The 109,656-nt window shown below is 39.5% G+C and overlaps 1 protein-coding gene across 14 annotated transcripts; it reads left to right on the forward strand.

Moving 5' to 3' along the window:
• The first annotated feature begins 6,107 nt into the window (after positions 1-6,107).
• On the forward strand, positions 6,108-104,434 carry TBC1D1 (TBC1 domain family member 1). Of its 14 annotated transcripts, none has more exons than XM_038134570.1 (22): positions 6,108-6,241; positions 14,003-14,514; positions 52,574-53,107; positions 56,182-56,271; positions 57,285-57,389; positions 58,011-58,143; positions 59,564-59,655; positions 61,268-61,378; positions 61,915-62,043; positions 64,121-64,207; positions 65,283-65,572; positions 66,605-66,733; positions 69,147-69,266; positions 70,432-70,571; positions 81,083-81,268; positions 84,971-85,132; positions 86,984-87,142; positions 91,575-91,819; positions 92,269-92,428; positions 96,675-96,844; positions 99,524-99,694; positions 102,645-102,842. In XM_038134570.1, exons 2-22 carry the CDS (start codon positions 14,098-14,100, stop codon positions 102,840-102,842), a joined length of 3,828 nt encoding a protein of 1,275 aa, XP_037990498.1. In that variant the 5' UTR covers positions 6,108-6,241; positions 14,003-14,097. The 14 variants fall into 14 exon arrangements, with proteins under 14 accessions (XP_037990498.1, XP_037990494.1, XP_037990496.1 ...); XM_038134566.1 differs by lacking the exon at positions 6,108-6,241 and adding an exon at positions 6,419-6,556; XM_038134568.1 differs by lacking the exon at positions 6,108-6,241 and adding an exon at positions 6,599-6,937.
• The last annotated feature ends 5,222 nt before the right edge of the window (positions 104,435-109,656 follow it).

A 109,656-nucleotide genomic window follows, 5' to 3' on the forward strand; every position in this document is an offset into this window, starting at 1 on the left:
AATTAGTTCAATGCATAGCCTAGTTTTGGAGCCTCTCACACTGTGCTGCCATGACTTGGTGCATGTCTAATTTAGAGCAGAAGTTTCAATTTCATTGCATGCTCTTGTTTGTGCTTGCAAAGCCTGAGAGGGTTTTTTGGAGGTTGCCAGTTGACTTTATTGGGGGCTTTTCTGCATTTTCAGTATTTGCTTTGGATATCAGTGTAGCAATAATAGTCACAGCCATAGCTACATACTTATAAATGCAAAACTTTTAAGCTTGTTTATCCTCCCAGAATTCAAGTCGTCTGTGCTTGTTATTTTCAGTACAACTTGAAGATTGCAGCAGTTGTGCAGCTGGCTACAGGGAGGCAACCCTGGGGGAAGTGGAAGGAGTGGAAGTTTTACACAGCCTGATGTACCACTGCAGATCATGTGCAGTCCTGTGGTGAGAGGCCTCAGAAATGAGTTCTGGGGTGCTTCAGGCATCTTTGGTTTATGACACCTTCTAAGCCATGACAGTGGCCTCTCAAGTCAGCCTAGTTGAGTGAATTATGTCCCATCAGAAGGAATTAATCTCTTCAAGCCTCCAGGTGCACGTCCCAGTACTTTTCTGGAGGGGAGTTTTCATGCCTGAGCCAGTTGTGTCAGGGGGGACATTGGCATGATAAAAAAGCACTATCCCACCACAAAGGATCTGCTTCTTACTCTCTTCCTCCTTGCTTGAAGGCACAGACAGAGGAATGGTTCTTCAGGAGGCAGGCTGGGGCAGTGCCTTCAGTTCGGGCATTGATGAACTACACCCAGGGCTGGAGAAGCTTTGTGGGTCTGCACAAGCCTGCAGCCTTGGGCTCTGATAGGGAAGGTGGTTCTCTCCCTCCACTCTGCTCTTGTGAAACCCCTCTTGGAGTACTGCATCCCAGCACAAGAACAACGTGAAGCTGTTAGAGGGGGTCCAGAGGGAGATGATGAAAGCAGTCAGAGGGTTAGAATACCTGTGCTGGGAAAAAGGCTGAGAGGGATGGGGTTGCTCAGCCTGTAGAAGAGGCTGTGAGATCTTTCAATATCTAAAGGGAGCTTGTAAGAAACACACTTTTTACCAGGGACTGAAGTGACAGGACAAGGGGAAACGGTTCGAAAGAGGGTAGATTTAATTGGATACAAGGAAAGATTTTTTTATACTGAGGGGGGTGAGACAGGGGAACAAGTTGCCCAGCAAAGCTGTTGGATGCCTGAAAGTGTTCAAGGCCAGGTTGGATGCAGCTTTGAGCAATCTGATCTAGTGGAAGGTGTCCTTGCTTCATGTAGGGAAGTTGAACTAGGTGATTTTTAAAGGGGACCATCACACCAAAACCATTCCATAATTCCTTTTACTTTAATTTTTTATTGGGAGGGCTCACGTTTCTTTTGGTGCAGAATATAAGGGATGCCTTACTGAATTCATGGGGAAAGCCTGAAGACAGAGGATTACAGGTCCTGAATTTTTTAATGTATTTATCTTAACATCTCCACTAAAATATCCATCTAAAATATGCTAGAGAGGCATATTTTACATGTGCCTTTATATGCCAAACCTGGATTTGAATTTTGCTAATGTTAGAAGTTTGGAAGTGAGGCCTGAAATGCACTCATGTGTACTGAAGCATCCTTAGGATGGCTTTGGAGCATCCTCAGAAACAGTATAGACATAGGATGATGACCTAATCTTTGTCATTTTGTCTTCCTAAGGTCAATGAATTTACTTGCTCCATTCCTTTCTCTATTCCAGACAGAAGTTCACAACTTCAGGAGGCCGGGGTGTGACAAAAAAAAATAGCCAAACCCACAGTAGTTTATCAAGCTGCTTGAGCAATTACAACAGATTACAAAATTACAAGAGAAAATTTGTTATTGCTAAAGTCTTTACTAACCTTGTCTTGCATCAGAGAAAGAGGATCTAGAACTGAAATAAAGAATCAAAACAAAGCAGAAAGAGTATAGCAAAGAGAGAAGTTAGTATTGCAAGTCAGAATGGGTGTTAAGCTACAGTTTCTTCAGAGCTGGTCTAATTCTTCCATTAAAGTGTTGTGTAAGATAATGAAGCCTGCTTAGACATTGTTAGTCCCAAGACAGATATTAAAACACAGACAAATGTAATTTGTAAAAAAGCATCCTTGAACTGGGAGCAGGTGCACTAGTATTTTATGCAGAAATGGGAATTGCCATAACTGGAATGAAGAGTGCTTGCAGCCCGGACTGAACTTGGGTATAAGGGAATTCTTGTCTGTTTCTAGAGAAAGACAAGACACATCCCTACATTACCAAAACCATGTAAAATTAGCCTGTTTTTTATAACAGATGGAAACACAATTCCAGTGGCAGTTATAAATATTGATCCTATAGCGGATCAGGCCTACGGGGCTAGAGGGGAACGACTGAGATGAATTAGCATAATACTCTAAACTTTGCCAAATAAAACCCCAAAACAGTAATGCTTTAAGAGAAGACCAATGGACTTCACTTGAAGGTTATTAGTTTTTTTACAGGTCCCAGTATCATAAAATTTACTGAATAAATTAAAATTCAGGGATGGATTGAAACAGTTTGGCTGGAAGGAAGTAAATACATTTCATCTAAGTACTATGAACTTAGTCCACAGCATATTATGTAAAAGTATTGTTATGATAGTCAAGTATTAAGTTGCAGAAGGATTTATTTGATAATTTTGCTATATATAACAAATCAAACAAGGATAACTGGAATTAATTCTAAAAGAAGATTTATTATATAAGCAATTTTCATTTTGTACAATGTGTGCTTAAATATGTAACTGATTCACCTACATAGTTTCTGTAAATAAAGCTTTTTCTCCTTGCTAATCCTTTTAAAAATTCCAGTGGTCATGGGTTTTATTTTCACACGCCACCAACAAGCAAATCTTACGTTCTTTATTAACAATCACTATGAATAGCAATGTTAAAATGATACTAAATTAACAGCTGTTAACCACCAGCATAAGCATTAACAAGTTTGGGGATTTTTAGGATTCTAATGCAGAAGGCATCTGAATGCCATATGTATATCTAATTAACTGTAAATAAAAATAATCTCCAGTAAAACAGTTTCCTGTCTCTAAGTACAAAACTAATCAAAAGTAATTAAGCTGAATTGCTTTCCTCCCTAGTACATTTTTGCACTATATAAGATATACATTCATCATGGTATTAGTATTTCTGATCAACTTCCAAGTAGAAGCCAATATCACTCTGCTGTATAGCAATTGCCAGGTAACTGAAATGAGGTCATGCTCCATCAGAACATTGTGAATAATGGGATGAGACTATTAAACTCTCCAATTGTATCCTAACACCAATAAATAAACTGTAATATAGATGATTGCATAGAAACAGCAACTTCCAAACAAAAAGGAGAAGCTTAAAATACTCACATAAACACTGGTAAGTCGTTTTCAAAAGTATGTATGGGAATGAAAGAGAGAGGGGATTAATCATGACATCTGGAATGCTCAAAAATACAGAGACAGCAGCAGGCAGGATCTGTAACAGTAGCTCAACTCCTTCTTGACTACTCATCAGTGATAACAGCCTCTTGTCTACAAAGACAATCATTAATTAATGTCACTGGCATGTATTCCTACAGCATCTGCAGTGGGTAAATGTGCTATAATAACAGTTACGCAAATTTTGTTTATGAATTGAGGTTATGTATAAATAGCATCTGGAGATACAATGTCATTGGATAAGAATGTAGTACTTCATCCAGAGCTCCCTAAGTCAAAGCACTGCAAAACAGTAACACCCCTTAATAATGTACTGAACAAATTTACATGACAGAAGTCACCAAAAAAAGACTTTTATATAATAACAATAGAAAATCCTCCTTATGGGTAACATAGAGGGAAAAGCACAGAAGCTTACAAGGCAACTGAAACACAATATAAGTGCCTGCATTCAAATTCACAATCAAAAAGCCTTACTGCTCAGCTGCTGCCCAGCTATGGAACAACTTGAACTCTGAAAGCATCTTGGGTGGAAACTTCCTGTTTGTCTTGAGGTACTTCAAAGGGTGCAGCACCAAGTTCTGCCCTCACTCTTGGCCTGGCACATTCAGCCTAAATTCATATTGCTCTACAATCCTACCCCAACTGGGACCAAGTGAGAAGATACCTCTGGTAGGTAGATAACCCACAAAAGGAGCTTCATTACCCACATGTTCTCACAGAGTGCTCCATGCAAGCCTGTATATTCAGGTTCTGTACAAAAGGCAGTGGTGGGGCTTTCCTTGCATTTTTTTAGCATGTGACTGGACAATGAGAAAGTGGTTAAACTGGTGTTATTTCTACATCATCTATGCAGGATGTGGAAAGCACAACTTGATTTTCCTCCTCAGTCTGAGGAAGTTGATGTGGTGGTATATAGTTTATAGAAAGAAAATCTAACCTGAGAAGGAAAAAAGAACAGAGATCTACTCTTTCAGAAAATAGAAAATTACTAGAAAGTCTGGTGCTCATAGTTTTCACATGAATACTGGGATCCCAGTCCCTGGAACACATAAAAGTGCATAATTTTTAGGGATTGGAACATAAAACGCTCATTGTGGCTCTTTTTTATAGCCCCTACTTAAGTAACAGTTTCATCAGGAAGCAGAGAAGGAATCCTGTCCAAAGTAGCCTGAAAGGTGATGATTAGGTAACATTCATTGCAGGCAGGCTGAACATACTGAGGCTGATTTCTTTCCCTGTATCAAAGAGGAGAAAGAAGAAAGTATTTCTAATTGTGATGCTCTAGTATTGTCTTCTATTGCTGTGCAAGGATTTTCCAAAAAGCAAGAAATAGTCTTGTTGTCTCTGTTTCATTACATTTTTTTGAAAGGCAACAGTGAAGCAGTAAAAAAAGTCTTCCTGACATCATTGGCTGAAAATTTGGGAATGCATGAGCCTCGGCTGAAATGCTGGAGCTGTCTGGGTGGGAATTGCAGTTCACCTTCTGCTAGAGCATGGTTACCAGAGGCATATAATGCTCAGACAGGCTTAAAATGAGCAAAAAGGCATTCTTGACTCAGGTACTGATACTGGGTGATAACTGGAGTAAGAGCATTGTCCTTAGCTGTGATGTTTTAAAAACCAAGGAAATGCCAATCTTCTTTCCAATGACTGTAAAGGTGACACTGAAAATCAAGAGGCACTTGTACCTATTCCCATGTCTGAAGTGGAAGCAGCCAACAGTGATCTGAGCACAGACTGGGAACAAGCTCTTTGGGCGAACTGCTGCTTACATACCTCAATTCACTTACCAGCCAAGTGGTAATTTACTGTACCAGGAAGTACACCCAGATGCCAACGGTCATGGAGATACAATGGATTTTGTATCTACGTGTGTATCTACAATTTGCAAGTAGGGGATGTCCTTGGATACCAAAATCTGACTTGTTTTTCATAATCTGGGGCAACATTGTGCTTGCATTTAACTGTTTGGCTGTTTCCCTCGCAGCAACAGAGCAGATTTCCTGTAGAAAGCTCTGATTCTACAAATGTGCACAGGATTAAAAGTAAGAAAATCAGTGGTCTTACTGCCAAGAAGTAGCAGTTGAAATTGAAAATTAATTGAGTGCAGAAGTGGTTCGCACAACAGGGATGTAGGATGCCATAATCTTCTAAACTTGCAGAGAAGTATAATTAAGTCTCCGGGATCCATTAATGCTTTATCATTCATTTCTGGCAACTGGAAGACCAACTTATACCTACTCTTACAATGATTTTATGAATATGCAAGTGTGGTTTCTTTGAGGAAGCCGTCGAGGTGACTCAGGTAAGCTCTCAGAAGGCTGCCCTGCGGCCAGGGCTGGGCCCACAGCCGAGCGGGGACTTGATCGCTTGGGAGCTCGCCAGCCAGGCTAGCTCCAGTTTGGTGAGCGAGCTTCGCTCGCCACTTCATCTGACCCCGCCATCCGCCCAGGCTCACTACCGCAAGGCGACAACGACACGCTGCCCGCGGGAGATCAGAGGCTGTGCCAGACACACGGGGCAGCGTCGCCGAAATGCTCTTCGAGAGGAACCTCACGGGCCAGGGGAGGAGGCTTCAGCTGCCCGCTGTCGCGACATGTGCGCCCCCCTGTCGCCGGCTGCCCTCCGTCTCTGCCGGGCGCCCGTGCCGTCCGCCCCCCGGGGCCGGGACCCGCCGCCTGTTGCTATTTTCGCCCGCGCTGGCGAGCGGCCCGGCCGGGTCTGCGGCGCGGCTCCCTCCTCATCCCGGCCCGCCGGCAGGTAGGAGCGAGCCGGGCGGCGGGCAGCGGCGAGTGGCAGGAGGCGGTGGGCAGTGCAGGAGGCGGCGGGCCGGCAGCGGGCAGTGCAGGAGGCAGCGGGCAGTGCAGGAGGCGGCGGACAGCGGCAGGAGGTAGCGGGCAGCGGCAGGAGGCGGCGGGCAGTGCGGGAGGCGGCGGGCGGGCAGCCCCTGGCCCGGCCCGGCGCCCGTTACCGGCCCCGCCCGCCTCCTCGCGCGGGAGGTGCCCGGGCGCGCCTGGCAGCCCGCGGCCGCTGCCCGCCGAGGGCACTTCCCTGCGGCGAGCACATCCTGCGGCGGTAAGCGGCGCCCGGGCACCCCCGGCGCCAGGCCTGTCAGGGGGCGGCGGTGGGGCACGCCGTGCCCCCACTGTGGGCCGGGCCTGGGGAGCAGCGCCGGCGGGGCCGAGCAGCGTTTTGGGAGGGTGGGGGGAAGGAGGAAGAGCAGGTCTTGGCGCAGAGGAAGTGAAGAGTTGTGGCGAGGAGTGCGGCACCCGCCGCGGGCGGCCCGTGCCTGCAGCCCGCTGTGAGGGGGGAGCAGCCTCCGGCGCCGGGCGGCTCCGGCCGGGGCCCCGCTCCGTGCCCGCGGCGGGAAGGGCGGGCTGCGCGCTCCCGGCGGGTCCCGCCGTCGCTCCTGACGGGGCTCCCGGCGAAGGCGCGGCTCTGGCTGTCGGAACAGCGGTACTGCGGGACGGGGCGGCCGGGCGGGAGCGCAGCGGGGACGGGGGTGCCGGTGCCGCTGTTCTGGGAGAGTTGGCTCCTCGTCACAATAACCAAAGAGCGACTTGAGTTTAATCTGTCAGTGAGCTGAGGTGCCTTTAGTTCCTTTTGTCTGCTGTTTCCTCGCCCATCTATGCAAAATAGATGGGTATAACTCCTCCCAGACCCCGCTCCGTCTCGGAGCAGCGCAGCGGCGCTTCCCCGGGGAAAACGGACCTTTCCTAGCGCGGCGCGGCCGAGTGTAACTTTCGGTCTGCCCACGGCGGCGCAATGTTCTTACGGCCCTTTAAATTCGCCAACTAAGCCAACAAGGGAATGATCTCTTGAAACTGCGTTCACGAGAGGTATGAAACGAATGTGGTTATTTATAGCGCCCTTTGAAAAGATTGAGGCCTTTGTGTGCTGTGTTTTATTTGGGAGAGAGGCTAACATGGCAGATCTGCTGTAGGAACCTTTAGTAGTGCAGATGGTGGGATTTGTGTCTGCGTTAAGCCCAGAGATTGAATGGAACATCGTGGGTCAAAATTAGTAAATTGTGCATTTTCTGAATAGCGAATACCTCTGAGCTGATACGTCTGACTATACTTTTAACACTTGTAAGTTCTGAAATAGAAATTTGTCACGCGTTGTTATATAGGAATGCTGAAAATCATGGGTAATACCCAAAAGTAGAAATGTTTGCAGGTGAGAAAAACGACAGGATGGAAGGAAAGTGAAACACATTCAGTGATATGTGCATGACTTGACACTGTTTTCACTTTAATTTGGTTAACTGCTAAGTTGAATGCAGGCATTTTGGCTGTGGATATGCAATTGAATAAAAATGAATGGTATTCATAATGTAATTGACCTAGCAAGCTTTCTTTTACAAAGATTTTTTTTTTTTTTTTAGTGCATTACCTTCGTAGAACAGCTCAGTATTTTGTTCAGGTCTGTATGAGGCTGAGTCAGAGGACTTCAATTGTCAGCATAATTATTTCCATGGACTTAATTAAGGAAATAGCAACAGGTGTTAAGGGCAGAAACAGTCAGCTATTTTCTTCATTTGTAGTTGATTATAAATGTGTATATTTGTAATCAAGAACATACTCCCATTTTGTTGCAAATTTTTTATTAATAGCCTATTTATAATACTTACTTGAGGAGTGATATAAATGCTGGCTGTATTGGTAAATATTTTAGGTGTGTTTATTACTGGAACTAGTAACCAGAGTATATGGTTATGTTATTCAGCACCCAGTCTGGAGTTACTAACAGCTTGTAAGCATTAAGTCTTTTAAAAGTCAGCATTTAATGAAAAAATAATGGAAATTAAAACTAATTTCTGAAGAAAATTGGTTTCTGGACTTGTGCATGCTTTTGGCCACAGCAAACCATAGCTTCAGAGGGAAACAGCAGATAATAAGTAGCTATGAGAAAAAAAGAATATTCTTGCAACAAGAGGGATGTGTCATGCTTCCAAGTGCCCATTTGAATTAAATAAAAAGAACTTTTTGAATGCTGTTCTCAGCAGTGACTGTGCCATGACATACTTTATGTATTTTCTCATTTATGTTTTTCTGTATATCCTGCCAGGTGGATAGAGAAATCTGTGAGCTTGAGCAAAGACAATGTAAATTTCAGTTAGGGATCAGAAAGAGAGGGAGACAAGTGGTATTTAGTTCTGGCTAGTGTTCCAGAGTTCTGGCTGCAGGCCAGGGCTCCTCATAATCCTTAAGTAGTATGATATTTCTGCTAAAATAATCAGTGGTGAAGTGCAGTCAGTACCAGTGCCTCTGGTTCCATTTGTCAACAGGGTTCAGTGCTAATGCCATGCAGAGAAGAGCTGAACAAATTTGTGCTATTTAAGACCAGCTGTTTTTCATAAGAGCTTGCTGTATGGTTGCATTTTTTTGCTTAGCTTCTTGAAGGGGTGGAAAACTGACTTACAGAAACTTACATCAACTAAAGCTGCTGTCATGTCCTGAGCGTGATGTGGAGTAACTGCAGTTGTGTCTCAGAAGAACTGCAGAGGTCAAGGATGATGGCATCTTTCTGTTCAGCTCCCAGGTCAAACCCCTCATTTATTCATTGCTCTGTGAAAGCACTGACTGCTTCCTTGTGTAATGCATCTTCCAAGCTCTTGTTCTGCTGTGAGTCCCAGCACTCCAACTGCTACCAAAGCAGGGAAGGAACTGGAGGAGGGTGAAGGGTTGCCTAAGTCTGCAGTTACCAATGTTCTGAACAATAGTTTAAAACTTTAGGCTGCATGTCTGTATTGAATTTAGTCCAGTTGAGAAGGATAACACTTCCCACTGTCAAAGTTTCTGGTTTTGTTTTTGTTGGTTTGTTGGGTTTTTGGTTTTTTTTTGAGTGGGGAGGGTGGTGTTCTTTTGGTTTAGGACATTCTCTCTCCTCTTTGTCTTTTTTCTCTATTAGTTTGAGTCTATCCCAGATCTGCCTGGTGTTCCCCCAGGTACACAAACCTGATTTTCAGTACCTCACTTTCCCACTTTTCCTCACTTTTACTAACACAATAACCTCACAAGATTCTCCTTCCTAACCTCAAAGCTTACCTGACCCCATCTAACCAACTGGCACCTGCAACCAATACCCTGCCCTTGTGATATAGTCTTTGCTCTCTTGAGAGAGGGTGAGTTTTGAGGAATGGTGTCCTGCATGATGCAATGCTGCTTAAACATGGGGTATCTTCACATGGGGTCCAGAATAGCAGGAGTAATAATTTGTGTAGCTCTCCCTTTCATGCTGTCTTGCCATCACCCTCACTTCTCTCTGAAGGGGGTCCCTTTTAACTTGGTGGCATAACACGAGAATGTAACTTGATTTTGGAGAGCAAGAGACTAATATGTTTGTTTTTTTTAAATTAGGTTAGGGTTTTAAAAAACACACTGTCAGATTTTGCTAGACCATCAGTGTAGTGTTGCATGCTTTCTAAGGCCCCCCACTTGTGAGAAGTGGCGGGGTTGATCAGAGCAAAAGAGAAGCTGAGGACAAAAGGCACACATATGTTCCCATGTGTATCTTCCACATTAATGAGTCAGTCTGATGTTCCCTAGTATAAAAGGTAGAGATAGATGTATTAATGTGGTTTGTGTGAATATCTTCTGTGTTACAGTTCGACTGACTGTTCTTATGCTGATGGAGCAAATACAGCTGAATCAAAGCAGGCTGAACAGTAGGAACAATAAGGTTCATATTCTCTATATCTCTACAAACTGTGTCTTAGCAGCAAAGCTGTCAGCTGAGGAGTGCCACTCAAGCTGTTCTCAGTTTTGAGTGCAAGGGCAACCAACATCCTTCAAAAGATGCTGGTGGAGAGGAGAAAGAGGAACTGTCCCAGTTATGTCTGTGAGCACTGGGAGAACAAGTGAGACATCCAGTGTGCCAAACACAGCCCAGAGTAATGAAGCTGAATGGTGCTTAGAGCTGCCAAAGGAACATCAAAGTTAAGGTAGAAGGAAACTAGTGGACTAGAGGTGAAATAAACATTTAATAAGCATGAGTTAATCAGACACTTGGGAGGAAGAGGAAACTTGTTTGAACGTACTGTACTAATGTGTATGGTAAACTCCCATGGCACCTGCAGAGCCAAATTTCAGATTGGATGAACTGAAAGGTGGCAACCAGAGATGGGTAAAGGTGCTAAAATTCCAAGCAGTGGAGTCAGGGCAGACATGGATGGGCTGAGAGCATGGTTACTCTTTGGCCATAATGTGTGCTTAATTTTATGGCTGGGAATAGGTCTGTTGAGAAGAACAAAACTATTTTTTAGGTCTAAATTAAGCATGTACATAAATACTTCAGGATCTTGAAGTAAAACCTAGTCCTCAGTGGAAACTTGAAGGACATTAACACCATCAGCTTGAAACTGGCATAATTTCTGGTGGGATTTGTTTACAATAACTGACAGGAGGGGAAAACAAAGGAAGAATGGCTGGGAAAGGGAAATGGATCAGCAGAACAGTAATATACAGAATGATACGGGTTGGATGAGGAGACTGTCTGATGATGCTAAATTTGTGCTCTGAGAAACTGCACTTTCAGCCTCTCCTAAACATTAGGAAAAAGACCTAGCATTTTGACTTCCACTTAACTGGTTTGATTTAGTAGTAAGTGTTTTTCTTTGGAAATAACAAATTGGAGTATTTATGCTGTTGACTTTGCAAGGTGTTTATTTTTGTTAAAAAGAGATTAATGCCAAGAAGCTTCATATTTATATTAAATACATTCCAGCAGTACAATGTTTGTTTAAGTATGACAGAGTATCAACCTTTTTTTTAATATACTTTTCAGTCCTTAGAGTTAGCATGAGAAATAATGTATTATATTGTGATATTCATTTCTCTTTGAGGCTGCATTGCCTCATAGATCTAGGGTAAAAGAGCAAAAAGAAACTCGAAAAGTTGCTAGAAACAAGGGTGACTTTGTTGTATTTCTACGTGCCTTTAATTACATTTTTTTAAGAAGAGTTCTCAGAAAACACAAATAAGAAATAGGCTACAAAAAGTATGTGGCTAATACATCATTGTCTGTATGGTAGCTCAGTTCTCTTGTTTTCAACTAAGAATGAAGTTTTCTAAGGCCTTCTTGTCCTGATATTATTGTCTATGCCATAAGTGACAAGAGCACTAGAAGCTAAAACCTTGATTTTTATTTAATTTACACTACACAGCATGGTAGTTATGAATTAATCCAATCTTCCCTGCTGTTACTGAACTGTTTTTCATTGTTGCAGTTACGGAGAAAAAGTTTGTAATAGTTTGTGAAAGTAGAGACCATTTTGATTCTTGGCTGAAGGAAAACTATAATGGTAACTGTGTTTAGCAGTCTGTGTTGATAAGGTGTAAAAATGCTTCCTGCAGCTGCTATCCCATTTAGAATCACAGAATCACTGGTGTTGGAAAAGATCTCCCAAGATCATCATGTCCAGCATTTGACTGAACACTGCCATGTGGATTAGATCATAGCACCAGGTACCACGTCTGGTTGTTTCTTGAATGCTTCCAGGAACAATGATTCCACCACGTCCCTGGGCTGCCTCTCCCAATCTTTACCACCTTTCACCCTTTCCTTTATCACCCTTGAAGAAATTTTTCCTGACGTCCAACCTGAACCACCCCTGCCACAGCTGAATGCCATTTAATTTAGGATGTAATGCATTTATATTAATCTAAAAGATGCTTATTTTCTTGCTTATCTGTAAAACAAACAAACAAACCCCTCCTAGTTGTAGTATACATAAAATGAGGTGTACAAATTCTTGATTTTCATGGCCCTTTTTCCCACACCTCCCATGCCGAGATACACACACAGGTTTATGAAAAGACTTTAAAAAATTTGATCTACACATCTAGAATGCTATTTATTATTAATTCATTGAATAGTATCTTGAAAACTTGCACTCTTGCTAAATTTTCTATTCTTGGAACAGGTAATGCTGCCACAGTGTTCATTTGTCAAAAGATGAAAAAGTTTCAAAAAAGTAAATGTACCCAAAGATGATTCTGCATCTCCCTTGTTTTTACAGTATGCCAATTACTGTAGAAACATTTTTCCCCAGTGGGACATTTAGAGATTGGTTTCATTTTAAACAGCTTAAAATTGATTTCAATCTTGAAATTTTTGGAGGTTTTTTTAATCCTGAAATTTCCTTTCATTTTCAACAAGGCGAAAGACTGTTAGAAATTTTCAGTCTGAAAATATTATTGCAAGAGCAAAATAAGGACAAAGTTCAGTGGAAACTCATGAGAAAAATAGTGCTGGTTTTGATCATGTTTATAGATGAACAAAGACAAGAAATACTGTTACCACAGTAAACAGATGGCATTTATTCAAAACTTGTTTGAATATAATTAAAATGTTATTTAAGGATATCTTGGTACTATTTATGTTGTTTTTAATAGATCTTATCATGGGAAACTCTCATAAGATTGATGGTAAACTAGTGTCCTGGTATTTAAAGACAGGCAATTACAGGCCTGTCAGCCTTGCGTCAGTCTCACACAATATAATGTAACAGCTGAAACTAGGGGCAATTAAAGAGGAGTTAAAACAGGGTAGTATAACAAATGCCAACCTATGTGTTTTCATGGACTGCATTTTGTGAAATGGAATTTATAAAGAAATGCAATTATTAGATTTTGTTACTAAAAGTACTAATACGTAATAACAGTAGTGGTAGTAGATGCTGGGTATAACAGGGTTACAGCAGGGTTGTGTGTAACTTGGAATATTCCACTTAATATTTTAAGAAGCTAAAATGATACAATGTCAGTCTGGCTAACATTTCAGTATTCCTGTCTGGCTGACCAGCATTAAAATGCAACCTGAATTGTGATTGTCATCTGGTTCTTCCCAGAATGCTGTAAGGATTGTTGCTTGTGACTGCTATCTGACAGGTTTTCCAGCTATCACTCTGACTGCTGCTAACATTTTTACATGACAGTGACTTCTAGGGTGTTATTTATTGAAAAAAATCTGTTTGGTTACAACCAATAATCACTGGGCAAACTATACCTAAGGAAACATCTCCATGTTAGTAGCCAAATTCAAAGTCATCCACCTATGGACAAGAAAGTTGTCAAGCTGACCTTTTTTTTTTTTTTTCCCCAGATGTTAAGGTGTCTTAGCAGGCAGTGACTTCAACTGTCATGAAGGTCAAAATAGCTCAGCCGAGTTCTTCCTGTGATAACAGGACTGAAATAGGCCCGTGTGATCTACATGTGCCTGCCCATGAAACAGACACAGGCTAGAAAGAATGTTCATTGTAATTTAGTTGCTTATTAGATAGTTGAGCTAAGGTTATAAAGCAAATATTAAGTCAGCACTGTCTCTTTTCCAAGCAATGTATTTATTACAATTATGTTTGTTGGACCTGAAATAGTCAGGCTCGGTGTAAAGAGGGGGAACTTGCTAGATGGGCCATGGTAGCTCTCTTCTGATGTTAAGCTGTTAATTATTTGTGTTATTGAGAGTTGATTTTTCATAGAGTTCCAGCACCTACATAACTCTTTCTTTTCCTTTCAGAACTCTTCTGTTCCGTAATCAAAGGAGCCACTGAGCATCCAGACATGGAACTGAAATATCAGTGAATTAGTCCAGGTTCCCTAAAGGACTGTAAAATGGAGCCAATAACTTTCAAAGTTAAAAAGTGTCAAACACCTAGTGATTTCTCAGCAAGTTTCAGTCTCCAGCTCGTGGGTTCTCTCCCGGTGCATTCCCTAACCACTATGTCAATGCTGCCTTGGATTGTGGCCGAGATCCAGTTGCTCAGTGCAAAGTCTTCCAAAGAAGAACCCAGTGCCAGCCAAATTCGACTTTGTGTTTCACCAGCCAGTTTGCGGTGTGAGCCAGACACAGGGGAAACCCAGCAGTGGGATCCTTTAATTTGTTCAAGTTTATTTGAATACAAGCCACAGCAGGTCCACAAACTGATTCACAACAGCCACGATCCGAGTTACTTTGCTTGTCTGATAAAGGATGAAGCAGCAAATCAGCGAAGTATCTGCTATGTATTTAAGGCTGATGATCAGACAAAAGTAAGTAAAAAGAAAAGAACCAAAGCAGGCATCCCTGGAGTTGCTTTTGTGCTTTTTGAATCCTTTCACTACGCTGTAAAACCTTAAGGTTGTACTTACAATTAGAGACGAGCTCTCATTAAAACTTACTCACTTACTTTATTTGATGTTAATTGCTCAGTGAAATTTGAGCTGCTCAATATGTGAAATGAAAGGTGTGTACATCTCCTACAGGATCAGGGCCTGAATTTCATCGGCTTAAAAAACATTTTAGTTTGGGATATGGGCTGAAATCTTGACCCTCAAGTCAGTGAGAGCTTTTCTGTTGATGTCACTAGGGCTAGTGTTTCACTCTCGAGTCACTGTGAACTTTATCTAATCCTGCACTCAGACCTCTCAAATTTCTGTTTTCCTGAGTTGAGACCTATGTGACTGGGAAACAGAGATACCTCCTTTCTCAGAAAGAGGAGAGGGTAGTGTGGAACCTCCATATGTATCATATCTCTAACAACAGAACCCTGTGGAAACCTTTTCCTAGCTCTGTATTTCTCAAAGCCTGGCAGGCAGGTTAAAAGAGTGGGAGAAAGGCACAGTCTTTGCACTTCTGTAACACGCAGGCTTGCTGCTGCGTGGTGTGAGACAGGAGTTGGGTTTGCATGTCTGGCAGTGGGTGAGATTTGGCTTAGTCTGCGTTTCCTAACCAGCACCTAACCAGTTGTGTCTTTGCTGAAAAAGTGGAAGCATTAAAATTGTTGATCTCTTCTGTTTGAGAGTAATGTGAGACACTGACTCTCATGAATGAGTAAAATGAGTAAGATTTAACACAAAGGTATTGTGAACTACTGAGGACAAAATGGTGACGTATCCTTCACCACTTGAGTGTTGACTCTAGTCTCCTTAACGTTGGAAAACAGCATGCTCACTTGACCCATAGGAGGTGTCCTGCTGAACAACCCTGGAGGTATTATGTGAATATACACCACACATGGGATTTATGCCAACCTGCCCAATAGCAAAACATTGTACAGTTCCAAATCCGTGGTCTCAAGCTTACAGCTCAAAACATATGGAAACAGCTTTAGTTAAATCCCCCCAGAAAAAACTGCAGTTCCAGTAAATTAAAAGGCAAAAACGTTGTAAATCATAAGCATTCAAGTGAGAAATCCTGTCAATTTAAATGTAGAATACCAAGTTTATGTATGTAAGAGCAGAAATAAGGAATAGTTATTTCAAAACTTGGCACTGGCTAGCAGCTGGTAAATGCATTTTTCAGTTTATTTCTGCATTTACTTGTGCTTGTGATTTTCCAGGATTATGGTGAGAACACAGCACTGATCACCGGCAGTACATTTTCTTAGGCATTTTCTTTTGCAACAAAAGAGTCAAGTACTTTTTCTTCATGTTTGATCAAATTCCTGGACATGTTTGAAATGATCAAGAAAGTCAAACTGTCTCTAGTTAAATTTGCAGCTGTGTCTAAATGTTTTTGGAGACAAAACCCTCAATTTTTGTATGCCTGTTTTAACTACTTAGCTCTAGGTTCACACAGATATCCATCCTTTCAAAAACTGCCTTCCGTCTGGTCTCCTAACTTGTCTTGTGTGCAAGAGTTGTTACTCTTGACTTCTTTGCAGTTTAGGTGGACATCTAATCAGCATTTGTGGATTATGTTTTAACAAAAGGGTAATGGAAATGCCAGGTGTTCTTACATCTGAAGTGAAGCCCTGCCTCTTTTACTTAAATTTTGTGCAATTTCCACATTTTAAGTAAGTTCTTTGTGCTTTGTAGGGTGTTGTTCCTTTGCCCTGAATATAGTCATATAATGCCTTTTAGCTAGTTGATGTTTGTGTATTTATCAGGAGGAGTGAACTGATGTTACCTGTTTTGCAGATGCCCAACTTGAAAGGATAGGGAGTGCACACATGCCTTTGTTACAAACTGAAGGAGCTGTTTGTTAAAAACCAGTGAGTTGGGATGAAGAATTTAGGATTGTTAGCGCAATTTGTGTTCCATTTCAGGAGAAACAAATTTTAGAAACTGGACTTTTGCAGCCTATGCAACTCAGCAGATTCCTGTGCTGGCACTCTTGTTTGTAAGAACTCTTTTTTCCTATTTGCTTCAGGTCTGTAAACGAATCACAGCAGTCCAGATACGTTTTGTCACAGAATTTACAAGTTCATAACAATCTTTAGCCAATAATCTTGGACATCCAGACTTTTGTGATAATTACTAATTACAGTGATATTGTAAACTGCAAGAGCCACAATTCTTTGTGCCTGCATATATAAATCTGTAGTAGGGTTGTATTTGACAAAGAGTTCTTGGATTAAGTCACGTCTGACTAAGGATTTGAAGTAGAAGGTACTTTGTGGCTTTGCAAATAAGTTCTCTTTTATATCCTCACCTTAAGATAAGTAGAATAAAAGGGGGCAGAAGTATGTCTGTGGGAGAAGTACAGTAGGAAGATTAGAATGTTAAGACAAAGGCAGTTGAGTAGAAGACTAAATAATTAAAACCTTTAAGAGGAGGACAAGAAACTTGAAAGTCATGCAGACAAGCACAGCACTGGAGGTGGTAGAAAGTACTGAAATCCAGGAATGGGCAGGCTTTTAGCATCAGCATTGCAGATAGACTGCAGTCCATTAGCTGTAGTTTTACTCCTTTATAAATACAAATTGAGCAAGAGCATACATCTGCTTAGCGAGGGATTATTTTCCTGTTTAATATGAGAGTTTTGTTAATGTTGCATATTTAGCTCAGCTCTAGAATTGATGGGGGTGTGTGCAATGCCATGCAATGTTTTTCCTGAATACAAGGCTCTTGGGTTCATTGTTGCTGCATTTCCAACATAACCACTTTAGAGAAGAAATCTGTAGACAGGTAATAACACTAAGTAATGTCAGGATTGTTTGCAAGGATTTCTTTGTTATGCTGCTCTGTAGCAGTGAAAGAAAAGGTAGTGCCCCATTGTGGTTTTTGTCTTCCCTCTGTAGGATCTGCTGTAATTGTTTCCATTGTACCATCATGGCAATGTGTGGCTCACTTTCCCTGCTGGATAGCAGTAAGTAGGGAAGAATGAGATGACATTACTTGAAAAGAAGCATGTGAATATGGAGATGATTTCACTCTACTTCTTGTTTAAAGGATGGGTTACTCTGCCTAGAGAGAGCTTCTCTTATGGATCAGAGTCTTCTTTCCAAGTTGATTTGTCAGACATGGGATCTGGAGTGTTCCTTCATATATAACTTCAGTAAGTTTCCACTAGTTACAGATAGTAGAGTTTCTTATCCTTACACCCTCATTCTGCAGAGGTTCTGATGTGGCCTCGTGATTGAGTAATTTCTGCCTGAAGGTGGGGCTGAAGCATTAATGCATATTCTTTGTAGGTGCTCAGGAATGGAGCTGGGTTCAGTTATATTGCCTGCAGGGAGCCTATGAAGGCTACTTCTAGGTCAGGTGAGTAATGGCGGGGGAAGCTGGGGAAAAATTATATCTCCCCTAAATCTGTTTGCAGAATAGTTCCTTCAGGATAAGAACACAGCCTTGCTGAACACCTTGGTGAGAGTGCTTGCCTACTGTAGGAGTGCAATGGAAATGAAACCACACATGGCCTCTGTGTCTCCCCAGTGGCCTCCTGTCTGACATTTGCTTATGTACTACAGAAGTTTTTTGATGATGATATGTCCTTTTGATGGCATTTCAACATATCATGCTATTGATATGTTGGAAACTATATACTTTAAAAATTACTGACATTTTAGTCCTACATTTGGGATGTGCTAGTTCTAAACTGTTTGGAACTGCAGGTGTGGTGTGGCATTTCCTTCCTGAGCTCATTCTCCCCAGTTTTCCTTCTGTATGATGCCCTGCTTTATCACATCATTCTCTCCAAGAAATGAAAGAGATAAATAATGTGAGGGCATACTGTAGCAGGGATTCCCCCTCCAGCAGATGCGAAGTAGCCAGAACATTACGGAGGATGAGTAATTTCTGTTCTTATTTTCAGCTTGGAAAAGTAATTCCAGATGTCATTATGTTGATCCTTCTTTGGTGTATCGAATGATTTGTTTTACTTAGGTATGTTTAATCTTACTTGATGGATGTGTGGGCTGGCAAATGGAACACGGGTCACTAGTTTATCTGACTCATGCCCTGAGCTACTTCAGATTTAAGGCAAGTTAGGGTTGTGCTGTCCTTTATTATACTTTTATATTTATTGTAAGTGAAGATTAACAGTTCCAAATTTAAAGGTTTCACAGAGGTCTGAGTCAAAGAGGACATTCAGCGTCTCAGCCTTTTTCCATGTCCTGTTCTCCGTTCAGCAGCAGGCTCACATTTTCCCAAGCCTGTCTTCTGTCACCTACATAGCTATAAAGACTTTTTTGTTGCCTTTTCTAGATTCAATTCCAGGTGGTCTTCAGCTTTCCTAATCATGTCTCTGTCTTGGGTTGGCAAATTCTTATCAAGGCTCTCTGGAAACTGGCTGGATTGGCTATGCCCTGCTGTGTTTTTCCTGCAACAGATACTTGAGTGGTTGAAGTTCCTCATCAGGACCAGGGTATGCTAATGTGAGGCTACTCTGAGGTGTCTGTAGAGTGCATCATCCACCTGTTCTTTCTGATCACAGGGTAAAATAAATTCCTGTATGCAGAGCAGAAATTGGCAGACAGCACTGTCTTTTTTAGGTTTTGTTTGTTTGGTTGGTTTTGGTTTTTTTGTTTTGGTTTGGTTTTGGTTTTTTTTGTGAAGCAGATGCTCAGAATGCTTGAAAGTTTCCCCCTTTTTATTCTGTGATATGAACTGGAGGTTTAGAGAATTTGAGGGAAAGCCTAGAAACTTGAGCCTGATGTCTTGCAAGGAAAATATTTCTGTAACATTACCAATGGAGAGCCGGAGTATGAAGAAAGGTAAAAAGTTCAGGTCAGATTTTTAAAGGGTTACATTTTATACTGGTGTTTTTGTTTGTGTGGGTTAGGTTTTTTTTGTCCTCAAGACTCTGGACACAGAGTCATAACAGCCTGTAATATATGCTTGTGTTTACCAGAGCAGTTAATGCTGTGATGGCAAAACACTGGGTAGAACTTCTCTGCTCAATAGAAAAATATTGCTTGTGATTTAAAAGGATCACAGCTGCACAAGACATGCACAAGTCTGTGTGGTGCTTCTGAATCTTCTCTCTGTAGTGTCGTCAATCAGGGACAGCTTTTGGCCCAGGCAGCTACAGGAGTGTTACTGTGAGAGTTGCAGTGTCTGTATGGTTGCAGCCGACTGGGACACCTGCTGGAAGCCCGAGCCTGCTGATTGACTTCACCTGTGCCAAAACTGCCCCAAGGCAAAGGCAGATAGAACCCATCTCCTTACACTGGGACACTTCTTGAAATGTAGCACCTGGTCTGCTGTGGAGCTTTTTGGTTACAGCTGTGATGGCTTCTGTTGCCTGAGGTCTTTGGGTTTTTTGTCCACCCATTGCTTTAACAGTTATTTTGCTTTTAAACAACCTTCACCTACTTTCATGAGTTAAAATAGCTTATGCACTTAAGTAGATCACGCTGTCTTACCTGGAATGCAGCACTCTGTTACATGTTGTTTATGATCTGATTATGTGCTGAAGAAGCTGGTTTCAGATAATCAACACTTAGCTCTCTGTGAGGCTGCACAGAGCTGAACTTCACATTATTCATCTATAAAAGGAATGGCAGGGGCCCAGTGAACTCCTAAGCAGTTGTTGAGAGGCTTGGCCTCATGACTGTCGATTCTTACACAACTTGTTTTTACTTTAGACTTTAAGGTATAGCCTCACCAAGTATCTCATTTTTAATAGCACCATTTCCCTTTCTTAAAAGAATTCAAGGAAGATCATTTTAAAGGTTGAGGTGATCTTTTTCTTCTGTATTTTACTGCCTGATGAGTCAAGGGAGATTAAAACACGGTTCTTCTTTTACAGAAAACATAAAACACTGAAACAAAATTAAGTAACTGGACTAATGTCAGTGCAAGTGAGAACTTAATTTGGCTGTTTTCTGCCTCCTTATGCCCCTTTGGGGTTTTTGATTAAATGTGTGTAATTGCAAACTGCTGGCACTGCTTTTTGATTTAGGATATCTCTCCTGTCTCCCAAACACTAACTGAAGAAAATGTAAAATACAGAAGGAAAAAAAAATGCAGCAGAAAAATGAAAAATCAAATACATATTTGTGATGTGCAAATACACAGTCCAGTTTATAAAGTAGGTCAAAGTTTAGCTGTGTAAATCCTAGCAGAATATCCTGTATAATGCAAACAACCAGCTGTGCTTTCAGTACTCTCACAATTAATCAAGCTTTACAGGCTTCTTGAGCATGAGTGTGATGACACCAGTTCTATCCTGGGATCTATTTAAACAATCCATGTATGTGAGCTCTTCTGTCAGGGAACTTCAGTGGCCAGTGACCCTGTCCCTAGCAGTGTTATTCCAAGCCTTTATGGGGCTCTTGTCAAATCTTTGAGTGACTTTGTGACATGCTGCATCAGCTAAGTGCTCGTGTGTTCACTCTCATTTTATAAAAAAAATATTGTGGGATTTCTCTAAACCTTGTGTGATTGCCACATGGGGGAAGTAATTTGTGCAATACCAGTGCTGCTGAGTTACAGTCAGAGATAATGTCTGATCAAGGAAGATGAAATTAATCACAAGGTTTGTAAAAAGAGTTGCCTATTCCCACTCTTACAGCAGCAGCAACATAAAAATTATATATTCTTGTGATTTCTTATCTTAGTGTAATAGTTAACTGTATAGTAAACTGCATCAGATGGCATTGTTCATGTATTTTTCAACTTAAATAATACTGCAGGTAGCTGTGTTTTACTTACAATGTTACATGCGCTTGATTTTAGGGTCAGAATTCATACCGAGGCTATTTATTGTTCAAAGATATTAAGAAACAAGGAACAGTTCTTCCTTTGCTTTTGTTGTTGGAATTGTAGCAGAAATACAAAACAGTAGAACTGAGGCAAAAACATAATTAGTGGGTTTGTGATGGTCTCTCATCTGATTACTAACCAATCCGTTTGTCTTATCTGTGGCCTGTGATGTCCAGCACAGGTAACTGGAGCCATGAATATCTAAGCATCCTCCATATCTGTAGAAGAGTGTTCTTTAAAAGCTTCTGTTCACACAGAGAAGAGCTTCTCTACGTATCTCCAAAGAGAAGCTGACTCTTAACATCTTAACCAAGTTAGAGTCAGCTTTCCATGGCCTTGTAGTCCTTTGTTTGCTGATTTGCCCATTCCCACCTTTCCCCCTGTTTATACTGTGGTATCCCTCAGTGATGTGTTTCAGAGTAATTTGAATATTCCAAAGGAAAAGTGATAAAGTTTCAATGAAATCAGCATCCTAACATGATCACAGAACAGTTTCATGTGCATCTTTGTGAGAGTCAGGGCACAGCCACCTAGAGCCTGGCCTCAGATCCCCAATTCATTCAGTCTTAAACTGCTGTGGGGTTTTAGTTCAAGTGTAATCTATGATGGTACACTGAGAAGATTTTATAGCTGTCCTCTGTCAAAAGAGGCAATTCTGTTATTCTTTTCTCTTCTGATCCATCCCTTTATATACTTCCGTGGTGTTTTCCCTTGTGCTGGCACTGATGTTTGTCCAGCTCTGTGCTGAGCTGCTTTAGGGGCTAAGGTAAAAGCAATTATTTTCATTCTACTGTAAAACTCATTTGGTGCGCCTTGGTAGATCAGCCTAGATGTTTTTTGCCAAATTTCAAGTTGACATAAATTTGGCAACTAAAGTGAGCATAAAATATTTTGGGACAAGGCTTTCATAAGCAGGTGAGGGAAAGAGAGTGCCACAGCAGGGGTACTCCAAAGGGATTGGGCCATGGAGCAGGAAACCTGTTCTTTCTTTGTAGGATGACATAGATCTTAAAAGTAAGACTGTGAGAATGGAGGTGCACAGGGACACTTGCAGTCTTCTTTGCTCTGCACACAGAGCCACATTGTTTGGAGCATGGTGCTCATAGCACCAAGGTTGTGGATTCAAACCCCATATGGGCTATTCACTGAATAGTTGGACCTGGTGATCCTTATGGGTCCCTCCCAACTCAGAATATTCTGTGAAATGTCGCTGACATTGAAATCTGCCCTGCTAGTAATGTGTGAGAAGAGATCGCTGCATACTTGCCCTATGAGTCTAAAGTAGCCTTGCTCTAAAAAGACAAACTTCACAGGGTGGGTGGTCTTCAATTGGGAAACTGTCTCTCCACATATTACCCAAGCACTAATCATTTTAAAAGTCCTCATCTTCACAAGTTGTAACAATAACAAAATATGTAGCAACAAAGTTATTCAGCTCACCTTACTGCGGTGTAGTAGTCTGATTTCTGCAAAGGTGTTGGATGCACCACACAAAGAAAGTGAATGGGTGTCCTCGTTGCCTTGCAGCCTCATCAGTCCTACAGCTTCAAACAAACACCCAGCAAGCAGACAGTGCTGGGCAAATCAAAAAACCCAAACCAAACTGAAAGACTTGTGCCCATGGAAAAGTTCTGATTGAGAAATAGAAGGAGTGTGGAAATAAAAATTGTGTATACAGAATTAAGAGTTCAGAAAATACTGTTTGATTTATAGCAATATTGAATATAAACTGCATGCACACTACTATATAAAGAAATACTTAATGATGAAGGAGCTCCAATGTATTTTCTGAGCTATCCACTGCTGAGGCTTGCTGAAGTTCATTTAAGATTAGAAGAAGTTTGGAAATCTGAATGCTGTTTTGTTGATCTCTGAACTCAAGTCAGAAAGTCTAATCTAGATTCACTAGATGGTTTTTATAAAATTTTTATAATCTGGACTCACTAGATGGTTTTTATTTTTTGTTTAATTACTTAACACTCTTAAGTAATATGAAGTATGCACAGTTGTGAAGTTACTAAATTAATTTTGTGGATACTTGGTGCAATGATAGTTGTATGCAATTTAAAGACAGAAAGTAGCTGTATTAGAGAGAGGGGGGAAACTGCTTTGAAAAGAACAGTTTTTATTTTAAAAATCAGTCTTACCTTAACAGTGTTAGTTGTTCTGGTGCACAGTACAATAGCATATTGAGGACAGTGTGATTGAGTTAGCAAAAGTGAGAAGATAATTTTTGTCAAATACATGAATAAACAAAGATTGTATCTGTCATGTAGGTTAGTACAGTCTCTACAGACAGACTCAAGAGTGGTTCTGGCTCCTGTCTGGTTGATACCAGTTATCTTTGCTCAAGACTAATAAAACCAAAACCTCCTGTTTTCTGTCCTTTGCAAGTTTCATTAGGAAGCTTGGGCTTTAGCTCACTTGGAGCTACTTAAACATGGACATTTATGTTTAGGCAGTTGTATTTTCTTCTTTTCAGATTTTAAAATGGCCCTAAAAGACAAATGCAAGCCATCCACATTCAAATATGAAGATGCCAAGTCATAAATTATGATACTGAGTAAATCATCTTCCCGGAATAGCTCCTTATGTTTCCATGCAGTTGGCTTTTCATTTAAAGTTTTGTCTTTCCTGGGCTGACATTTATGCTGTGCCCCCAAGGTCATCAGATGGGGGCTCTTTGGCTGTAGTGGAGCAGAAAACCAAAGCAGAGGAGGCATATATAACTGCTGTATTTACTTTAGCAGCACAATCTCCCATCCTGTTATATGTCAAAGTGAATAATGGTAGAAAATCATTGTCGTAAAGTCAGTGCTTTCCCTTGCCTGGTGTAGACACAGTTGTTCTCTATTTCTGTTTTTTTTACCCTCTCTGTGGACGTCAAGTTATGGGAAGGGCTGTGGGAAATATTTTCCTAAAGAATGATTTGTGTGACTGGACAAATACAGGCTTAAATGGATATGTGTGTTTGCCCTAAAGGTTGATCATGGAGGATCTGATACAAGGATTGAGTGGATAATGCCAGCTTATACTTGGTTTGTCCTCTGTATGAAACTGCTAGTCAATGTGGACTTCCCCTTTCTTTCCCACCCTCCCCCCCACTTTTTCCAGAATGACAGTAATTGAGATCTATTGCTAGTCATAAAAACAGCTTCACTCATGATGATTCCTCTTGCATTGCATTAAGTTTGGTCCTTCTGCATAACTGATTGAACACTTTTCATGTGCAAGCTTCTTGTGTCAGCCTTTAAAAGACCCCCACAAAACTAGCTTCACGCAGGCAGAATGTGCTTCAAAACTGTATTTTTAGTAATCATTCTGTGGTTTGTTGTGTTGCTCTGTTGCTTATATGCTATGCTTCTACTTACAATGTGAAGAACTTGCACAGGAAGAGGGAATAAAAGCTAGATACTATAACTCCTCATTTGAGTTTTTTTGGAAGCTGTGTTCAGCACAAAGGTGTAAAGTAGAGCTTGCACGGAGTATCTGGTGGTGTATTTGCATCTAAACCTGTGACTAACTGAAGTGGATGTGGTTTTTTGAGAGCTAGAAAGCAAATTGTACACAAATCGTATTTCTGAGTCTTTGAGGCTGAAAATCTGTATGCACTTTAACTTCAGGCTAGATCCTTTGAAGAGACATACTTGCAGCCATGACTTTGAACATGCTTGTAGATACTTGCTTGGTTAGCACCTATAATATGTAATATATTATTCAGCTTGGTTTTAGCCTTTGATTTTTTTCAATGACAGTTATGTTGTTCACATAGAAAAAGGTTTCCAATACCGATAATTAATTCATTTAGAAAGATTTTGAATGAAACAGAAGTACTTTTAAAACTAGACAAGAAAAATTATAATTAAAATACAAGAATATGTTGAGGATTGTTGTTGATTCAACACCACTATTACAAAACTTAGGTTTCTTTCCTTATTTAAAATTCCAAATAGAAGTTTGCCATATGTCTCTGAAGCAATAATTTACTAAAGTTTTATGAGGAGCAAAGCCCCATTCATCACTTTTCATTCTCTGCAGACTGCAAAAACCATGTTCTAATGTGCATCTTCAAGTACAAATAGTGTTGGTACCTTCAGAGGTTTCTCCTGAAGCTGAATTCAGAGGCATTTCTAGAAGTTGTGTTGTCATGTTAGAAGTGCCTTTGTTGGACCAGCTGTCCAGCAGCAGTGAGGCACTTCATATTCCCGACTTCAGTGCAGACTTCAAAGCGACATGGTAGTGGGTAATGACACACTGGAACGAGGCACCGATTGCCAAGTCAGGACTGGGATTAAGGAGAGAAAGCAGTTGCTTCTGAGGAGCTCTCTGCAGTATCTCTGCTGCTGTGGAGAGCTGTACAGTATCCCTGACAGTAGCATTCGTAGCCAGGCTGTTAGGAAGCTTTCCTAATTGCAGGAAGAGAACTCCATTGTTCTTGAAAGGGATTATTCCCCAGAGTGCATAACTCCTTTGTCCCTCCAATCCCTTCACAAACTCGCAGATTCATCAGGGTTTAAGATGAGGTGTTTAGGTGCCACTTAGTGGCTGTCCAGAGCAAATGTAAGATCCTGCGATTGCTGTGACAGTTTTCACATCTTCTGCTTTCCACCAGCAAGAGAATTTCTCACCTTACCATGGAGATATGGAAGGCTTAATCTAAAACTGGTAGAAATCAGTTAAAAGACGCTGGTGGGTTTTCAGTTAGAAAGTTTCAGTAGTGTAATTTCCATTTTACTTTTTTTCCCAAATTGTCCTACTGAAGTTCTGTTTTGGTTCACCTAGTGGGTTTTTTGGGGTTTTTTGGTTTTCTTTGGGGTGTTTTTTCAGTATTTTTGCAATGCCTCTAAAAGTATTGGAATGAGTTTCTATTTTACTATGTAACAAGAAGCAGCAGTATGTAAAGTCTGTAGAACAGAAATACTGCTGTTTCTGGAGTTCATTCTTGTGTGTTAAATTTCACTAACATTGGTTAGTGTTTGACATCAGCCACTGTTCTGGGGTGTTTGAGCTCCCCTCAGCAGAATATCTGATAGATATGAAACCATTAGCTCTCAATCATGTTAGGAGCTTGCTATAATAAGTTTTTATGTGTGCAAGGACAAAAGTTTATATTCTAGAAACTTGCAGGACTTCTGGATATTCTTTACATGTATGTTATGAACTGCATACTGAACCAGATACATCCTTAAGGCACATAAAGGTATAGTAGCAACTTGATCTGTGATTTAAGTGGGGGCAACTCTCAAATGAGTAGCTTTTACATCTCAGAGTGCATGTATTGCCTGTATGCAGGCTTCCTCTTTACTGGGAGGAGATTTTCAGTGGGGTTTCTGCAGGAAGTTCATGTACTGCAGAAAATATGCTTCAAGTTTTTCTTCAGAATGGAGTTGTCTTTTGTTTTTCCTTCTCTTTCAGTTTTTGTGTTTAGTAGACTATCCACATGCATGCTAGATTTGGAAGAGTCAGAAGAGTTCCCAGGAACCTCAAATAAACAAAACACAGATTTCTGATTACATTTCTTGTCGAAGTTACAGAACAGAACCTGTCAAGGTCTCAAGATAAACTCCTTTGTGCATGTTGAGACAATGTACTTCCAACAAGCCATATAAAACCTAGATATGTGACAAATTTTCCTTAGCCAGATAACCTTCAGTGACCTGACTTTAAGTACACACGTTTGCACAGGCATGTCAGCCTATTCTGGAAGTCTTGATGCCAGCTTGAAACATCAGCTGAATTAGACTTAGAGATTTTTTCCTTAACTGGAGTTGTGAGTAAAATCAAAGCAATTGTATGGGCGTGGCGTTGTGGATCTACAGTGAGAGAAAGTAATACTTGATTTTTATTAAGTTCTTGTTGTTTGACTGTATATTACAGCGTTTTGCATGCTAAGAGAAAAAGCTGGGAAGATTGATTAAAATGGGCCTTCATTTGACTCATAAATTGTAATTGAAAGCAATGGGACACTTGAGAATTTAATATACCCTGGATGAAATGTCCTTTTTAATATCTTTATCAATGATCTGGACAAGGGGATCAAGGGCACCCTCAGTAAATTCACAGATGACACCAAAGTGAGTGGGAATATTGATCTGCTGAAGGGCACAAAGGTTCCGCAGTGGGATCTGGATAGGCTGGATAAGTTAGGCCAAGGCCAGTTGCAAGAGGTTCAGTATGGCAAAGTGCTGGATCCTACACTTGGGTCACAACAACCCCAGGCAGTGCTATGGACTGGGGGCAGAGTGGCTGGAATATGGCCACAGCTGGCTGAACATGAGCCAGGGTGTGCCCCGGTGGCCAAGAAGGCCAATGGCATCCTGGCCTGTATCAGAAGTAGTGTGGCCAGCAGGACCAGGACTCAGCGCTGGTGAGGCACAACTTGAGTCCTATGACCAGTTCTGGGCCCCTTACAACTGGAAAGACATTGAGGGGCTGGGCCAGAGAAGGGCAAGGGAGCTGGTGAAAGGTCTGGAGCACAAAGCTTAAGAGGAGCAGCTGAGGGGCCTGGGATTGTTTGGCCTGGAGTAGGCTCAGGGGAGACTGGATCACTCTTTGCAACAATCTGAAAGGAGGTTGTAGTAAGGTGGGATTGGCCAATTTTCCCCAGTAACAAGTGACAGGATGAGAGGAAGTGACTTCAGTTGCACCAGGGAAGGTTTAAATTGGATATTAGTAAAAAAAAAAATACTAGGTAATTGGGTTCTCAGGTATTGAATCAGGCTGCTCAGGGAAGTGAGCAGCCTGGAAGCATTCAAAAATGTGTGCCTGTGACACTTAAGAACATGGTTTAGTGGTGAATATGGCAGTGCTGGGTTAGTGCTTGGACTTGATGATCTTACAGGTCTTTTCCAACCTAAATTGATTCTATGATTCTAAAAGACCTGCTCAGATGACTTCTGAGGTTTACTTATCCATTTTAGTCTTTTCACCTGTGAACACATTCAAATATGTGAGTTAAGACTTGCAAATTATTCAAGTATGTGAGCTCAGACTTGCAAGTTGTAGCAGTATCTGAAGTTACCAGATCACTTCAGTGAAGAATTCAGCTGTCTAGCCCATCTATCCAGCTTTGTGCAGGTTTCTCCTGGAATGCCAGATTTCCCTGTTGGTACTAAGAAAACCCAGAAAGGAGGAAATGGCAAAACTGACCCGTGATTGGTTACGTATTTATTTATGTATTTCAATAGTGTACTGCATGTCAACTAATATTTCAGACTTTATTCCTGAAAATATGTGCACATTTTCAAATTTGACGAATCTTACATGAAATGATGCCGCTCTCTCCCCTTCTTGGTGACAAGGTGGTTAACAGAGCCTGTGATGGGGGGCTGCCTTGTGTCTGGTGGATCCGCGGTTTTTGGATGGCTGACTCAGCATGCAGAGCTTCCATTGTTCTGGCACAGGGGCGGAAGCACAGTCAGCACATGTGGGTGAAATGTGCAGCAGTGACTTACAGTAGTATATCCTGAGCCCTTTGAAGCAATGTAGCTTTATCAAAGCCACAAAAGAACCATAAGGGCAAATCCTGCTGCTGTATTTTAAAGGCCTCTCTCTTGTGTGTTATATTTCACAAATATTTTCCAGTGTGTTTTTTAGGAGTTAAAACAGAATTGTCTTAAAGTAACTAAATGTGGAATGTTGTTTGTAATGAAACCTGGAACTGTAAATTTCTGAATGGAAAGCCAACTATATCATGGGGAAAGTGATTTTTCAGATTGGTAAAGACAGTGTTTGAATCTTGGTTTGAAAGATTGTTTATTGCCATTTTGTGGCTTTCACAGTAATTGAAAGACAGTGTGATTTAGCCAAAAATACAAAAGCAAAAGAGTCCACATCATTGGCAAAAATACACCCAATGGGTTAATAAGCCTGCAGAAGAGGGTAGAAAGGGGAGAGATTAGGAACAGTAAGTTAAAAATATGTGCAAGGGAACATTGCTGATAAAATTTTCCACTTTCAAGACAGCTGAGAAGGAATATAATGAACAGTACAACATAGCAAAATAAAAATCACAGATAATTTAATAAAAAGGCAGATTTATGTGCTCCATACAAAGTTACTGTACATGCAAATTATTGTGTTAGTAGGTTCCAGTGGTATTCTCAATTTCACATTACACTGGAACTACCTAGGGAAGGACTGTGCTGCAGCTTGTAATCAAATGGAAGGCTGGTGATGAGAAGTGTTGTAGAGCAGGGGTTGGGCAGGCAGCTGAGTGCACTTCTTAATCTTCTTAATCTGCAAGGGGCTGCAGTAGTTCTCAGCTGGCTGCTACAGTTCTTCCACCAGGGTTCTGTCCAAGAGCACCTGAGCAGGGAGGCTTATGGTATGAGGGCAACCTTACAGACATTAAAATTTCTTCAGCTTGATTCTGGAAAAGAACAGGACAATATAGTATTTATTTCCTCTTTTTGTTATCTCTGCTTAAGATGCATAAGGATATAATAACAACTTGGTCTGTGATTTTAGTGGGGGCAATTCTCAAATAAATAGCTTTTACACTCAGCTGCTTATCATATGTGAACTGCAATATTGCTCCACTGACTGTAGGTAAGTTCTGGACCCTACACCTACTGAGAGATAAACCTGAACTGATAGTTCTTATTGTTAAGCAATTCCCAGGAAAACCAATAAATATTTTGGTTTGGGGGTAGAATAGTTAACACTTAAAGTTTTATTTTAACTGTTGGAGTTTTTTCAGTTTACTGAAATGGAGGTTGCTTTAGAGTATGTGAACTACAATATAAGCTCATTTGAATCTGTGTGCTATCTATAGGGATGGCGGCTGAATTAAATAATGAGAGATCAGTACTGTTAGAAATAGATTTAATAAGTAAATTGTGGAGAACTGAGAAGATTGGCTACTTTCCATGGCTGTCCATACTGTGGAGCTCAGTATACTTTCCTATGTCCTACTGTTGCAACTGAGGTATACAAAATAATATGTCTAGGACAGTGGGACTATTTTTGTATCTGTAATTAGTTATGTGAACAAAGAGCTAGGCTATAACTCTGTAAAATGATGCATACATTATTCCTTATATTACTCATTACTAGAGTGTTTGAGTGGGCTACAGTAAATGTGGACTAACTAAACTAACATGAAGTCCCATGTAATGGAAATAGACATTCATAATATATATGTCTCCCATAGCATATAGGGAATTGATAAAATTATTATTATGTTTTGATTTTTAACCAGTCAAATGAGAGGTGTTATGTTCTGTTCATTGGTTTTCCTCAATATTTTTAGACTTTTTTTACTCTATAACTTATCTGTTATTGGAAGTAGAAGTGCTTAGTAATTTGGAGGATTTTTTTTTCCACTGTGAGGTAATGCTTCTTTACAAAGGAAATTAGATCTATCTTCAAATGAATTGTCTTTTTTCCCATGTGACTTGAGTTAATCATATAAGCTTCAAGATCAAAAAGCACTTTAAGTATAACTTTTAATTAATTGCATTTTGAAATTGTTTTTTTTTAACTTTAAGAGGCTTTTTTTATTCTCCTGAGACCTGTGGTGCTTGTCACAAGGAAGAAGTAGGAAGCTGATGGAAAAGGGTGCAAAGTCCTTTCAGGGCCATGTGTCTAGTGCCAGGGCACATTAATGGCAATTTGATTTTCACATGTTTTGCATCCCAGTGCCAGGAGATTTTTTAAATAAGCAGTCTTGTATAATTAATATTTTATAGTTTATCCAGTTGTGTCAGGGTGTCTGTGCAGGTGTATGTCATCCTTGTGTCATCTGCTGCTCTCTCCTCAAAGCCACCTCAGCATTCCGGAGAGCTCAGCTAAGTTATCCCTCAACTTGGTGACATTGAGAAGACCAAAAGCTACTGCCCTACAAGGAGGAAAAACAGGAGGTTTCTGGCTGTTTCAGCTACAGTCAAGACTTAGCTGATTATATCAAAGGCTTGACATGTGTGTTTGTCATTGCACACTGGGAGCATCCCCATTTATTTTGAGCTCTGTGATTTGGTTCTGCAGTTTCCTAGTTTGCTCCACCTGTTTTCTGCTCTTCCTGGTCATTTCACAGCTTCCAGAAAACCCTCATTACTAAACAGAATAAATGTATGGAACCTCTGATGTCTCTTTGTGGCAATTCCCTGCTGTGCTCTGAGTTTCCCCTGTTGCTTATTTGCCACATCGTCCTTGTGGGTTTTCTGCATCCATCTATTCAGACCAAAGTGATCTCCTCACAAGATATCTTCGTAAATCTTGCTTGGACTTATCTGTAGTTTCAGGCTGTGTTTTTTCCACTCATTTATAGAGATCTGATAATTTGGTTATAATTAGATCATTCATCAGTGTACATTTCATCTTGGTCAAATGCAGTCATATGATTATGCTTGAGTGGAATTAGTCAGAACCCATAGCAAAGTTCCTGACATCTTTAAGCTGACAGCTGTCTGTGGGAAGAGAAAAAATACGCAATCCTGCATAAAGCTTGCGAATCCAAAGTTTGCTCATCAATGTTTTCAGGAGTGTTTGAAGTGGCACAATTATTTCAGTCCAGATGTGCTCTTTCCATCAGATGACCCTAATGTTTATGAATGGGCACCAATGGACCCTAAAACTAGATTGTGTTACTGTTAAGCTGATTATGTATAGCCTTGGTTACCTTTACAGGATGGATTCCACATGCTGTGAGGAGTATTTTCTCCAGTCCCTTGTTTGACTAGGGATTTCACCAAAACCCTTCCACTCTGAACTTTCTGGAGCAAATACTAAGAAATTATCCATTCCGTTCAAGATAACTGACTGATCATCCCAGCATCTGCTATCACCCACAACTGCCTTCTAACAGGGGATAATTCATGAGAAGAATAACTGCCAAAGTATGTTTAAGTACCATTCAGAAGAAAAAACTTTAAATGGGAATGGGATCTGCTTTAAAATCACTACTAGTGGTAACACAAGAGCAACAGGAGAGGCCAGTTCTCAGGTAGCACAGTTGTGGTTATACCCTTAATGCAAGTTCTTGTGAGACATCATTCAGTGATGACACACTGTGAAGATTCACAAAAATACTTACAGTCATTAAACCTAAAGAAACTGAAATCAGAGGAAAATTAGTCAGGAATACTCCTCTTTTGAGTTGAAAGGTCAACTGCACCTTCCTTTCTTCTTAATGTTTCCGTATGTCTCTCTTCTCTTTTAAATCCCTTTCATTCTCCAAATGGCATCTTTAAATGGAGAAAACTTAGTTGGAGAAAAAATCATGGGGCTATTTGTGTAAATTTATGTAGTACATCTGTAGAACAGAAAGATCACCTTTCTGACAATGTAAGCTCTAAGTTGTGTCTTTGAAGTATTTTAATTGTTGCTATTTTAAAAACAGCCACAAATATCTTGCGAATACTTTCCATGATTACATGAAACAGCTTATAGGACTGCGGGGTTTGTTTTGATTTTTAAGAGATCATAGACTTGGATAAGATGGTGTCAAGTGGTACTTACTATTTATGCAATACCGATGTTATTCCCTGACCCTGAATTTTTCCATTTCCCCAAAATGGGTATGTAGTATTTTTGGAGAGGCAGTTATCTACACAAGCCAAAGGTAAAATACTAAAATACAGAAGTTCTCTTTTTAGAAATTTGAAATTAATTTCTGAAAAATGAATCCAGTTATTGTTCCCACTACATCACTAAATGCATATTTTTTGGAAGGTAAGCAACACAATGACCTTTTCACTTGCACTGAAGAATTTCATGCATTACTAAATGTTTTTAGAGCTGAACACTTAAGCCTCACTTCCAACTGTTTTCCAAATGCCAAAGTGTGCCCGCTTCTCCTTTCTTCAAGGCCAGCATCTATATCTTTTTTTTTAACAGATGAACTAAAGCAGAGAGAGCAGTTATGTAGCATGTCTGAAAGTCATGTTGACAGCAGAAGCTGGATTTCATTCATTGTTACTCTGTCTCCTAATTCAGATGTTTTTTATGTACGTGCTCTGTACATCATGAACAGTAGCGGCAGTGAAAATTTCTCCCTCTGGTGACCTTTACTGGTCATGCCAGTAAGCCTTTAGAGACTGCTACCAGAAGGTGTATCAGTCATATTTAGTGACTTTTTGGGCTTATGGCTAAGAACATCTGTACAATCAAAATCTCCATGGCCACTATCATAATGACAGAGAGAGCCATTTGCCATCCTTGTGAATTATCTCTAATGTTTAAAACTATTAGAAAATGGAACTCCATTCTCCTTTTATGAAGATCTGAAATGCATTTGTTAAGGTTTTCATTTCAGAAACTGTAGCTTGGGTACAGCCTGAGAAGAATTGCCTTTGTGTTGCCCCCTCATCTGCCTGCGGTCCATTACAGACATACAGCAGTGCTCGGGCACTCACCAGCACCAGTTAGGAGGTAACAGAGCTCTCTGGCTACTCACTCCCCTGTCTGCTTTGCATGAACCAAACCCAGGGCTGCAGGGTCACGCAGTCTGGAGCACGTGTCAAAACTACCCCTTTTCTGCCTCAGTGAGCTGTGAGATTGGCTCTGCTTCTCCCCAGCCCACGTGTGTGGATGTCACTCTTTCCCTCCTGTTTTCATTTAATAATTCAAATAACTGGAACAGTGTCAGCTATGACCTGGAGATCGTTCCATTGGCCTTAAGTGTGCAAGTGCAAGCATGTGCAGGGCACTCTCATAGTGGAGTAGCGGTCTCAGTGAGAGTCTTTGGGCAAAAAGAAGAGTTGAATTTGGCACTTCATCATCTAACTTTGACCAGTTGAATTTTATTGAGAAGTACATAGCAGACCCCTATGCTTTTCTGTTATGATTGTGCGAATCTAGTTCTTCATGTTGAGGTGGTGGAAAATAAAGGGCTTTTTGTTTTGAGCCTAGTGGATTATTTCCTGTGAACTCCAAGCCTTTTTTCCTTTCCTGGTTCTGTGCCCTTCCTCCAAACTCAGGAAAATTAGTTGTCTCAGGCAGCCCTACAGGCACTGAGTAGGAGAGGAGGGTATTCACAAGCAGTTCAACCGGAGCAACGACAGGAATGAGCATTCCTGGCCGAGTGGCAAGAAACATCCCTGGACCTGCCGGAAACATGTACACTACTGCCCGGCCTTCCACGACAGTCTGATTTCTGCAAGTTGAGCTGCTAGCGTGTGATGTCAAATGCCATTAGCTAACACGAATGGCAAGACAGACTGGAAGTGTAACATTTCACAGTGGTTTCAAACAGATGCTTTTTCGCTCGATCCTTTAATGTTAGGAATGGCTTCGATGCCGGGATGTTCCCAGCAAGTTTTAGTTAGGAATCCCGCGGTCAGCGCTGCATTACGTGGCCGGGCCGCGCGAGGCGGCGGCCGGCGGTTGCCTGCGTTGCCGGGCGCGCTGCCGGAGGGCGAGCCCGCTCCCTTCCCGAGCCCGCTCCCTTCCCGCCCGCCGGCATCGGGCGGCCGCAGCCCGGGCGCGGGGAGCCCCGCCGGAGGCGGAGCGCGGCGGGGGCGGGACGCGGCCGCGGCCCTTCCTCTCGCTTCCCTTCCCGCCCCGCAGCCCCGCGGCTGAAGCCGGCGCCGCCACGGGCAGTGTCCCGGCGCGCAGAGCTCGCGGTGCCGCCGGCCGGCGCTCGGCGGCGGGGACGCCTCGGCAGCCCGCGCGGGCCCGTCCCTCCCGGTGCATGAGGCGGTGGCAGCGGCGAGCGGGAGAGGCGGAGAGGAGCGGCCGGAGCCCCTAGGATGTCACCATTGTTCAGCTGGGTGGCCAAGGTAGGCGGCGCGGCGCCCGCCGCCCTCCGCGCTCGGGAAGTAAAGTCCAGCCTTAGGGCTTGCAGATGTTCGCGTGTAATTTCCAGGCAAGTCAGTCACCCCTGGGAAGGGAGCAGAACCCTGATGTATTGTTCAGCCAGGGAAACAGAGGAGCGCTCAAAGTGACCTGTAAAGTCAACCTGCTGTCTGACATGGCTTGGGTTTAGGGGCTAAAAGCGAAGCTGCAGGTCTGGCCGACTTGTTCTGTGTTGCTGTGGATCTTCAGAAGGGGAGAGCTGTAATTGAAAGTGCTCAAGAAGGCCCGATCTTAGTGCCTTTGAAGTCTAACGCTACTTTTGCACTCTGGGGAATGTGTAACAGCGCTCCCACTGTTTGTTTTGGAGTCTTTTTTTTTTTCCATGGTTTTTGTCATGCTCTGCGTTTATGAAGAGCAATAAGTTGGATTTTAGTGGGACACTTACATGTTTTACTATGACAATGCATGTGTCGTGCTGCCTTCTTCATCTGTGTGTCTAGGGCTTCAGTAGGATTTCCACTGTAACTGAAATTACATATGGATGCAAAGCAGTAAAGATGGTTAAAGATCTCTAGAATGTAGTTTTGAGCTGATGTTAAAAAAATTCTGAAGTAACCATCATTATGAATTTAAAATGAGCTGCAAATGATACTCTGTCTCAAGGCAAGAATTGTAGGTTCCTTGAATAAATTAGCTGGGGGAAAAAAAGGTATATCTTGAAATTCAACAGACAGCGTAGGCTGCTAGGCAGACAACATAAAACCTGATTCGCCCTTCTCTGTTGTCAGGTGTAAATGGTCAGTTGCTTAATTACTTCTGCATCCCTGCTCCTGAATATTTAACGGGTAAAATACCTACCCTCAGAAGATACTAAGAGGGAAGTACTTGATCTGTGACTGTTGCCTTTGTTCAGATTCTCAGAAGGATTCGCTCTATTCTGTTTTGAAAAGAGACTGCTGACTTTTAGACACACCCTGAAAAATGGAAATGTATCCTTCTGTCTTTCCACTTGCCTTTTTTTCTCTGGGTGAAGACCTGTTGGGTGGAGCACGTGTAGTGACCTCTCCTGTCGCTCCTCAGGCTCTGTCTCACGCATAACCTAAGAGCCGGTTCGCCGTGCAGTCTGCAGGAGTGGTACCGGCTGATGCCCGTGCCGGCTCTGATAAATGTGCCGGTCTCCTATACAGGTGGCCGCTGTCAAGGATGAATGATGCCATTGAGTACGTACTTCGAGGGTGCCCCCAAGGCATGGCTCATTTCCTTCCCTCGTTGCTCACTTATCGGCTGGGCAAGGCAGCTGGTCGGTGAGGAGTTGGTGTCGGAGGAGGTCAGAACTTGTGCGGAACTCACTGTGTTTTCAGAGAAACAAGCTCTTGCACAAACGCACTTCTGACTGCTTTTAGGAGTGCTTTCAAAACTAATTATTTCAATGCTGGTTGCTCACAACTACTTAGTTTTATTCTTTTGATGGCCATTAATTGTCAGCACTAATTTGGGAAGGAAAGCAAGGCAGGGTACTTAGAAATATAAAATGAGGCTCGTTAATAGACAAAGCTTTCCTGCCTGCCAAAATCTGATCAGTTAAAATGTAGGAGCTATTGCTGTGGGCTTTCAACACAAATGCAAACCTTTTCAGTATTCCAGTATTTTTAAGATGGTGGCCCATTCCAGAACAGGGAAGGACTGTAGGAGGAGGAAACTGCCCCCCTCGAAGGAAAGCTTTCCCTTTGCATCTCTTAAAAATAAGTGACACCCCTCCCCCCCGAAGTGAGGTAAGTGTTTAGTCTCACCAGGCAAGTTACCAGCCTGCAGATACCTACATGTGAAGCAATTTACTCCCATGTGCTATAAAATTGGTTTCCCCGGTGTTTGTATAAACATTACCTTTTAATATATCTTGTTTACACATTTTTACCTGCAGTTTCACCCAGCTTGTCTCTTACCTACACACAGGCTCCTCAGGGCTGAGTTTTGCAGTGCTGCCAGGCTCAGCCATAGGGTCCATTCTGGGCTGGAGGATAAAGCCCCACTAGAGTCACATGTGGATTGATGTTGCCCCCATTGGCCATATGGATGCTGGCTGAACCCCTGTATGATGGTTCCGTGGGTAACGAATTTTAAAGTACTGACTTGTTTTACTCTCATACAATTATTTAAATAAAAAAGAATAGTTATACCTGTTTTTCCTGCATGGTTTGATACAAAGTCAGACAAGTGACTTAAAGGAAACCTTTGACTAAGCACCTGAAAGCACAGCCTCTTGGAAGTGTAAACTATGTTTGCACTGTTCTGAGTAGAAAATATGGTTTTGTGCTTTGGTAGATACACAAAGACTATTCATATTCAGTTTAGATCACTGAAGTAGCTGTTACTAAAAGTAATCATTGTGGGCTTCAAAAATGTCTCAAAAAAGATATAGACATGCAGAGTTTTAGTGGTAAACTGACACATTATTAATTCATTAGTCGGAGGTAATAATACAGTGACAAGTGTTAGAAATAATTTTATTTCTGTTCCTATAATATTTAATACAGCTTTAGTAAAAAAAAAAAAATTGTCTTAGTTCTTTACAAATTGCTTGATTTTATAATACAAGTTTCTATTCAGGAGCAGCTTTACACCAACCAGAATTAGAGAACTGATTGCTGAAGAAATTGAAACAGTTCTTAGTGCAAGAAACTGTATAAATAGACAATTTTGAGTAAATGTGTCCTCAGATTCTTGGCTAGCTATGAAATTTATACAGTTAGTCTTTCTAGTTACAAAAAAAAATGGTGCTGTATATAATTTAATAGCTGTGTTCAACTTATTTTGTCTGAAGGACTATAAACCAACAAGGAAACAGTAAAGAAAATAACTAAGATAAAATGCAAAGCAAAGTTACACAATTAAATTCAGGGTTTCTTCTATAATTATTTTGCTAGTAGGGACTAATCCACCTTGAGCGGCTGCCTCCTACCTGCAGGACAGCCGATGGGAAAGAGATGCTCCCTCCAGAAGGGAGCTGCAAGCAATAGAGTGTGGTGCTGAAGCTTGAGGAACCTCCACTTATGTGCCACCAGCACTGGAAGAAAAGGGTGGGTTTTCAGTGTAGCTGTCCCCAGCTGGGTCAGCTAATCTTGGACCTTGAGTTGAGAGAGCCAATTGTTTGAGTTCCTTCACCACATTTTAGGACATATTCACAATAGATGCTCTGAAATTCCCAACAGCAAAACAAGAAGTAAGATTTAGTTTGGTTTGGGTTTTTTTCAAGGATTTCTGAGTTGGAAGGGCCTATGAGCTTTCCACAGTTTGGGAAGTTCTCAAGCCATCAACAAAGAAAGTTTCTGTCCTGTTCAGTGCAGCAAGATGTGGTTACTTGGCTTGTGCCATGAAATGTTGCTGAAGAAGTAATCATAATAATATTGGAAATGCCACTTGTATTTCTTGTAATCCTAATACAGTTTTTTATTCTGTCTTAGAATTATTCTTGCTGCTGTTTTGCCATTATTCCTACTATTCTCTATATGGCAGAGTGCCTAATAGACCTCTGGAGGAGCATGTATGGGAGTAATGATATACTTCTTAGTTTAGGTCAGAAGCTACAAAAGAAATTAATTTGCCGTCTGCAAAGGAATGAAGAGAGACTGAAAATGATGATGGCCACAAAATCCCCTCCTGCTTTTTTTTTTTTTTTTTTTTGGTCTTTTTAAGAGTGTTTTGAAAGGATGATTTTGGCTTTTTTTGCTGGTCTGTTCTAGGGTATGTCACACTCATTTATGAGGATGTTTTGCTCCATTTTAACTGACATGCCTCTTTCTTTTATTCCCCACAACTTCCAACAAAGTTGAGCACCTTTGGTCATCTTTAATCCCTCAGTGAATGATTTACATTTTAGTCAAACAAATCAAGTTTTGGTCTCTTCAGGAGCCCTCATAACCAGCCATTTTAAAACAGTCTAGAGCCAAAAAACTTACACATTTGTTAAACCTGTCTTACTTTAAGCTCATCTTCCTTATGATAAATTATTTGTGTAGGTGAGTAAGTGGTGTTGGTGGTTTTCTATGGGGTGCAACTCTTGTTTGTGCTAGTGAATTTATCCCTGATAACCCTAATTGTAAAGGAATTTGAATACTGTATACTGTATCAAGAATCAAGTAGTTAATAGAGAGCTAGTGCCAGGGAAGAATTGGGAATTGCTGAGGAGGGAAGGCTCAAAAGGCACAGTTTTGCTTTGGAAGAATCTCCTTGAAGCCATTGACGCTGTGCGTAGGGCTGAAAGGACAGACCCTCGCTTGTCTCCCAGGCTGGATGCCAGCAGTGGAGCAAAGAGAAAGTGCAGATTTCTGCCAGAGCTGTGTTTTGATGCCCAAGCTTGCACAATGCCTTCGTCAGAGAACACTACGTTTCTGCTCAGTGTGATTCTCCAGGTCAGTTTATGTTGGGGTAAAATGTTGTTGCTAATTGACAGCTTTCAGAAAAATGTTGATTATCACAAAATACCGAGCAGCTCAAATGCGCTGTTCTCTGTATGCCAGTCACTCCCCGCCTGCCCCTGCGGGGGCCCGGCTGATGACTGAGGAATATGCGCTCAGCATTGGAAATGAAGTCAATCCTGTGGTGAAACCCCTCAGTTACTCAGCACTTAAGTTCTCTTTGGAACTATTTGCTTTTATTCTTCATCCTTCCTTTTCTTTTTCTGCATGCCAGGCTCGAATTGCACCTGCTCTGCTTAGGTGTTCCCCATTTGATGGGAGAGGGCTGGAATAAAGTCGCTCACATGGCTTTTGTGTGGCTGCGCAGGTGTAGTAGGGCAGTGTCCTATGCATTTGTCAGCTACATTAGGGGTGCTTAGTAAGGAGCAGAGCTTTCCACAGAGAAATTCCTGGCCATGTAGATTGCAGTTTAGCAGGGTTTTTTCTCTTGAATCATTTATGCCTTTCTGAATTAATTTCTCATGAGTATCTTCTTTCAGGTTCATGTTGACCTTCAGATTTAACAAGCCAAGCCTGACAAGGTAGCTGAGCTTGCTCTTTTGTATGGGTTCTGTCCTCTGCAATTCAAAACAGAACTTTTAGTCTCTAGTCAAACACCGTTTGCTTTTCTTTGCTGACGGGCACTCTGGAAGTTGGTGCTAGCTGTCTTCATGTGGTTAACATGTTCTGAGCCAACTAGTAGCAAAACTACCAGTAAATCCTGCAGGATTAGGGAAAACCCCAGGTCGCATCAAAGATAGATAAACCAGCTAAGGGTTTGCTTGGATTTTTTTGCCGTATATACATATGTCTGCAGCACTGCAGTATAACTTTATTTGCCTTACGTTTGATGATTTAAAATACTGTTTCACATCATAGCCTTTTTTTGAAAGGCTACTGTAATGAAGCAGTCTTTTATGTGTACTAGAGGTGTTATGAGAATACCAAAGCAGCAGTTCGATTCTGGGTCTCATAAATAGAAATATCCTTAGGGAAAAGTCAGGTAAAGAACCTCTTTACAGTTTGTAAGTTTTCATTATCCTGCATGTAGAAGCTGCAGCATTTCTGAGAAACCTCTGCTTTAAGGGATTGTTGGAATTTTTTTACTGGGCCATCTAATAAAAGCTTTAAATACTTTTAAGAAGTCTTCTGAACCATTTTATTTTAAATTTGAAGGAGCTGAGGTTGTGGTGTATGGTGCACAGAGGTTCATTAATGACTTAACAAGTAAATCCTCAATGGAATTATTCAATTATTATTCAATTAATAGAAATACATCTTGGCTTTTTTTTTTTTTTTAATTAGAAGCCTTTACAGCTCTACTGTTCAAGCTGAAATACTTATGGATAGCAATGACTCAGAGGAAAAACATCCTCAGCCTCTGTTTTGGTAGTATTTTACATATCAGTTAAGATACACAAAATATGTCAAGAGATGCTTACTAATTTGTGTGGGGAGGTGAGGCAGCAGAGCTGGGAAAAGCAGCCAGAATTCAAAGAGCAGAAACTGAGGCAGGGGAATGACTTTAGCTACTGTGTATTGGTTTTGTCACTGAGTTAACTCTAGTGAATTGTATTTGAATTGTTTTCAGTTATTCTTGCTTTTAAATCAAGTTACAATAACAAACCATGAGATGCATTAATGCATAAATATAGAATTTTAATAGGAGTGTTTTCACAGAATCACAGAATAAGCTGAGTTGGAAGAGACCCACTAGGATGAAGCCCAACTTCCTGGCCCTGCACAAGATGCCCCCAAGAATCGCACCACATGCATCGTTCAAATGTTTCTTGAGCTCTGTCAGGCTTGGTGCTGTGATCACTTCCCTGAAGAGCCTGTTCCAGTGCCCAGCCACCCTCTGGGCAAAGAACCTTTTTTTAAATCCAACCTAAACTTCCCTGACACAGCTTCAGGCCATTCCTTCACATCCTGTCACTGGTCACCCTAGAGAAGAGATCAGTACTTGCCCCTCCTCTTCCCCTCATGAGGAAGTTGTAGACTGCAATGAGGTCTCCCCTCAGTCTCCTCTTCTTGAGGCTGAATCAGCCTAGTGCCCTCAGCCTCTCCTCACACAGCTTCCCCTCGAGGCCCTTCACCATCCTCATTGCTCTTCTTTGGGCACATTCTCACAGCTTTATATCCTTACTGTACTGCAGCACACAGAACTGCCCCCAGCACTCGAGGTGAGGCTGCCCCAGCCCAGAGCAGAGCAGGACAATCCCCTCCCTTGCCTGGCTGGCCATGCTGTGCCTGATGCACTCAGGACAGGGTTGTCCCTCCCGGGTGCCAGGGCACTGCTGACTCACATTCAACTCCCTCAGGTCCCTTTCCATGGCACTGCTTTCCAGCATCTCATTCCCCAGTCTGTCTGTACATTCAGGTTTGCCCCATTCCAAGTGCAGAATCTGGCACTTCCTTTTGTTAAACTTCTATATGTGGTGATTGCCCCGTCTGCTGGTTTATTGAGGTTGCTCTGCAAGGCCTCCTCACCTTTGAGAGAGTCACAGCTCCTCCCAGTTTTCCATCATCCACAAACTTGCTTAGTATCCATTTTTTAAGGTAAAATCTTTCTGAAAAGCATGGTTTTCTTGCTGAGAAGCAAGAGGGAGGTTCAGGCAGCCTTTCAGGGGACCTGTTTCAGTGGACTAGTGCATAACAACAGGGTTTCTGCTGCCTCTTTTCCATTGTGCTTTCAAGTTCCCAAAAGGCCAGGCCGGTATTCCTGGATCAGCTGGCCAGGTGCACAGAAGCTGCAGTTCTTAGCCTGGATGAAATCCCCTGTAGGTTGCATCTATGTTACTAAGTGCCATACAGCAACATGTTGTTCAAGGGTACTGAGGATTTGTTCTATACCTCATTCTGGGCAGGGACCTATACTTTGAATTGGCCCTAATTTGGTGCTGTGAACCAAATGCCTGTTTGCAGCAAAATGTATCACAAAATGAAGGTTTAGTTCTGTTTAAATGGGTGACAGTTCTGGTGTTTTGAGACATCCCCATAATGTAGTCTGTAACACAAGAAGTGGAATGGGAAAATCCACTCTCAAACACATTCCTGGTTCAAAATAAAATAGTGAAGTAATCACATGAGATTATACTTGAGAGTCCAGTTAGAGAAGCTGGGCAAACAGCACACACGTTGCTTTGGCTGTGTGGCTGTGTGGACACTGTGGCACAGTGGATGGCCCTGATGGAGGGAGTAGGGGCCCATCAAGGAATTTTTGTTTTATTGGGCTATTGACCTTTTGGCTAGTGCTTAGTGAAAATATCAGGCCTGAAGATGTTACCTGGAATTTCTGTGCCCTAGACTTCTGTCTGTTACTAACTGAAGAACTGTGAAGAGAGTATAATAACGTTTGTTGCCTTCCATTCTCACTGTGTATGTAAACACAAACATTGATCGACACATTTTAAAACCAAACCAAACGTTATTCTGGAGTATCTGGAAGCTTCTTTCCAACTCCCAAAGTTGCTAGCTTTGTACATGTGAATGTTACTCTTTATACTGTAATCAAAAGCATGGATTTTTTTTTCCAGGGAAAACCTTTCATATGCAGCTACCAAACAGGATTTTCAGGTACAGATATTCTGTGAAATTGCAGGTTTGGAGAAAACAGGCTGTTTATGCATAGTTGCACAGGCACACTCCCTGCTACTGAAAATGGCAAAGCTGAGATAAACAAAACAGCTCCTTTCTTTTTCAATGAACCATTTTGGGGGATTTATGTGTTTATTTCAAGGAGCTATATAGCCAAATATCTTACTTTTACCAGATCTTAACAGTTGCCTCTCTATATTTACTGAACTATTGGTCAGCTGCTGTAGCACCAATGAGGTGAGCTCACTGAAGTCGTTGTCATGGCAATTTGGATGGTTGGCACTAAATCTTTCATGCTGGTTTTGTTTCTGTGGAGCTTTTTATAGCTTCTAATCTCCTCAAATGCAAGTCATGGAAAAGAAATTTTTTAGAAGTGCTTTGGAGTTTTAGACAATTATGTGCAAGGGGCCTGTCTTTAAAACTGTTGTTACTTAAACCAGCACCTGAACCAGTATTATGTTTTGGAATTTCAGATTTGGGTATGTCCCATTGGAATATAACCTATAGAGTTTATCATTCTGTGAAAGCAACATTTCTGCTTGACATACAGTCATTGAGGGCTGACCATTTTAGACTAAAGCATATTTTTTGTATGCAAACAGTTCATGCAGCTGATGTGGTATATGAAATGTGGAATCATATAAAAATTATTTATTGGAGTTTGTTATAATTCCATCAGCACTTTTTTCTTCTGGTTTTTTTTTTTCTGTGTCAGCAGAGAAGGATGAAAACTGGTGAACTAACTGCTCTTTTAAGTGAAAGTCAGAGAAGTTTTCATGGGATATTTAGTCATTACTTTCCCATTCTGCTCTCCTGGGAGTTGTCCTGAGGCAGCTGAAAACTGTTACTATATGACAAAGCAGCAAATGTGCTCATCCACAAGCCAATCAGAATTTTGTACCAATCAGGCAGAATGCTTGAAAAAGCTGCTCAGCTTCTTCGCTCCAGTTCCCTTGGGGCCTTTGTAATTTTAACGTTCGTAAGATTCTTCCAATTAAAAACATCGTCTGTCCCTGTGCCGCCCACCAGCAACCCTAGGAAGGAGGGCTGTGTGCCTGGCTGTTTCCTTTGGAAGTCTGTCAATTCTGTTGTCAGAGTAAGAGATGGTGTTTTACTCTGCTGCAGATAAAACTTACACATCATGTCAACCAAAATTCATAGGCTGACTTCCCCCTGCTACCTTCCTTTGTGAAAACATCAAAATAAATTTTGAGGGGAGGGAGTTTTTGACACACATTTGGGTCAGCTGTCAAAAAGGTTTTATCAGAAATAACCTTAGTTGTAGCAAGGGTACACATAAAGTTTTCTTCCTTTCTTGATTGGAGTTGGATATTGATAAGAAGGACAGAAGAATTTCAGGTTTCTTCAATTTGTAAAGAAATTATATTCACTTCTGTATGTTTTGCTAAAGCCTATTTTGCCAGTTGTACCAATTTTGATAACTGCCAGAAGCCCAGGAGCAAAGGAGACCAGGAGAGAGCCTGTATGCTATTGTATAAAGGAAATTAATCTGATTAATAATTTATAATAAAAAAGTTACTATGTAATTTCCTGTTTTAAGTTCTGATAATGCCTTTCAGTTATAAAAGACAAATTCTCCACCCTGCCTCAAAAAAAATCAAAACAGAAAAGAACTCTTGTACTGAAAGCTTTGAAATGCCATTGCTGTCTTTTTCCATTTATAGCCATTTAAGAATAGGCTTCCTTCTGTTTCCCACCCCACAGCCTCCAGCAAAGTCCCAAACCTGTCTCAACCCTGTGAAGGGAGCTGCTTGCAGTTCCATCTTGCACCTCTCCCAAAAAAAAAAAGGATTTCATCTCTGTTGATAATGAATGAGCACAGATATTTCTTTGCAACAGGTATTGCCTCGTTGTTCAGTACTCACCTTGTAAAATGTGAGCCAGGAACTCTGTAGGTATGACCAGCAACTAGACTAGAAATGCTGTTGGTTTTGCATTTGGAGGTATTCTAAACACACAATGGGACTTTGCCAACTGCAATTTGCTTTTGGGTCAGACATTTTCATGGCATCCAAAAGAAGGACATGGAGGTTGATTTATGGAGAGTAGCCAGGTTTTTTTGTATTTCAGGCTTCAAATAAGGTATGTCTTAAAAGCATGTGTAAGAAACCCTTTAAGTGTATCAGCAACATGATGCATCTCTCTTGGGGAGAAAGCACCATCACAAAACAGAACAGTCCAACTTCATTAGAGTACCCAGTGCACTTATAAGTATTAAACATTTAAGTTCTGTTTGTGAGCTTGTTTACAATACTCCATGAACTGATTCTGCAAATACTGGTTTGGTTGGTTTTTTTTTCCAAAAGGAAAGAAAACTTTTTTGTGCCTCTTTAAATTACATGGAGTGCTCTCAAACTCACATAATTTTGCAAAAAGTGTACTCTTTTCTGTCTGGCTGAGGAATCATGAGGAATGTTCTCAAGCTGAGATTTGCAGCTAATATTAAAAGGAATGTGATACAATGAAAGTGGCATAGAGTACTGATGACATCAATCTGAAGTACTTTAACAATCTTCTGGACAAGAATGTTAGATTCTTTCCACTTGATGTGTGTGGAAGGTCTAGTCCCCTTTACAGCTCTTCATGATAGTGTGTAAACTGTAAAGAGTATGTGTTGGCTACATGGAGCTCTAGAGTTTACTGTGCTTACTGTGTCAGTCATCTCAGACAATGCTAGTGGCATTCATCCACTCATCCAGGTCAAAAAGAACTAGATTTAAAGAGAGAACTCTCTTCTGCCCCACACAGAATATCCTTTGAATTTTAGTGCAGATTCATCAGCTTTTCAAATGCATCCCTTCAAATTTTGAGTCTTAGTCTTATCACCCTCACTTACTCCTTTCTCTATATAATGCCCATTCAAACCTCACTAAGGAAACCATGCCACAAGTAAACATGTGTATGGCTGCTCTTCCTTTCATGGGCCCATGGTGATACTCAGCTGCTGAACTCTCCCTTATTAAGGCTGAAACAACACCTTTGTCTTGCTTTTGTAGGTTTCACAGCCCTTCCTAAGCAACACACCTGCACGGTGGTTAGTCCTGCTGGCTGTTACCCTGGCTACCCCTCCCAGCCCTCTGGTTGTGCTCCAACTTGATCTCCTTTTCAAAAGACATTCATGAGTTCCCTGGTTAAGTGAGACACCCAGTGCATCTTATGTACTATAGAGTGAAATGTGCTAGACCAACGTGTGTAGCTAGTGAAGCTGCTAAGAGTGGCACAGTTTATAGCTGTTTTATGAGCAGTGAAGATACAGCAGCAAAATTTTGGTTTGTATGTGTTGAGAAGTGAAATTATGAAGTAAGGGTGACTTGTTTCTCTGTGCACCTGCCAATCTGAAGTACTTAGGGAGCTGTTGGTAAGAATGTCACTTTAGTTCTACCCCTGGTGCATTTGCTATTCACAGAAAAACTGTCAGGAGCTTGCAAGGACAGTCACCAGCCAGGGATTGGAAGAGCCATGAATTTTGTTGTTCCCTGAATTAAATGTGTGTTTGAAAGTGACTTTGTGGGAGGAATAAAAGTCAAATAAAATCTGTTTATTAAGGGTTAATGGGTAAAAAAGTTTTAAAACAAGAATTGACGTTAGTGACTGGAAAAGGTCAGGGAGGTGTAGGAGACTGCAGACCAGTCTCCAAGCAAGATAACAGAAGAAAAAGCCCTGTGAACACACTTGAGAGAAGACCTAAGTATAAAAGGCCTTTCACTGAAATAGAAATTAACTGCAAAAGTTTATGACTCTTTTCTACCTTGAATTTCTGCTAATGCCAGAGAGTAAGGAAATTCTGTCTTGGTGTTCCTACTTGGAACTTAGCTGGATGTGACCCCCAGCATGTCATCAAAGTTTAAAGTTGTATCTAACTTGGAAGTTTGCCTTGCTTTATGTGGGAGACTGCACCATCAGAGGTCACTTCCAAATTAAATTACTCTGTGATTTTGGAAGGAGAAATTGTGCCGTATCTCAGTTTAAAGGAATAAGAGTAAAAATATATTAATTAAAATGTTTTGGTTTAAAAATGCCAAACTCTAAATCTTGTGAGTGGAGAAAAGTGTTTGAGAAGTCTGTTGAGCACTACTGTGGGTTAAGGAGTGGTAAGGACGGGAAGTGCTGATCTGCATTGATTTCTGGACAGCTATTTTGCCACCAGTGTGCTGGAAACAGGCCAACTGCTTTTTATTACATATTAAACTACTGAAATAAAAACTTTTATGCAGTCTTTTAAAAAATGCACGTAAATACTGTGTGTTTATGTGTGTGTGTGTTTATATTTTATGTGTGTTTTATATGTTAAAAATATTTTAATTTATTTGTTCTTTGTTATTTTACAAATATTCCATGATTGTAAATAACTTACAGGTGACAAAAATATTGCTATCTGTCCTGATACAAATAGATAGCTTCTCCCATGATATAGCTTCTCCCATAAATAGCTGTGTACCCTATCTTTTCTGTAGCAATACTCTCTACTAGAATCAAGAAGGAAAGATACTAACAGCAAACAGTATTAGATTTCTTGACATGTTTTATTGAGTCTGCTTTATTGATCAAGAAAGAAAAGCAAGTAAAAGCACTTAAAAATAATTGCAATGTCCTCTCTAGCTTGAGTAAGCTAGCAAAATTCAAGCAAAACATCTACTTGTTTCAAGAGTTTTGTGAAACATTTTCAAGGCTTTGTTCTAGCTGTGGTGGTGTGAGACCTTCTGATGTTCAACTTAAGAATCTGACCCTAATGTTTTTCAGTCTCCAGCAATTTCTGGAGTCTGTTGCATAAGACCAGTTCCTGTCAGCACAGGTCTGGCTTAGGTTAAACAAAACTCCCTCTGTCCTTGAAATCATTAAGCCGGTGCTTGAGCTTTATGCAGAGACTGGTAGGTATAAACAGGTGAATTTGTGCTGCAGGTATAAACATTTGCATAGCATCTAGAATAATAAACTATCCCACTTTTTTCTTTTTTCACCTAGTCCTCCCAGCTGATGTGTTAGCAGTTCTTTTTCTATGGCACATTTTGCTTTTTGAGCTACCATGTATAAAAGAACTAATATCTTTTCTTAGTCTGGTCTTACAAAAGTGAGCTGTTGCATTCAGCTGTTACAGGGCTCTTTTCATTAAAATAGTTTCTAACTCTTTCTTACATCTACTGACAGGATAAAGACGTTGACCTCTTATGTGCTTGTATGTAGACTTTCAGGGTAGCTGCTAGTTTCAAGGGGTAAAAATGCATCTGCAGTTTATGTGGGGGGGAAGAGCTGCTCTTTGTTCTTCACATGCAGCAAACCCATGCATGCTTAAAAATTACCACCTTTTGTCATTATTTGGTGCATGGCATAGAAGCTGTAGCTATTTGTCTTGTTATATGCACTAGGAAGTCCTAGGTGTTGGTTTGTATTTTGCTTGGATACCCACAAGCCAAGTCCCAAGAATACTCAGCATTTCAGTTCCCTGCTTTGTCTCTGCAAAGTAAACATTCTCATTATAGCAGAAATAATGTGGTCCACTTTAAAAAAACCCACAAGTCCAGTGTTATTTTTAATGGTTATAGATACGTGATCTTTTTCTATATCTAATTTAGACACTCAGAACACAAAACCTTTTCCCTAGTACATTTCATTTGTGTCTTCTGTTCAGCAGGCTTGTTTGGGCTGAAGTGATAATAAGAAGGTAATGCTCTGTATTTGGTAAAGGTTCGTTGTTGCTTACACTGATGTTCTGTACATAGTTTTGTGGGTTTAGGGAAATAATTTTAGGTCAGCAGCAGTGTTTTTTCTGATTACAGAAATAATCTTTATCCACTAATTATATAGTTGTATTAAGAAACAAGTCAGAAAACACTTAAGAATAGAAGTATGCTAGAAAAGAGGATTTCCATGGCAGAAAGAAATCCTAACTGTGTACAACAGTCTTTTCCCACTCTCTTAGCAAGTTCAGATGAGAAGGTACAATTACCAATAGGTATGTATAAAAGCAGTTGGTGTCTAAATCCCCAGGGTGACATAGGGTGGCCCCTCAGGAGGTCATCTAGTTCAGCCCCCTGCTCAAAGCAGGGTCACCTAGAGCAGGCTGCTCAGCCCATGTCCAGTCAGAGTTTGCATATCCACAAGGATGGAGACTGCAGTCTCTATGGGCAACCTATGCCAGCTTGTAATTAAATTACCTTTGTAATGAAACAAAAAATGTAAATATCTTGTGTATATAATATATCTTGTGTAAACATATTGTGTATTTAATTCTTGTGTTCAGAAAGAGCCCACAACCTTTAAAAGACTCCAGGCAACAATAACTTAATTCAGGAGCAATTTCATCCTTGCTGCTTTTTGATAGAAATTGAAGAGCCATAAAACCTGATTCTAATTACATCCTAATTAATTTTTGGAGATTTGCAAGAGATGTGGTTACTCATCACCCAGTGGCATGCTGCTTAATCTGGAAATGTTCCAGCTGTGGTTAATAAGCATTTGCCAAGATAGAGCCTACATCTTTATTCTAATAACCTGAAATAATTACATTTTTAACTACTGTTTACTTCATGTTTGTTTACTAAGCATCCAGGTCTGCTTACTTGAAGAGCCAGTGTCAGAGGATGCAGAGGGCAAGTGGATTGTTCATTTTCCATACTTGCATAAAAAGTCTGGAGTGGTACAGGTGGATAAAAAGAGCACAAATCTTGATCAGGCAAAGAGCAGTTCCAGGGAAATAAGTATTTTGGATTTTTTTTTTTATTCATCATGGATTTTGTCTTTACTAATAAAAGTAGATAAATGTTTAACATACATAAGCATCACAGGAAAGTGAGGTGATGATCTGCTGCTTCTGCTACTTCTACATCAATTGCCTAATCATAAGTAATACAATTTTATTAGCAGGCTGAAAATTTTTTAGGTCTGTAAGTGAGAACAGAAGAGTCTGTGTTTTTTAATAAGTGTAGCACGGAAGCCAGCTGTTACTTTTCAATGACATGATTCAAGCCCTAGCATGTGTGAAAATAAATAAATAAATACTCCCCTTGATTTTTCATCAACAGGCCTGCTTGGTCTCCTCAGACACAAAGTTTATTAACTACTGCAAAGTCCTTCTGTGTGATGTAGTGTCTTTCCCTAAGAACTGTCTGTATATAAAATATAGCCATTGTTGAATAGCTATTTTGTCAATGTCCAAGGTGTTTGTTAACAAAAAACATTGAAGAAGTTAAATTCAGAAAGTGCACAGATGTACTGGATCCCTATTGCTTTGTCAGGGCTTTAGCTCAGCTTTAACCCTTGCAGCACCTGCACTGCTGGAAGCTGTCCTTATCGTCATTGACATGTGTGTCGCTGGGGGAGCTGAATTGTGCTTGAGATAGTGGTCTTCTTTTGAGAGCTGATGTTCCTGGCTTACCAAAGCAAGCAGAGTTCAGAAAATGCCTCAGTCCTTTGCTGCTGCCTCTGCAGCCTCAGCAAAAGTGGAGGTGGGATTGCTGGTCTCTGCATGTATCCTGGGCAGCTCAGCAGTAAAATTGTCTATGGCTGGTGAGTCCAGACACTCCCACAAGAGTAAAACATGTTTGTTAAAAATTGCTAAAGCAATTGCACCCTCACATGTGGGTGGAATGAAGTTTTATGTTGTACTGTGATTCTGATATGTTATGCCACTCAGAATTGTTTCTTTGAAGGAGTGTTGAGTAAATAAAACTGAGGTAGACTTTAAGCTCACTGTAGAGCAAATGCATATTGCTTGAGGTACTAAAGATTTTTTTATACTCTCAATGTTCTTCTTGCATATGATTAAGAAGTTTGGCCCAAAGCTGCCTGAGCCCAAGGCTTTCAGACTGGTTTGTGACATATCAGAGAATGGACTTAAAAATTCCTGACCCTGCTTTTCTTGCCCATTCTTCCCTATTATCTTTGCTGAATGATTTGCTGATGACTCATGCCTTGTGCTGAAGGGTGAAGTAATGCTTCCTGAGTTCCTATTTTGTAATGTGTTACTTACTGTTTTAAACCCACCAGCTATATGTCTGTGAATATCTATCTACCTACCTATCCATATCTTTATCTTTGTTTCCTTGTCTATAAAAGGAATCCTGTTGAGGACTTTATGAGCACCCAGAACATTAACTCAATTTTCACAGTTCAGATTTTTTTCCCTCAAAGTCCTTTGCTGTTTCCTCAGTTGCTTTATGCACATGACTGCATTATGATTAAGCAATAGGTGACCATAAAAATGTCTAAAAAAAACAGAGGCCAGGTCTCCAAAATATTCTCTAGGTTTAGAGATGCCTTTTCTCATAGGGGAGATGGTTCTTCTGGGCTGCTGTTTTAGTCTGCTGCTCCTGGGCTTCCTTCTGTACTATCTGCAACCAAAAATTTGTAAGTAAATGAAGTTCCAGTTGATGCTTGATAGGGGAAATTTTGTCAGGAAATTGGCACACTTTGCATGGATTTTTCTCAAAGTAACTTTGGTAAATAAAACTGGCAGAATTAGCAGTCATAATCATAGGTGGTGGCCCCACATTTTTTGTTACGCAGCAGCAGCACAGACTGCAGAGGAGCCTTAATCTCCTAGGTCAGTCAAAGCAGTGTGATGTAACCAAGCATTGGCCTCGCAGCAGCTTAGCAGAGAGCATATGCCTATCACTACCATCTAACCATATCAGCAGCTGAGACCGTTTACTGTCCCTCAGAATGTGCCACATGGCAGTTTGGGTTCTAATTACAACATCTGTCATCTGTACAGACTGCTGTCTCATACAGATGCCCTGCAAGTCATACTGTATGTGAGGTAATATTATTTAAGAGTGTCATCTAGGATAGTAGAATAAAAATGAACATGTAAAATAATTTATATAGATATTAAAAAATACAGCTATTTACATTTTAAAAAACCACCAAAGTGCCATAACAATGTAATATGCTGTTATGAAGGGGAAAGCAAATTTGCAAGAGACTCATTAACCTACATGACATGAGTGTTTGAGTAAGAGACGGGAGTGAAAAATAACAGATTAAATAACTTTACCAGTTAATTAGTCCATAGCTTCTTGTATGCTTTTTGAAGTACTTCTATCTTTCATTTTGAGTTGGAATTTGTCATGTTGTAAAGGTTACTTCAATGGCAAAAGTTTTACTGAAGATGAAGAGCATTCAAGGGACAAAATTCTTTTGACAAAGTGTTGATGATGGTGAACTCCTGGCAAGGAGACAAATGAGAAATTCCTCTTCTCAGTGTTTAACTGCTATAATGTGTCTCTTGAATAAATGCACTTCAACTGGTCTTTTATTTTTGAAACTAAATCAAAGTATCCTTCCAGGAAAATCACAACAGGGAGCCTCTTAATTTTGCAATTTGTTTGTCTTAAAGTACCAGATGCTAATGTGTATTTTTCCCCCTCTTGTAGGTGCCTGAGATTATTAGCTCTATTCGACAAGCTGGAAAAATTGCCCGTCAAGAAGAGTTTCAGAATAATCTCTCAGATGTTGAAGACCCTTTTGCTAAGAAGTTTGAGGTGCTGTTCTGTGGACGGGTAACAGTAGCCCATAAAAATGCACCTCCAGCACTCATAGATGAATGCATTGAGAAATTTAATCGTGCAAGTTGTACAAAAACCTCAGATTTCAGCTCATCATCCCAACAACATGAAACTGCCAATAACTTTGGAGGTTTCTCTTTCAGCAGCAAATTGCGGTCTGTGTTCCAGCCCTTGGTCAATGAAGAGGAGGAAAAAAGGCCAATTAGGAAATCTTTTTCTCAACCTGGACTTCGTTCCTTTGCGTTTAAAAAGGATTTCCAAGAGGGAAGCCTTAGGAGTAACAGCTTTGTCAGGTCTTTTGAAGAAGATGCAATTTCACTGAACCTAAAAAGTCAGCTCATCTATGGACACAGTGTTGTGCAGCCAACTGACATTGCAGAAAACCGGACTATGTTGTTTACGGTAAAGCAAGATTTGCAGCTTCTGGTGGCGTTTTCACGTCTTGGAGTTTGGAGTGGCAGACACCAAAGCAGATGTTCTGACAGATGGCAGTTACTTCTTTGATAACTTAATTGCAATTACCAAAGCTTAACTTAAACTTGCCTGTTTCTCTGGAGAGCATTACTTGTTAGTGCAAATTGGTTTACATATTCTAAATAAGCTTATATTAAATAGTTTAAAACAGTACTTCATGAAACCTTGGGCTTCTAAAGGAAGCTTTTAGAAAGTTACTGCAAGTCAGTAGGTAGTTGTGCAGCTGCAGAATGGTATGTACACTTACACTAGCTGGTAACTGCAGAAATAAATTTCCAGGGAAACTAATTATCTGTAAGTAGAGCAGAAGGACCAAACTGTGACTGAGAGCAAGTAGACTTTGTCCCATGATAAGCAGTGTAATTGATGAAGGTGCTTCTGCTGCCAGCATGTTTGTGTAATGATGGAGTATTCATGTAATAGCTTCCTACACTACTCCACACATGCCTCCACTCCTGCTCTGCTTTGGTGTGGCTAGCAATGCCCTTGCCTTGATAGGTGAGCAGCAAAAATATTTTCTAAGAACTGAGAAGCAAGTAAGGAATGTGACATTTGCTCCTCTTACAATCCTCATGATAGATAAGCTGTGTGACATATTTTACTTAGCTTGTGTCTTCTGAGCATGATACAAACCTGGAGCTGATACTGCAAAGACTGACTCTCCTAAGGTCATCTTGGATCCATCAGCTGCTGTTGGAGCTGGCATTCTTAAGGCCAGTAATGGAGTAGAGTGTGAGCAATTATAGCAGGTTTTTTAAAGCAGGGAAAGAGAATCCTTAAGGAGGATTGCCACTGTGTTTTATTTGTAAAAAGTAGCACGCAGAAAACATTGTATTCAGCTACATCTGAATTAAAGCTTCTGTTTGGTTGTGGCAGGCTGACATCAAATAGTGAGTGCAAGAAGATGGGGAAATGTTTCTTCCCTAGTAAAAAGAAAGCCATCCATGTTCACCTTCTTCCGCTGAGCATCTATTTCACACAGGAAGTATAGTACCCTTTGTAATAATAATGCCTAATTTTAAATAAATCATTACTCCATTATTGATTCATGGCACATATTTTAGAAATAGATTATAGTTGGGCTGGGTAGGTCCAGATCCTCTTACTCCAGCGAGTGAATTTTTAATTTATATTAAATAGATGCAGCAGTTCTCAAAGACACCTGCAGCTACAGTCTGAATATAATGTCAGTCACCTGCTGGCAGCCACATTTCTGAATTGTGAGGCTTTGCTGATCTGGCTTTGTGCCTTGGGTTGCTTTCTGCCTGGGAAAATATTGTTTAGTATGAACAGCTGTATTCTTTTCCTATTCAGCCAGTCTAAATTCAGCTGAATGTAAGGAAGTGAAGTAACTCTAGTTGTGCCTTCATTACCCAGAGGCAGCAGCTGATGGCAGAGCTGAGTTTGTTGGTTACCTTTCCCCCGTGTTCAGCAGGTTCCGAGTCAGGGAACGCAGGCAGCATGCTTGGGTCTCATCAGTTTGTTTGTGGCTACATATGGAATGCTTACAAGTAGCTTAGTATCCAGAGGGGAAAAAATGGTTGGTATATTCCCAGTTCGTTACTTAGATTTTGCCCAGGACTGAAGCAAAGGTTGGTTAATGCATGAGGTGTGAAAAATACTCAGATTAATTGTCTGGCAGCTCTCCTCACTTGATTCAAACAGTCCTGATTTTCATATCTTCTTCCTGAAGAACTGCTTTCCTAGCCAGCTTCTTAGGATTTGGTGGAGAGAGGAGCGAGTATTTTTAGGTTTTTCTCCTGGTTGTATGTTGAGGGTGAGGGGGAAGAGGCTCATTGGTTTGGGTTTTTTCCCCTTGTTCAGTTGACTTCAAATGATCACTACTGCCCAGGGGCCAAATGTGAAAGGATTTTGTGGGACTGAGCAATAAGAAGGAGCCTCTTGCTGCAGGGAGAGGAAGACAGCAGTAATCAGGAGCAGGTGTTAGAGGGAATTAGCCCCATGAGCAGAGGCAAGATCAGCCCCGGGGACAATACAAGGAAATCAGCAGGCATCTGGGGAAAACCATTGTGGCTGGTTGAAGTGAAAGAAGAGGTGGAAGGTGAATGCATAGGGCCACTTTTAGACATACAGAGGTGGCACATCTGACTTGATCTATTCACACATGAGATTCATCCCTTCCTACTTTCTTAAGAAAGTACAGTTATATTGGTGCTGCTGATGTTTTTGTGTGCATCTTTTAGGATTTGGTACTGATTGAAGTGGGTTTCTCCAAGTCATGCTCGTGAGTGGATCCAAATTCCACCTGCCTTCCTAAAATCTGATATGAGACTTGTTTTTAGCATTCGCTGATATGCTGTACATATGAGGAAATTAAATTTTTATGTTACTATCTTACAATGATGTTGCCAGAAGCTGCAAAAATAAAAACAGTAGTTTCACCTTAAAAATGCTCTTTGCCCATGGATACTTAGCATCAGCATCATCTTTTGTACAAATGTACTGTACAAATGGCCTACAGAATAAAATATATTAGAAAATATACTCCAGTAAATTAGTTTGTGTACTTTTTGAGTTAAGTGCTTTAAGTTAAATATTATGTGTGCCATAAATAAATAAATCAGACTCACAAAAATTATTAGGTAGACTACAGGAAGAGGTACACACTTGGATTTAAATTTTAAAGCAGTCTCATTAAGTAGCTTCTGTGACTGTGGTACATTCCAAGACTGCAGAAAATAGGAAAAGGGAGTGTGAGTGTATTTCTCTCAGTGCAAAGTAGGTTACTTGTGATACAGTATTGCTCTCATCTGTTTAAACATTATTTTCTTGTCTTGTTAAACCTCAGTGCCATAATGTGCAGAGCTCTGAATGCCAAATCAGTGTTATTTAGTATTATTTCTGGTAGTAATATGCTAACTGATATAAATATACAGGTAGAAAAAAATTGAGATCTATATTCAGGAAACATTTTTATAGTGGGATGAAAGGAAGCATAATGTTACTTTTTAGCATCTGGCAATTTATTTTGTTCTTTTTAGATTGGCCAGTCTGAAGTTTACCTTATCAGTCCTGACACAAAAAAAGTCGCAATTGAGAAAAGCTTTAAAGAAATATCCTTTTGTTCTCAGGTAAGATTGTAGTGTATTCTTTTTCTCTTTTTTTATTGTTTAAATATTCTCTACTTGTGAATGCTCATGTAGTCCTCTCTCCTTGCATTCCACATGGATTCTCTCAACAGCAGTTTCAGTGATTGCTATTGAAAAGCTGCTAATTAATCAGTAATTTTATAAGATCATCATTCTTTTTCATGCTTTGCATTGTGATTTCTGAGATAAAGACTCACTCCTCTGTGCAGTGGATGAATAATATTAGCTAGAAGGAACACACTGGTCAGGAACACACTCTTGTTTGAGATTGCAGTGAGCATGATTCACAGCTGTGCAAATCTTGGGATGTCTGAACCATATTTTTCAAGAAGTGAGAATGAAAGGAGAAAAATTATATGGAAGAGTTAGCTGAAAAATACTTTAAAAATGTGTTCTTTTCAAGAATATAAGTTGCATGTGTTTAAATGAGGAAAGTCATCTGCCATGCAGAGGTAGTATATATGATGCACTGTGGGCAGGCATATGTCAGAGTCTCCTCATTCACTATTAATCCCTGTTCCTTGTGCCACAGAGTTTGCTTCTCTGTCCTTCTGCCTGAGGTTTTGGGTTTTTTTATTTATTTGTTTGTTTGTTTTGTAGGTTTTGTTTTCCATAAATTACTTTGGTTTTTAGTTTGATGATAATAGCTTTCATCACTAAACATACAGGCACATATTCTGAAAATTTCAGAGTAAAATACATTTTGAATAGAACTTATTAATTTCTGGGTCTGCTGTATGGATCTTTTATACTTCATCCATTAAAAACAAAATGAAAAACAAAACAATGTCTGACTTAATTGAAATTAAAGATTCATGAAGTATTAGGTTCTATAACAGGACAGAATTTTAAAGGCCAGATGTCTTTAATGTAGCTGTAACAGAGATAAATGACCTATATGTAATGCTATCTTGTTCTTTTCTTCCTGAAAGAAATACAAGTACAAAACATTGAAAATAGGTATGACTGTTTCATTGCTGTTGTTCCTTTCCTAGGGAATTAGACATGTGGATCACTTTGGGTTCATCTGCAGAGAGTCTTCAGAAAATGGAGGTTTCCACTTTGTTTGCTACGTGTTTCAGTGTACAGATGAAGCACTGGTAAGTGAAAGAAAAGAATGGCCAAATGTAATATTAGGCCCTAAAAATCTTCTATTGCTCTATGCTCTGTATTTTGCTCAATGTCCTCAAATCCTATTCCACTCAGAAATACAAGTATTTCAAACATGTTACTAATATATCAGTCTGCAAGAGACCTTTTCATTTGTTTTGAGGGCAGACGTTAAAATCCTCTTTAAAATCCACAAAATCTTCATTTCACAAACTAAGTTGGACCTTATGCTTCTTTTTTGAGGAGAGTTTTCTGTTAGGGCACCTGTTCTGAAAATCAGGACTACTCTCCTGTGCTCTAAGTAAGGCCAGTGCATCCCAACTGCAGTAAGCTTTTTAATCATAGATAAGAAAGGGGTTTGAGATAGAGGGCAGGATCTTTCATTAGACCACAGTGATAAAATTGGGTGGCCTGGAAGAGACACGAGTTCATGATGAGTTTTATTGTGCTTGTGCGTTTGTGCACAGAGCCAGCATAGCAACAGCTTGTCTTTTTAATCATGAGCACATTCCCAAGCAAGGGGCAGTATCATTCTAAAAGGCTGTTGTGTTTGTGTTAAAGAAAACAGTGGAAGAGTGAAATTCTGTTCTTCTGCATGCTGTTCTTTTCAGGTTGATGAAATCATGATGACATTGAAACAGGCTTTCACTGTGGCTGCTGTGCAACAAACTTCCAAGGCACAGCCCCAGCTCTGTGAAGGGTGTCCAATGCAAAGTTTGCATAAACTCTGTGAAAAGATAGAAGGTGAGATTTAAAGAATTTTCTGGTTGAATATTTTTTCTGGCAGTTTCACTGGGGGACAGTATGTAAAATCCTAAGGAAATTAATGCTTAAAAATAGCTTGGGATTTGGGGTGGAAAGTTGAGAGCCAGGTACTTTTATTTAGAGGACTGTAGTATCAGGTTTTCTGTAAAGTAATAAGAATTTTCTAACAAGAGGTAAGCTCCTTTATGTGTTAGTTGAACTTTTTAAAACTGTTTCCAAGTGTAAACATTAGCAAGTTGCAGCTTGTTTGGCTCTATTAGCCCTCTAAATGCAGAAGACTCTAGATAAGGAACCTCTGAAGGACAGATGCTGCAATAGCTGTGACCTGCTGTCCTATTGAGTCCACTTAGAAACTGGCATTATGCTATCACTAAGCAGGAACTGAACAGTATGCTTTTAATATGTGTGTTTGTGGTGTTGATCTCTGCTCCTTCATGGAAATGCAGAAATTAGAATTGTAGTTGTTGCCCAGGAACAGATGTTCAAGTCATAAAAAACCTCTTTACGTTTCAGCAAATTTCACAGTTAGATTTTGTCCCATTTAAGTGATGTTTGGGGTGAATAAAGGGCAACAGCAGCTTGTCAGATCACATGACAGTGGCTTGTTGGACTAAAACCTGCCTAGTGTTAATTTGATGAAACTGGAGAACTTACAAAACTACTTTCACTCTGTTTTGGTTTTCAGCTAGCTGTGATTTTTGGGAAGTTTCTTAAAGGCAAATGTCCCTTAATGCCTTCAATCATGCCATCTTGTTAATCATATCATCTGCTTCTGGAGGAGATATTCCATGATCAGAAACTGAAGTGCACAATACTGTTGATGGTTTGCTGTTTTTCCACAAAAACAGAGGAAATGAATTTAAGCCAGGATGAGAATAGAAAAAAATAATCTGAATGAAAGGGTAGTCTGCTTTAGACTGTCAATAGATGTTTTCATCAAAAGGCAAAGTAAGACCTTCACTAAGCAATAAATTTACTGGTTTTCAGAAGGGCCCACAACACAGAAATTGGAGAAAATGAAAGGGAATTCTATTTATACCATAAACAATATTCAAGCAGCACTGCACAAAACACCAACAAAACAGTCTGCTAAAATGCAGTAGATTGTGGGTTTATTTTATCTTGTGTGATAATGGAATCTTCAGCTAAGAGTATAATCCTGGTCTGTGCTCAGTAAATCTCCTCATTGCAGAGTTCATGTCCCTCATTTTAGAGACATGAGTTTAGTAGTAGCTTTAAATTAACCTAGAGTTCTTTCTAATGCCCTCTTATGAAATCATGGAATGGGCCAGCTCAAATAATTGACAAGCTTTGGCTTAAATTGTGAGCGTATTTATGTGATTGATTAATTCTGAAAAAATTGACCCTCTAATTTGTTCATTTTTGTTCCTCTTGGTAGGGTTGCACCCTTCTAAGACTAAACTGGAACTACAAAAGCATCTAACCACACTAAATAACCAGGAACAGGCCTCTGTTTTTGAAGAGGTTCAGGTAAGCTTTGTTTCCTACAAGATTTTAAAGCTGTTGGTGTTTTTTGCTAACATCTGTGTAAAACACAGAAGTAATTTTCATTTTTTGTGAATCATTCGCTACTTTTACTTAATAGACTCTTAGCCAGCTTGTGCTTTAATTTCAGTTGTTTTTCTAGAGCTGTTAAAAACTTACCTTTTGATGAAAATGACTGTTTTACTAATTTTTCTTCCCCTAATACTCCTTGCTTTCCATGGAGATGTTGCCTTCTCACTGAGTAAAACTGAACACATTTTTTTAATGGGTGAAGGCAATAACTTGTACTGTGAGGACATTCAAACTGTTACTTGGACCAAAACAAATTTCTGTAATATTCCCAGATGAGAAAATTTCTTGCCTAAAATATATTTTCCTAGATCTTAATTCTTGTCAAGCTAACAAAAGAAGTTAAACTTTTGATCTTCTTAATTAAATCTATTTTAGGATAGAGGAAAGCATAGCTGGATTTAAAACAGATGATGTGGATTGTAGGAAATGTCACTGGGATTGAAGCACTGTTGAAGATTAAGAAATGTCAGACTTTTTGAAAAGTAATGTTTCCTTCCTCTTTTGAGTCATTTCAGTCTCTTTGTGTGTTTCCACATGGCAGTTTATCACTCAGTACCAAATTTGGAAGTTACTCTGTGGAACCAATTCCATGAGCTGAGTAATTTCTTCGTGTAGGGCAGCTAGCAGTACTGTTGCCTTTTAGTGTTCTGCACACAGTCTAAAGCTTCTTTCTAGTAGTCCCAGGAAACTGTTAATTGCTTCTGATGAGGGTCTGCAAACCATTAACTTGGTAAAACTAAGGGTAAAGTACAAATCTCCTGCCCATCTTTCTTAGCTAACTTTTTTAGTTGGACAGCCTGGAATGTTGCATTCTTGCAGATCCATTTATTGTTACCATGATTTGCATTTTTAGGTAACTGTATTCCTGTGGTACTTTCATTACTCTAAAGGCTACCTTGGCATTAATTCATACTCTATTCTCTGCATTATATCAACAGGCTTAAGGCAGCATATGTTTTTCAAAAGTTAGGTTTCTGGGATTAAATTCTTTAATAAATTGTTTTAAAATCTTCTCTTACAATAATTGAGATCAAAATAAAATGCAGCATAGATAAATAGGTTCACCTTGTGCACTAATTTATAAAAAACCTATGTCATTTCCCAAAAACTAAATGTCCGGTGTGAAGGATTTCTAGTAGAAGTGTTGTGAATCCTATCTCTAGGACAGTACTCCATGTATGCTACAACCTCAGAACTAGTGGTTCCATTTTCTTTATATAAAAAGAAAATTGACAAAAATATTTTTAAAGAGTTTATTTGCTTGTGGCAGTTTGATATCTGTACAGTTGTCCTCTGTCCTTGGTGTAAATTCTGGCATGTATGAAGTGAGGTCAAGTGTTTTTGTGGCTGTATTGGTGCTTTGCCTGGGACACTGGTGTCCTCTGGTGGACTGGAGTAGTAGCATTAACAGACTAAACTTGTTCCTACATTGATGATTTATTACAGTGACAAATGAAAAGTGTAAACATTTACAAACTGTTACACAGATGTATAATTACTGTGCTTGTGATGTTTTCAATTACAGAAATTAAGACCACGAAATGAACAAAAAGAAAATGAGCTGGTTATCTCTCTTTTGAGAAACATGTATGAAGAAAAACAGAAGGACCACGTTCATGTTGGAGAAGCAAAACAGGTAAGTAATCATTCAATTTTAGTTCATGTAAGGAGAAGCCAGGAAAAAATTTTCCATTCCATTTTTGTATCTTTCCAAAGGCAAATTTGCATCACCTGCAATTTGAAACTTCAATGTGTAAGCAGTGGTGAATACTGGGTTTGCTTATGGTTCATAAACTATTGTCATGTGCCAAAACAGATATCTCAAATTTTGAGGTCCCTGGTACAGTCTGATTTCAGGCCTAGGAGACAGGGTTGCAAACGAGGCAGACTACTAAATTGTTTATTTGTTCTCTCTGCAAAGAAAATTTCATATATGTGAGAGACTGTATAATGAATTTGTGATTGCTCTCAGCTGATCTGTGGCATTTGCCATCTCGCTGTCAGTGTTGAGTCAGTGTAATGACAACACATTGGATTTGGTCATTGATAAAGCCTCCTTACATTTACTCAAGACTGAAAGTTATTTCTTGTGTGCAAACAACCATTTGAAGTTCACTGAGATTTTCTCCATGCTGTTGACTATTTTGCACTTCTGTTTTTAAACACTTGCAGGCTTCACAACCTCCTGCTGAGAATGCTGTAAATGAGGTGTCCAGCAGTGCTTCGAGATTTAGATTAGACATGTTAAAGAACAAAGCAAAACGGTCTCTTACAGAATCTTTTGAAAGTATTTTATCACGTGTAAGTATCTTCATGTTTATTGTCTTTGAGCATAATGTCATTGCTTTGTTTATTTGATAGAAAAATCTTACTTGTTAGCATTCCAGGCCTTAGCCCAAAGGTTATTAAAGTCACAGTGACAGGAATATTTGAGTGTACATTTTAGAAGACAAAAAAAGGAGGGCTTTGGTAGAGAGAATACCAAGTCCTGAATGAAGTGAACTAATTCCAAGATAAGAAAATGTGTATATAGACATTAAAAAAATAATATGAAGTTTAATATGAGGACATATGAAAAGCAACAATTGATTTGTTTATCTTTTGTATTTAGAAAATTAAAACAGTAATTATTGCTCACTTCTCTTTATGTAGAAGCAAACTCCTAAGGAGCTGACTAAGCATTTCTAATGAGATGTGTTTATTAGTGACACAGAACTGATGAATAGTGGGATATCTGAACTTTAAAATTCTGTAGATTATTTGAAGATGAGGAATGTAAAGAACGGGACTAAGAACATGAGGGCATCTATGCACTATTACATCTACTATTACAAATTCTCTGTAGACAGTGTCTGGAAATACTGATTAGTGGAAAAAAAACTTCAGCATCTATGTGATAGTGATTCCTTTCAAACCTGGTTAATTCTGTGATTCTGTGAAAATGTTTATCATGAATAGATCACTGAAATTAGCTACTGAAGTAAACAGCAGCAGTTTGAAATCAAATCAGATGTCAAGTTTAATCACGATTTAAATCTGTGGAATGTCTTCTCATTCAAATATACTTAATTTTGCACCTCATGAGAAAAGCCTGAGGAAAATAGTAGGAGGCTTGGAAGGACTTCTGCTTGACAAAGGATGAAATAAATCAGACCTTCTCCCTTAAAACAAAAGAGTTGTGACAGAGTGCCAAACAACAAATATTCAGGAACAGAAATTGGACAGTTACATTGAAGCAATATCTAATACAGTTGTACAATTTATTAGTTCACAGACAAGCAACTTGTAGTGACAAAACTAGGTTTTCAAAGCTTGTTTCAGGCATCATATCTAACCTGTTCTCTTTAGACAAATGATAGCAAAAGCATGGTTCTCCTGTTAAAATTGTACACATAGAGTTGATTTTTAGTTTTGTATCTCCTCTTGTTACTTCCCACACAGCATTTCTAGAATTCACCCCTATAAAATCCTACTGCAGCTGTGCAGTATAATGTTAGTTATAAATATAATGTTAGTGTTGTTACATTAGCTGTACTACTGTTCTATTTTTTTTCAGTTTATCCTAACCGGTATAAGCTGCCTATGTAAGCATAGCTGTACACTGGTTGCATTTTCACTGGCATTGTTGTTTTGATGGAAACTCTTGATTTTGATCAGATCTAGAGCCAGAAGCTTTGGCTGAACTAGAGAGATAGTCACTGTTGTGAATAATGACTACATTTTCTATTTTACCTGGAATAAAACTTCAAAGAGAACATAAGCTTTAACTTCAGAACGTTAAAATTTATATGATTTAAGGTTAGGAAGATACAAGTTCCATAATTGTGTTAGCACATCAGAATTCATCAGATATTTTTCTTAGTTACACAACAACATTACTCAAGCAAATTATATAAAAATATTAAAATATTGTTCACAGATTCTACTGAAATATTTATGCTTTCTGATTTGTAGGCACTGAATGGTAGTACCAGAAATTATATTTTCCTGTGTATTAAATTTATATGGGTTTAGTCCTTTGTAAAAGACATCCTTTTCATTTTTCTGTGTCTTGGTAAGTACCTAATACAGAAGGTACTTTAACAGTAATTCTAGTACATGTGAAATATGTGATAATGTACACATCATAGAAAGCACATCATTGCCCATGACAATTCCTCAATTCCATTACAATTCCTCAACAGGATTCTTCACGTTGACAGAGACTATCCTGAATGAAGCTTCTGTTTCCCATAGGGAAAAAGGGTATTTTAGGCATTTCAGGAAATCAAATTTGATACTGTCTGTGAAAATTACAGATCTCAACTGTGCTACCTAAATCTCTTTGGTGTGCCCTATGTATCATAATCTTAACTGCTGATGTGCTTTATTGCTACAGGGCAGTAAAGCCAGAGCTCCACTGGACAGGTCTGGTTCTGTGGATTTGGACAGCTCTATGTCCAGTACCTTAAGCAGCACAAATAAAGTAAGTAAAGCCTGGGATAATTGTACATATTTAGACACTTCAAAAAAGTGAAGTGAAACAACTAAGCGAGTATGAAATATGGTCAGATGTGAAATGTTTCCAGTTGCTTTCAAGCTTTTCATTCTATTCCCTGTGTTATAAACCAGAGAAGTGCTATTGAATTAGAAATACCTTGTACTGTATATAACATATTTTGTATGAATATGTGAGTATATGTGAAATAAAATATAAAATATAAAATCATCTGAATTTTACAAAGTGTGAAGCAAAACAAGTGACCATGCTGCTGATCCTAATCTGACTGGTTTTAGTCCTGAAAGTTCATACCATGAATGCAGGACTGTATGAAAATAAACTTAAAACTAAAACAGGAGGTAATTTCCATGTTTGTGTGGTTAGAAAACTTTTAGTCTGTATAAAACAATACAAACAAACAACATGGAAGAAGCCAGTCTTCTTCCCTGGAGGCAGCATAGCACTCTGTAGACTTAGAAATCCAGCTATTGATTCTGCTGTAAATGCCTGCTCACCTGCAGACTCCTGACGCCATGTCAATAAGAGTCTGCTCTTTCTGCTTATGTTTTTGAAAAAATGTCTGATTCTGCAGGAAACAGGGTGAGGAATAAAAAAAATGCATGGCTTGGGATTGAAACAGGCATCTAGTCAAAGGCTTAAGTTCTTTGTGTGTATCTGCAGGTAGACAAGAGGAATGTTATATGGTTAGATTGGGTTGCTAAAGATACAGCATTCTGCAATGCCACCCTTTTCACTCTTAGCCAAACATCACCATTTTGTTCTGACCCTATTTCTTTTGAGTTGTATTCAACACACTATAAAATACAAATACTCTCAAAATTACTAAAAATTTTCTCTGCAAAATAAAGACTCTGCTTTGTTTGCCTAAGTGATGAATAACAAGGATATAAAACATCAAACGTCTTTCTTTGACCTGGCTTGATAAAAGTGTGTGTGTTTGAAGCAGATGTCTGTGGGATGTGAATAATGACATGGTACTGCAATCTCAAAGATGGGTTCTAAGCCCACATATTGATAACCTTATGTCTTGCACTGCTAGGAGCCACCGTTGTGTGAAAAGGAGAAAGACAGACTTCCTACGCTTCCTGCAGAAAATGCTGTCAAGACCAGTGGATCGCTGGATGAGCTCTGCAGTGACCCAGAGGATTTCTCTCTGGAGCAGTCTGTCACACTGCCCCAGCAGAGCTTTCGGAGGCGAGCAAACACACTCAGTCATTTACCAACTGAGAGCCAGGAATCTCTGGGGCCTGTCGAAACATCGCCATCTGTTCCTCAGAGGAAACTCATGAGGTATCACTCAGTGAGCACAGAGACTCCTCACAAAAGAAAGTAAGCCTTATTCAAAGCAGGCTATGATTTTGTTCGTTGAGGGCATATTTGGGGATGATACTTGCATACCAGGTATGTCCTCTTAATGGATAAGAGATGCAGTGTGCCACTTCTTGGAGGTTTGTAGGTATTCTTTCTAAAAGCACCTTTAGCCCTGTGTGCTTCACAAGGGAAAGAAGGCATGAGATGTGTAGTTCCACAGTATGTCACAAACTACTTGATTTAGTTATATTTGTCCAAGGAATCATTTTTGTTGTTTTGATCTGTGAGCAGTATGAATTAATGCTACTTATTGTTTTCTATTTACAGAAAAAAATCCACTAGCCTCTGTGATCCTGAAATCCTTACTAGTTGGTGATTTCATATGTAGCTTTGAAATAGCACACAGAAGTGACTTAAAGTGCCTAGTTATTGGTAGAGGTGGGGCTCCTGTCTAGCTTTTCAATGAGCCTATCTAGATTTTACTGACAAAAACAAACTACTACTTGCTTTAATATGAATATTCTTCAAGCTGTCCTCCTTCAAAGGCCTGCCTCTGCATCTCTAGCCTCCTCTTAACTTTATGGCAGTTTTCTCCCTCCCTTCTATCTGGCTTCTTCCAATTACTGTTGAAATACTTCTGTATTTCACTTCTCATTCATTGGAACTCTTGATCATATGCCTGACTTTCTCATCGAAATCAAGGGGAAGCACATATAAGGAAAAAGAAATGGGGGTGTTAGTGCCATTTTTTGGTGAGTTGAATTGGTCGTGTTCTGAAATGCCTTGCTTAAGCCTGTAAATGTGAATTTGGGACTTTGCTGACGGGGTTAAAAAAAAGTTCGTGTTCTTACAGTTGCTGCATTAACTGTGAAAAACATAGGAATTTTCTCACATATGCCAGCTCCCTTTCAAAGATTAGAGAAGGGATTTCATTTTTTTTTTCCCTCCTTTCCTTTCTTTCTGTGTTGTTCTCTGTGCTACCTCAACTCCATCGCTCTGGTTGGAATCCGCACTATATGGTGTGAACGAATCTGTCGGCAAATCTAAAAGTTCTTCTGGTCAACTTGCACGTTCTCCTACTCTAGCTCGTCTTAATCCCTCGGCCTCTTCACCCAACTTTCTAAAATATCTAAGGCATAATTCAAGTGGAGAACCAAGTGGCCATTTTGCACCAAAAAGGTGAGCTAGTACTTGCAAATAGTTTGGGGTAGGGTTTGTTTTCCTATGTCGTAAATATGAAACTCTATAGCACAAATAATTAAAACAATTTAGTATAGACCAAAGGTGGTAGATTTTTCTGGGAGAGGGAGCTCTTTAACTGCTCCACTTCTTAATGCAGAGCTGGTACTTACATAATTTGTTGTTTCAATCAATTAAATTCTTTCAGACACTGGCTCTTTAGAGCCAGTTGTTTCAAAGCAATTTGTTGTTATGCAGCAGACAGCAGCGCTCCTTAAATTGTGTGAGTGATAACTTGCCAAGAACCTGAGAGCTCACTTTGTCTGTCCTTCCTGAAGTATTTGGTTCTGTCGTTTGTTAATGGTAACACAAAAACATACTACTGTTCTTTTGTTCTCTAACATTAAAGGCAAGTTGACCAAGTAGTTACATGGGGCAAGAAGCATCAGGAATATGGAGAGCTGATAGGAAAAAACCCCACCACATACAACCCCACCACCATCCCCACTCCTCACAAAACAAAGCTCCAAGAACAAGCAAACAAAAACTTCAACCCATCAACCCATCATTTGTCTTGGTTACTTGCAGCAGTATCAAATAATACGTTTCCATGCCTTCTTTCTTAGAATTAAAATATAGAGAGAGAGCATTGAAGAAAAGGACAATAACACTTGTTTCCCTGAGAACCTGAAATTGAGTGGCTCCCTAAAAATCATAAACTGTGAAGCTCTTTCTTAATCCCTTGAGCTAAAACGGCTTATTTCAGCTCAAAAGGCTAATGAGACCAAATGTCTCAGAAACACTGTCAACAGTCACTGGCCATTGGCAAGCAATTTTTATTGCTGTTGCTGTTTATTTTTTGGTTTTGTTCTCTTCTGCGAAAGTTTCCTGCTTCCCCAAGGTGCTGATTTTTCTAAACCTAAGAAAATACTCGACTGAGGATGCTGCTTCACCACTTTCTTCAGTTGTATGTACTTGCTGAGTACTAACTAGAATTTCTTAATTCAGCTTTACCTCAGAAATATGACATAGCTCAAGGCAGGAAATGCAAGTCTGCAAAATCCTGTTCACTCTTCAATTTACTAAGTCTTACTTGAATCCTGAAGGTTAAATTCTCAAAGCAATTTTTTCCAATTGGTATGGTAATGATTCTGATAACTGATACACAAAGTTGCAACTTCTCCTTCCCTTTCCCTGTCTGTTAAGGGTATGCCATATTGAACATCTAAGCAGCAAGACTGAAAATGGAAATTGATGGGGATGTCAGATGGGTTAATGAGTTTAAATCAATATAGTCAAGCTTCCCAATTCTGTAAGTGAAATTACCATGTAATTGTAATGGATTTACAATGTAAGTGAGCCCTTTTTGCAGGGCACACTATGCCTCAGACTTATCTTCTTTGTCTCAATACCAGCTACCAAAGAACCTGCTTCACTTCATGCTACTGATCATCCCAGAGTATTCTGCCGTCCCCCACCCCCTTCCATTCACATCTTCAGGAAACAGTGCTAAATGCCATCCAAATAGAACATTATGGTTTATCAGAAACAAGTATTTCTTAAATTTTCTTTTTCAGGAGTAAATTCTCCTACTCATGTGATTTTGTGTATTTGTCTCAAAAAAGGTCTTCTGGTATCGTCAGCCAAGTAATTTTCTATGTTTTCATTCCATGCAAAAACTGTTCATTATCTGAGTTGTTCTTACATCATTCTATTGACCTTCTTCTGAGTGTGTTTCAGACTTGTTATTTTAAAAGACAAATAAATAATTCTTTTAAATGAGAATAATTTCAGTTAAAACAATTATGTTGGCCAGAAGACTGTTGATGAAATTTGATTCATGCTCCTGTCTGTTGCATAAACAGAGCCACAATCCTAAATGATCAGTCAGAAGACTTAGCTTTTAACTTTAAAGTTCCAAGTTTGTCTGAATAAAGCCCTGTTAATGCTTTACAAAATAGTTTTTGCCAAAGTCTTATTTTTTATTTGCCAGCACAGTGATTATCAGTGTCAACTTTTCGTAACCTTTTCCTCCAAACTTAGTCAGTCATTGAAACTCATATTTACAAAAATGTAATAGACTTGTCATTGATTCTTATTACATTAAAGAAATTTATTTGAAACATGCACTAAAAATCTTGCGATACAGCAAAGAATAATAACTTTACTGGAAGTACATTTATATACATTGGAACATCTTAGTTTGCCCAAACAGATATGTATCTCAAAGTAGGGCTTTGTTAGCAGTTTTAGTTTTGGCTTTGGTTTCCTTGATATTCAGACCTTCAGGATTTAGCTGCCTTTTGTTTGAATCTTAGGATTGTGTATTATATTTATTCTGTGGATTTATACTTCTTTGTTCTAAACTATACTTCTTTGTTCTAAACTATACTTCTCCCAACTGCACTCTCAGCATCTCCTACCGTACTGCCTTAAGGAAAAAGCTTCATTCTTCCTCTTCTGTGCCAAATTTCTTAAAATTTCTGGCTCCTGTAGATGAAAATAACACCTCTGACTTTAGGAGCACAACAAGGTAGGGTTCTCTCTTAAAACCTAGAGGTAAAACTGTATTTTCAAAGATTTCTTTGTCTGAAATATTTCAAATGCTTCTTGCACTTGCAAAATCTGATTTGTGCAATGGTTCACCTGCATGTATTCTGCATGTAATTGCTGTCAAAAGAGTTAAGCTGTCCCAGACTACTCTCCCATTAGGATTGCAGATTTTAGTAATTTTTGATGTTACAATGGTCATGCAACTTCCATCTATGTATTTCTGTGATTATTTCTGACATAGGAGAGTTTTCACTTAAGAGAATATATGATTCATCCTAAGCAATGTCAGTGTCCTCAAGTTGGAAGGAGAGGGTGACCTGTAAAATGCTCCTGTCTATTGCTGCCAGAGCTATCTGGATTTCATTTATCCCTTTCAGCTTCTACAAAGACTCTCATAACCATTTAGCTAATAGCTGGAATAAAGCAATGAATAGTTTAGAGTTCTAACAGATGAAAGTTATTAGTGGGATTTTTAATAGGAAAACAGCATTGTTCCTCATTATTTAATTTTGTATTCTGAATAAAAACCTCTGTATGGCTTGTGTGGGTGACATCAAAGGAGTAATATCCAAGGTTCTTGGATTTTGTTCCCGAGTTTGTTGCATGTTTTAGAGGTGGACTTGCTAACAGAAGGGCTTAAAGTTTTTCTCCCAGTCTATGTTGGGAGGGGAAATATTGCATACCCAGTGCACAGAAGGTAGGAAGTTCAGTTGGTGTTTATAAAGCTCCTTGATGAGTACTGATAAAAGGCATCAGCAAGTCTTTGTGTCTCCTATGAATAACTGCTAAGTTTTGTGGATGGCATGTAAATAGTATGATGGTAAAGCTACATTATTGTGTATGTATTTTTAATACATTCTGATTAATATACTGCTGCAAAGAAAACTGAAAATGAATTAAAACTGGAAAGAGTAGACTGTACAGAGCTGCCAGTCCCTGTTTGTGAACCTCAGTGCTGTTTGCAGCCACGTGTAAGCCTCTGCCACAAAGCAAGTTTCACCTTCCCAACACTGCGAGCTTGGCCTGGCATGTGCACAGCACACTGCACTCCTAAGGCAGTGGCCACGTGTTCCCTAAGGCTGTGTGCCTGTTCTGGCAGAGCCAGGTGAGCTCCTCACAACCTGTTCTGTGTTCTGCCCTTTCAGCGACTACGAGTCCAAGCACGGCCAGCAGGCCCTGGATGCCGACAGCCCCGTGAGGACTCGAAGGCATTCGTGGAGGCAGCAGATATTCCTGCGAGTGGCCACCCCTCAGAAAGCCTCTGATTCTCCCAGCAGATATGATGGTAAAGCCTGGGTTTGCTTCTGTGAGCTTATTCATGTTTGTAGTGTGTGAAGTGTGAATCATTGTGTCCACCAAGGGGAACTATTTGCCTGGTGTTCTGTTTGTACTGTCATAGCAGTTTGCCTCCTGCTTTTTGGTAATTCTCAGCTGGTTAGCTGTTGAGTTTTCACATTTCAGCTTCACATGTAATTTGTTCCTATTGTCTCATGTTAACTAGCCAGAGAAGAAATGTGTACTGTTTTAATGAGTTCTGGGGAAAAAATGCATCACCAAGTATCTTACTGAAGAAAAGAGGATGCTTCTATTTTGTCTTTCTGTGTTGGAGTATAGAACTACAGACTAGAAAAATCCAGGTGTACCTGCAGGAATTACATTTATTTTATGATCTTATTTGAGTTCTGTACTGCGTGCTTTGTCCTTATGTATGCTGGTCTAGTCTGTGACATTTGCCACTTGAGTCACAATCATCCACTGTTCCCATAATTATTTTGTGAAATTTTGTAGAGCTGAAGAACCACAGACTAGAGGAAAACCACTGTGCCTAAGCATGCATGTGCATCATTTCATGCATTCACTTTATGTAAGGCAGATAGTACAGGATAATACAGTGCATGCTGGGGCCAAGAATCCCTGAGAAAATCCTTCGGCTCACTAAAGTTTGAATTTCACAGCATGAGCTTTGTAAGCTGTAACTTCTGACTTACCTCTAAGGCCATTGTATGAAGAATAAGAAAAAGTGTAAGGAAACAGAAAGGAACAGTATCTTAATAGTAAATGTAGTAAAAAGTAACCATCGTAATGTCACTGAGTTGTTTTTCTTGCATCTTTACGTGAGATCTTGATTAACTGGAGTAGGCATGTAACAGAAGTGTTTCTATCGTTAATGCACTTCTTGCAGCGTAGTTTGACTGACAGTGAGGTAAGCCCATATATGGGCACAGATGCCTCTCAAATTTAGTGTACTTGAGCATGAAGTGATCTCAGGAGCATGTTACGTGAACATAGATGTGAAATGCTCTGTTGTACTTAAGGGCATGTTATATGAAGGGCTGTTATATGAAACTTCTATTTTTACATGTGTGATGTCTCTCTTTGTGGCTGGAAATAGTCTTACTTGTTTTTGAAAGCCACAGAACCTTCCCCTATTAAATAGGAAAATAAAATCCTTCTAAATTGCCTACCCAAGCATTTTCTCTGAGACATAATAGCTGCAAGATACAATCTTAACAACCTACAGCTGGGTAAGCAGAATAATTTGGGAAACAAGTGCGGCCAAAATGGAAAACAGGATGTGCTATTAATAGGAGCAGTAATTTAAAATATTTAGCCTTTTTTCTTCATTCATTTTCTTTTTTGTTTCACTGTACATACTCAGTTTATGAACAGAAGAAAACTCAGTGTCAACAGGTTTTTTTAATTATTTAAAGCAAAATACTGGGTTTTTCTGTTTGGAATTTTATGCATCTCCTGGAACATTTCTGGCAGTGAAGGATACTTACTTGTTATCTAGTCTCTGTAGCCTTAAAGAGAGCTGCTGTGCAGTTGGTCCTACAATGGACTCACCACCACAGTTAACTAAGAAACCCCTCTAGTTCCAAAGTAAATGTAACTAACTAGCTGTCATTCATCATCTTGTTTTCTTTCATATTCTGTCTTTTTTTAGGTCTTTTTCACTCTTTTTAGACTAGTTTCCTTTAATTTGCACAAACAGCTGATATATCACCAAAAGATCAATTTCAGCCAAATTGGACAGAGGGCAAAGAAGTTTTTAAAGATAACATGCTTTGTCATGTTCTGCAAAAGTAAGCATGAAGGGAGGGAAATAAGGGAACATCTGTGATTTATGAGTTCCCCTTTACAGACACAAACTCCACTGACCAGTTTCTCCCTTGAGGTGCCATGGTCAACACACTGCTACAGAGTAATCTGCGGGAGAGGAGCAAGGAAAGAAGCTGGGAAATGGGTGTGTTTAAAAGCTAGTAAGTCTCTCAGCCAAGAGGCCCAGATCTCCGTGACTCAGAGATGATACAGTTTTTCAAGTTTAAGCTAGGCTGCTTTACTAAACTTTGTGTTAAAGGTAAAATCCACCAGGGTGCCTGAACTGTGCATTGCTTTGACCACGTGTGGGCAGGCATTGTCAACAAAATGAAACTGCTCTGTGGCTTTAATTCCTCTGGGTTATAATGAGTAAATTGCACATAAGAATGTGTAAGTTGTCACAAGAACTAGAGACAGCTTTAAGCTTTATACTCGCAGAAAAACCTAGGCTCTGACATTCGTGGTTTTGTTTGTATAGACAGGTGGTGAGCTGAATCTCAAAGTGCATCAGGTTCATTGCTGCTCTCTGTGTGGTTAACACAGCAGGATTTGAAGGTGTCTTTACAAAAAGTTAAGAAAGGAACCCCAGAGAACTGGTACATAGCTTTTGCTGAAATTTTGATCTTACACTTTCGAGGTACTGAACATGATAAAAGTATTGATAAAAGTACTTGATAAAAGTACTTGATAAAAGTATTCCTGAGTTTCCGCTTGAAGCTTGAACAGCTTAAACAGCACTGAGTCCCATTGTCTTGCACTTCTGTCTTGCACTAAAGACTTTAATTCTTTAGGAAGTGCTCATAAATAGTTTGAGCTAAAACTTCATCTTCTGTAGCTCAGATGGAACAAAATGGTTGCTGGGTGTCTTTGGGGGTTGCATCATGAATTACCAGGCAGTGAGCACAGTTTGTTTTGCAGACAATATTATTTAAAAGGAAGGATTTACAATACATGAAGGAGGGTATTCTGTCCTAAATCAGTAGAAGAAAAATACTGCAGATAGATATGCTAGAAAGCTGTTTTTCCTTGCCAGTTGAGATTCCTGCCTTGCATGATGATTGGACTAAAGTAGCCATGCTCAGCAAGGCAAGCACTCTGAGACAACACAAAGCCTTGTGAAACCATTACTTTTGGTGGTTGTGGGAGCAAAGCCCCACATGCACACCCTTTTCCAGACACTTCCTGCTTATTGATGCTGCCACTTTCCCCTTCCCCTAGTATTGTTCCCTGCTTCTGTACACAACTTTACAATTAAGCACATCAGAGAACTGTTGGGCAGTTTGCTGCCTGACAGAAGAGCCCAGTGATCCCTGGTGAGCCTGAAGATGAGGTCTCCAGTTTGAAGACCTAGAAAGGATTTTCTACATGGGTAGAGTGATCTGTAGGACTTCTAATACTTTACAGCTGGTAGCTGCAGGATGGAGTGCTCAATGATGCTAGTTCCACTGCAGCAAGCTGCAGTTCAAATGCTGCAGCCTCAGCTCCTGCTGTTAGCAGCTCCTCCTGCTGAACGGTTGTGATTCTGCGAGTGGTGTGGAGCGCCAGGGGGCAGCGTTTCTCCCACTGGTGCCTTCAGACTCAGTGTCTCATTCTGTTTCTGTTGTTTATTTGTGGGAGTGTAATGAGTGTTGAATCCTGCAAAGTGGAGAGATGGAAAAAGGGAAGCAGAGTCTCCTTACCGAATGGATCACACTTTGATCTGTTAGAATACTACATTTATTTTGAAAGAAGGTTTTTATTATTCTTTTTCTAAAGATCTGTCTCTTCTACTCTCTGTTTTAAACATTCTAAGTAATAAATGTGTTTCCTCAATTATTTGATTTTTACCTTTATACCTCCCCACCCTACTTGAAAGCAGATGTTCCTACTTCCGTAGCATCGCTCAAGAGCCACTTTTTTTTTTTTTTTTTGGCTATGCAAATAGTCCAGGACTCTTTAGTGCTCTGTTCACTGGTAAAAAGGTGAAGAGAACAAAATCTCAGTGATCATTTTAAACCCGATGAAGTATGGACAAACTCCAAAGCCCTAATTTTCAGTTGGGTCAGTTTTCTGGTCCCACTCACAGTATTGCACAAGCAATAGAGCAGGCAGGGACAGGTGTCTGGAGGGTGAGGGTGGGTGCCCTTACTCTGCTCAGGAGCAGGACATCCTTAAATCAGTGTAGACTGATAAAGAAACTTCACCTTGCACTGCAGTGCAGCAAGATATTCACTTACATGTATTCAGCATCTACAAATCTCTGTGCAGTGGACAGTTATAACTACAGTTTTCACATGTTGACTGTTCAGAATTGGTCATAGTAGGAGAACTGTTTTGCAGATTGTCAGAAACTCCCAGCAGAGTCAATTGCTGGATTTAGGGGGAGATGTGAATAGTTTTTGAAGGAAACGGTAGGAAAGTAGTGGTGCTTGTTGGAGCTTTCTTGGTAAGGGAGGTGTTTGGAAGTAGACAACAAGATTTTTGTAATAGCTATGTCAGTTTTAGGTTGGAGAATGGGTAATTTGTTTTAGTGTGGGCAATGTGTAATGAAGTTACCTGTTGAATAGTGAAAGAAGTTGAAATTCAGAGCAATGAGATGCTTGTGCCACTTAGTAGTACTCAGCGCAAATATACTCAGATAAAAAATCAACTTCATTTTATTTTACACCTTGAGTTGCAGAAAAAATTGTATAGAAAGCACAAGTATTTCTGTACAGGAAAATGAACTTGATTCATTAATTAAAATTAATTTGGTTTCAGCCTCTATCAGATAGAGGTGTCAAACTGTTAAATCCTATGTGCTGAAGAAAAGTTTGAATTTGAAGAACTGTTATTCTTTAAACCAGCTGTAGTTAACACCTACCTATCTGTTTATGTGCTTTGTGCTGTGGGCTATATCTCTTCATTATTTAAGCAAATTTTTTAAAAATCATTTTGTAGTAGCATTGCAAATACTATAAGCTGTTGCTTTAGCATTCTGTGCTTAAGAGTGTTTATGGGGTGTAAACTATTTGTAATGTGTTTGCCAATACTGTTTTAGCAGCACAGTTATTATTAATTCAAACCAGTTGGTTATAATTAATTACTCAGTTCTGCGCCTTTCAGAGCAAATATGTGCTCAATCTTGATTTGCAGCACAGAAGTTTGGCTACAGCCAGTAAGTACATGATTAAAGTTTGATGGCTTCTGTGCTCACTGAAATATTAGGGCATTCCTTTCTCAGGGATTGATAATTTTAGCAAATGAGATTAATTTGGAGGTAGTGAGTACTTTTTAAAAAGTCTTGGCTTTAAAGAAAAGCAAAGTCCAAAGCATCTTTCAGAGCTGATTTTAATCAACAGTGTTGAAATACACAGTTTTTCAAGAATTCCTCATTCAGCCATTGCTTTAAGTTGTATGTCAGATTAGAAGAACTTGTTGCTTCTTGTGATTCTGTATCTGAAACTTTCTGATTACAGAAGGCTCCGGGTCATTTTACCACATCTGATTATAAAGTTAAATATTCCTGGCAGCTGTGTAAAATAATAGGAATATTAAATCTTTGGTTATAGAAGCTTGCATTTCTCTTTATTTCTGTACCATGTGTGAAAGACGGTGTTGTACAACCCGAATGGAAATTCTGAAGAGAACTAAGGATGTTGTTGATGTCTTTTATTTTGGCATTGAATCTTAAATGACTTTGAAATTCTCTTGTTTGTTTGCCAAACTAAATTTTGTAAAGTTTAAAATGCAACAAAGAAAAATAACATAATGTAGTAAATAAAAGGCTTAATGGATTCTTCTGTCCAGATTCTCACCATATGTTGTCTAACTTTTTAACCCCAGTGTATGTGACTGGTAAACACTGCATGTAGAGAGACATGTGTAAACAATTCTGTAGTGAGGTTGGTGATAATGCATTATTATTGAGCCTCCTCCCTATCAGCCCTTCCTTTCTACTTGAAGCGTTGGAGTTTCTAATCAAAGATGAATCTTCTTGTTTTGGTTTTGACAGTTGAGCTTGGTTAGACTAAGTGATTCTGAAAAAATGTTTTTTAAATTTAGGCTTTTAGGTTGGTTTGTCACTTAAACCTTATTTAATACTGAGGTGGACTGATTAGGAAAATATTTGATAAACTAATTTTTTCTTAGTGATTTAAAATATACCTGTTCATATAATTTCTGATCAGATATTGTCTGTTTTAATTACTACTGAGGTCATACACTATCTTTCCATGTACAGACTTACTTTAGTATGAGCCCTGGTAGTAATATATCATGATACTTCCTTCTTAATCTTTTGTACTTTATTTTTGTGTCATCTTTCCATTTAAGAGTTTTGTGTCATGAATTTGTTGATCTTTTTGGAGTGTAGGGATACTCTTCACCTTAGGGTTGAAGCACTGCCGTGTGAAGCCAACAGCTGAATATAAGGGAATAGATGAGCTGTACAAATTCCATCTCAGTCCATTGTTCCTGCTGGCTTTGTCCTTTGTTGGGTATTATAAGTAGTGGAAGCATAAGAGGAATGCTTTTCAGGTATGTATGGATGTGCTAGAATATTTGAGCAACATTTCCATCTGGTTCATGAGAAGTGTCATCTGAAATTCAGTACCTTGAAGAAGTTCTCACAAGCCCAGGAAAGATGGTGGTTTTCCCAGTGAAGTGCAGTTTCTCAGGGAATCCTTGGGTTTGAGTCACAGACTTGTAAAATTGCATTGTGCAGAAAAATAGTTCTGAAGTGTAGTCCAAGTATGAACCTCAAGTGGAAAATTACCATAAAATTACCATTGATCAAATATACTAATAGTTATTGAGTCACCATGCCAAATCCTGAACCTTAGAGAGCAGAAGTGCTATGGGCTTGTAGGAGTAGCATGTATGGAGGTAGAATTCTATGTGGAAGCAAAGGAAGCAATATATTTGAAAGAAGTTAGGGTCAGGTCAAACCTGGAATAGGAGTCAACAAAAGCTGACTAAGTTGGCAGATGAACAGGGAAGCAGTCTTTCAGTGTGCACTGAAGCATTCAGATCCTGCTTAAGTGCACCTTCTAATCTCATAAAAGTTCTGAAGGGTGCGCATTGCTTGTTAACACATGGCAGTTTGGTTCAGTGGAATGTGAGCTCCCAGTTAGATGCAGTTGAATTGCTCTACTGTTTGTCTTTGCTTTCTCTGCTATCCTCCAGTGTGTAACAGCACAATACTCAGTTCCTTGTCACAGTACTTCTGCTCTTGTCTGTTCTGCATCTGGAAGCTGGGTGGTATGTCTCTCTATCACCTTGTATGTTCATGGGCATGGGTTAGTGCTGACTTACCAAATGTCTGAGTTTTTTATTTTGCTTTGCGGGATTACCTTCATGTTCTACCTTCTTCCCTTCTTTACCAGCCAAATAGCTGATGCAACTCTGCAGACTTCTGACAGGCCCCCTGAGCACTTAAACAGGTTCATTTTGCATTCTGTAAATCTTGCCAGCGTGCAGACAGGAAGGAAGGCAGCTTTTGAATGTCTTGCACTTTATCAGAGTAGACTTTAGACTTTCTGTTAAATGTCGACAAGTGATAAGAAGCAAAAGAAAAAATAGAAAAGGAGCTGCTGCTTGGAAGGCAAAATCAATCCTAGAATTCTTCACAGAAGCATTAGAGGTAGGGTTGATAATCACAATTGTTCAGCTTATAGAATTTTATAACCTTTTGGTTTTCTTTTATAGCCTTAAGCTTTATTTCTTTTAATGAACACTGACTTTATCAGATTAGTCAGAACAGATGGGAAATTTTCAGCCTAAATGGGAGCAGGACTGTGGTCTTCAGTAATGAATGCTTTGCAGCAGTTCAGTTGTTGCCACAGTTTGACCACTGGAGAACAGCAAGTGAGTAACATCTCAGATAAATTTGTGAATTTGATACTTGAAGATCAATCTCTGAAATTTGTCCTGAGGAAGCGAGATGTGTACATGAACGACAGGAAGATTCTAGATATTGAATGTGTTTATTCTTGCATTAGGAATGCAGTGTGTTTAATCCATTTCCTTGCATGTGTTTTGCCAGCCTGGGTTTTTTTGAGTTTAGGGCTCTTATAGCAAGTAGGTACCCATAAACTGTATCTGGACATAGTCTATTATTTTCTAACATATTAGTGCATATATGCAAACTTAAAATCAGAATACACATCTGATGCTGAAAGAGATACATATACCACTGGGAGGATGTGTAGAAGAGACTTGCTTCCCCAGGATGTGCCTGCATTCCATTTTGGATGCTGTGAGAATGGATCGTGAACGTAAGATGTGAATAGACCACAGACAGTGTACAGTAGATAAGGGGTTTCCTATCTAGATTACTTTTTTTTTTTTGCATTGGTGTATGGTGAGCACTTCTGTTGATTCCTCTTTCTTATGGTGTCATTATTGTATGCAGCCTTAGAGGAAATTAACAACTTCCCTTGAAGATTATCTTTTTATTTCTTTATTAATTTATTCCAAAAAAGTAAGTGAATTCTACCAGCATTATCCTTAAGAGCATTTCCCTTTAAATATTTCTTAATATGCACTGAGGAAAATTGGGTTCAAAGGTACCATATTTAGAAATTCTGCATTAAAATGTACAGAACATTGTTGACAGTATAGCATTTGCATCAAAACCTACAATTGCATCAAAACCAGCAATCAAATAAAAATAATTTTCCTTTCATGGTCAATACAAAGTTATTGAGTTGTTTATTTGAAATTGAAAGTTATTGAGTGTGTTTATCTTCTCTGTGTGCTGACATTTGCCTGTAGCTCTTTCATAATTGCAGATCTTAGCCCGTTGAAGTCTTTCCATATACCTGTAAAAAAAAAGATTAATGTTTCCCAGTTTCTTTTAATGGATATAATAGTCTCTTCATTGTATTGATACTTTTCATAACCATCTGTATTTCTGAGTGCACCTGTTAGTTTTCCTATTTCCTTTGCAAAAATGGTGATTGCCATTAAAGTGTCAAATATTTGATCTTTGCCTAATTCTCATTCCCATGATGTTCATCGTTTCAGAAGTGCTGTAGATACCAGAAGTGTGGGTATCCACATCTAGACCCAGAGTGCAAGGCTGTAAAGGTTTTAAATTTTTCTGCTAGCTGAAAATGTTGCACTCTTTTTTATTTGTGTATTTTAGCCCTTGACTTTGTGGTGGCAAGCAAATAAATGTTGTATAAGGAAACGGATGGTATTTGGAGCCACTCTGCTTCTCTCTGACGCTTTGAGAGGAGAAGATTGACAGTGGCAAGACTTAGAAAAGCAGAAGTGAACAGCTGTGAACATTTCCATTCTTAGTCATTTGAGCTCAGTTGTGCGAGTGCCTTCGAACAAACAAGGAAAGAATAGCTGCACATGAGCTGCATGAGTCAAAGCAGAGTGACAGTCTAGGCAGGACATAAAGGGGGGAAAATCTTCCTATTTTGTTTGTTTTGAAGAGATGAGATGATGTGTGTATTTAATTCAAAATCTTTACCACCATGCTAGGCAATGATAAAGACGTGGACCACTGAGCTGCCATCAGAATAATTGCTTCAGGAATGCTCCTTCTGCAGGAGCTGTTTGAAACAGCACACACAGATGTGCTTGTCCTTGGCTGGCGAGTCTGTGAATGGATTTTGCTGCACTAAGTTTAAAGCACTGTCTTGCATGTATAGCTCAGGGAGCCATTTCATAGCCATTCTGGCTGGGTGAAGAAGTGCTGTTGCTGTGGCCTTCTGTTTGAGATTTGGTAGGAAGAGATTGGTTGTTTTGACCATTCATTTTAAAGTTGGTGAGTTGAGTAATTTTTCCTCTAGATACAGGTTGAGTCAAAGACTACTGAGCCTCCAGAGAAGCTATATAAAACTATAAAATTAAGTGATACTACAGCAGGTAATTAGAAAACAAAGTATAACAGCTGATTCTTCTTACATTGATTACTTACGTAAAACCATGTTATATACCCTTTCCCTAAAAATAAATGATTTTTCAATTTGCCTGAGATTTATTTAATGTTCACTTTCTTTTGTAATGTTTTCAGTCTTAGAATTGCTTTGCATGCTTGACAAAATAATATATTTTATGGTAGGCCATCTGAAGCCAAAAGAAAAAGTGCAGAAGGTAATGATATGGTTAAAAATGAGAAGTGAAAACAAGCATGTCTTATATGCCTGTCTCTCTTCCCACCTATTTACTTTAAGAACTGGTAATCATCCCATTGTATGGCCTTAGGTGGTGGTGTGTTTGTGCAGCTAAGGGCGTGTGTTTTCTTTGTTAAACACGCTTTAGAGATTATTCTTCAAATTATGTGGGTGTTATATTTGATTTTATCTGCTATTTGAGTCATGCCACATTTCAGCTGTAGGTTATGTTTTTTGTAATTTCTCAAACTTGCCTTTTCCTTTCAGTTCTCTGCCGGTAACGTTCTAATTAGCAAGATGTGATCTTGGTGTGTGGTAGAATGTTACCAGGTTATAGAAAAAATACTCTAGGCTTTAGCCTGAATGATTCTTGTTCTGAAGCAGCTTTTAAGTCTGTTTGAAACTGTCATTTGAGAAACCTTGCTTGGTATTGCTCTTATCTATCTATCTATCTATCTATCTATCTATCTATCTATCTAGATATAGATAGATACATGAGTTAGTGTGTATATATAGATGTGTGTATCTATATATGAGCAAACTGTCCCTTCATTCACGTGTTCATGATATCCAAGTAGTTAACAACTGCTTCTCTTTTTCAAAGATTACTGTGAATTGGGAGATCTCCCACCCAGATCCCCATTGGAACCAGTGTGTGAGGATGGCCCCTTTGGGCCAGTGAAAGAAGAAAGGAAGCGGACACCCCATGAGCTTCGTGAGCTGTGGAAGAAAGCCATTATCCAGCAGATACTGCTCCTCAGAATGGAGAAAGAAAACCAGAAGTTACAAGGTTGGTGAAGTTCTTGAGCACTACACCCTACTGCAATACAAATTCACCTTTTGGTTTTCTCTGTGGCCTTGGTAGTGGACTGCACCAAGCCTTAGTGAAACATTCTAGGAACCCACAGGTAAATCAGATTAGCAATATCTCCCTGAGCACTCATTAGTAGGTCACAACGTATGGTAATTTTTTTATCACTTCACCTTATTATTTGCTTACTTGATCTGAAGGGACACTCTCTTTACCGTGGCTGGGGTTTTTTAGGCTAGTGTCTAGAAGCTCTTTCAAGGAGTTCAGCATGATCAGTATCATGAACTGAATTCTTTTCTGCATTCACATCCACAGGTCCTTGTCTAAGTATTGGTCATTGCAATGTAGTGTTTAACCAGTCTTGACGCTCAAAGTAGTTCTTAAAGAGGTTGTTGTGGACGTGAAACTATGGGTTCCTGCAGTGGTACCCACACTGTGCAGGCAAGGTTTCTGCAAGGTGGTAATGACTTAGATCAGTCCAAAGGGACTTGAGAAAATGTAATTTGCAGTTGTGCTTAGCCACAATTTTTCTGTGAATGACTTAGCTGCAGCAAATCCATTTTGGTGGCAATTTTTACACATGAAGAACAGGTGTATGCAGAATCACAAGTGATTGCCTTTGCTCCCTTGAAAATATGAATGATGAGGACAGAAATTTTTATCTGGGTGATTTTAGATGTTCAGGAAGGGAGTAGGCACCTGATCCGTCAAAAGGGGAGGTACCTGTCATGAAAATGGGAATATCTCTTTTTCTTTCTCAACTTGAGGAAGGACAGACTTCCAAGAAGTGTGTAGAGAGAGGGACCAGCTGTATGAAAAGTTCAGTACACCAAACATGAAATCCTTCTTTAAACTCAGGCTAAGACACGTGGCTGGAAAGACAGAACACCTCTCAGATATTGGATATGGCCTGCCAAAGCACCTGTAGGCTGTTTGCTCCCAGCACTCTAGCTCTCCTGTTTCACCCTATCTGAAGAACACCTGACACCTGAGTTTCCTAAGAACCCCAGTGGTGACAAGCATGCTCCAGCAATGTACTAGCTAATCCAGTAAAATAAAATATCACGATGGATACCAGATATACAGTGTCCTTGGCCAGAGGCTGAGGCCATCTGGAGAAGAGGTGCTAAGAGAAATGATTTATACAATCTCTTCAAGCTTAGAACTGTGCTGTTGTAAATGAGCTTCTGTAACTTTTTTATGGCATTTGGAAATAAATTTTCTCTGTTTTGTGTACTTATACTCCTGATTTTTTTAAAATTTCTTTTGTATTCAAATTATCTGAATTTGCAGCCTGCAGTCAAATATTTGGCAAGTGCAGGTCATTAATATCCATACATATTTTAGCAAGTTAAACTAGATGCTCCAATTTTGTCTGCCCAAAAGAAAAAATTGGAAAACCATCACACATACTTTTAAATGAGCATGTCTAAAAAGCCAGTTAGTGAATGAATGAGGAGTGTTGGCAGAACTGAAGGCCCAGCTGTGCTGTATGCCCTGTGGGGTGAGGAAGGTGTCCTAGGTAGCTGCTGCATGAAGATCCCAGATGGTGAGACAATACTTGAAAACCACAAATGATTCTGCTCCAGTGAGCATCTTTACTGGTAGTGCTTACGTGTGATATTGGGAATTGGATAGTGTCAGTATCTAAATAAGCTTGTTGATAAAGGCATACTCTCATGTCAGTCCTCACAAGTCACATTTTTGCACATAGCATAAGACTGAATAAAGCAGAAAAGTCTGAAAAGTTGCCGAGCAATGGAAAACATTTGTTTGAGAAAAATAAAACATTAAAAGATTTCTCCAAGTTTGTTTTCCTGTAACCTGAAATTTAAGTGCCCCTTTTTTTAGTTATATTCATACAATACTCTCTGTGTTTTAAGGTTTTTCATACTCAGATTTATAAATGTGTTGGTTTTGACCTGACAAAAATATAAAGAAGTTGGCAAGTAGTTTAGATAGACTGAATTACTTTCAGTGTGAACACACAGCTGTAATAAAACTATGAGTGCATGTATTTCATGTATCTGTAATTAATCACTGAATTAAATATTAAATATTCTGAGGCCCAAATCTTGCAAAGACTTAGGTAACCTCACAACTCACAAGAATAACATCATTGAATAAAGTCATTCACATGTGAAAGCAACTACAGGATGAGAAGGTTACACTTCCCAGATATCTTGTCAGTTATTTTCAGTTTTTAAAATCTAGATTCTTGTGTAATCTGTGGGAGTACAGGACAAGATAACCTTTTGTGACTCTCACAGTTCAGTAGTCTAAAAAACCTTAATTGCAGATACAGATCTCAGAACAAGTTGAGTTTAGAGTGTTGATAGTGTCATTATGCAATGTAAATGTCAGGCAATCTTTAACTGTTTATTAAGTTTAAATAAAGGAGTTGAAAGTACAAATAATGGAGAGTTAAATTATCATAATGACTTTTTAACATAGATCATCTCAAGACTGAAATGGGTAGGAGTTATTCTATGAGTTCAAGCTATGAAATGCTCAAAAGTAGCAGCAGGCTTATGGTATATAGCAGAATGTCCTCAAAATAAGAGTATCTTGTTACCATTACAGTAATGCACCATCACAACAAAGAAGTACTGTAAATACATTGGGGTAAATTAATTAAAAAACATGGTCACTTCATGATACACTATTTCATAAACATAGTTTCAAATCATATTATTTGTAGGAGAATTACCTTTTGATTTTTGTTTAATACTATGGAGCCTTTCCAGACTTTTATATATTTTGAACTTTTGCTCTGCTTCATTTTTTTGCGAGTAGAGAGCTGCTCATGTCCCGGAACTAGGTGCATTGAGTACTCAGCCACATTTCAGCCTAGTTAAAAATTTGAAACCTATTTTGTTAATTTCTCCATAAATTTCCCACTGTTTGTCTCTCCTCAGTGCTGTCTTTGTAGCTTCATCTTGCTTTCCTCATAGCATTTTCTTTGATCATTTCATCCTTTTAGGAATAGATGACTGACGTATTTGTATGTCATATGAACTACACCTTTTTCTCTCCTCTTCTATTTTTTCAGTCTTACTACCTGCACAGATCCATCCACTGTCACAAAACATGCTTAATTATTTAGTTTGCATGTTTAACATTAATAAATCCTGTTTTCCAGGCACTAAAATGCCCCCACAGGAAAAAAACTTTTAAGCTTTACCAAGAGTCCCTTTGAAATTCTCACTCTACTTCTAAAATTTGGAATCACACTCAGCTACAGAGTAATTTTCATTTCTGCCATGGTTTTTTGATGCTTTCCCAGCTATTGTTTTTACTTAGTTACTACTATTATGGGCTGTATGCATAACAAATAGATGACTAAACTGGGTTTGTGTTTTCATTTGCTGAAAGTCTTCTGCACCAAAGAGCTGGGAAAATGAAAATTCCTGTTATGAAAATCGTATGTTTATTTCATTAGTCATCATGTGTCATGTTTCTTCATATTTAGGAGTTGATTAGGAGTAGGGAATTCAATTTAAATGGCCAAACACAATTAGTATCTTTAAAAAACCAAACAAACCAATCCAACCCCAGAATCATGAAATTCTACATATGAAATGCTTCAGGTGAATAGCATGAGAGAGTTGTAAGTTAAATGAATCCATTTTACAAATAGTAAACAATATTAACTGCTACATTCATTATATCACTTTTTAGCATCTGAAAACAATTTGCAGAACAGACGTCTGAAACTTGACTACGAAGAAATCACACCATGCTTAAAAGATGTAACTTTGATTTGGGAAAAAATGTTGAGTACACCTGGAAGGTCAAAGATTAAATTTGATTTGGAAAAAATACACTCTGCTGTTGGACAAGGTAAACAGTTTGTTTTTTAAGTTGTTGAAATGCTTGTAAATTTAATCTGAAAAAGAATAATGTGGCCACATAACCACTCCTTATAACTATATTCTCTCTAGTGCTGTTCCTCAGGCTGCTGACAAAACAGGTAACAGTTTTTGGTACCATCATGGCTATGCAAATGCAAATACCAGTCCCTTTCAGTGGTAGCTGCAGTTGTCTCAGTGGAGCTATAGCATACATTTTTGAATAATATCTGCCCTTACCAGGAGAGTTGTATGCTATCTCAATGTATTACAGTTTTTGCAATCTGATTTCATAAATTAAAAGTTACAATTAAAGGAAAAAAAAAACCAAACCCTGGATAGTGCCAATAAATGACTGTGTGAATAACTGAAGAAGGCTTCTGCAGTGTTTTCTGGAAATTCTCTGTTCCAGCTGTGTACTATGTCTGTGCACAAACAGTAGACATGGCTGGCTCTGCAGAGCTGCCTTTTCTCTGAGGTCAAGAGCTTTCTCTGAGTTCAGGAACTTTGTCCCTGCAAACACTACTTACAGTCTTCCTCACAACTTCAGGGCTGACCAACCACCCATATCTCCACTGCAGCAAAAATTATACAACCTAAGGATGTTTTCTTAAATGTTCTAAGAAATTGGGCTATTACTCAATGTTTCATTTGCCATGGTTGGACCCAAAGGCCTTAAGCTGGGTGCTATATGGACTAATTGTGAAGATGCCTCCTGCAAGGAGCTTTTTATAGTTCTTTACAAAGCTTTCCAACATGTAAAGAAACTATCAAGATTTAACCATTGCAGAAGTTTAATATTTTAAATATGCACCTGACTATGCACAATTATACAAGCAAGTTAAACCAAATTGCCCATTTAAAAAACTGGGTAAGTCTAGATTTTTAACAATATCAAATCCTAATGTGTTTTGTTATCTTTCCATGTAACTTGTATGCTTGAGTAAGTCTTGATTTCTCCTACTGTTATTGTCCTCCATATGTTACATATATACCAAAAGAAAAAAATAGTCCTAAAAACTTAAAGCTGTAAGTTACTTCGAACTGTAGTATCTGGTTCCAGTGCATTATGGATTAGACAGAGCATTTCCCCAAGTGAAAGTGCATTGATTTCTTGTGTAGCTGATTTAATAGTGAGTGATACTCTTGTGCTGAATTAATTTTACTCTCAGAGCTTTACATACAGTTTAAAAATGAAAGCTGTCATTACTTATGTGAAATAGTTAAGTAACATCTACCCTTTTTAAAGAGAAAGAAGTTCAAACTTTAAAATATTTTTATGTGTACCAGTCATTAGGCAAGATGGTAGTAAAACTAGAAATGCAATATTTGCTATCTGATTATCTGCCTTGTCTTGTAGTGTCAAGATCATATCTCATTTGTACCTATTTATATTTTTGGTATGTGTGCATCCCACCTTCCTAAAACGTCCTCATAACATCAGTCCATGCTATATTAGTGAAAAGTGTGAATTAGTTCTATTGCAGTACTTTATTGTGTACTTTACACAGAAAAATATGAGATAAGCATATTCAGAGAGAAGTATTACAATTCTTGATGGCTCTTCTAGTGCTTCTCAGACTGGATGTAAACATTAACCTTAGGCAGTTCCTAGTATTTGTTTCTGCTTTAAATCACTCCTGTTAAGGTGTTGATGTCTTCTATTGGTTGAGAAAGTAAAAGCACTGTAGTTTCATCTATTTCTATGGTCCACTGGAGGTTGCCAATAGGGATCTGCCTGACTGCATAGCAAATAGGCATCTTCATTTCCTCAATTCTGTTAAGTATAGCAGAACCCTCAGTAGGAGTACAAATTACTGGTTTAATTGCTTTCTCTGCTCAGGAGTACCACGTCACCACCGTGGGGAGATCTGGAAGTTTCTAGCTGAGCAATACCATCTTAAACATCAGTTTCCAAGTAAACAACAACCAAAGGACACACCTTATAAAGAACTCCTAAAACAACTAACTTCCCAGCAGCATGCAATTCTTATTGACCTAGGTAAGTACAGTAGTGGTCTGAAAGTAAAAAAAGTATTTGTGATCTCTGTAAGATACTTAAAGAAGGTAACACACAAAATGCCTTTCACTATTTAATAATAGGTTGTTGGTAAGAACTGCTTTTAATCTGGTGTGAGAAACCAGGAGCTGGTGGTTTTCCAAGAAGATCACAGCTCTTGTGTGTGGGATACTCCCATGTTGGACTCAGTATTCATTATGCTCTTCCCTAATAAAAGCAAAAAATCAATGTCTTGCAGAGCATAGCACTGACACTTTGGTTCTGAGGAGCTGTGTGGGTCAGTTTAAGAAGTCCATTATCACTGCATTTGATTAAATGAATTTGCAATGAAAAACTCCATTAAAGGAAATTATGCACTGCAAGTAACCAAATGTCATGATAAAAATTTATGGGGAAAGTTGTACTTGGACTGATTTGAATGATTAATACCCATTGCATTATTTTCTCTTACATCTTTTCTGTAAAGCAGCAGCACAAAATTGTCCCATCATAATTTCTGCTCTTTATAACTACTCAAACAGTATTTAAGCATTTTTCACTGCAAGTTGATCTACCAGGAAAGGGGTTTCTTTCCTGATGAGGAAGGATGGCCTTTACCCAGAGCTGTCTGGGAGCCCTCATTTACTATTTTATTAAAAACCCAATGTGCTGACTGTCTTCAGTGGGTACTAAACTGTGAGAAGATTTGTCAAGTTTAAATGGTGACCTAAGCTTTAGATAATAAAGAGGCTATTTTCTCCTTTTTTGCAATACTTGGTAAAGTAAGTCAAAAAACCAAAGCAGTGCATAGAAAATCCATAGGAATGTGAAGTAACAGGTGTGTTTCTGCAGAAAGTGGCGTGACCGGAGGTGGGAGAGGCTGGTGGTGGCTGTCACCTTCACTTTCCCCTACTTGGCAGACCTGCCTGGTTTTGACTTGGCACTGAGAAAGTAACAGTCCAAGGAGCTTTTATGCCAGCTGGGAATGGGCAGTGGCAGTGTGTGTAAATTGCCTCCCCTCAGACTTTGCACATCTAGGCATTCCCCTGGACTGAGCAGTGCCAGACAACAGTCTTTGGTGTATACCAATTGGTCCAGCATACCTGGTGTTGATAGCCCTGGCAGTGAAGGGTGGGACACTGAAGTGGTTCAGTAAGAGGTGAACAGTTTTGTGCTGGGTAAATTAATTGAACACCTTAGCAGAGGGATGGTAGGGAGCACAGTCAGTCTGAGCTTGGTTGTCTCAAATAGCAGACTGGGGCTTACTGGCTCAGCAAGCTGTTCATATTTTCTACCTGGTTCTGCGCACAAATACTTCTCATCTTAGCCATGTGCTCTTCTTGTAGAAACAAATGACTGCCTATGTGGGCAAATTGGTAACTTCATGGTGGTTTTCATTCAAGCTGTTGTTTCTCCAGGGTGCTATTTGCCAGTCCACTAGCTGAAAGAGGGACTGGGCCCTGTCATAACCTTAAGGTGAATTAGGAAGCTGAAGACTTCCTAGTGATTCACATTGAAATAGTGCTGTGCTGCACAGTAACAGACAGCATAACTGGATAGGCAGCTAGAAGGGATTTGCATGTTCTGACTTGTGTGCCTTCAGGCTATCAGAAGCATTTTCTCTTAAATCCTTAAGAATCCTTCTGAGAGCATGCACTTACACCTTGAAAGAAAAAAAATGTGTTCTTGCAATATAGTGGTTGTAATACTTGACAACCTTTCCCAAATTAGGCTAAGTAGGTCTTGTTAACACAGTATGAGCCAAAGCTGTAATAGTATTGCTCACACTTAGTTGAATTGATGCATCCTCAGGTGTAAATAGTACTTCCGTAGGCCAGGAGTGTGCATATAGATGCAGAGCTAAGGTATAGCAGCTGTTTTGCTGGCCCAATTTACATGTCACAGTGCTATCATTGTAGGAAACCATCCATCACTAGGTGTTTGCTGAACACGGTAGAAAATTAGGTTTTGTTTCATTACATTTTAAAAAGTAAAGTAACAGGTACTTACCTTCGCATTCTGGGGCTCTAGCGGTATCACAGTTCATTTAGTCTCTTTTGGGCAGGGCCAGAGATCTTTGCTCCAAAATAAAGGCTAAAATTCTTAGTTAAGCCAATGTCAGAGCACTCAGAAGCACATCACCTTGTTAGTTTAGCAGTTCTTCTCCTCCTCCATTTACTGGTTTTTAGAACTTAGTGTTTTTATTCTTGCTGAGCTTGTAACTCTTTTTCATGACTTAGCAAGAAATGAGCTTTGCTGCCTGAGTGAGGCAGTGCAGGTCTGCCTTTAGACTGTGCTGTAGTAACTTGTCCTTCAAGCAAAGGAATGCAAGCTCCTTCTCATTTGAAAGCTAGAAGTACTTATTCTGTAACATTCAACTCAGACACCCTGGCCAGGGAGAGCTACTCAGAACTGAATGCCTTGTCCCATGTGACAGGCCAGAACAGCTACCAGATGGCAGAAGGACTCTGCCCCGGGCTTTGTCTTGAAACAGGAGTTCTGACATTATCTGGTAGCACAGCAGCATTCCAGGAGCTAAAGGGTGGGGTGGTATTTAACAAGTGGGTAACCAGAAAACAAGCTCCACTTAATACTAGAACAAAAGAGGTATTCAGATTTCTCCTCTGTTGAGGTATTTCACAGAGGAAGTTTGATAGGGGGAGAGTTTCTCCTAAAAGTTAAAAATTTGCCTTTGGAAGTTAAAAAAAAAAAAATCTGTAAATGTTAAGTCTTTAATGTCTTTGTTCACAGAATCACAGAATTGTTGAGATTGGAAAGGAGCCCTGGAGATCATCTAGTCCAAATCCCCCTTGCTCAAAGCAAGGTCTGCCCAGGCTGCCTAGGATCATGTTTACTCAGACTTTGAATATGTCCATAGGTGGAGACTTCACAACCAATTTGGGCAGCTTGTGCCAGTGTCTATCCACCCTTACAGTTTAAAAAAAAAAGGTGGAATTTCCTGTTTTTCAATATATGCCCATTGCCTCTTGTTCTGACAGTGAGCACTACTGGGAAGAGCCTGCTTCCTTCTTCTTCATTCCCTTCCTCTGGGTATTTGCGCCCACTGGTAACATCCTCATGAGCCTTTCCTTCTCTGGCTTGAGCAGTCACAGTTCTCTCAACCTCTCTTCATGGAAGACATGCCCCAGTCCCTCTGTTATCCTAGTGGCCCTTTGCTGGACTTTCTCCAGTATGGCTGTATCTCTTTTGTAGTGGGAACAGAGAACTGGGCACAGCACTCCAGATGGAGCCTCACCAGTGCTGAGTAGAGGGGAAGGATCAGCTTCCTCCAGCTGCTGGCAGCACTTTTAGTGCATCCCAGGATACCATGAGCCTTCTTTGCTGGCTCATATTTGACCTGGTGACCACCAGAACCCTCAGGTCCTTTTCTGCAAAGCTGCTTTCCAGATGGGTGGCAAATACTGGTGCACAAGTTTGTTTCCTACAAGTGCAAGAATTTTGCACTTAACTTTGTTGAACTGTATAAAGTTCCTGGCAACTCATTTGGCCAGCCTGTTGAGGTCCCTCTGAATGGTAACAGGTGTATCTGTCATTCCTCGCAGTTTTGTATTACCTTCAAGCTTGCTGAGGGTGTGCTCTGCCCCATTGTCTGGGTCAGCAGTGGCCTCCCTTATAAAGGATCAGCTGAAACAAAGGCTCCAGGCACCCTGTCATCAAGGGCAACTGACATGTTGGTTAGCATCAGCCTTACCAGGCAGCAGCAGTACCCTCACACTTCCAGGAGTCTCCTGCTGATCATGGACATAATCTCTGTGTGCTCAAAGCTCAAGGAAACAAAGCTCAGAAATGGCTGCACAAAATGCTGTGTCTGTTGGCTGCCTCGAGTAGCTGTGCTCTCACAAAGTATGTATATAGCATATATCATAGCTTATATACAGGTACCCAGTTCTTGGTATTGTACGAGCTGCAGGGAAAAAAAAGGCAAATGAAGACTGCGAGGGACCAAGGCAAGGAGGGTTGTGACAAGAGACATGTTTACATGAAAAAGACAAAAAGAAAAAGTAAAGGGAAGGGGCCTCAGCCCACTTAGATGTTTTAAGTCTGTGCCTCAGTCCTAGTAGTTGTCCTTATTAGAACAACTTATAATATAATAGTTTATTATCCTTCGATAAAATGCTCAGGAGTCAGTCTTAAGAATCAGGTATTCAGCTGTTCTAAACAACAGGTTTTCCCCACCCCCTGACAGTTTCTAAATTAACTTTGCAATAACTGTAGCAAACAAATTGGTAGAGTATAAGAGTCAATTTTTCTGTATTGTTAACTTTCTTATGGTCTTCCTATGGGCTGACTCAAAATCTACTTCTCAAAAGAACCTACATTTTTCAAAGACTGTTTAATTTGACAATATGGCAAGGTTTTGGGGGTTATGTTGTTTATTTTTTAGTTTCAGTCACTAACTTTAGCTCTTTCGCAGGGCGCACATTTCCAACACATCCATACTTCTCAGCACAGCTGGGAGCTGGGCAGCTGTCACTCTACAACATTTTGAAGGCCTATTCACTTCTGGACCAGGAAGTAGGATATTGCCAGGGCCTTAGTTTTGTAGCAGGAGTTTTACTACTTCATATGAGTGAAGAAGATGCTTTTAAAATGCTGAAGTTTCTTATGTTTGACATGGGCCTGAGAAAACAATATCGTCCTGACATGACCATTTTGCAGGTATGATTTCATTTTTTTTAAGTAAAAGATGCTAATGTTAAATAACAATAATGCAATCCAGCTAGCACTATCAAAACCTGAACTTAAATTGAATTCTTAAAAATAGGGAAGGATAATCTAGGAAAAGAATACATCATCTTAAATGCATGATTTTCAAATCAAAATACTTCTTGGGAAACTATGGAAACCATAAATAAGAAGACTTCTGTTGTATTCAAATGAGGTTCAAATGACCCTGCAAATGAGCCTGTTGTCACAGGCCACTCACAGGTGACCCATCCTTGGTCTTTCATGTGGCTTCCAGGTACTTCTTGTTTCCACACAATTTCATCCAAACATCAATTGACAAATACCTCTTTCTCTGTTTCTGATAAGTATGAAACATGGACTTTGCTATTATGAATGTTAAAACACATTGATCTTTAGTCTCTTGTTCTTATTCCATGCAGATCCAGATGTACCAATTATCTCGACTTCTTCATGACTACCATCGAGATCTCTATAACCACCTAGAGGCACATGAGATTGGCCCCAGCCTCTATGCTGCTCCCTGGTTTCTCACCATGTTTGCCTCCCAGTTTCCCCTTGGATTCGTATCCAGAGTGTTTGGTAATTCTTCATAAAACTTCTCTCTGTTCTTTCTGAAGTCTTACATGTGGAATCTTGGTATTATTATAGCATTACTATCCAAGCAGTTTCAGATACCCAGGAGAAATACTTTGCTTACTGTGAACAGAAGAAAAACAACAGAGATCATCCTATGGAGTGAGCAGTATATCAATAAAAGTGGAAGAGAGAGGAGGAAAGTAAACCACAGTCCCTAATGTCTTCTCATCCTCATTGTTACTTTTCCCACCTTGTAACCACTTTTAGAGAGGATGTAAAATTTGATGCCATGAAGGCAGCCATTGTATTATGACAATGACACTTCAACACCAACAATTAGTTATTTTCAAGCTGAAAAGAGATGTAACAAAGGCGTAATCTGAGAAATATATCCATTTACTCCATTATCATCACTTCCAGCAGTATCAGCAGAAAATTAGCTTGAGCATTATGTTTCAAAACACACAGAGAGATGGCCCTTGCAGTGTAATTGTGGATTTACTCTGCAGAAATACAAGACATTTAAACTAGTGTTTCTTGTCCTGACAGTTTTAGTTCCAAAAATGTTTGGAATCATCTGGAGTTTAGTTCCTAAAGTCACTTCTGTTGCCTGTTTTTAATATCTACAGAAGCTTTCTTTTTTAATTAAATTCCAGTTAAGAATCTACCTTGATGCTATCTTCTGGATGTATATTTCATAGATTGTTTGGTGTCTGAGAAGATGCTTTGTTTCCTTTTCTGTTTGTTTTTCCACTCCATTATGTGGTACTGGATTGTCCATAATAAGTGGGGTGGATTGGAGCTTTCTCCCCAGTTCTTATCTTCTAGTGATAAACCAGTTTCATCTTCCTTAGTCATTTAAGAGATGCAATGAAGAAATTGCTCATTAGCAGATTAATATTGACACTTTCTTGACTTAAAAACAATATGGTCCTGCCTACCACAAATAGGAATATAGAGCTCAAGAAGAACCAACAAGAATCCTGTCGAGTTTTTGTTGAAGGGCATGCTAAAAGTAATGCTATACACCAACCCCTAATCATGGGACATATAGTTTTACTCTATACACCATCCAACACATTGGAAAGGATGGTGTATAGAGTAAAACTATATGTCCCATGATCAGCATCCAAACTCCAGGGGAAACAGCACATTTTTTTCCTGGAAGACTGCAAAGCATGTTAATGTGCATCAACAAGTATGTAGCTGACAGTAATAATCTGTAGGAATCAAATTAAGTGCTGTATGCAAGTGTTATATACTAAGTTTATAATAAGCCCATCTTTTTGTTAATCTTTTATAGTATTTTTACATGGTAAGAAGTGTTTGGGGCAATTGAGTGCAGTGAGGTTATAAAAGTGCCTTGTGTATCTGGTATATTTGGATTTCTGCCTTAATACACGGATTAGTATTTTCTCTGTTATTGAAGGATTGTAGGGCTTTAGAAAAAGAAGACTTTGCATTAGAATAGAAGGCACAGATACATGATCTTGACACATCTGATTTTAGGTCAAGAAGAGAAAAGCGTCTTAGAAACCTCTGATGTTTTTTAGAGAGAAAGTTCAATGTTGACCAACACCTGCCACTTTGTATTTAGTATTTTCCTTAAATTCATTATTTCCTTTGTATTTAGTAATTTCCTTAAAACAGTATTTACTGGAGCTATGTTGGTGAGGAACATTGGACATTCTCTTATGTTATCCTCACCCATACTAAAGACTCTGAAACACAACTTTAAACAAAAAAGGTTAGAGCTGTCACTCTGCCTGGTGGCTGTCAGTAGCAACATGGCAAGTTAAAATCCAATCATTTTTGACCTATGTCTTCACACATTTTTGCAGAACATACATACACAGATTTTCATTGCTCAGTTATTAGAACCCTTGGGAGGAAAGAATGTTGATGCTGAAGTAAGTGATTTATAGGTTACTAACAGTCTGAGATTGCACTGCCATTTTCTAACATGGTATCTCTGAACCCCTAGTATTTGAAACTAGCCCACTCATATTTAATTATACAATGGTTACAGACCATTCCTTTGGATTTCCATAGAGTGTGCTTTCTGCAGGCATCTAACAGGCAATATGTAAAAGAAGTGGGTTAGACTGTTTTATGAATCGAATAGCAAAACTCCTTTTAAGTTTTCATTTTTCTGTCCAAACTTTCAACACTTCTGAGCAGGAGCTGATGAAAGTTCACTGTTACGAAAGATGCGTTCTTTAGTACGCATTTACTTATTAATAGAGGAGATTTGATAGAATAGTGTTTATTTTGTTTCAAGATTGTAGATAAAACTTAATTTTTTTTAATCTTGTAGGCTGCCAGTCATGCTGACATTAATTTGGGTACCTTCACTGTGTTGCTGTTGGCTGGGAGCCCACTTAATATGAAGCATGGGGAGTGGATAACAAACAGGTCTTTGTTAAGTACTTGCTGTTTTAAATCAGAGAGGGATTTCAGCTCAGTGTATTACCAGCTTAGTCATACAGACATTCATTAAAAACTTTTAGGTCACCTTGAGTTAATCTGCATGTCATTATGGGGCAGGTGCTGCATTATAAAAACACTCCTTATTTAGCCCTGCTTTTTTCACTTTGTTTTTAGCTGTTCTTCAGTATTTCCTGTCCTAATATAGAGCTTTTCCTATGAATCATTTTCCCATACTTTTTAGTTTCAATAGAGAATTGAGGCAGATGCCTTCTCTGTTACCACTTTTTAATCATTTCTACCACTAGAGTTCACATTCAGCTCAACACAGAGCTGAAAAATGTTACACCCCTTCTAGGACAAATGTCAAGAAAGTGTGAGATTTGTGGTTAGTTTTCACTTGTGCTTTTCTTTCTTGGAGAGAGAGAGTGAAATGAGTTATGGCTTCAACATCGCAAGCTAAAGAGTGCAAGAGGGGAATTTGAGTATGATACAAATACAGAAATACAGTTTGGTTTTACTAAGAAAGGCTGTTAGGCAGTGCTTTCATGGGTTCTTCACTACATCAGAGATAACTGTAGTTTTGCTAGTAGTTGTTTCCCTTACAGCATGGTGGGTTTTTTCTATCTCTTTGCTTTACTCTTCTTTTTTTTTTTTTCCTTTCCTTTTCTTTATTTTAGTATCAAGACATAATTTTTTTAAAATTTTCTTATCCTTTTTTTTTTTTGTGTCACTGTGCTACTTTGTATGTGATTGATTGTGGCTGCATTCACAGCTTCAAATACAAAGCAGGGAAAGAACAAGAGAGAAGCTCTTTCAAAGTAAATTTATATTTAGGAAATATGATAAAAACCCCACAGTATCTTCTATTGCTTTATCACCTCCATTAGTGTTGTTTCATTTGTTAGATGCTTCTCTCTGTAGCAAGGTGAGCTCTTCAATGAAACCAGCAGCAGATTCTGACAGCAGCAGGAAAGTCAAGTGCAGGGCAATGCTGTTTGTACAGACTGGGTTTCTTGTCTGATGCTTTTATTGCAGACTTCTATTTCTTTACACTATAAATACATAGGTACTTTGTACAAGAAAAGAAAGGAAAGGACATTACATTGAAAGGTCACTGTATATTCAGTATGCCAGGTGCTGTCATTGCAGGGCCACCTGCAATATTTACACTTAAGCTGTATGACTAAGATTTCAAGGTATTTATTAATATCATTATTAGCATATTAACAGAAGTGGTTGAGACACATACTAAAAATAAACACATGCACCTGAAACTTGAGGCTGCTGGAAAGTGTGCATTTGGCCTCATGTGCTAAATGTTGTATTGTGGTTTTGTGGCTTTTTCCACCACATGAGAGAAAAACCGAATTTCAGATCTTCAGTTGTGTCTTCAGGTATAGGTTTTTTCCCTGTCGTATTACGATTTTTAAAGGGCATTGGGATTAGATTTCTATTCAAATTTATATTCCTAAAAACATGAAAACAGCTTACTAAACTATTACATGCACAAAAAGTGGCAACATTGATAAACTTGACTACCTATTTATTGTAGACTTAGCTTAAACTTGAATTGCTTTTTCTTTTTGCAAAAACTCACTAAAAAAATTAGTAAGTGATTGTGTTAGTCAAATGTACTATTCACAGTAATAATCTTGATCCTATAAAACTTCTAAAGCCAAAAGCACATGCCCAGCACAATGTATCTAACGTCCAGGTCACTCCTATCAGAAGCTGTTGTCCTTCGACTATTTATTATTTTGATATTCTTGTCAAAAGATTTGCTTGCTTGATATTACCTGTTTTTTTCTTGTTTTCACAGATATGCTCTTTCTTCAAGGATCGGAAGCCATATTTAAAGTGGCTTTAAGCCTTTTGGGAAGCCACAAGCCCTTGATTCTGCAGCATGAGAATCTAGAAACGATTGTTGATTTTATTAAAAGCACTCTCCCCAATTTGGGTTTGGTACAGATGGAAAAGACCATTAGTCAGGTACGAAATAAACTGAACACCTGAGAGGTATGCAAAGGAATGCTCTTGTTGAGTTCTTGACAGAAAAAGCAGAACAGCTACTACTCCAATCTGAGAACTCTCTTGCAGTTTGGAAGATGTTGAAAACTTTTGGAAGCAGATGACTTGTAAACCAAGATGACTTAGTAGCTTTGTATGGTGTTGTAACCATTGGTTGTTGTCACTTTATGAAGCCTTTAGTGAAAATTGATTCTTTTTTCACCAAAGAAGCTTGCCTTCCAAGTCTAATATCAGAAGGAAAAATCGACTTAGAAGAGCCTCACAAATGTTAACCTTACTTAATGAAATTAGAAGCCTTCCCACATCCACTCTGTCTCTGCTGGCTTTTATGGTGCTGGCCCAGTATGTAACAACACTACCGTTCTAAATCTGTCAGGAGTACATGGGGCAATGCAGACTGGTTGCAGTGAGAGTGACTCTAGACAGCAAAACTTGGAATCCTTGATACAATTCTTTTAAACAGCAGACAAGGAAAATGATGCAACATTGCTAAATTAGCCAAATACTCCAGATGATGCTTATGGAATATGAAAAAATCAGAAATTATATCTATTAAGGCTTGCCTGTTTAAAAACCCAAGCGTTTTTTACACTTGACATCTAAACTGCAGCAGGCAAATAGAAGATGGGCTTTAGCCAGTTTTTCTGAAGGCCTTTTGTGGTCCAGAACATAGGGGCTGTACTGTGCAGAACTGCAGATGCTGACAACCTCCAAGGGCTGCTAGAGATCAAAGCCTGTGGGATGATAAAGAAAGCAGCAGCAGCAGCACAGTGCTCTGCAGAGGGCTGGTAAAGGGCTCCCTCTGAGCCCTGGCAGCAAAGCTTCTGGGGGACACAGCTCACATTTGGGCCAGAAAAAAGGCTCCTAGTGCTTACTGTCAAAGGAAGGAGATGAAAGCTAGAAAGTCTGGCGGGAGGAAGGAAAACAAGGAATTTCCAAGGGGTGAAGGAGATTCTATGTTATCTGCCAGGCTGAAAAACTTGCAGTGCTTCGGTGACCTGCAAAAAACTGTGTACTTGGAATGGAAGGAGGGGGATGCTCTGTTTAGGGAGCCCTGACTGCTCTAAATTGGAAACGGGTAGGTAGAAATGAGTAGAAGGAAGAGCAGTTCCCCACTTTGATCAGGGCTGACTCTGAAGAGAGCAGCTGTTTGACCAGCCCACAGTCCATACACAGCTCCGGGGTTAATCCCCATGCTCCTCATCCTTCTGCAGCATGGCCTTTGGTTCCATGCCTTAACGTGCCTTCACTTAGCTAGGTTTCAAATCAAACTTTTTATTGCCTCATGTTTGCCTTTTTTCAGATTTGATACTCCGGTTATGACAGCAGGGGGGCTAAAAGTGGCAGAGGTCATGAGAGGAACTAACATTCTGCCCGGCTGAATTGCACTGCTTGTTTTTTTGAAATTTCAACAGGGTGTCTTCTTCAGAGATGCTCAGATTCACAGAAAATGAAAATTCCCTATGTGTAATCAAACTCAAATTAAAATTGTATTTCAGCCTTCTGTGCTTAGATGCTCAGTATATATATTTGTGCTGCTATTTAACTACAAGATAATTTTTATTGGACATGTGACAGAAACATTTCATAAACTGATGTTTTCTTTACCCAAAAGTTAAAGTTTTGTAGACAGAGCAGATAAAAAAATAGGCAAATGTTCCTGTTACTTTTAACAGGTATTTAAGATGGGATTTGACATTGGACTAATTTTCAAAATGAATTAAGTACTTGAGGTTTAAAAATAAAGAATGACCGTGGAATTTCCCTTCATGGGCTATTTTTCAAATACATTTTCTAATCAACTTTTATTTCTTCTATGTTCTGTGATTGGCATGCTTGTCCTTTTTATTTACTACCTTCTTCACTGCTTGTAGTGGAAATTAGAGTCATAGTTGTAAATAATTTGAAGGCAGATGCTTGCCAAAACCCAGAAAAAGGAAAAGAAAATAGTAGGTTTTTTCCCTTGTGTCACTCTGCATCTCAATTTATTTATCTGCTTTTAAAATAAAAGTTTTTCTTAATGTTCATGGATAAGACTGAGCATTCATTTCAGTGATTGTAGTTAACAATAATAGAAATCTATTTTGATGTTACATAATGTTTTTGTTAAGTGTGTTAGTGTAAGGATAGAAAATTCCATTTTCTTTCAGTCTGTAAAAATACTATAGAGTCATAAAGAAAGATAGCAAAGTCTAGTGTTTTTCATTTAAGGCTTTTATTTTACTTAGCCTTACACTTGTACATGTGGTAGGAGAGTTTGGACCACACTTTTTCTGAGCTGACAACTAATTCTGGGTATGACTAGAAGGGTTTATGCCAAACTGAGATGCATTAAATTTGAAAAGGAGAATACCCTACAAAGTTCACACCCTTGAAACCTTTAGTGTAAGTAGTTTTGCTGAAGTCAGGCAGCAAATCAATAGCAAAATTTTTAAGTAGATCCAATGCCAATGTATTGCACTCTACTGCCTCAGGCTTTCCATTTCCACAACAGAAAATGTGAATGCCAAAAAATAAGTTATTTTTTTGTATGCATTGATTAAATATCTGAGTCTAGATCTAGATCAATAGATTTTAAAGCCTTGAAAGAGCAATGATTTTGATCTGCACAGCACTTAATAATATTTTTATATACAACAGGTGTTTGAAATGGATATTGCCAAACAGTTGCAAGCTTATGAAGTTGAATATCATGTGCTTCAGGATGAGCTTATAGATTCATCTTTAAATGACAATCAGAGACTGGATAAATTAGAAAAGGCAAACAGCAGCTTGCGCAAACAAAACTTTGATCTCCTGGAAGAACTGCAGGTACAATTCATATTTCATATATGATTAGCATTCTAATTTTCTAATTTATACACCTTTTCAGAAGAGCATGTCCTACTCCACATCACAGGAGGGATTGGTGTTTGGTCTACTGTTAAAATGTAGTAACTTAAAAGTTTTATTTAGTTTAGCCCTCAACATTTACATGCAGAAGAAATTCTGAGAGAGGGGTAGTTAGAGTATATACTTGTAGTTATTGAAAAGTTGATTCAACACACTGCCTCTTCTCTTGTAATTAAAATCATATCTGTAGAAGATAACTAAAAATAAAGTGCTTTTTCAACTTCATATATTTTATATTTTCAGTCACTACTTTATTACAGCAGGGACACTACTCTGTCAAAAATTGATAAGTTGCAAGTCACAATTGATAAGTCACAATTTAGGGTTACATTAGAGAAAGGATACATTGTCTATAAAGACATACTTTCTATTAGAATTTTTTTAGCTGTTATCCAGATTGTTTAAACATTATGTGAAATAATAATTTCTAATATATATAGTCTGCAGCTTTTTCAGAGGCAGCGTACCTGTTCTTTGTAAGGGGTTATTCTTTGCTTATCTGAGTAAGAAGTCAGTTTTCTGGCTGCTTTATAACAGGATGTTTGCTATAAAACTTTTGACTGTGCATTTTGTTTGATGGAGAAAGTGACTTCAAGGGTAAGATGCAGACATTTCAAACCACTTGATTATTGTTAGACATAAACTTTGTAAGATAATTGGTGACGGAAGTTTAGGTTTCTCAGACATTAGTTCTTTTTCCTGACTAAAGCTAGTCAATCATGCAGATTTAGATTGCCCCTCCTAATAAATATTTGCTTCAAATATTTGTACATTCTGATCCTGTGAGATCTGATCCTGTTTTAGGTTCTAGGTTGAGCCTTAGAGAAGCCAGAAGGAGAGGCACTCTTCTGCAAGATATTTTCATAAAGCTTTGGGCAACATGGACAAGGAAATTGTTAAATATAATAAGGGGAAGATGGATTTCTGGGATGATATTCAAAATGTGATGTCCTATAAATACCTGTATCAAGGATCTCCAGCTCAGGAAGCATGGGCTGGACAGTGGACTGTGTGGTGGATTGAAAACTGAATGACAGGTCTCAAAGGCTTGTGATCAGTGGCACAGAGTCTAGTTGGGGGCCTGTGACTAGCAGTGTTGCACAAGGTTCAATATTGGGCCCCGTATTATTTATCTTCTCCATCAATGACTTGGATGAAGGGGCAGAGGCCTCCTCAGTGAGTTCACTGATGGCACAAAGCTGGGAGGAGCAGCCAATACCCCAGAGTGCTGTGCAGCCCCTCAGAAGGGCCTTGGCGGGCTGGAGAGATGGGCACAGAAAAGCCTTCTGAAATTTAACAAGGCCAAGTGTAGGATCCTGCAGCTGGAGAGGAATAACCCCAGGCACCAGCACAGGCTGAGGGCCAACCTGCTGGAGAGCAGCTCTGTGGAGAGGGACCTGGGGGTCCTGGTGGACAACCAGCTGTCCATTAACCTTGTGGCCAAGAAGGCCAATGGTGTCCTGGGTGCATTAGGAAGAACATTGCCAGCAGTGGAGGGAGGTGATCCTGCCCCTCTACTCAGTCCTGGTGAGGCACATCAGGAGTGCTGTGTCCAGTTCTGGACTCCTCAGTTCAAGAGAGACATGGAGCTCCTGGAGCAGGTCATCAGGATATGAAGAAAAGGTGTGAAGTGGTTGGAGCCAGGCTTCACTCGGAGGTGCGGAGCAGTAGGAGAAGACGAATGGACAGCAACTGATGCATAGGAAGTTCCACCTGAACATGAGAACTTTACAATGTGCTTGACTGAGAACTGGCACAGGTGGCCCAGAGAGGTTGTGGAGTCTCCCTCACTAGAGATACTCAAAAGCACTCAGGACACAGTCCTGAATGACATGCTATAGGGGACTGTGGTTGAGCAGGGAGGTTGCAACTAGATGACCTCCAGTGATCTCTTCCTACCCTATCCAATCTGTGATTCTGTGATCTTCCATCCACTCCTCTTCCTATAGACTTGACAGCCTTAAGCACTTTATTACGAAGCTCATCTCCACTTGAGTGCTGGCAAGTCAGCAGCTAAAGTCACAGCAGGGAACTTGACTGTCTAACGCTGTAGTGTTGGAGCAATCCCTTTGTCTTGGAGGTGGGCTGCATCAGACTTTGTTTCATAGGGTGGAAGGTGACCCATTGCTGATAGGAGGAAAATGCATTACCAGATAATGTCAGTGGGTCAGTATCATTTGTCAGTACTTTGTAAGGCTGGACTTTTTAACCCATCATAATTACACGATGGGTAGTGGGCTCATCAGAAAGGGAAATAGTTTCCTCAAAGCAAAGACCACCCGGTACTCATCCCATCTCCAAATGTTATCCAGTGCTGAAACTTCCAAACAGATATCTGACGCTGTCAAAGTACCTACAGGTGTAGGTACATGCTGACTGAACAATCTAATACTTTGTTTCACCATGAAGTAGAATGCCAGTATGTGCAGCCTTTTGAGGGAGAATTTTTTAAATTTTTCATGATGTGTTTTCCATTTGCATATTGGTCTAAATCCTCTTCTTCTCCTTTGCCTTCAAACCTGGTATTCATTGGACTCAATGTTGAGATGAAATGAGGATGCAGCTAACATGTTGAGTTGTCTTTGTTTTGCAAAGCAACAACTGTGGCTGGCCAAAAATATCTCCCAGCTGACCCATACAGAAGCTTATATTAACCTGCAGTTCTTTGGTATAAAATTTGCCAATTTGGTAACTTTCCAATTTCATTACTTTGCATTATATTCTGAGTTTAATTTTTCATAATTTCTTTCGTATTTTATATATATTCATGTATCTCGAAAAATAGTTTAAAGATGGTTTCACTCATTAATGAATTTGCCTTTTTTTCCCTTCCCATCCTATCTCCCCTCCTATCTTTTTACTTTGATAGGTGGCTAATGGAAAAATCCAAAACCTTGAAGCTACAGTAGAGCTTTTATTGACCAATGAAGGCAAACTGAAGCAGTCCATTCTCACTCTTGAGCAGGAGCGAGCAGCTCTGCTGAAAGCTGTGGAAGAGATGCAAAAAAAGCTGGGTGATACAGATGGGAAGCCTCCTCTTACTAGACAAGAATTGAATGCTGACTGACCCGCACAGTTTTAAGGGAGCAGAGAAGCTGAGCAAGAAACAAAGGGAAGAACTGAGTCATTTTGTCATGATCCATGGGGATTTGACGTTGTCGTGTTTGTTGTACACACCTTACTGTGGCAGAGCAAGATATGGGCATGGTGGCTTTCCATATCAGAGAAGCTGGTTTCCTGGGGCAAGACTCTTCTCTTCTTAGTATGTAGAAATACTGCGAAGAGTAAAATGCCACATAAGAAATAGTAAACAGGAGAAACTTACTAGTGTGTGCAGTCATACGCAATACACTGTAAATATGGTATGGATTCTTCAATAAGTGCTTCTAAACCTAAGTGCTTTGGGTTTGTCACATTTTTGTTTATGTCTGGATCACCACCAAGTTAAATAGCACATCCTTTAGAAGGTCTTTTGAAGAAATATGTCAGTGTAAAACCTTTGAGTGGATGACTGCCCCATTGCAGCTATGCTGTGGTAACATTTACAGGTGATTTGTGATTGGACTTGAAATTTTTGTTGGTATAATTCCCCTACAGATTGGTTGGGTTCTGTTAATTATGTTGTTTACACCTCAGAAAACTGCTTCCTGATGCTTGAAGGTGTCAATCCATTGAACTCCAGGGAGCTGGACATTATTATATGTAACTATGCATAACTGGGGGTTGCCTTCCTTTTTTTTAAAGTATGTTGGTTGAGTATAGTTCTTCTTTAACTACAATTAATTTAGTGTATTGTTAGTTAGCATTATCTGATAAACATACTGTATATAGTAACTGCATTATTCTTAACAAAATATACTGACATTAATTTGGAGAAGCCTGTGACTCTTGCAGTGTCATTCAAGGATTTCTATTCACACTCCTCAAATTTCATCTTATTTATTTCTGATCTGCTATGTGATGTAAGACATGTTTTTGCCAGGAAAGTAACATCCACTGTAATTTTTTTCCCTTTATTTGCTATGCTATGCCCACCCATCCTCTGAGAAATCTAAAGACTTTTTCTGAAGAAGTGGAGTCATTTCAAGAGCTTCATAGTGTGCCAGATATGCTTAAACTCTAGGGTATAGAAGTTCTAATTAGGACACCATTATTTTGCAATGCATCTTTCAAATAAGATTACATATCTAACAAAGTCTCACTTTTTTAATGCAAAAATAGTTTGCAAGCCAATTAAAGCAACATTGTGCAATAATACCCATGGATATGCTGTTGTTGGGGTTTACTTCATAATTAGGAATATTGCCATAGTTTTTTTCAGTTGCTAAGCACTGGGTTTGTAGGCACTGGTGTTTTGTTATAGTGGAGATTCACCCAGTATATGATTTTATATGTTTGGTTTTTGCAAGTCCACTTTGTATTCACTTAGTATTGAAATTCCACATACATCAGTTATTATTAATCCGTTTACCTCTTAAGCTTGGGGTTTTTTTATTTGGAAATCCACAGTGAAGCTCACGCTTCATGTTTAAAATCTTGTCATAATGGACCTCACACTGTTAGATCACTCAGTAATGTTGCATTTTTACAGCATAGTGCCACAGTTCATACACTGACTTTTTTAACAAAAGCAATAAAAACAATAATAATCTATGCCTACATCTATGTTGTTACATTTTTTGGTATTCAAAAACAAAACCACAGTTAGTGGGGTGCCAGTTCAGAACCATGTGAGATGAGACTTCCCCTGGAAGTACAGTGCTGCCTACAGTAGTTGTTAATTTCCATTCTGTTTCCCGGTACAATGAAACAGTTGATTCTATATAGTTAGAAAAGCCTAAAGCTGCTTTTTACCTATTTACCAGTCATGCTTTCTGAGAACAGTGACTCTAGTTCTCATCTAAATGCACTTAGTAATGCACTTACACAAATTCTCAGTAAAAGGCTTTGGACTAGAAGTTGAAGGGAAGTAATACCACTTACCAAGTTCTCAACTTTGTAAAAGCTCAGGGCTTTTCCCTCCAGAGGTATGAGAAAGAAGTAATAGAGCCCAGAGCTAGTCCCAGATACTTGATACTCCAGCTATGCTGTAGCTGAGCATCCTTAAAAATAGGTAAAATTAGGCCTCCTATTTTCTGAGTACCAGAAATTGTCATCACATACTGTCTTCTATATGAACAGTAATTTCTGATTCAGAGAATTTTTTTTAAAAGCCACCTGCAAATCCATACATCAAATCCCTCAGCAGAAATAGCAAATGAACCACTCCTGCAAAATCAAAGTTGAAATAATCAACATTTTCTCCATATCACTTCTACAGATAAAAATCCCCAGCAGTGATGCCTAATCTTTGAAGAAAAGAAAAAACGGAAAGGAAAGGAAAGGAAAGGAAAGGAAAGGAAAGGAAAGGAAAGGAAAGGAAAGGAAAGGAAAGGAAAGGAAAGGAAAGGAAAGGAAAGGAAAGGAAAGGAAAGGAGAAAGGAGAAAGGAAAGGGGAAGGAGAAAGGAAAGGGGAGGGAAGGGGTTTTTAGTCCTAAATAATGCAATTCCTATCAGATTATTATGTTTGAAAAAAATTCCAAGAATATTTATTGACTGCTATACTACAGTCCTTGCTGCTCAGGATTGCTGGCAGTGCCTCCACTCCAGCGTGTATCAAGCAAGAGCTGGTGTGTGCTGGGTACCTGCAGAGGAGGTACCTGGCAAGGAGACATGTTTCAGTGGGACTGAGAGAGTTACTTCTGGGAGGGAGGAAGAGCTGCCAGTAAAGGACAAGGTTCCAGTGGCTGCATTTCCCATTTTACATTGTTTTGGCAGAGCATTGCCTGACATACCAAGTACATGTTACAGACCTCCTGGAACAATCTTTCAGAAAACCAGTAAGACAGTTTCACATGACTTAGAAGATGTGGATTACACTGTGGATGCCAGCAACCAGTGAGAAACTGAAATATTTGGGGCAAGTCATTGCACTTTTTGTGACTCAGTTCTCACTCTAAACAAGAGAACTTGTGCCTTTATGAAAGTGCTTTGATCTTCCCACGATAGGCACTGTATCATTTCTCCAATTCTGTGTTAAATAATGATCTCTGGAAATAGACACTAGGGCAAGAAGAAGTACATCAAACAGTCAGAAGCACGGGGAGTCCCAGGCACCTACCACAATTACTCTTTGGAAGAAAACCAACCCAGAACTGGTGACCACTTAAACTGCATTTCCTGTACTTGGTCCTTGCCTGAGCTATGTTGCAGCCACACCTGCATCTAGCTGTATATCCTTGTTGATCCTGACCTATGGACTTAGCTTTCCTGCTTGAGCTCAGCCTTGACTGGTCATCTGAACTGATGACCTGCCCTGCTAGTGTTTTTTGAGTATTGTGGCACATTCCCCTCGTCAGTAAGTTGTTCCCTTTGCCTGCCTGTCACCCACAGCCCCTGGCTCACTGTCCCCTTCAGAGCAGCCCTGCCCTTGCTGCTCCCTGCACGCAGCTCAGGTTTCATATCTACACTGCTGCTGTTTCCGGGGCTGGGCTGGTCAGGGCTTGTTTCGGTGTCTGTGCATGCCACTGCTCTTCCTGAACAAGCCAGCCTGTTCTCTTAGAGCCTGCTTAGGCACCTTCAGCACAGTGGTTGCTCTGTGTATCACAGCCCTTTACTAGTCTCCCATACTAGTTTCAAAATTCTGTTGTTCACGTTCTTTTCCACATCAAACACTGCACCGTATTTGCAAACACAGTTTTGGTGTTGATGACACCAGAAAAAATTCCTGAAATGAATACATTTTGACTACAGCTGGATGAATGCCATGGTTGCTTGAGGCACCTTAGATCATTGCACAGCATTTATATGGTGTCACACCCTGTGACATGAAGTAATTTTTCTTCAACAGAGCTTTACTGGAGCAGGTGCGTGGGAGGGACGAGAGTGCTGGCAGCCAGGCCAGCCATCGGGAGTGCAATCCAGGCATTGCCTTCAGAAGGCACATGTGTAGCTTACTCCCACTATGTTTTACATAACCTAAGTTAGGGTGGATCACTAGGTACTCATTTGCTCATTTAGCTGCCAGAAAAGGTTCCTTTCATCAAGACAAAACAGGCCACAAGAACTTTCTGTGCCTCAAAGTAGGCCTTTTCAGCATAACCCAAAGCAAATCAAGAAGGACTTCATTATGTACAAGACTCTAGTTATTCTTTTGTATAAATGCATTTTTCCTTCTGTGTAATTGTATCATATATTTTCATGGTGCTAGAAAAGCATTGGGGCTATAGATGCTGAACGATGATGAAACTCCTCTTGCAGAGAGAACAGAGATTATTGAGACAGGGCCTCATGGAGAAGTTTGTACTAGTTCTCCATCCCTGAGTTTTCTCATGCATCATTTCAGAACCAAAAAGATTTTAGAAAAATTTCATTACATTTCTTTTTTGATTAGGAACAACTGACAAAAATGTTCTGACAACAGCCATTGATCCTAGGTTCAACCAAATGCCTATTTGTTTCTGTCATTCTCTAGCCCTCTTCTATAATACCTTTCCTTTTGTTAACATTTCACACTAGACTGCTTGTCTGCAAAGGAGATAGAAATACATTTTTCATTTTCTAGGTAAAAGCAGAATATGTTAATTATCTTTTGTATTTGTCTGGTCCTCTCTTACTAGTGAGGCTGTGAGTTTCCATTTCTCAGTAGTTATTTGCAAGTCACTCTAATCAAGATGGTCCTCAGGAAAATAAGTCTTGATACAATTTGATTCATCCTATTGCCCAATTTCTTTTGGAAGCAGGAGAGGGAAAAGGAGGAGCAGGGGCTGACAGTTTCACCAGCATTAAGAAATTTCAAGTACAGTTTTCTCAGATTTCTTTTTCATAAGTTGTTACAGGATGAGTGAATACTAATAGCACTCCTATATACAGTCTCCTTTTTCTGTGTTGCCGGCATTTGATGCACAGGATGTTGTTGGCTCTGTAGGTAGCCACATTTCTTGTAATGTTGCAGGTTTGAAATTGCCAAGGCAATGGTTGTCTAAAAGAGCATTTCTTCCATGTACTAGTTAAGATGAGCTGAGTAGCTTCAAGAGTCAGCTGCTGGCTGGGACTTTGAGCTCATGAAGTCATGGATTCTTGGTGGGATTAGTGGTACATGTATGTCTTCCCAGCTCATTATTCACAGTTTTCTCTTAGGGCATATCACAAAAAGTCTGATTGCAAAACAAACAAAACCTGAAATGCAGTTGTTGTTTAGTGTTTAATGGCCTGATACACCCATTGTCTCTGGTATTTTTTGATAAGGAATCTTAAATGGTGGTTTCAGTGGTTAGAGACTGAGGTAACAGGCAGATACAGAGGAGCAGTGAGCCTTGCACATGGTAAAATAGCAATGTAATTAGTATGTAAGTACAGAATCATTCTAGAGCCTTTGAAGCTCATTCCATACAGGAAACGTGTCCAGCAAGTTGTTAACAGCCATTATGCTCATTTTTGAGAGAAGGAAAAACCTTATAAAAAATGGAAAGAGATGGACTGATAAGAAGGCATGTAGGGCCAGACAGGATAAAGCCATGACATTTTCAAGACCTGCACTAGGATGTCTGATGTTCTGTAAAGAGATGTGAGTGCAAATACCCAACTGAGAGGCAATACAAATCTGAGCATAGTGAAATAATTGGGATAAGCCTCAGAAAACCTTCAGGTTTTTTTCAGTCCCTGATAGAGCTCATAAAGGCAGGCTTCAGTGTCAGCAGGGTTCTTCTGATAAAGAAAGTTCTGTTCTTTTCAAGCAGTGGAGAAAGTCAAGTAAGACCTGATTACATAACATAGTTAACTGGTCAGAATGACCTGCTAGAATGGAAAATAAGACTTGTTAATACAAAAATATCTTTCATATTGTCCAAGAACTTCTGGCATATCTCTGGGATGCACTGACGTCTTCATCATGTTGAGAGCAAGATTCCACAGTACCTAGAAATGAAATAATTTAAGTAGCAAGTTCAGCCACAGACACTTAGAACACGTGACTTTGCTGGAGCTTACACGAAGGCAGTCCATGATGCTGGTCTATCATTATGCAGCCCCTGCTGGAACCATTTTTTGGTGATACCTGCCACCTTACCTGACATTTAATGAGAAAGTTATTTGCTCACAAATTTGGGGTTCATTGTTTGACTGTCATGTTTCTGACCTTAACTTCATCGCTTGGCATTAAACTCCTAAACTATGTCAAAGGAGTAGAGAGATTGCTTTAATGCACTGACTTTGCAGGAAAACAAGAAAAAGGATGGTGAGACAGAACATAGGTAGGTATTTTACCATGCTTGAACAGAAATTGTAGCTGCAGAAACTCCAGGTGGCCCAACTGGCTCCTGCAGGACTTAACAGGATGGAGTGATGGAGTCATATATAACTGCTGACATCAGTGTTACTGCATGCTGCCTTAGACACACTGGCTGGCATGAAAGGTGCCATAGCAAGCCATTACCCTTACTCTGGTAGCTGCCAAGTTCCATACAGGGTAGAAGAAATAAGTCAGTTTTAGCCTAAATTCAGCAGGCATAAACAGTGTCTTCTATCCTCAGAACATCTTTATGCATCCAAAATTATTAATTATTACTGTTTGTTTAAAAGGAAAAAGAAAAAAAAAACACCAGCATTTCAGATTCTCTCCTTATTTGTTCCAGCATCTCAGTTCCAGAAAGCAATATTATTTTATCTGGGGCTAATGTTTAAAAGACATGACTAAATAGGTACAAATTAAGGCAATGGGTGCTAAAATTGTGGACAAATTAAGCAATATGTATTTGGACATCTGAGTGGAACTGTGTTAATTATTATTTGCAGAGTTTGTGTTGCAAGTACAGTAAATGCTTGTTTCCCCTTTTAAAAAACTT

Source organism: Motacilla alba, chromosome 4 (genome assembly GCF_015832195.1).
Source record: "Motacilla alba alba isolate MOTALB_02 chromosome 4, Motacilla_alba_V1.0_pri, whole genome shotgun sequence".
NCBI classification, from domain to species: Eukaryota; Metazoa; Chordata; class Aves; order Passeriformes; family Motacillidae; genus Motacilla; species Motacilla alba.

Coding starts and splice junctions, on each gene's coding strand:
- TBC1D1 (XM_038134580.1), top strand. CDS start 14,098: ATGGAGCCAATAACTTTCAAAGTTAAAAAGTGTCAAACACCTAGTGAT. Junction 69,267..70,431: donor GACTTTAGGAGCACAACAAG/GTAGGGTTCTCT, acceptor CTGCCCTTTCAG/CGACTACGAGTCCAAGCACG. Junction 91,820..92,268: donor CTGACATGACCATTTTGCAG/GTATGATTTCAT, acceptor TATTCCATGCAG/ATCCAGATGTACCAATTATC.